The following is a 144,179-nucleotide window of genomic DNA, read 5'->3' on the forward strand; positions in this document are numbered from 1 at the left end:
ACTAAATGGAGTGGCTTGCATGCAATGGTGTGAGTAACGGGCTGATACCCCATTTGACTTGACACTAGCATTGCTAACAAATACTAACAGGAGGCTGGTGCCAATTTTCTCAGAAAGAAATAAAATACAAGCACAAAAGGTCAATGTTCTGCGTGAGGGGTTAGTGCCGATTAGCACGACACTCTGAAGCCTCCCACTGAAGTGCAGACAGACCGCTTTTAATGGTCCCATATTTCTACATGTTCAACATTTCTATAGAACTTCCTGATGTCATGAAAACATGTTTCAAGTTTTATTTCCAAAGAAACGACCCTAAAACTAAACGTTCTTCCGTTGAATTCAACAGGCTGTTTTTGGTGAGTGTAGCTCAGATTCACAATTCCCTTCCATGATTGCTTGCCAAAAGAAAAAGAAAAATACTGTTATTGTAAAGTAGTCATTTTTTTCACCAGACACTCATCACCAGATTCTTGTCCTTCAATTGATCTAAAAATGGCTTCTTAGCCTTTTTACCATTCCTTATTAAAACCTAGGAGTACAAAACCCTAATGAGTCAACGACTGTCGATTACCTGCGATCATACAGCCAACCAGCATAATTTAGAAGCAGACCACAGCTACATTGCATCACCATATCAAGAGACTGTGTGTTGCATCTTAATTATGACTACATACTTTTTTTATCCACTTTTTCTATTTTTCTCCCATCCCAATTTCGTATAGCCAATTCTCTCCCCTGTCTTGAACGTTGCTAGACTATGCCTCCCACTGGTCGGCTGTAGTGAGGATAGAAGCCTTGCATCACGTGTCCCCTCCGGTACACGAGGAGGCAGCCTGTCGCATCTTATTATGACTACATACTTAAAAATAAATACAGTTATCGCACCCTGGAATGGGGGAAGGAAGTGCAGAAAGATTTTGTAGTTCAATAGTATCGTTGAAAATCCTCTCGGTCAATGGATCATGTCATATCCAAAGTAATAATGAGTACATACGGTAATCAAAACATCAGAAAATATGTTGCTGTCCAAATACTCTAAAAGCCAACTGTCATTATGAGCACATTACCCTTAGAAATAATAATTAACACTCACAACATACAATAGCTTAAAAGGACCATACCAGTCTGATTTGTACTTCTAGTCATAGGGAGGTGTAGTGGTTAAGTCATTGGTGTTTCCCGCACAATCCACCCTCCTTGAAATCGCCATGTATTTCCAATGGACCCATTTCTAAATCGTCTCGTTTAAAACAAATAAAGCATGAACATTGGCATGGTGTACCTTTCTGTGTGTATTCATCCAAAATCTATAGCTCAACATGAAAAAATTCGCAATTAAATCGTAAAAGTAGCAAAATAACAACCTTTATGTTTCTGTTCACTGAGGAACTACACTTCTCTCTGGCGCTGCTGACTGACGTCACCACAGCGTAGACTCCTGGCTGTATTAGGCGACAGCACTGAACGACAGGCGTTGTTTTTTATTTTTAACAACTAATTAAAAACCTTATAACTTTATTTCAACCAAAAATGCTTAAACAATAATGTTACGCGGTCAGGTAGCGTAGCGGAGATTGGGCTTGTCACCAATGCAAGAGGCTGCGGTCTCGACTCCCGTAGTCAGCATTGTCTCTGGCTTGGGCTGATCGCTATACTAACCCGTTTGGCTGGGTTAGGGGGAGGGAAGTCACGGGTGGGGATCTGGCGTTGTGGACAGCGGAAGCAGGACTTGATGAAGGCAGTGTGACCTCCCACGCGTTACACTTCACCAATGAGAGTCCTCGCTGCCAGGTGAAAAAAGAGGCACTGGCTGTCGCCGCCCGTGTCGGAGGAAGCGTGCGGAGGACTTCAGGTTTCCCTTGTACCGACCAGTTGGAGAACATGCGCACAACAAACAGGTAGGGGAGCGGGGGAATTGGCACAACGACTAAATTGAGACGGGGAGAAAACAGAGACAAATCGGAGAAAGAGAGGATTAAAAAAACAAAACAAAAAAAAATTATAATGTTAGTGATAGAAGGGAACTCATTTTGTGGGGCGCCCTCGTGGCACATACCATAGTGCTTCACACACCTACGCGGCCGTCCCGGGTTCGACTCCCGCTCCCGGGGGATAATTTGTCGCATGTCTTCCCCGCCTCTTCTCCCATTCACCCTCTCCTCCTCTGTCGGTCATGTCTGACCATGAAAAATGAAGCTGTAAAAATGCTAAAATAAATCTTTAAAAAAAAAAGGGAACTCATTTTGTGCAAAAATGGAAAGCTTGCCAATGTTCATGAGGCAGAATTGTTACAATAGCCGATAATACATTTTCCCAATGATAAATCCCTATACGGGTGGACCGCGCGGCCTACACCTCCCTATTACCAGATATTGTCCCCGTCTTTAACACATTTTGTGTGCAAACAGTACAAAGTGTATGTTTTGGTAGATATCAGCCTACCTCTCACACTGCCATCGATGTTGAAGATCATTTACCGCTGTATTATTTATCTTCACTAATGTTACTGTATTACTCCACTACAAGCCATTCAGACCTGAGAGTTAACAACAAGTGCACCCAAATGAACACAGAGCTCTGATGTGCATGGCTTCTAGGGCTGACCTCGATGTGCATGGCTTCTAGGGCCGACCTCGATGTGCATGGCTTCTAGGCCTGACCTCGATGTGCATGGCTTCTAGGGCTGACCTCCACTAGTCCAATAATCGATCGAAAGGAGCCGTAGTCGACTGCCAACCTCTTAGAAAAAAAAGATTATTCATTCATTTATCATTCTTTCCAAAAGCAAAGAGGCCTAGAAGCGTGGCTAACACTAATGGCGCGCATACCAGAGAGGCCAACTGCCTACGAAAACGGGCACAGAGGCACTGAAAGAGGATTTCCCCCATCTAATGAACAAACTAGACTAGACAAATATCAAGATGAATCCATCAGTGGACCAATTGCATGCTTTCGCAGAGGACAAGAAGCCTTCAGTCGACTCCTTCAGACATTAAGCACCCCCCACAGCCCAAATGGAATGATTAAAAAAAAGAATCAGGAGTGTAATCGACTACCACTCGACTATCGGCAAGTTTTGGCCAATCAAAGTCGACTATACAAATCCATAGTCGGGGACAGGCCTAATGCCTTCTAGTAGAGTGTAGCAAAAAAGTTACATAATTATTCCTAGCACCTTTCAAAAATGTTCTTATATGCAGTATTTTCCACCCCTTTTCAATACCAATGGCATTTAGTAAGTTAAGCAGAGATCAGATGAAACAAACTGTACACGCCTACAAACACAAACTGTACACGCCTACAAACACAAACTGTACACGCCTACAAACACAAACTGTACACACCTACAAACACAAACTGTACACACCTACAAACTGTACACGCCTACAGACACAAACTGTACACACCTACAAACACAAACTGTACACACCTACAAACTGTACACGCCTACAAACACAACTGTACACGCAGGGAGCGAAATTAACTTTTTGACTCACCGGCCAGTGGCGGGTAGATGGGAAGAGTCTACCCGCCAAGCATATTTCTTACCTGCCAACATTTTTTGATTAAAAAAAAATATATATATATTTTATATAAAATAAAAATTGAAATAAAATATATATTATATAATCATACTTGTAGTTGTATTATCTGCGAGACATCGCCACCACGCAATAAGTCAAAATGCTTGCTATCTGCAAACAGCTCCACTGTCTGTGTGTATACTTGAGTAGCCTCCAGCTCCAGCAAGGATTCTCCGGCCCTGCAGCTAGACCCTATATTCAGCTAGACCCTACATTCAGCATGCAAGGATGCTCCGGCGATGCAGCTGGACCCTATTTATAACGTTACGGTTCTTTTGTCAAATCACATTCAACATGCCCTCAGCTAGAATACGCATTCAATCAATGTTATAAGACATTGATATCAGGAGCTATCTGTAGCTACTGCTAGCCCGGTAGATAACGTTAAGACAATTTAGTTTACTGGGACAGATAAGATCTAACGTGAGCTAGCTAAGCTAGCTAACGAGGGAACGGAGGTATTATGCACTCGAGTCGACTATTGCTGGAGCATTTGTTGATATCAGCAGCTATCAGTAGCTAGCCAGCTAGATACCGTTAGACAATGCCTCGTCATGTATTAAACTAAAAGTGAATAGTTGACTGGGTCATTGTTTAAACAGTAACGGTAGCTCATGGAGGTCCGATATAGACTAGAGCAGACTGCCCGCATATCGCAATGGTGGCGTTTCAGGAAGTAAACAAGCCAAATGAGAGCTTCCGATTGGTCATTTGCTTTCTTTCTCATGAAACCAGTCACGTCACTCTACTGTGATTGGACCGTTGACTTGAGTGCAATGTGGGACTTGTAGTTTTTTAACGATCTCGCGGCGGAGAAAAAAAAGACGAGAGAGGCTATAATCTGTACTCGCACAATCAATTCGTTATGAACTACACGCCACACGGCGGGCAGCCCTCTAAGTGTCAAGCGCCAAAGGTAAAAACTAAGCGCCACTGGCGGGCGGCGGGCTTTAGTTTCGGTCCCTGTGTACACGCCTACAAACACAAACTGTACACACCTACAAACACAAACTGTACACGCCTACAAACACAAACTGTACACGCCTACAAACACAAACTGTACACGCCTACAAACACAAACTGTACACGCCTACAAACACAAACTGTACACGCCTACAAACACAAACTATACACGCCTACAAACACAAACTGTACACGCCTACAAACACTAGTTAAAGACGGGGCATCTCCAGTAGCGGAGAGAAGTCCAAATTAGACTGTATGGTCCTTCAAGTTCACACGTCATCCCCCTGCTGTCACTGTGTCATAACATCAGATATCATTAACCCTCTGTTCTCCAGGAACGTGTTGCCTAGTGGGCGACCGGGTGATAAGCACAGTCCCTATATCTTTGAACACTGGGGGGAAACGCTGCCCAATGGCATCATCATAATCTAGTTGTTAGGCTGGCAACACATACCCATTTATTCTGGAGGTAATGAATAGACTCAGGGATAACAGAGGGTCCAGAGGTGGATGATGTCACTGGTTAAGACTTATGATTTAAAAAATATGCTTCATAGGATAATCCCATCTCATTAGCCACAAACTGGAAGTTGTATTTTAGTTTTCTATCCCTTTAAATGCAGTTTACCTCATTTAAAAAATAAATAGTCCAATTTCCATGGTGAAAGGGGAGTTGAGTTGGCCTCTTGCTCTTTGACGAATAGAAAGAAAACACACAGGAAATCAACCCTGAAGATCCAAAGAAAAAGGTAAATCCACACACATTTGCTCACCTAATTGCAGAATACCAACGACTCGCCCAAAGGCAACCTCTATATCTTACACACATGATCCAACGGGCCTGACGTCTGCAGTACCCCGGGTTCAGAGGAACACAAACCCAACTGTCGTACCTGGTGAGCTGAACATAATATTAACACTCCGGAAAGATTCCCTCATCGTTGTTCGTAATGTTCTGTAACCCGTCTAACCTTCAGATGGTAAACGGTAAACTGGGTGAATGAAACACGCTACGCCGGATGGAGCGGTATACACCCGACCCCCACTCCACCCTCGTGGCACGCCATGGGCGCCATGAACGTCCAGTGGTCGGCCTCTGCGTTGTACATCTCCACGGAGCTCAGGTTGGACTGTCCGTCGTAGCCACCCACGGCGTAAAGTCTGCCGCTGTTGGCCACCAGCGAGACGCGGCTGCGACGCGTGTTCATGGCCACCAGGTGGCTCCACTGGTCCGCGAGCGAGCTGTAGGTCTCGGCGCCGCTGAGGAAGCCCGAGCCGTCGTAACCGCCCGCCACGTACATCTGGCTGCCCAGGGCCGAGGCGCCGTGACGACAGCGCTTGTTCATCATGCCGGCCACCGGGTGCCACTGGTCCGTGTGCTGGTTGTAGTGCTCCACCTGGTGGAGGGAGGAGGTTAACACCGACACGGTCAGACGGTCAGACATTTCTAATTAAGCGTTAGGTATACACTACGCTTTCAGCTCTACCCTGTAGAACTTTATTGCCATTTCAACACATGGTTGATTGGGAATTGGCTTGGTGCCAAACATACAGTACATACAGTATAAAAACATACAATATAAAAACACAAGAATACATGCGATGCAATCCCCACACAATAGAAGTATTTCACAAATTTAAAAAATGCTACAGTACCTAAAAGAGCTCAGTGTTCCAATTTAAAGTGCATATTGCCTTAAAGTGCCTGTCGGCTGGTGCTAGCCCTTATGGTACAAAGTGCCTGTGCATTAGGACTTGAGTTCAGGTGACTGACAACCTCGGGATATCTGCTATTCCTAAAACGAGATGTCATACACCTGAGACTTTGGAGTCTTCTACCAGAGGGAAGGGGGTTAAAGAGGTAGTAAGCAGGGTGAGAGGGGTTACCGTATACACTGAGCTCAGCTCTACTCTGTATACACTGAGCTCTGCTCTACTCTGTATACACTGAGCTCAGCTCTACTCTGTATACACTGAGCTCTGCTCTACTCTGTATACACTGAGCTCAGCTCTACTCTGTATACACTGAGCACTGAGCTCTCTACTCTGTATACACTGAGCACTCTACTCTGTATACACTGAGCTCAGCTCTACTCTGTATACACTGAGCTCAGCTCTACTCTGTATACACTGAGCCCTCTACTCTGTATACACTGAGCTCTCTACTCTGTATACACTGAGCTCTCTACTCGGCATACACTGAGCTCTCTACTCGGCATACACTGAGCTCTACTCTGTATACACTCTGAGCTCTCTACTCTGTATATTGGCTCCCCATTGCTGCACGAATCCGCTTCAAGGCCCTCGACCTAGCATACCGTGCGGCAAAGGGAACCGCTCTCGCCTACCTCCGGTCAATGGTCTCTAACTACACACCCTCAAGACCCCTACGCTCTGCATCTTCTGGCCGCCTCAGACCTACTCCTATCCAAGCTCCAGGAGGGTCATCAAAGAGAAGTCGCCTATTCTCAGTCCTTGCCCCACAATGGTGGAATGAACTACCCACCCCAGTTAGGACAGCCGAAACACGTCCAATCTTTCGCCGTCGACTAAAGACGCACTTCAACCATTATCTGAATTTAAAAAAGAAAATAAATATCTAACCCTAACTAACCGTACTGTCATGCACTTGTCCTAATAAACTAACCTACACTGTAGCACTCAACACTTTGATGAACATTGTTGCTCAGCTGATAGAGTTGTGCCCTTCCTGATGGCTTGTCGTACAGAACTTGTAAGTCGCTTTGGATAAAAGCGTCAGCTAAATGACTAAATGTAAAAATGTAAATGTATACACTGAGCCCTCTACTCTGTATACAGAGCTCTCTACTCTGTATACACTGAGCTTTCTACTCTGTATACACTGAGCTCTCTACTCTGTATACACTGAGCTCTCTACTCTGTATACACTGAGCTCTCTACTCTGTATACACTGAGCTCTATACACTGAGCTCTCTACTCTGTACACTGAGCTCTCTACTCTGTACACTGAGCTCTCTACTCTGTATACACCGAGCTCTCTACTCTGTATACACCGAGCTCTCTACTCTGTATACACTGAGCTCTCTACTCTGTATACACCGAGCTCTCTACTCTGTATACACTGAGCTCTCTACTCTGTATACACTGAGCTCTATACACTGAGCTCTCTACTCTGTATACACCGAGCTCTCTACTCTGTATACACTGAGCTCTATACACTGAGCTCTCTACTCTGTACACACTGAGCTCTCTACTCTGTATACACTGAGCTCTCTACTCTGTATACACTGAGCTCTATACACTGAGCTCTCTACTCTGTATACACTGAGCTCTCTACTCTGTATACACTGAGCTCTATACACTGAGCTCTCTACTCTGTATACACAATTGGTTTTGATAGCCTATCAGTGAGCTGGATGCAATCCTACCTGGAGGGGAGAGAACAGATGGTAGAGGTAAACGGTACTCTATCCCCCCCCCTCACAGTGAGCTGTGGTGTTCCACAAGGAAGCATACTAGGACCGCTACTCTTCCTAATATATGCAAATGACATGTCGTCAGCCTGTGACTGCAACTTGTTCCTGTTTGCGGACGACTCAGCCCTGCTGGTCTCTGACAAGAACAAATTGCAGGTTGAAAAAACCCTCAGCACGGAACTAGGCAAAATCTGCATATGGCTCGCTGATAAACTATCATTACACATGGGCAAAACAGAGTCCATTCTCTTCGGTTCAAATAACAAACTCAGCAAGACCGACGGATTCTCAGTTACAGTGGGTGACAATATTGTCACAAGGAAAGACGAAATTACCTACCTGGGTTCCATCCTAGAGGCAAATCTTTCCTGTGACAAAATGGCATCCAATGTAATAAAAAAAGTCAACCAACGAACTAGATTCTTGTACCGGATCTCCTCTCTGGTAAACAAGAATACCCTGAAGACTCTGGCAGGAGCACTCATTCAAGGGTACTATGACTATGCGTGCACCTCATGGTACCAAAGCACCTCAAAGGCGCTTAAAACAAAATTACAAACATCACAAAACAAACTGGTCAGACTACTACTTGACCTGAACCCCAGAACCCACCTCACCCCTGCCCACTTTGCCAACCTAGGATGGCTTAGAGTAGACGACAGAGTACAGCAACTTGCAATGGGCCTGGTCTACAAGATACACTATACGACCGGGGTGCCCATGTACATGTCAAAATACTTCCCAAAGGTCAGTGAATACCACAACCACTACACCAGAGGAAGCTCAACAAATCATGTTAAACCCAGATTCGGCTCAAACAAGGGACTAAACACGTTTCGCAATTATGCCACAACAATGTGGAACGCCCTACCCAAAGCTGTAAAGGAATGTGAATCCCTGCCCACATTCAAAACCGCCCTTAAAGAGCACCTACGGGAGGCTGCAATTCGAAACTGGCCACCGTAAATGCCCAAAACCCCCACCACCTCCTAATAGACAGTCTCCTCCCCACCGCATGTATATATTCCCTCCCCGCCGTATGTATATTTCCCTCCCACCCACCCACCCCCTCCTAATGTACAGTCCCCTCCCCATCATATGTATATACTCTGTCAGGATCTAGGGGTAACAGTACTGTAGATTTGAATACCGCCTATGTCACAAATGTATCGGTACTAAATACCTATATGTCCCTATGCCATAAATGTCATGTATGTTGTGTATGTCATAAATGTCTATATGAATTGAAAATGGGGGACCCTGATGGAAACAAGACAAACGTCTTTCTCAGGTCTGCATCCCCTTAACAATTGTATGTATTGAGCCGTACTGTATTGTACCCATTCTGCAATCTGTTAAATAAAGTTTTCATTCATTCATTCACTCTCTACTCTGTATACACTGAGCTCTATACACTGAGCTCTCTACTCTGTATACACTGAGGTCTACTCTGTATACACTGAGCTCTCTACTCTGTATACACTGAGCTCTCTACTCTGTATACACTGAGGTCTACTCTGTATACACTGAGCTCTCTACTCTGTTTACACTGAGCTCTACTCTGTATACACTGAGCTCTACTCTGTATACACTGAGCTCTCTAGATTTCATTCATGGTTTGTGAATCACGCCGTGATACTAAATCCAGATTGAACTCTGCCATTGGAAAGGGGAGATTTGGCCCGATCCATAGATGTGCGACTTGGCCATATAATAAGGTCATTTATAGGCCTGATATTCTATGTTCTATAATCATATTTCAAATAGCATGTGTCCGGATGGCAGAATTCAGTACTGTATCTACAAAACCTTCTGTTTAATCATCTTCCCTTTATTCAGTTGCTTAGATTTTTCAGGTCTGGTACATTTTAGCATGGTGTTATTCACAGTCAAAGATCTTGCACCTGCCCGGAGTGCTATTTCTCCATGCAGATAGGCAGGGCAAATCAAGCCATGATCAACCGGTGACACTTTAATTTGAGTATTAATAATACCGTTACAGTTCTAACATTCAGTCACTTTGAAAACGTGTTTTATTTTCATCAGATGTTCCTCACTTTTTGACATAAAAATTATTAAATATACAACATGACGCTGTTGCTGACATTTTAAATAAGAATTATAAAAAATTTAATAAATGTTATAAATAGGGATGCACAGATATGAAAATTTGCGGCCGATACCGATACCGATTGTTCAACTAACACAATCGGTCGATACCGATATTTGTGGCAATTTTTTTTTATGAAACTACTGTATATTTGTATGTCTGTTTTGATGAATTGAAAATAGAGGACCCTTATGTAAAAAAGCCGAAAGTCTTTTTCTGGTCTTCATCCTCCAGTCTTAGCACTGTTGTTGTATTGAGCTGTACTGTACCCATTCTGCAATCTGTTAATAAAGTTTTCAATCAATCAATCAGACAAATGTATAGAAAAGCTTTTATTATAACCATATAACAAAAAATGATATTATTGTTTACGAAAATGTTTTAGCCCTATGCTTGACTATTATTTTAGGCATGGCAACAAATAAAATAATAATAAAATGAATAAATAAAATATTAAATAAATAAATAGGCTACACGTCTCTCTTTTTGTGTTACAAATTGTGCTCACTGATATGAACATAGGCCTCTTTACTTACTTAAAAAAGGAAACATCAAGAAATATGTTTATGGTATTCCATCATGCCATGTGTGTTTTTTATATACCGGTATTTTATAATGCTCATGATTATTGCTGAAGTCTGAGTCATACAATACAAGACTAACTTGACTAAAAAGACTAAAAAGTTTACGAGTTTTAAGAGTTTAAGAGACAGCACTCATTGTATCTCTCTCAAACAAAGCTCCATGTTCTCCAGTAATATCTCCATAATCTGAGTTTGCAATGCATGTGTCGTGTCAGGTACAACAGAACATTTTTGAGACAGTCGATTCTGCCAATTACGTCACACGGCTTGCACCCACCTCCTGCTCTTCTTACCACCAATCGGCAAGCGCTTATTCGTTTTTTACTTCCGGGAAGTCCGCCATTGATCTGAACCACAACAAACCTACCGGCGCTAATAACATTAGCTCCCCGCGGCCCACGAGTAGATTACCAGCGCGTGGACGTGTGGACCAGATTGACGAGACACAAATTGACGGATATTTATCGGCCACTGCCATCGGCATACTTGAGCTTATCGGCCGATACCGATACCCAACCGATATATCGGTGCACCCCTAGTTATAAACATTTTAATATAAGTGTGTGTTTTCCTGAGCAAACTAGTAGCACAAGTACATGGGCACAGTATCAGACCTGATACAGATACTGGTATTGGGACATTCCTAATTCAAGTAAAAAATTAAATAAAGAAATGTAAAGTAAATAATTATGGAATTCTGACCGTGTTGAAGATCTGTAAGCCGTCATGTCCACCTGAGACGAAGATTCTTCCGTCGAACACGGTCACGCCTGCTGCGCTGCGACTCGCACTCATCTCCGTCACCAGCGACCATCTGCAACACAAGGAAGAAAAACAATTTTTTTTAAATGCAGGCATACAAAAAGATTTTTTTTAAATCTTTGAGATCAGATTGGGACCTCTTAAGCCAGAGCCCTATTTTCAGAAAATCCGCCTAAAATACATACATAAGTAAATGTTAGATTGCTCCACTTCTACAAGTCAATTTGCATGTTCTTGGTATCTAGGGATATCTATGGACCTCAGGGAATGTATTCCCAGTGTCAGAAATATTGTGTCTGTTACTAGGCTTGAGTAAACTGTAATGAACCAAAGGAGAATATCAAATTTCTTTTAATCTTTGATGGTGAATAACAGCATGCAAAAGATTACCAGACATGAAAAATTGCCACTGAGCTCGTTCAGCACCTTCTTGAGATCACATTGATCTAATCAAATGAATAAAGGGATGATTAAACAGGAGATGTTGTAGATAAAGTACTGAATTCTGCCATTCTGACACATGCAATTTGAAATATGATTATAGAATATAGAATATCAGGCCTATAAATGACCTTATTATGGCCAAGTCGCACATCTATGGATCAGGCCAAATCTCCGCTTTTCAATGGCAGAGTTCAATCTGGATTTAGTATCACCAGGCGTGATCCACAAACCGTGAATGAAATCTACTGTAAGTACAGTTACTTTTTTATAATGTACATTTCTCCACCATTTTTCATCAGATTGCAACGCAGTTTTTTGCTAGACGTTTACAAAAAGGTAGAGAGACTAACTGCCTTCGGTTTTATGGCAATAACGTTCAGGTTTTGTGGGAGATAATCCCGAAAAATATGAATAAAAAGGTAAATCTAGAAGTCAGATGATTGACAGGGGCTGGCCTGAGCCAGGAAGTGTAGTTTTTTTTTTTAATTCGAAAGCCGATAGAAGCATTATTTTTTTTCCTAGCCGCATTTCGCTCTCTGATTGGCCGACGCCTGTTTCTACACTAGTTAAGCTTAGGCACTCTTTCGAAGTTGGTTAAGGTTAGAGTTTGTCTTAGATCATGGCTGTTCGACGCGGAAATGGGCAAAGACTCGTCACGCGATTGGGCAAACATGTCAGTGGCCAATCAGAGAGCGTCAGTCAGTGGCCAATCAGAGAGCGTCTCCGAGAAATGCATCTAGGAAAAAAAATAACGCCCCATAGAAAGTCTTGGGTCTCCTCTCCTCATAGGACTACAAACAAAATGGCGGCGGCATTTCCTAGCGTCAATTCTAGTATTTTTCCGACTAGATTTATATAACTCATATTTCACTAATAACACTTTAAACCATTGGTAAACAAACGTATTGCTGACAATAAATCTGATGAAAAATGGCGGAGAAATTTACATTATAAAAAAACAGTAGATTTCATTCACAGTCATTTTTTCATGTCTGGTAATTTTTAGCATAGTGTTATTCACTGTCAAAGATTAAAAAATAAATAAATAAAATGTATATTCTCCTTTGGTTCATCACAATTTACTCAAGCCTAGTAACAGACAATATTTCTGACATTGGGAATACATTCCCTGAGATCCATAGATGTCCCTAGATACCAAGAACACAACGGGCCTTGTAGAAGTGGAGCAATCTTCCATTTTCAGAAAATAAGGCTAGGGTTTAAGAGGTTAATAAAAGGCACTTCGAAGGAAAGGGAAAATCTGGGTGAGGGAATGAATGCACATCGCTCCGAACTTCCTCAACAACTACAGTTGATGTGCCCTTGAGCAAGGCACTTAACACAATCTCGCACACGCAATTTGAGCATCTTATAGCTCTACTGCCAGTGCTGTAAGCCTATGGAGTCGCTCACCTTCTTTGCAGGGCTATAACTTTTTAAATATTATAGCTATATCGACATTACTATGGCCCATTCAACATCGGGTATCGATCGTTCCGGATGTGGGAACATTATATTTTTCCATTCATACATTGTCGTTTAATACCGTCGTGAATATAAGTATGTTTTTAGAGTGGTCTGCAGTCATTCCTAGAACACGAGTTATAGGCCCCGATGCATATTATACATACCGTAAATCCTCAAATAGAGGGACATCCGATAAAGGAGGGGCCTCTTATAATGGCCGGGGGTTTGATGCATTTAGACAAACACAGGCCGGTCTCTATTATAAGGTCACAAAAAAGGTATTTTTTTTTATTTTTCGTGCCGTGATATAGAATGAGATAAACTCTTGCCAATGGAAATCAAGTGCTGCCTCCCGCTACACTGACTACATACATTAACGTTTCCCTCTGGTTAGCTTTAGCGCTAGCCGCTAGCTAACGTTGTCATAATATCTAGATATGTGGTGTCAGCTGGATGCCGTTGACTTCGTTTGCAAACGTTAACGTTCGCTATCTATATGGCGTTGGCAGGCGAGGCTGGCGTTGTCCAGTTGACACATCAGAGATCATGATGCTATGACAGCGTTGGTAGCTAAAGCTACTGCATGTCAACAACTCGATTCGACGGAGGAAGTCTAGAAGGTACCACACGCTAAAACGTCCCCGGACCCCACAACCTAGTATAGACAGTTCCAACTTCAGTGTGTGAATTACGTTAATCCCACAATTACTCAACTGCACTCAATATTTAAATACCAATGCTAGTCTAAATAAATGTAGACAGACAATGTACGTATTAAAAAATAAAAATTATAATAATAATAATAATAATAATAATAATAATAATAATAATAATAATAATAATAATAATAATAATAATAATAATAATAATAATACAATAAAAGTCTGAAAATGAAGGGATTATATCCATGAGTGTAATTTTTTTAAATTAAGGCCCGCCTCTTATATAAGCCTCTCTCTAATAAAGGCCTGGTGCTCTTTGCAACTGAGGTAAATAAAAGACCCGTCCTATATTTGAGGATTTACTGTAATCGATTGGCGTTTCGTCCCTATAACACGCTACATGGGACGATACATCTACCCCTATAGGCTAGTTGTCCGTCCTATACACGCTACATTGGACGATACATCTACCCCTAGAGGCTAGTTGTATCGTCCCTATACGCGCTACATGGGACGATACATCTACCCCTAGAGGCTAGTTGTCCGTATCCGTTTCCATTCATTTGTGACCGTGCCCTGCGGTATCGCCCACAAGTCGCCGAAGTGAAATCACAGCAAAAAAGTTAAACATATTTACTATAAAAGCAAACAGTTATGTAACAATTATTTGTTTAAAAAAGGCTATTTCCGTGTGACTGGTCATTGCATGGGGGCGGAATATAATTTGCATGCGAATCAAGGGAGTGCTTTCGTTCGTTGGCGAGTTGACGCTGGGAGAGTGGCAGGAGTCGCAGGACATAAACACACATGGCCTCGGTTGACTTTCCATCGGGTCAACGAGGTATTGAACGATGAACGAGGTATTGAACTTTTGTTAATCGTGTCAATGACTGCCTCGGATGGTCTGTCGCGTCTGTCTTCATGTAGGCTGGTAAAGCTATGCCTCCTAAAAGGTCTAAACGGAAGTACAGGCTACAGGCTTTCCGGTTTCGACAAAACAATTATAGAAACGTGTGAAGTGCACAATATTTCCTCGTTTCAGCCACTGCAACGGCTTTGCCTGAAGAATTTACTACATGACCGGGACGTTCTAGCTTGTTTGCTGACGGGATTCGGGAAAAGTCCAACCATATCAAACTTTTCTGACGTTTTTCGTGTTTATATCACATGGGTCGAAGACTATTAGTCTATTATATTATATTTTATTATTCTACTTTAGCCCTCATCAGCTGGTGAAGTTGACTAGTAGAGCAGACGGCATCTATCTATCAGCTGGTGAAGTTGACTAGTAGAGCAGACAGCATCTATCTATCAGCTGGTGAAGTTGACTAGTAGAGCAGACAGCATGTATCCATCAGCTGGTGAAGTTGACTAGTAGAGCAGACAGCATGTATCCATCAGCTGGTGAAGTTGACTAGTAGAGCAGACGGCATCTATCTATCAGCTGGTGAAGTTGACTAGTAGAGCAGACAGCATCTATCTATCAGCTGGTGAAGTTGACTAGTAGAGCAGACGGCATGTATCCATCAGCTGGTGAAGTTGACTAGTAGAGCAGACAGCATCTATCTATCAGCTGTTGAAGTTGACTAGTAGAGCAGACAGCATCTATCTATCAGCTGGTGAAGTTGACCAGTAGAACAGCATCTCTCAGCTGGTGAAGTTGACTAGTAGAGCAGACAGCATCTATCTATCAGCTGGTGAAGTTGACTAGTAGAACAGCATCTCTCAGCTGGTGAAGTTGACTAGTAGAACAGGATCTCTCAGCTGGTGAAGTTGACCAGTAGAACAGCATCTCTCAGCTGGTGAAGTTGACTAGTAGAGCAGACAGCATCTATCTATCAGCTGGTGAAGTTGACTAGTAGAACAGCATCTCTCAGCTGGTGAAGTTGACTAGTAGAACAGGATCTCTCAGCTGGTGAAGTTGACTAGTAGAGCAGACAGCATCTATCTACCAGCTGGAGAAAAAAAAAGAGACATGTGGGCACAATTGCTGGGCAGGGACACATTTGTATCCATCTTCTTGTCCGACTCTGGCATGTTCCTTTAACTCCCAACTGCTGCAGTGGAGTTTAACCCTCCTTCTCCCACACAACTACTCCCCAGAGTGCTGTAAATAAGAATGTTTGTAGTCGACATGCCGGGTTACTTGGTTAACTAGAAGATCAAAGGATGGGTTGAAGACTAGTAGTGGGGACTCAGAGGGAAATGTGCATCACCTGTCCATCTCTGGAGAATAGCACTCCACAGAGTTGAGTGACGACTTGCCATCGTAGCCACCACACACAAATATATGACCGTCAAGCACAACTGTTCCCATCGCACTGGAGGAGAGAGAGGACATTTTTGCAAATCATTCAAGGACATTTGTTATTGATCAAATTGCATACAGACATATATTTTTTTTTCTTTCTTAGATTGTCAATGTGATTTTCTGTGCTTTCTGATTTTACCTTTTGGTAAAGTCCATCTTGGACAGTATACTTAACAGAATATCCCAACTATAAGGACAGCACACCCAACCTTCCCTCAGCTAAACAAGATACATTAATTAGATTAACATTATAACATCATAGAGAATGAAATTCTAACAGTTTAAATCGACCATATAAAAATGTACGTGTGAATTTGGCATATTCACATGGTGGCAATTTTGCCCATAAAACGGGTGTAAAGGAATCCCAACCCGAGCATGACATAAGAGCAAAATGGCCACAGTGTGAATATGGTCAATTACGCCTCCTTACCTGCGTTGACTGTTCATACTCGAGACGCGCGTCCAAGTCTCTGTTTCTGGGTTATAAACCTCCACAGTGCTAAGCCGAGATTGGCCATCGTATCCTCCAATGGCATAGAGCAGCCCGTTGACGACAGCCACGCCCACTCTGCTTCGAGACGTTCTCATTGGCTGACATCGTTGCCAAAAATTCCCAATAGGATCAAACACTTCGACTACGTTTAACGAATCACCTGTATGAAAGCAAACAAGCACAAAAGAAAAGCTAGATAAGGCTCGTTCCCTCTTTGTTTTTATGTCTGCTGCCGCTCGTCACAGCGTGTCCTCTAGATAAGGCCGTGCTCGTCACAGCGTTCTCTCTCCATTTATTAAGAAACACTGCAGGACAATCACAGTCAAGGTTTCTCTCTATATTAGAAAAAAGACAATGGTGGCTCATTATAGCCTACTGGTGTTGCTAAAACTGATATATGATGGAAGCAAATATCAAGACATCCATCCAAGACTCTCCCATTACAGAAGCCGAGACCCTGACACTGGCAACGTCGAACCGTCCGACTACATGCCAGCTGAACCAGCTACCCTCCCCACTCCTCCAGACCATAGCACCGGACATTCTCCCATTCCTAACTGCAACCATCAACTCCTCACTCAACTCGGGGGTGGTCCCCACCTCCCTAAAACAAGCCAGAGTCACACCGCTCGTAAAAAAAAACTGAACCCCACCGTCATAGGCAACTATCGTCCTGTCTCTCTTCTCTCCTTCCTTTCTAAAACACTTGAACGTGCTGTATCCAACCAACTTACTGCTTATCTCTTACAGAATGACCTCCTAGACCCTAATCAGTCTGGCTTCCGGACTGGCCACTCCGGCTCTCATTGCGGTCACAGAGGCACTTCACTTAGCAAAAGCGAAAGGCCTCTCCTCTGTCAGGGGGTTGGGAGTAATAGGGCGAGTACAGGGGGAGTAATAGGGCGAGTACAGGGGGAGTAATAGGGCGAGTACAGGGGGAGTAACAGGGCGAGTACAGGGGGTTGGGAGGAGGGCGAATACAGGGGGTTGGGAGCAGCGGTGCGTTCCTGATATCAACTGTGATTGCACGCACGCTAATGGCGCCACGTGCACGCGCGCTCCCGCGCATGCGCATAAATGTCCCCTCGCTTGAGCACAGACTAAAGACAGTGCCTAATTGCCTCTACAAATGGAATGTAACATATCAAGTTAGGTGTGAATGTATCTGAGAACGTATTTAACACACCTGACGACCAGCGCTATTGATATGCAAAGTAGCCCAGGTGGGTACTTATAGTGAGTTGGCGAGTGCAGCGCATTCCTGTGTGCCTCTGCTCAAATCTTTGCTCAAATCTTACTATGCTCGTCCCATGAGCAACGCATGCCTGGTTGGGAGTAACAGGGCGAGTACAGGGGGTTGGGAGTAATAGGGCGAGTACAGGGGGTTGGGAGTAACAGGGCGAGTACAGGGGTTGGGAGTAACAGGGCAAGTACAGGGGGTTGGGAGTAACAGGGCGAGTACAGGGGTTGGGAGTAACAGGGCGAGTACAGGGGTTGGGAGTAACAGGGCGAGTACAGGGGTTGGGAGTAACAGGGCGAGTACAGGGGGGGGGGATGAGTACAGGGGGGAGGAAGGATGAGTACAGGGGGGGAGGGATGAGTACAGGGGGGGGAGAAGGGAGAGTACAGGGGGGGGAGAAGGGAGAGCGAGTACAGGGGGTTGGGAGTAATAGGGCGAGTACAGGGGGTTGGGAGGAGGGCGAGTACAGGGGGTTGGGAGTAACAGGGCGAGTACAGGGGGTTGGGAGGAGGGCGAGTACAGGGGGTTGGGAGTAACAGGGCGAGTACAGGGGGTTGGGAGGAGGGCGAGTACAGGGGGTTGGGAGTAATAGGGCGAGTAGAGGGGGGGGGCGAGTACAGGGGGTTGGGAGTAATAGGGCGAGTACAGGGGGGGAGGGCGAGTACAGGGGGTTGGAAGTAATAGGGCGAGTACAGGGGGGGGAGGAGGGCGAGTAGAGGGGGTTGGAAGTAATAGGGCGAGTACAGGGTTGGGAGGAGGGCGAGTACAGGGGGGAGGAAGGATGAGTAAAAGCTGAGTTCTGAGCTTGATATAATTAATACAAATGTCCAATATAACGGAATTCGTTAGCTCATAAAAATGTGATTATAACAGACTGCTGTTTATTAATGTCGGGCAGACTGCCCACCGACACCTCAAGTCGGCAGCAGCACGAAGTCTCGAGGGATTTATTTTATTTGGAATATATTAATGACTGTATATACGCAAAAGTAGCCTAGTTTTAAGTGAAAATATTATAAATGCCTTGATGATGTCATTCTTTAAATAGGCCTATCAATTGTTTTTAAGCTCAATAAACTCTGACCGGAATTGATCCCATTTGTCCGGTAGATTGAAATTGAAAACCCTGGTACAGGGGGGAGGGATGAGTACAGGGGGGAGGAGGGATGAGTACAGGGGGGGAGGGATGAGTATGGGGGAGGGATGAGTACAGGGGGGGAGGAGGGCGAGTACAGGGCGAGTAATAGGGCGAGTACAGGGGGTTGGAAGGAGGGCGAGTACAGGGGGTTGGGAGGAGGGCGAGTACAGGGGGTTGGGAGTAATAGGGCGAGTACAGGGGGTTGGGAGGAGGGCGAGTACAGGGGGTTGGGAGGAGGGCGAGTACAGGGGGTTGGGAGGAGGGCGAGTACAGGGGGTTGGGAGGAGGGCGAGTACAGGGGGTTGGGAGGAGGGCGAGTACAGGGGGTTGGGAGGAGGGCGAGTACAGGGGGTTGGGAGGAGGGCGAGTACAGGGGGTTGGGAGGAGGGCGAGTACAGGGGGTTGGGAGTAATAAGGAGAGTACAGGGGGTTGGGAGGAGGGCGAGTACAGGGGGTTGGGAGGAGGGCGAGTACAGGGGGTTGAGAGTAACAGGGGGTTGGGAGTAATAGGGCGAGTACAGGGGGGGGAGGGATGAGTACAGGGGGGGGAGGAAAGATGAGTACAGGGGGGAGGGATGAGTACAGGGGGGAGGAGGGATGGGTACAGGGGGGGAGGATGGATCGGTACAGGGAAGGAGGAGGGATGAGTACAGGGGGGAGGGATGAGTACAGGGGGGAGGGATGCGTACAGGGGGGAGGAGGGATGAGTACAGGGGGGGATGGATGAGTACAGGGGGGGAAGGGATGAGTACAGGGGGGAAGGATGAGTACAGGGGCGATGAGGTATGAGTACAGGGGGGAGGGATGAGTACAGGGGGGAGGGATGAGTACAGGGGGAGGAGGGATGAGTACAGGGGGGAGGGATGAGTACAGGGGGGGAGGGATGAGTACAGGGGGGAGGAGGGATGAGTACAGGGGGAGGGATGAGTACAGGGGGGAGGAGGGATGAGTACAGGGGGAGGGATGAGTACAGGGGGGAGGAGGGAGGAGTACAGGGGGAGGGATGAGTACAGGGGGGAGGAGGGATGAGTACAGGGGGGAGGAGGGGAGAGTACAGGGGGGAGGAGGGGAGAGTACAGGGGGGAGGGATGAGTATGGGGGAGGGATGAGTACAGGGGGGGAGGAGGGCGAGTACAGAGCGAGTAATAGGGCGAGTACAGGGGGGGAGGGAGGAGGGCGAGTACAGGGGGTTGGGAGTAATAGGGGGAGTACAGGGGGTTGGGAGTAATAGGGCGAGTACAGGGGTTGGGAGTAACAGGGCGAGTACAGGGGGTTGGGAGTAACAGGGCGAGTACAGGGGGTTGGGAGGAGGGCGAGTACAGGGGGTTGGGAGTAATAGGGGGAGTACAGGGGGTTGGGAGTAATAGGGCGAGTACAGGGGTTGGGAGTAATAGGGCGAGTACAGGGGGTTGGGAGTAATAGGGCGAGTACAGGGGTTGGGAGTAATAGGGGGAGTACAGGGGGTTGGGAGTAATAGGGCGAGTACAGGGGTTGGGAGTAACAGGGCGAGTACAGGGGGTTGGGAGTAACAGGGCGAGTACAGGGGGTTGGGAGTAACAGGGCGAGTACAGGGGGTTGGGAGGAGGGTGAGTACACAGGGTTGGGAGTAACAGGGCGAGTACAGGGGGTTGGGAGTAATAGGGCGAGTACAGGGGGTTGGGAGTAATAGGGCGAGTACAGGGGGTTGGGAGTAATAGGGCGAGTACAGGGGGTTGGGAGTAACAGGGCGAGTACAGGGGGTTGGGAGTAACAGGGCGAGTACAGGGGGTTGGGAGTAATAGGGCGAGTACAGGGGGTTGGGAGGAGGGCGAGTACAGGGGGTTGGGAGTAATAGGGCGAGTACAGGGGGTTGGGAGTAACATGGCGAGTACAGGGGGTTGGGAGTAACAGGGCGAGTACAGGGGGGGAGGGAGTAATAGGGCGAGTACAGGGGGGGAGGGATGAGTACAGGGGGGAGGAGGGATGGGTACAGGGGGGGAGGAGGGATGGGTACAGGGGGGAGGGATGGGTACAGGGGGGAGGGATGAGTACAGGGGGGAGGGATGAGTATACAGGGGGGGATGGATGGGTACAGGGGGGAGGAGGGATGAGTACAGGGGGAGGGATGCATACAGGGGGGGATGAGTACAGGGGGGAGGGGGGATGAGTACAGGGGGGAGGGATGCATACAGGGGGGATGAGTACAGAGGGGAGGAGGGATGAGTATAGGGGGGAGGGATGAGTACAGGGGGGAGGGATGCATACAGGGGGGATGAGTACAGAGGGGAGGAGGGATGCGTATAGGGGGGAGGAGGGATGAGTACAGGGGGGGGAGTGATGAGTACAGAGGGGAGGAGGGATGAGTACAGGGGGGAGGAGGGATGAATACAGGGGGGAGGAGGGATGAGTACAGGGGGAGGGATGAGTACAGGGGGGATGGGGATGAGTACAGGGGGAGGAGGGATGAGTACAGGGGGAGGGATGAGTAAAGGGGGGAGGGAGGGATGAGTACAGGGGGAGGAGGGATGAGTACAGGGGGGGATGGGGGATGAGTATGGGGGAGGGACATGGGGGGAGAGATGAGTACAGGGGGGAGGGATGAGTACAGGGGGGAGGAGGGATGAGTACAGGGGGGGATGGGGGATGAGTACTGTTGTCAAGTTATTGCTATACGGAACCCAGCCAAAACTACAACACACAAGCTCAGTTGGTAGCCAGAGCAACAGGTTTAGTGAGCGTCAGGTCAGGAATGCACCACAGACCTCATTAGTCGATCACAACACTCTTCAACATGCTGCTCTTAATCGAACCCGAGTACCATATATCACATCCCCCTTTCTTAAGGAAAAGTTATTACTTTTAGTAAAAGTTATTACTCTTACTGCAGACCAGAATTAGCAAAATACTTCAACCACTTTTCCCAATAGCTTACCAACAGGAATAATGTAACAAATAATAAATTCATAGTCAGTATCAGTTGCTTGGGGCCAGATGTCCCAGAACATAGCCCACCGGTGGAGCTCAACCTTCAGCGTTGGCTCGTGTCATAATCGCTGTATCTCACAGGCGGCACGACAGCTCTCCCAGATCTGGTGCGGCATGTAGGGGAGTCGCCCGTGCTGGACTGGGAGGGCTGGTTCTGGGCAGGCGGCTCATCCCGCAGAGTCCATGGCTCGTCCTGCAGAGTTTCTGGCTGGTCGATGGACTCAGGATCAGCATTCTCAAGCAGACTTGGATGAACCGTCCTCAGGTGGCATCTTTTTCTCCTGAAGATCACGCCAGCCGGTGATTCCACACTGTAAGAGCGTGGCTCTACTCTCTTGCTCAACACGACAGCAGGCTTCCAGCCTTGCCTTGTTTTCATGTGTACTGTGGTTCCAGGAGTCAGTACAGATAGTGGTCTGGTACCCACATTGTAGTACTTCTCCCGTCGTGCCTGCAGGTGTTGGAGCCTGTTATGTATGTTACTTGGGGTGGATGGCTGCAACACTGCGCTGGTGCACGGCAGCGGGCTCCTCAGGACACGTCCCATCAAGATCTGCGCTGGGGAGACATCTAGGCCTGTCACCGGTGTGTTTCTCAATGACAGCAAAGCCAGATGCGGGTCAGTGCCTGTTTTAGCTGCCTTCTTCAGTGTGCGGTTCACCATTTTGACCATACTCTCTGCAAGGCTATTGGACTGTGGGTATCCAGTGTGTGATCTTGATGCCCCATTCTGCAGCAAACTTCTGCATCTCACAGCTCGCAAAAGGAACATGATCACACACTAGCTCTTTGGGAATCCCATGTCTGGAGAAGCCATACAGTGTGGAATCACCGGCAGGCGTGATCTTCACCAATTGTGTGTAACAGTATGGCCACTTTAATTGTTTCATCCTTTGCAATTGCTCCAGAGGCTGTCATATACAGTTGAAAACGCTGCTCCCACCTGCGCCAATTCTCGGCCAGGTTTCCCGTGAGTAGCAGCGATGACGGTGGTTTGAGCTGCTCCATCTCCTCTGTTCTTCCGCTAGCCCAACAAAAGTTCATCACTCACTCCGCAAATCTGCTGGGTTTTATAATCCGTGAGATCGGCGTGCGTAGAGTGAAGATTCAGCCACTTCTGACACCATGTTGTAGTTTTGGCTGGGTTCCGTATAGCAATAACTGGACAACACACACAAGCTCAGTTGGTGGCCACAGCAACAGGTCTAGTGAGCGTCAGGTCAGGAATGCACCACAGACCTCATTAGTCGATCACAACACTCTTCAACACGCTGCTCTTAATCGAACCAGAGTACCATATATCACAAGTACAGGGGGGGGAGGGATGAGTACAGGGGGGAGGAGGGATGAGTACAGGGGGAGGAGGGATGAGTACAGGGGGGGAGGGGGGATGAGTACAGAGGGGAGGAGGGGGGATGAGTACAGAGGGGAGGAGGGATGAGTACAGGGGGGAGGAGGGATGAGTACAGGGGGGGAGGAGGGATGAGTACAGGGCGAGTAATAGGGCGAGTACAGGGGGTTGGGAGGAGGGCGAGTACAGGGGGTTGGAAGGAGGGCGAGTACAGGGGGTTGGGAGTTGTTGTGAAGGATCAGATTAAACCGAATATATATGTTTATTTATATATATATATTTAAATAGTATTTGTATATAGTTTGATATCCCCTGTATATTCCTTGTACAATATGCACTGAATATCCCTTTAGTCTACTAAACAGCCCATAATAGTTTCATTCTACCATTGGACGAGAACCTGGCGCCAGCAGCCATACCCCTAGGTTCAAGTTCAATCGTGCCGCCCAACATGTCGTGGCAAGCCCGGTACCAGCGTAGGAATACGTCTGGCGAAATACGAATGGTACTATTTGTTCACAGCGCATATATATATGGCGCAAGTAAAGTAGAACTTTCTTTTAGTCCAGTTCTTTACCCTCCAACCGAGTAACAGACGCGAAGCCTCACCCACGACGCACGTGTGGTGTAGTAAGGCCTACTTGGCCTCAGAATAGGCATTGAGATATCGTGTGGATTAATAGTTGAATAGTCATAGTTTGGCACTATACCGTCGAGTTGGACGTATTCTATTAAGCTAATAATAGTCTATTTATGTATGGTGCATCGTGTCGGTTAGAGTTATAAAGTTATCAGTACCCCCATCGTCCTGACGTTATCTGGACGCTTAACCAGGCTGGGCAGACCACTAGTGGTGCTTGCATCCGAGGAGCTCCGGGCCAGGGCGATTGGACCTGTATATTGGATTACTCTACCCGGACGACGGCGAGCCTTCCACGGCTTGGATTATGCTTTGGGTGCTTTGATTATTCCATGGATAACGGCCAACACTGCGGAGTGTTGGAACTACCCCCCGGAGAGGACTCCAGGTGAGACGGCGCTCTACACCAGTGAGGTCGCCTCACGTCTCTCCGTTGTGGACCGGCAGCTACCGTCCACCAGAGGGTCCAGCTGTATTCGTCTGCGGACCGAGGTTCTGTGGGCACCGTGTTCAAGACTTTGAATTCTCCCAAGAAATCGTCGGCCAGATGGGATACCGCCAGCGGCTTCTCTAACCCCCCCCTCCTACTGTCTTACAACCAGCGGGACCCCCCCCCCCCCCTTAGTGTATCCAGCTATAATCATTTAAGTACCATCGCTATAGTTTCCTAAATATCCAGGTTGTATACTTACTCCCTGCGTAACCAGAGATTGGACATTCAATGTTGATTTACCTACGAATACTCATTTGCCATACAAGTGCATTTCAAATCATAAGTGTAAACAAGTGAACGTTGTATATACCTTTTGCTATATTAAATATTCGATTTGTACATTTGTGTGGACTTCGATTCATCGGGTGGTAAAGTGTTCATCATATTTATATCATGTACTGGATGGCCAGAAGTTAAAGTACAAGAGGTAGTGGTTTAATAATACCATATCTAACAATACAGTCAGGGAATTGTACCCCTCAGTTACAGGAGTAATAGGGCGAGTACAGGGGGTTGGGAGTAATAGGGCGAGTACAGGGGGGGGGAGGGGCGAGTACAGGGGGTTGGGAGTAACATGGCGAGTACAGGGGGTTGGGAGTAACAGGGCGAGTACAGGGGGTTGGGAGTAATAGGGAGAGTACAGGGGGGGGAGGGATGAGTACAGGGGGGAGGAGGGATGAGTACAGGGGGGAGTGATGAGTATAAAGGGGGGGGATGCGTACAGGGGGGAGGGGGGATGAGTACAGGGGGGAGGGATGCATACAGGGGGGGATGAGTACAGGGGGAGGAGGGATGAGTACAGGGGGGAGGGATGAGTACAGGGGGAGGGATGCGTACAGGGGGGAGGAGGGATGAGTACAGGGGGAGGAGGGATGAGTACAGGGGGGAGGAGGGATGAGTACAGGGGGAGGGATGCGTACAGGGGGGAGGAGGGATGAGTACAGGGGGGAGGAGGGATGAGTACAGGGGGGAGGGATGAGTACAGAGGGGAGATGGGATGAGTACAGGGGGGGAAGGGATGAGTACAGGGGGGGAGGGATGAGTACAGGGGGGAAGAGGGATGAGTACAGGGGGAGGAGGGATGAGTACAGGGGGAGGAGGGATGAGTACAGGGGGGGATGAGGGATGAGTACAGGGGAGGAGGGATGAGTACATGGGGGGAGGGATGAGTACAGGGGGGGAGGAGGGATGAGTACATGGGGGGGAGGGATGAGTACAGGGGGGGAGGGGGGATGAGTACAGGGGGAGGAGGGATGAGTACAGGGGGGAGGAGGGATGAGTACAGGGGGGGAGGAGGGATGAGTACAGGGCGAGTAATAGGGCGAGTACAGGGGGTTGGGAGGAGGGCGAGTACAGGGGGTTGGAAGGAGGGCGAGTACAGGGGGTTGGAAGGAGGGTGAGTACAGGGGGTTGGGAGTAACAGGGCGAGTACAGGGGGTTGGGAGTAACAGGGCGAGTACAGGGGGTTGGGAGTAATAGGGAGAGTACAGGGGGGGAGGGATGAGTACAGGGGGGGAGGAGGGATGGGTACAGGGGGGGAGGAGGGATGAGTACAGGGGGGAGTGATGAGTATAAAGGGGGGGGGGGATGCGTACAGGGGGGGAGGGGGGATGAGTACAGGGGGGAGGGATGCATACAGGGGGGGGATGAGTACAGGGGGGAGGGATGAGTAGAGGGGGGAGGGATGAGTACAGGGGGGAGGGATGCGTACAGGGGGGAGGAGGGATGAGTACAGGGGGGAGGGATGCGTACAGGGGGGGAGGAGGGATGAGTACAGGGGGGAGGAGGGATGAGTACAGGGGGAGGGATGCATACAGGGGGGAGGAGGGATGAGTACAGGGGGGAATGGATGAGTACAGAGGGGATATGGGATGAGTACAGGGGGGGAGGGATGAGTACAGGGGGGAAGAGGGATGAGTACAGGGGGGAAGAGGGATGAGTACAGGGGGGAGGAGGGATGAGTACATGGGGGGGAGGGATGAGTACAGGGGGGGGATGAGGGATGAGTACAGGGGAGGAGGGATGAGTACTATGGGAGGGGGGGAGGGATGAGTACAGGGGGGGGGAGGGGGGGGGGATGAGTACAGGGGGGGAGGGGGGATGAGTACAGGGGTAGGAGGGATGAGTACAGGGGTGTAGGAGGGGATGAGTACAGGGGGGGGGAGGGGGGATGAGTACAGGGGGGAGGGGATGAGTACATGGGGGGAGGGATGAGTACAGGGGGAGGGGGAGTACAGGGGAGGAGGGATGAGTACAGGGGGGATGGATGAGTACAGGGGGGAGGAGGGATGAGTACAGGGGGAGGAGGGATGAGTACAGGGGGATGAGGATGAGTACAGGGGAGGAGGGATGAGTACAGGGGGGAGGGGGAGTACAGGGGGAGGAGGGATGAGTACAGGGGGGGATGGATGAGTACAGGGGGGAGGAGGGATGAGTACAGGGGGAGGAGGGATGAGTACAGGGGGAGGAAGGATGAGTACAGGGGAGGAGGGATGAGTACAGGGGGGGAGGGCGAGTACAGGGGGGTGAAATTACCAGAACTGTTTAATCCACCGACTGCATATATGAGCCCCGTGATGGACGTGCAGCATCTCTGCCGGGTCTTGTAGGCGGGCAGGTGCGGACGGCGCTCAGGCATCAGGTGGAAGTCCTTCGCTTCATCAACCAGATCCCTGCGTCGGAGAACACAACACCCAGGCGAGAGAGAACACTCCAACACTCAAGGTTTTTATCATCACTTGGTGAATTGCATTTAGTCCAGGGGTGGGAATCACTGATACTATAATAATCTATCCATTTGTTAGTAGGGCTGGGCGATATGGCCTCTAAATGATATCGCGATATTTTTTGGCCATATCACGATATATATCGCGATATTTTGACATTTCCTCTAAAGCACTTAAAAATGCTTGATTTAACCCTTTGCTGCATACAGTCACGCCAATATGATGATTATAATAAGTCCCTGCAACATGTTTGCATTATTAAACCATGAAGATGCTTTAAAAAAATTATTAAATGAAAATGTACTAAGAGTAGTCTACTGACGCACTAATAAAAAAAAATATTTACATCGAAGGCTATTTATATAAAAACGATTGGGTGCCTAAGACTTTTGCACAGTAGTGTTTTCTATCCACTTTAGCCAAACACACACATATATATACACACTATTGTGAGAAAATAATAATCACACACAAAGGGAATGAATGAATGAATGAATGAAAACTTTATTTAACAGATTGCAGAATGGGTACAATACAGTATGGCTCAATACACACAATTGTTAAGGGGATGCAGACCAGAGAAAGACGTTTGTCTTGTTTACATCAGGGTCCCCCATTTGGGATAGGGATAATGGCTTATAGCAGACTTAATGATTTTAGAATATTTCAGATAATGAAATTAAATGTTTATATCATCAACTATCCAGTTAGTATTTATACTGTAACGTTTGGCTACTTTAAATCATTGAATGTAGAGAGAGCGAGAGAGAGAGAGGGCGAGAACGGGTGAGAGAGCCAGCCCCCCCCCCCCCCCCCCCCCCCCCCTCGGGTTTTGTTTTAGGTTCGCGTTTTGAGCGGCCAAGCTGCCGTAGGCGATGATGTCACACTCGAATGTAAACAGGAAGAGTTTAAGACACGGAGATGGAAACTGGATGCTGATATAAGGAAAAGAATAACCAATAAATATGAAGTTATGTTTAAACCTCTGTTGTCAAGCGTCGTCAATATAACCCACCCACTTTCCTCACGAATGGAACTAGTGTTGTGGAGTCCGCTTTGAGCGTTTTCCAGGGTTAGCAGCTAACGCTAGCTAGTTAGCTTAGCCTAGTCATGGGATAACTTGGTTAGCAGCTAACGTTAGCCCAATGCTTGCGTCAATTAAATTGCATGTCATTGAAGGTCTGCGCTGGTCATGTATCTATAATGAAATGAGAGGACAGCTCTGCGCTAAAGCTAAAGTCTGATCTCAGCCGCGACGTGACAACATATACTCGATGTTCACGATATAATAATATACTACATCTCATGTAGAACAAGCCGCGATACATCGAGTATACTCGATATATCGCCCAGCCCTATTTGTTAGTACATTTGTTAGTAAAGAAAGAAAACAATCAAACATAAGCAACAACCCTTTCACTACCACACTGCAGAAGGTTAACCCTTTCACTACCACACTACTAACTGTCTGTAGTGTGGTAGTGAAAGGGTTAACCCGTTGGTAGTGTGGCAGTGAAAGGGTCAATAGGTGAACCCATTTCATCTGGCTTAAGGTTAGCTGGCCTTTATGCTTTCATCAGGGTTCCCACAGACATTGCAAAATGTAATTCAAGGACTTTCAAGTACTTTTCCAAGCACTATTTATTTTTATTTTAAAAGGGCATTTTTTAAAGGATCCCATTAACACTTTGAGTGCCAACGACGAGAAACTCGTTAGTTCATGCCATGCGTTGAGTGCCAAGAACGAGAAATCTCGTTATTTAATCGTTATTTTTTTTATTATCGATTTCCATTCATTTTTCATCAATCTAGCCTCACGTTACCAGTGGGGATCTGTCTGAGCTCGAACAGGGAAATACCGTCCCCTATCGTCTCTCCGGATGGTATTGCACCCCATTGGATTGGACTGAATGAAATGGATGGGAAAAAAAAGTCCGGATTCCACATTTTACTTGTCAGGCATGTAACCGGAGACGATCCCACTCATTGCCCACCCTCAGAACAGCGTGGAATATGTGTTGCCAGTACCCAGCGTTGGATCAATAAACGCGATTGATATTTGGAATTGGATCAGGAATTGGAATAATCTTTTTGGAGAACATCTGATCTGAGGTAAGGAATCTATTTTACCAGTCTTGGGATAATCAGAGCTCTTTTCACCTATATCTCACGTGTCCCATATGTGTGTGTGTGTGGCTGTGAGTGTGTGTGTGCTGATCGATTTTTCAGCCCGCTTCTCTAGCGTGCATAAGTACACATATACTATCGATAATCTAGTGTTTATTTGAAAACGATTCATAAATAGGCCGAAAAATGACAACGTCAGGGGAGGAAATTAGGCCACTTTACTCGCCAAATGAGAGTATTTTTTACGTTTGGCGAGTGATTCATGAAGACCACTCGCCAGTCTGGCGAGTATACAAAAAAATAAAACATTCTGCAATCACTGCACTGGCAAACGGTGCACGTCTTCCGAGTGTTCGCTTTAGTTGACAGTGCCACGAGGGCACTGCACAAGACCACCCGCGGACATATAATGTTTAATAAACGTTTGCGCAGTACTGGCCAACCCGCGGACATATAATAATAAAAGTCCTGCGGTACTACTAGGCTAGCCATCAGGAGCACTCGCAAACAGATAACGTTAAACACAGCAGAATATGGAAAACAGACAGACTGACCAACGGGGAACTGCATCCAACCCTAGTACAACCATCGAGTATAAGTTACTAAGGACACATTTAAATCACAGAGGTGTAATGTTGTCTACTGGAACTGTATACAGTGGTTAGCTTCTAGTTAGCGTTTTAGCTAACGTTAGCCCTGTGTGCTCAAAGCAGCCAGCTAGGTACAGATACTCGCCAGTTGGCTGGTAAGCCAAAAAGTTAGTTTCCTCCCCTGCAACGTGTTTTGTGTATTACAGTAAAGCGCGATTCCTGCAGAAGCTTTATTTCTTTCTGGAAGTTTAAAAAAACGAGCGTTTTTCAAAATGGTATAAAACGGAAATGAACCGATTAAAAAACAATCCGTTTCGACAATGTTGACTGCAAACAAGTCATTGATAAGCGACGGGCGTATTAGGCTGCGGTTACACCTTTCGTTTCATTTTCGTATCATTGTCATATGCGTTTCGCCGCGACGTCGTGCGCCTCGAGTCACACTTTCGTTTTTTTTTTTTCGTTTTTGTCACCTGAGCACACTGATGTAGTACACTGCCAAAGCAGTAGGTGGCAGTAGGTGGCAAACATGAAGGCAATTTCAACCAATCAGAACTTTAATGTGCCAATACACTTCCTGGAAGCTCCAGCAAAGAAAATGTCAACAAGGCAGGCGCCTATGCCGCGCCACCATCTTGCCTATTTACTCAATGCAGCAATTCTTTTTCAGCAAAGCCTAATAAAAGTGCAATAAACAAAACGGATACATTCACTGTGTGTTCTGCCTGTCATTTGTTGATGAAACAAAACTAACATCAACACAAGTGACCACCAAGAGCGGATAGTTTAGTCTAAAAAAAGATCGGTAGCATTGTTAGCTGCATGCTAACGTCAATGGAATTTGCCATTATAACAGTATAGCATTGTGGCTAGAAGCTAACGTTAGCTCACGCTACTTAGCCAGCACCAAACTGATGATATCGGGAGCTATCAGTGGTTAGATAACATTAGAGACAACGCTGTGTGTATTAAACAAAGGTGAATAGATGACTGGGCCATTTTGTTTAATGCTTGTTAAGTTGAAAGAGGAGCTTTGAGCTAACAGGGTTTGATAGCTAATGCTAGCTCATGTTAGCCAGTGGTAATGCTAGCAGAATGAATGGATGTAAACTTTATTTAACATATTGCATAATGGGTACAATACAATACGGCTCAATACAAACAATTGTTAAGGGAATGCAGACTGTTGTAGCTTGGACTGGGGTCCTTATAAGAATAACTTGACAACACATGGTAGCTGCAGCTATTTGGGACACAGGGACACGGAGCTGGGAGCTCTCCGTTGTCACCGGAGGGCACGCAGATGGTATCTACTGCGCATGGGCGTTTTCGCAACAACGGCTCCGTGCAGACTACACGCTGTTGTCGGCGCGTTTTTTAGCGGTTATCCAAAAATGCAAACACAATTTAGCGTTTCAGCCGTATCCACAAAAAAACGCCAAAAAACGCATTTCTGTGTAATAGGGACATGAAACGTATTCAAAAACGTATAAAAAAAACACCACAAAAACACTAGTCTAACCATGGCCTTAGACACAGCCATAATTTAAGATATAGTTTATGCGTTTGCAAATGTGCTCGCTCTCTCATTGAATAGAGCGTTGGCAATCCAGAGCTAACCCGTGCGTCCCCTGCTGGCACTCAGTGTTAACTTTTAAATGCCGATTAAAAATCTGATCAAATATGTCTTAAATTAAAACCAATTTCCGACAATTAGTTCCACTTTAGATTAAAAAAAAAATAAGCAATTTCTTGATTCAGAACAATTTGATCATGGATGAACAAGACTTTCAATGCGAATGGTTGATTTGAATTTCAAGGACTTTTTAAGCACCTTGTTAAATAAATGGGCCGTTCCAAGCCTAGAAATAATTTTTGTACAAAAATCAAGCACTTTAACCCTTTCACTGCCACACGACAGAAGGTTAACCCTTTACTATAACACAACCGACGGCGATGCTCCATCATTACGGAGCTAATGATGGAGCATCGCCGTCGGTGGTGTGATAGTAAAGGGTTAACCTTCTGTATTGTCACAGTGAAAGGGTTAACCGGCTGTCGTGTGGCAGTGTAAGGGTTAAGCACTTCAAGGACCTTGTGCGAACCCCATTTCCTATGTGCACGTCCTCCTGTCTCGGTCACCTGCACTTGTGGCAGCAGCGCACCAGCTCATCCTGCTGCACGCGGTCGGCGAGGAACTGTGGCCGACACAGCGGCAGGCGCGTCTTCGAGAGCAGCTCCGGCAGTAGCAGCTCGCGCTCCTCACGCTCCGTGCACACCCAGGCCAAGACCGCTTCAAACACCTGGAGAGAGACACCACACGCTCAGTAAACACACCCAGGCCAGGACCGCTTCAAACTCCTGGAGAGAGACACCACACTCAGTAAACACACCCAGGCCAGGACCGCTTCAAACACCTGGAGAGAGAAACAACACACTCAGGCTGAGGTTACACTAATGGCCAGTTTTCGTTTCGTTGTCAGGGTCAGTTTCGCTTTTCAGAACGTAACGTAATGGCAGGCAAGTTAGACATTGTTTTTGCCTCCTGAGCACAGTGATGTATATACATGTAGTACAATGCCAAAGCAGTAGGTGGCAGTAGGTGGCGATGTAGTTCAAACATGAAGGCAATTTTCAACCAATCAGAAAAGTTGAATGTGCCAATACACTTCCTGCTAAAAATCAACAATCTACCATCTTTAAATGCCTCGCGTGAGCCATTTAGCCAACGTAGCATTTATTTTTCAGCAAAGAAAGTGCAATAAACAAAACGGATACATTCACTGTGTTCTGCCTCATTTGTTGATGAAACAAAACTAACATCAACACAATTGACCACCAAGAGCGGAGTTTAGTCTCACAAAAAGATCGTCGCCGATTTTGTTAGCTTACGTGCTAACGTGATTGGGATATGCCAGTATAACAGTATAGCATTGTGGCTAGCAGCTTGGTAACGTTAATGCTAGCAGAATTAATGGATGTAAACTTTAGAGAAGAATGGGTACAATACAATACGGCTCAATACAAACAATTGTTAAGGGAATGCAGACTGTTGTAGCTTGGACTGGGCTCCTTATAACAATAACTTGACAACACATGGTAGCCGCAGCTACTTGGGACAGCTCTGCTGTAAACACTGGAAATAACCGTGCAGGTCTCTACTGCGCATGGGCGTTGAGCAACAACGGCTCCGTATCCGGCTCACGCAGATTACATGGCACCATTTTGGCGAGTATCCAATACGGAAAAACTTTTTCAGTGTTGCCAGTAGGACAACGCGTTTTCCTGCCAAAACAGAGTTTCTTTTTAACTTGGACAGCAAACGTAATCATTCAGCAACAAAAACGTTGCTGTATTCACCAGTGTTACCATGGCCTCAATAAACACACCCAGGCCAGGACCGCTTCAAACACCTGGAGAGAGACACCACACTCGGTAAACACACCCAGGCCAGGACGCGTGTACCGCTTCCGCAACGGATTCTATTTTCGGGGTTAGCCTGATTGGCCACGACGGCCACGTGATACGCCGCGGCACGCCCCCGCGGCAGCCGCAGCGGCAAGCGCGCTGCCGTTGGCGAAAGCAGGATGAGAGAGGGTAGATTTAGCTGTGTATCATTTAATCATTTATGAGAGCGTAGATTCCGCTGTGTATCATTTAATCATTTATCATTTAACATTTGAAAGGCATACATTGTTGTCATACAGAAGTACAGAATACTTTTATCCAAAATGCTTCTTACTGTTACACTGTTAGAGACTGTGCTAGACAAATGAATGACTAATTCGGTCAGAAATAACGTTAGTAAGCACTGCTTATATGCTTATTATGTCTGCGGGGTACAGTAAACGTTTCTCCCGGTACATTCTGAAGAGCACACCGCTGTATGTTGGAGAACCAGCGGTCTTCCGCTCCTCCTCACTCGAGTGAGAGAGCAAAGCCGTGCGAGGGGGGCGGCACCTCTGCACAGCTCAGCCCTGTGTGATCGAGCAGGAAGGAGGAGATGGGAGTCCTGACTAATTCGGTCAGAAAGCAGTAACACAACAGTTGCAATGTTGTGTTACTGCTTCTCGGCATAAGCCCCAATAAGACCATCACCAGAGCTCAGCGATGCCGCTCGCGTGAGCATATTCTCCCCGCTGGTGATCGCAGCACGGAGGGTCGCGGACCAGCCTGGCAGCATAGCTATAAAGACATATTCATAATCCAACATATGTGTAAAGAAACAACATATTCCAGCCTGGCAGCATAGCTATAAAGACATATTCATAATCCAACATTATGTGTAAAGAAACAACATATTCCGATTGGACGGACTCCCATCTCCTCCTTCCTGCTCGATCACACAGGGCTGAGCTGTGCCGAGGTGCAGCCCCCCTCGCACGGCTTTGCTCTCTCACTCGAGTGAGGAGGAGCGGAAGACCGCTGGTTCTCCAACATACAGCGGTGTGCTCTTCAGAATGTACCGGGAGAAACGTTTACTGTACCCCGCAGACATAATAAGCATATAAGCAGTGCTTACGAACGTTATTTCTGACCGAATTAGTCATTCATTTGTCTAGCACAGTCTCTAACAGTGTAACAGTAAGAAGCATTATGGATAAAAGTATTCTGTACTTCTGTATGACAACAATGTATGCCTTTCAAATGTTAAATGATAAATGATTAAGCGTGGCGCGATGTGAAAGGCAGTGGGGCACAGCTCTGCACTCGGGAGATGTGGCGCGACAATGAGAAGCATTTTGGATAAAAGTATTTGCCGCAGGGCGTGGCCGTGGCGTGTCACGTGGCCGTCACGGCCAATCAGGGCAACCCCGGAAATAAAATCCGTTGCGGAAGCGGTACACGCGGCCAGGACCGCTTCAAACACCTGGAGAGAGACACCACACTCAGTAAACACACCCAGGCCAGGACCGCTTCAAACACCTGGAGAGAGACACCACACCCCGTAAACACACCCAGGCCAGGACCGCTTCAAACACCTGGAGAGAGACACCACACTCAGTAAACACACCCAGGCCAGGACCGCTTCAAACACCTGGAGAGAGAAACAACACACTCAGTAAACACACCCAGGCCAGGACCGCTTCAAACACCTGGAGAGAGAAACAACACACTCGGTAAACACACCCAGGCCAGGACCGCTTCAAACACCTGGAGAGAGACACCACACTCAGTAAACACACCCAGGCCAGGACCGCTTCAAACACCTGGAGAGAGACACCACACTCAGTAAACACACCCAGGCCAAGGCTGCTTCAAACAGAAACCACACACTCCGTAAACACACCCAGGCAGGGAGCGAAATTAACTTTTTGACTCACCGGCCAGTAGCTGGTAGATGAGAAAAATCTACCCGCCAAGCATATTTCTTACCAGACAATTTTTTTTTAATAAAATATATATATTATATAATCATACTTGTAGTTGTATTATCTGCGAGACATCGCCACCACGCAACAAGTCAAAATGCTCTCTATCTGCAAACAGCTCCACTGTCTGTGTGTATACTCGAGTAGCCTCCAGCTCCAGCAAGGATTCTCCGGCGCTGCAGCTGGACCCTATACTGTAGCCTCCAGCTCCAGCAAGGATTCTCCGGCGCTGCAGCTGGACCCTACTGGAGCTAACACCGGTTCCTGACAGGCAGCGAGCGAGCGAACTGGAGACGAAATCGCGCGCGACACTGTCCTGATATGAGGCGGCGCGTGTCCGAGTGTGTCTGTGTGTGCGTTACTTGGAAGCACAAGCAGCCTGCGATTCTTGACCAATAAAAAGTGTTTAGGGGCGGGAATATTTGAGGGGGGAACGACATCGCCGCTCAGTTCGCTCGCGGCAGGTCAGGATAGTCTGATTGAAACGAATACATTTTTATCATTTTCGCAATCACGCTCGCTCGCGTCGCTGCCTGTCAGGAACCGGTGTAACGTGTACTAGGTAGCTACCTATCCAACGGAGGTATTATGCACTACTAGACTTGCTGGAGCATTTGTTGATATCGGGAGCTATCAGTAGCTAGCCGGCTAGATAACGGACAATACCTCAGTATTAAACTAAAAGTGAATAGTTGACTGGGTCATTTTGTAACGGTAGCTAACGTTAGAGCAGTCAGCAGACTGCCCCGCCCGACTCTAGCCTCTCTGTTTACATGGGGTTGGGAGGGGCTGGAGGAGGGAGGAGCAGCGCGTTGCATGTCTGTGTGCTTGAGACAGCGAGTGAGAACTCCACTAAGAATTGGATCATGTTATTCGATCGGTTTTCACATGACTATTTCATTGCCCGCCACATGGCGGACAGACCTCTCAGTCCCACCCGCCAAACGTAAAATCTGCCCGCAAATGGTGCTTGGCGGGCTTTAATTTCGCTCCCTGCACCCAGGCCAGGACCGCTTCAAACACCTGGAGAGTAACACTCAGTAAACACACCCAGGCCAGGACCGCTTCAAACACCTGGAGAGTAACAGACTCAGTAAACACACCCAGGCCAGGACACGTGTAGCCTTTTTACAACGCATCCGCGTTTCCGGTGCTCTGATTGGCCAGGTCATGTGACATGTGCGCCCAATAGCGTGTTTGCCCATTTCCGCGTCGAACAGCCTGCAAACTACCTGGCGTTCTATCGCCATGCTCTAAGACAAACTCTAACCTTAACCAACTTCGAAGAGTGCCTAAGCTTAACCAGTGTAGAAACTTGGCGTCCCACGATTGACGTTCATGTCACATGACCTGGCCAATCAGAGCGCAAAACGGGAACCCGGAAACGCAGATGCATTGTAAAAAGGCTTCAAGCGGCAGGACAGCTTCAAACAGAAACCACACACTCAGTAAACACACCCAGGCTGGGGCGCCCTCGTGGCGCATACCATAGTGCCTCGCGCACCTACACGGCCGACCCGTGTTCGATCCCAGCTCCCGTCGTTATTTGTCGCATGTCCTCCCCACCTCTCCTCCCGTTCGCCCTCTCCTCTGTCGGTCCTGCGTGACCAATAAAGCTGTAAAAATGCTAAAATAAATAAATAAACACGCCCAGGCCAGGACCGCTTCAAACAGAAACCACACACACTCAGTAAACACACCCAGGCCAGGACCGCTTCAAACAGAAACAACACTCCGTAAACACACCCAGGCCAAGACCACTTCAAATTAAGGCTGTCAAAGTTAACGCATCATTAATGCACAATAATAATAATTTTCCTTTTTTTTTTAACTAGACTTCACTCAGGTGTATTATTGATTCTCTCATTGATACTATGTTTGTTTCTGACTCAAAGTGTGTGTGTGTGTGTGTGTGTGTGTGTGTGTGTGTGTGTGTGTGTGTGTGTGTGTGTGTGTGTGTGTGTGTGTGTGTGTGTGTGTGTGTGTGTGTGTGTGTGTGTGTGTGTGTGAAAGAGAGCTGGGAGTGTGTGCGAGTCCTCAGCCCTTGTGTGGATGAATGTAACAAGTTCCTAATGTTTTCTTTCCTCTATTTCACACCTCAGGGTCTCATTGTCAACGACCAAAAGTGGAAAAACCAGCAACGTTTCATTGATTGCCTTCGGGAAAGAACAGAAGAGCAGCTGAATCAAGTGAAATCCCTGTAACCTGTAAGTATGTTTGTAACCTGTAAGTATGTAACCCGTTTGTCCATCTTGCTCGAGAAAACGCAGATTAGAGACCAGATGACTTCCCGTGATGAAAGTAGAATGGCTTCCGGACGCGGAGCTAATGATGCTAATAATGGAGCATCGCCGTCGATTGTGTGATAGTAAAGGGCTAACAGTCTGTGTATTGTCACAGTGAAAGGGTTAACCGGCTGTCGTGTGGCAGTGAAAGGGTTTTAAGAGTAACCATCACACTGACCTGCTCCTCTGCCTTGACGTTGAGCTCGTCGCAGCCCAGCAGCTCCAGCACCTCGTCCGTCCGCAGGTTCAGGAACTCCTCCGACAGGGACACCTCCACGAAGTGCCGGTGCACAAAGCTGTTGGCCGTGTCGTACAGCGCTGTGCACATCATGGTCTCCGCGAACTGACGCACGCCAAGACAGTTCTTGGGGTGTAACCTTTATGTTTATTATTATAACATGGCGCAGAGAAAAGGCGAGATTTAATAAAAACATACAGGGAACTCAAAACCTCAGTACTTTGTCTATTTTTACTATTTATAAATAAAAAATAATCAGCATCTACTCAGATCCTATGGGTTGGCGAGTTAACCCTTTCACTGCCACACTACAGAAGGTTAACCCTTTACTATCACACTACCGTCGGTTTGATAAAGTGTTAACCCTTTCACTGCCACTAGGAATGCCCCCGAAACCCGGTTCTAAGCGGGAACCGGTACTAAATTAGAAAAAAACTGAGTATTGATAAGCTCCGACGTTATCGGTACTGCTATCGGTAGTCTAGGAGCGGATTAGCTACGGAGCTAACAGAGTGTACCATCCATCTGCGACGCACCGGTGGCAGCAACAGTGGACACAGAGTAATGTTAACGTTATGTCGAGTTCATACTACACTAAACGTATGAACTCGATATAACGTTAACCCGTTTCCATGAAGTGTTTAATTAGCAGCAATCTGTTGAAAATTTTTACGTTAAACCGGAAAAGGAAATGCGAGGACAGGAAGCCATCATGAAATCGTTGTAGTCATATTGTAGTCTTCGTCTTATTAACTAAAAGATTTTAACAAAATAAAAAGCAGCAGCACTATTGGATAACTGAGTGACTCATGTTTGCTATGTATTACGGAAAATAGAAAGATTCCCCCATAAACGGCATTTATTGGAATATTCTCGAATACACTAGACACGTTGTCATTTGTCTGCCTATTTATGAATCGTTTTCAAATAAACGCTAGATTATCGATAGTATATGTGTACTTATGCACGCTATAGAAGCGAGCTGAGAAATCGATTCTCTCATTTCCTCAACACACACACACATATACGGGACACGCTGAGATAGGTCAAAACAGCTCAGATTATCCCAAGACTGGTAACATAGATTCCTTACCTTAGATCAGATGTTCTCCAAAAAGATTATTCCAATTCCTGATCGCCATTCCAAATATCGATCACGTTTATTGATTGATTATTGGCTGCTGTAAATATATATTCCATATATATTTCCATCTCACGATCACTTCCCTCTTGATCAGACGGCTCGCCAGCATAGTGGAACCAGTAGGCTCCCCCCACACACATCCACCACACATCCACCAGTATAATCGAATGGCCTGCAGTTACACAGGGATAGACGATAGGGGGCGGTATTTTCCGATCTGAGCTCCTAGAGGGACTGCTGTACCAACGGGTACCAATGCTAATAAAAAAATAAAACGACAATTCACGTCGTCGGCACTCAACGGGGGGCATGAAATACCAACATAACACGTCGTCGGCACTCAAAGTGTTAAGACGGGGGGTTTGATTTGATTGAAGTGTATTTCAAATATGCAACACAACAAACAAACATCAAGTACAGATATAGCCTTAAGCCGTTCAAATAATAAATGTATATATATATTTTTTAATAATAATAATCTAAAAGAACCGATAAGAGTATCGATAAAGTACCGAACCGTTAAGCAGTATCGATAAGAGTAGTAGTATCGAGGCGGTCAGGTGGCGTAACGGAGATTGCGTTCGTCACCAACCCCGGAGACGCTGGATTCGCCTGTTCGAATCCAGCTCACAGCTCCGGGGTTGTCACCAGCTTGGCTGGCCATTCACACTAATACAATTGGCAGTATTAGAGGGTGGGAGAAGCTGGCGGGGTGGGTCCGGGTCGTTGTAAACAGCGACTCCTACAGTTCGGTCGGGGCGCCTGCTAAGCGCGGATAGGATCTAAGGGTGGTAGTGTGATCCTTCCACACGTTACATGCTCTCAGTGAGAGTCCGCGCTGCCAGGTGAAAAGAAGCGGTTGATTGGCTAGACGTGTGTCAGAGGAAGCACGTGATAGCCTCCACTCTCCCAGACCGACTGTGGGGGGTAAGTGCGCAGCGACCATGAAGGGGATTGGGAATTGGCATAACGACTAACATTGGGATGGGAGAAAATCGGAGGAAAAAGGAGGGGGAAAAAGATCAATAAAAAAAAAATAGTAGTATCGATAAAATCCTAACGATACCCATCCCTAACTGCCACACTACAGAAGGTTAACCCTTTGTCGCGTGGCAGTGAACGGGTTAACCTTCTGTGTTGTCGCAGTGAAAGGGTTAACCATTTGGTACTGTGGCAAGTTAATATTAAGAGTTCTCCAGTGATTATGGTCAAATAAAATGCTCAATTTCCAGAATTGGCTCAAGTGAAATATAATAACATTTATTTACAACAACATTTGTACCTTTCGTATTTATATACATTTTTAAATGACAACATCATTAGTCTGTCATGAGAATCATTAGTCTGTAATCATGAGAATTAGGGATGTCAGATATTATCGGCCTACCGATATTATCGGCCGATATCGGCATTAAAATGTGATATCGGAAAATAACCTTTATTTACCCAGGCAAGCAAGTAAGAACAAATTCAGATTTTATTTATTGTCAAAAGTATGCATAATGTTGTGTTAATTCCACAACAAGAGATATGTAATGTTAATTATCTGAAATTATTCCATTTTTTGGGGGGGGAAACCTTGCATATATCGGTATCGGTTGATATCGGTATCGGAAATTAAGAGTTGGACAATATCGGTATATCGGTATCGGTAAAAAAGCCAATATCGAGCATCCCTAATGAGAATCATATAAATGTAACACATGCATCATGTCTAATGGAAACACAGGAAGGTGCTGGCCTTTCTCCGCTGTGAAGAGAAGGTAGCATTGAATACATTTGTAGTGCTTAAGGCGTGTAGTGCTGTAGTGCTTAAGGCGTGTAGTGCTGTAGTGCTTAAGGTGTGTAGTGCTTAAGGCATGTAGTGCTGTAGTGCTTAAGGCGTGTAGTGCTGTAGTGCTTAAGGCGTGTAGTGCTGTAGAGCTTAAGGCATGTAGTGCTGTAGTGCTTAAGGCATGTAGTGCTGTAGTGCTTAAGGCATGTAGTGCTGTAGTGCTTAAGGCGTGTAGTGCTGTAGAGCTTAAGGCATGTAGTGCTGTAGAGCTTAAGGCATGTAGTGCTGTAGTGCTTAAGGCATGTAGTGCTGTAGTGCTTAAGGCATGTAGTGCTGTAGTGCTTAAGGCGTGTAGTGCTGTAGAGCTTAAGGCATGTAGTGCTGTAGAGCTTAAGGCATGTAGTGCTGTAGAGCTTAAGGCATGTAGTGCTGTAGAGCTTAAGGCGTGTAGTGCTGTAGTGCTTAAGGCATGTAGTGCTGTAGTGCTTAAGGCGTGTAGTGCTGTAGAGCTTAAGGCATGTAGTGCTGTAGAGCTTAAGGCATGTAGTGCTGTAGAGCTTAAGGCATGTAGTGCTGTAGAGCTTAAGGCATGTAGTGCTGTAGTGCTTAAGGCATGTAGTGCTGTAGAGCTTAAGGCATGTAGTGCTGTAGTGCTTAAGGCATGTAGTGCTGTAGTGCTTAAGGCGTGTAGTGCTGTAGAGCTTAAGGCATGTAGTGCTGTAGTGCTTAAGGCATGTAGTGCTGTAGTGCTTAAGGCGTGTAGTGCTGTAGAGCTTAAGGGGGCTTTCTCACTGCCATTCGGAATCGAATCAGCTCCGCTCCGTCCTTGGGTGCGAACTTCCCCCCTCCCTCTCCCCTCTCTAGTTTGCATACACACTGCAGTCTTGGTGCGCTCCGGGTTTTGTTTACGGTTTGCGTTTTGAGCGTGTAAGCTTGCCGTAGGCGATGATGTCACGCTCGAACGTCAACACAGGAAGAGTTTTAACACACGGTGGTGGAAACTGGATGCTGATATAAAGAAACAAATAACCAATAAATATGAAGTTATATTTGAACCTCTGTTGTCAAGCCTTGTCAATATAACCCACCCCCTTTTCTCATGAATGGAACTGGTGTCGTGGAGTCCGCTTTGAGCGTTTTCCAGGGTTAACGCTCACGCTAAGCTAACGCTACTTAGCTTAGCCTATTTATTACTAGTTAGCAGCTAACATTAGCCCATTGCTCGCAGCAATTATATTGCATGTCATTGATCTACCGGTCGATCACGACCGACTGGTTGGGCACCACTGGCTATAGAAATAAATGCATTCGAACAAGAAACCAATGTATAGTAGACATAGCAATGGCAAAAAAATTGCCAGACCTAATGCGAGCCAGGGAAGTCTTGGGCTTGTAACGTGGCTTCATGTTTTCATCCACTGAGCCGTGAGACTCAACATGCTTGTTTGGTTGAGGTCTGAACTCGCCAAATTGCCCATAAATATAGTTTTTGTGGGTATTGTCCAGTTGTTGCTGTATGTTTTTATCTGCCCAAAATTCAAGCAAGCATGAAAGCATTACAGTAATGACGTTGTGTGTGTCAGCAAGTTGATACAGCAAGCCTCTCCCGTGTTTTGGTACAAGCTTGCACACCACGCCCCCCGCTCCCACTGGTGCGCACCCGAGACCACCTATTCCAGCGGTCCAGGTTTGGAGCGAATCAGCGTCCCCGGGGACGATGGGGGGCGTTCTCAGTAGGACGTACACACCCTATTTGGGTGCGATCAGGCTGTGATTCGACCCCGAATGGTTAGTGAGAAAGTCCCCTAAGGCATGTAGTGCTGTAGTGCTTAAGGCGTGTAGTGCTGTAGAGCTTAAGGCATGTAGTGCTGTAGTGCTTAAGGCATGTAGTGCTGTAGTGCTTAAGGCGTGTAGTGCTGTAGTGCTTAAGGCATGTAGTGCTGTAGTGCTTAAGGCGTGTAGTGCTGTAGTGCTTAAGGCGTGTAGTGCTGTAGAGCTTAAGGCATGTAGTGCTGTAGTGCTTAAGGCATGTAGTGCTGTAGTGCTTAAGGCATGTAGTGCTGTAGTGCTTAAGGCGTGTAGTGCTGTAGTGCTTAAGGCGTGTAGTGCTGTAGTGCTTAAGGCATGTAGTGCTGTAGTGCTTAAGGCATGTAGTGCTGTAGTGCTTAAGGCGTGTAGTGCTGTAGTGCTTAAGGCATGTAGTGCTGTAGAGCTTAAGGCATGTAGTGCTGTAGTGCTTAAGGCGTGTAGTGCTGTAGTGCTTAAGGCGTGTAGTGCTTAAGGCGTGTAGTGCTGTAGAGCTTAAGGCATGTAGTGCTGTAGTGCTTAAGGCGTGTAGTGCTGTAGAGCTTAAGGCATGTAGTGCTGTAGAGCTTAAGGCATGTAGTGCTGTAGAGCTTAAGGCATGTAGTGCTGTAGAGCTTAAGGCATGTAGTGCTGTAGTGCTTAAGGCGTGTAGTGCTGTAGAGCTTAAGGCATGTAGTGTTGTAGAGCTTAAGGAGTGTAGTGTTGTAGTGCTTAAGGCGTGTAGTGCTGTAGAGCTTAAGGCGTGTAGTGCTGTAGAGCTTAAGGCATGTAGTGCTTAACACTTTGAGTGCCAACAACGAGAATTCTCGTTATTTCATGCCAACCGTTCAGTGCCAAGGACGAGAAATCTCGTTATTAATAGCGATTTCCATTCATTTTTCATCAATCTAGCCTCACTGGGACTCTCTGAGCTCGAACAGGGAAAATACCGCCCCCTATCGTCTCCCGGATGGTAATGCACCCTTTGGATTGGACTGAATGAAAATACATGGGGAAAAGAAAATCCGGAATCCACATTTGACTTCTCAGGCATGTAATCCGAGCCAATTGCAGTCTTTGTGGTCCCTCAGAACAGCATGGAATATGTGTTTCGAGCACCCAGCGTTGGATAAATAAACGCGATTGATATTTGGAATGGCGATCAGGAATTGGAATAATATTTTTGGAGAACATCTGATCTGAGGTAAGGAATCTATTTTACCAGTCTTGGGGTAATCGGAGCTTTTTTCACAGATATATCAACGTGGGCCCTATATGTCTATGTGTGTGTGTTGATCAGGAAATAGATAATCGATTTTTCAGCCCGCTTCTCTAGCGTGCATAAGTACACATATACTATCGATAATCTAGCGTTTATTAGAAAACTATTCATAAATAGGCCGAAAAATGACTGTTTTTTGTGTATTCCAGTAAAGGGCGATTCCTGTGGAATCTCTTTTTCAGATAATTTCCAAAAACGAGCATTATTCAAAATGGTATAAACCGGAAATGTACCGATGAAAAAACAATCCGTTTCGACAATGTTGACTGCAAGCAAGTCATTGATAAGCGACGGGTATATTAGACACATAGCCATAATTTAAGATATAGTTTATGCGTTCGCAAATGTGCTCGCCCTCTCATTGAATAGCGCGCTGGCACTCAAGTGCTAAATCGTGCGCCCCCTGCTGGCACTGAAAGTGTTAAGGCGTGTAGTGCTGTAGAGCTTAAGGCATGTAGTGCTGTAGTGCTTAAGGCGTGTAGTGCTGTAGAGCTTAATGAATGCCCAAAACGACATAACACGTGTTATTAGCCCACCCCCTGAATGCCCACCCGACAATTAGTGGGAATTTTTTTTAATTAGCGATCTGAATTCATATTTCATCAACCGAGTCTACCGTTGGGAAACCAGCCCCATCAGGAGCTCAGATGTGAAAAAAGCGCTCCCTATCGTCTCCCAGATGGTAATGCACCCTTTTGGAATGGACTCAATGAAAATGGATGAGAAAAGAAAAATCCGGAATCCACATTTTACTTCTCACGCATGTAACCGGAGATGATCCCAGTCATTGTGGACCATCAGAACAGCGTGTAATATGCGTTTACAGTATGTAGCGCTGGATCAATAAAAGCGATCGATTTTTGGAATGGCGATCAGGAATTGGAATAATCTTTTTGGATAACATCTGATCTCAGGTAAGGAATCTATTTGACCAGTCTTAGGATAATCAGACCTGTTTTCACGGAGATATAAGCTTTTCCCCTATGTGTGAGGTGGCTGTTTGGCTGTGCGAGAGATCAGGAAATATATCAGATCAGATATCAGATCGCCTATATAGCGTGCATACGTACACATATACTATCGATAATCTAGCATTAATTTGAAAACGATTCATAAATAGGCCGAAAAATTTGAACGTTTGTGTATTCTAGAATATTCCGTTTATTATGGAATCTTTTTATTTTCCTTGAAAACGAGGGCTTTTCAAGATGCTATAAAACGGAAATGAACAGATAAAAAAACAATCTGCTTCGACAATGTTGACTGGAAAATGAGTCATTGATAAGCGACGGGCAGATTAGACACATAGCCATAATTAGGCGATATTAACGCTAACATTGAAGTGGATGGTGGGCATTCAAGCACTAAATCGTGCGCCCCCTGCTGGCACTGAAAGAGTTAAGGGGTGTAGTGCTGTAGTGCTTCGTAGGCATCAAGGAGGACGAGTAGGGTTGCTAGCTAGTTAGTTAGCTCTGATGTGAGGAGCCCACCTCTCTTGTAGGGTTGCTAGCTAGTTAGCTCTGATGTGAGGATCCCACCTCTCTTGTTGGGTTGCTACTAGGGCTGGGCGATATGACGATATTATATAAATATCGGGTACAGTTCATTAACGATACACTTTTTAAACGTATCGTGGATATCGTGATGTTTTGACCAAGAGGATTGTGTCGCGTCAATCTGGTCCACACGTTGAAACTTTTGAACAGCGCCGCCCCACACACACTACTGCATCAAAGTTACTACATATGATAACAAAGGCATTCGTTTTGTGACATTAACGTTATATAGTTACACGTTCAATAACATCAGCGTATTTACATAGCAACGTCCGAGGTCGACCTAGATATAGCAAGCATTAGTCGTTCATATCTCAGCCCGTGCTGACTCAGTTGTGCCCATTCTGCGGTCTGTTAATAAAGTTTTCAATCAGACAGATGTATGGAAAGGCTTTTATTATAACATCCGTTGCAGTAAAATCATTATGCCTCCAGTCGTTTAGTCATCCTGCGGAGCTAAAAGCTAAACGTCGGCCGCGGGGAGCTACCGCTACCATTGTTGTTGTCATTGAGCTCTCCAATGGCGGAAGTAAAAAATGAATACGCGCTTGCCGATTGGCGCTAAGAACAGCAGGGCGGGTGCAAGCGGTGTGACGTAATTGGCAGACTCGACTGTCAATCAAAATGATTCCGTTTGCCGTCTGAATGAATGAAAACGTTATTAACAGATTGCAGCATGGGTACAATACACAGTACAGCTCAATACAACAACAGTGGACTGGAGGATGCAGACCAGAGAAAGACTTTCGTCTTGTTTACATCAGGGTCCCCCATTTTCAATTCATCATATTTCATATCTAAATCATATAATATCTCATTGCTAAATATATGCAATATATAATCTAATAATCCAATAATCTAAATCTAATATATAATATAAAAATGCTAAATGCATGGGTATTTTATTTTGTCTTTAATGTTAGCTTGCAAACTCAAATACTGTCTTGGTAAGCCTCATAATGAATTGTTTGGGGAAAAAAAGAAGAAAAACATTGTGATGCGTATCGTGTATCGCCGAAAGGTCAGAAAATATCGTGATATCATATTTAGGCCATATCGCCCAGCCCTAGTTGCTACTAGCTAGTTAGCTCCTATGTGAGGAGCCCACCTCTCTTGTAGGGTTGCTACTAGCTAGTTAGCTCTGATGTGAGGAAGCCACCTCTCTTGTAGGGTTGCTAGCTAGTTAGTAGGGGTGGGAATCACCAGAGGCCTCACGATACAATACTATCACGATACGATAGTATTGCGATACTAAATATATTGCGATATGCTGAGTATTGCGATGTTAATATTGCGATATATTGCGATTTATTACCTTTTTTCAACAGCAAAGTAAAACTTTGTCAACATGTTTTATCTAATAAAATAAAGTTCAGTCAGTTCATCTCACTTCAATAATTTTTATTGCAGAACATGGTATTTTCTCAAGCAGACAGATGTCAACATGTGTTCCTATGTTCCTGTGTTCCTGTGTTGCATGTACCTGACAAACTGAACTGTTTGTATTAGTCATATTCCAACTTAACTGAATGCACACGTGTGCGTGGACTACTGTACTATTAGATATTGAAATGAACAATGCAACTTCCTTATACAAAAAAGAATATATATATATTTGGTAAATAAATAATAGAATATCGATAATTGGCATCCTTGTATCGATACAGTATCGCCACGCAAAGTATCGCGATACTACTACGTATGGATATTTTCCCCCACCACCACTACTAGTTCGCTCAGCTGTACCTGCTGCGTCTCGGATGCACATCTGTGATGATGGGAACCCACCTCTCTTGCAGGAAGGAGCAGCAGGCGTCCTTCACGTTCTGCAGCTGCAGGAAGCTGGCTCCGATGAGCAGGGACTGGACATTCTGCTGGTCTATGGCCACATGGCCGTTATAAGCAAAGTTGATAAGAGCTTCGAGTGCACTATGGAATACAACACAACAGAAGATACAGGTGAGAGGAGCTTCTATCCGCAGGCCATCAGGATGCTCAACGACAATGACACTATTTACCAACCCATCATCTACACACACTGCACACACATGTACACACTCACTTTAAATAAACACGCACCGTAACACCCACTCTACTCACTTTAAACACTTGAACACACTTTATATTTATTAGCAAAGAGATTTGCACTACAATTCATACCTCAATGCACCTTACCCTAAGTTGTACCTGATCCCATTGCTGCATTGTACCTCACCAAGGGAGTTGCCTGGGTCCCTTATTGTATGCAATCTTCGTTAATGATTTACCATTAGTACTTAATAATGCATCAATGGAGATCTATGCAGATGATACTACCGTGTAGGGGTGGACGGTATAAACGGTATAAACTGTATGAATTTGCTCTACGGTATGGATTTTGACTATACCGTGTAACCGGTAGAGCAGCTCTAAAAGAGCAATGACGTCATGTAACCACAGCGCGACTATTTCAATCGCATTTGCCCCTAAAAATAGATAGAATTAGTCATAGATAATAGATATGTGCAAACTGGAAAAAGTTATTTAGGAGGCTTCGCGCAGTGGGCGTGTCAACACGCAATTGTCATTTCATAATAAACATATCACCGCGGCGCACAGCAAGTTTCAATTTCAGTTCCTGGCATTTTTAACCAGTGGAGAAAGGTAAGGGATTTCCCTATCGTTTTTCTTATATGAATTATTCTACGTTAATAAAACATACCTGGTGATCAACTACAGTTTGCTGTAAACATTATGATATGTGTGTAGTGTTATGATAACGACGGCTGCAGCGGGAGGACGGCTGCAGCAGTGGAGTTGCGAATAGCATGTAGCTGCAGAACCATGGGCGCTTTTAGGTCTGGTCACAGGCCCGCTCAACAGCGCCCCCCACCCAACGGCTGAATTGCCAATGGCTCCTGAAAGCGCCCATGGTTCTGCGGCTCTGCAGCTACATATGCTTCTAGCAAAATCCAGCATCCAGCCTCGCTGTTTGCAATGGGAGCAGCACGGAGTCTCGACTCGGGATTTATTTTATTTGGAATATAATGACTTTATACGCAAAAGTAGCCTAGTTTTAAGTTAAAATATTATAAATCTACATGCCTTGAGGATGTCATTCTTTATATAGCCTGCCTATCAGGCAAAACAAATTATTCTAACGGAAACACTGATACCGTGATATATACCGTTACCGTCTATGCTTCAAATTATACCGTGATATACATTTTAGACCATACCGTCCACCCCTACTACCGTGTATGTAGCGGCGGAACAATCTGAGTCCGTTAATAACTGCGGTCAAGTGAGCCGTCTTTTGCTTTTGCGTGGTCAAACCAGCCGCTCTTGTTTTTCGAGTGCGCGATTAGTTCCAGGTTTACGGTAATGCATTAAAACAAGCCTGGGACGCTGTTGTAATGAACCGACGTGACTTTTGAACACAGTCTCACAAGTAGATCTTACAGAAATACTTAATATGACATTGAATGCGCATCGAATCAATAGGACGTTTAGTCGAATCAATAGGACGTTTCGTATGTGCAGTATTATTGAACATCGAATCAATAGGACGTGCAGTATATTCGACCACTAAAGCTAAAGACAATTCCACAGAGGAACACTTCCGGTGAGGATTTCAAAGTAAAGGATGGCATGTGGTTAATTTCTATTATTTCATAAGTAGTTTATGACACTGCCATGTTTGTACTTAATACTTCTCAAGACTACTTGCACAAATAATATGAACTACTTTTACTGTGTACTTTGAGTAATTTGAGTTTCAAAGTCTTTTTTATAGAACAATGAGCATTTTCGACTAAATTTGATGTGGGATAAAAACAAATTTTCCCATAAGCAGTTTATGAAACTGCCATGCTTGTACTTAGTACTTCTTAGACTACCTGTACAAATTATATGAAATATTTTTTACTGTGTACTTTTTGAGTAATTTCAGTTTCAAAGTCCTCAGAATCAGCATTTTCGACTAACTTTGATGTGGGATAAAGAAATATTTTCCCATAAGCAGTTTATGAAACTTCCATGGTTGTACTTAGTACTTCTTAGACTACTTGTACAAATTATATGAAATATTTTTACTGTGTACTTTTTGAGTAATTTCAGTTTCAGAGTTGCCAGAATCAGCATTTTCGACTAACTTTGATGTGGGATAAAAGAATATTTTCCCATAAGCAGTTTATGAAACTTCCATGGTTGTACTTAGTACTTCTTAGACTACTTGTACAAATTATATGAAATATTTTTACGGTGTACTTTTTGAGTAATTTCAGTTTCAAAGTCCTCAGAATCAGCATTTTCGACTAACTTTGATGTTGGATAAAAAAAGATTTTCCCATAAGCAGTTTATGAAACTGCCATGGTTGTACTTAGTACTTCTTAGACTACTTCATATAATTTGTACAAGTAGTCTAAGAAGTACTAAGTACAACCATGGAAGTTTCATAAACTGCTTATGGGAAAATATTTTTTTATCCCACATCAAAGTTAGTCGAAAATGCTGATTCTGAGGACTTTGAAACTGAAATTACTCAAAAAGTACACAGTAAAAATATTTCATATAATTTGTACAAGTAGTCTAAGAAGTACTAAGTACAACCATGGAAGTTTCATAAACTGCTTATGGGAGAGAAAAAAAATTATCCCACATTAAAGTTAGTCAAAAATGCTGATTCTGGGGACTTTGAAACTGAAACTCAAAAAGTACACAGTAAAAATATTTCATATAATTTGTACAAGTAGTCTAAGAAGTATTAAGTACAAACATGGCAGTGTCATAAACTACTTATGAAAAAATAGAAATTAACCACATGCCATCCTTTACTTTGAAATCCTCACCGGAAGTGTTCCTCTGTGGAATTGTCTGTAGCTTTAGTGGTCGAATATACTGCGCGTCTTATTGATTCGATGTTCAATAATACTGCACATACGAAACGTCCTATTGATTCGATGCGCATTCAATGTCATATTAAGTATTTCTGTAAGATCTACTTGTGAGACTGTGTTCAAAAGTCACGTCTGTTCATTAAAACAGCGTCCCAGAATTGTTGTTTGAATGCATTACCGTAAACCTGGAACTAATCGCGCACTCGAAAAACAGGAGCGGCTGATTTGACCACGCAAAAGTGAAAGACGGCTCACTTGACCGCAGTCATTAATAGGTTATTGCAAGATGAGATAGTGCTAATTTCCAACTGGGTAAGTGAAAATAAGTTAAAGGTAAATGTTGCAAAAACCAAGAGTATAATGATAGCCTCAAAATATACATCTAGATCAAATCCTAAATTAAATCTAGTTCTGAACTGTGCTGATATCGAACAGGTCAGTGAGGCAAAAGTGCTGGGTGTTGTAATAGATGAAACACTTTCTTGGTCGAAACACATTAGCAATATGGTGGCTAAGATGAGCTGTGGTACTTCAATGATCAGAAGGTGTAGAAATCTGTTGACTAATGGTACAGCAAAGCTTGTACTACAATCTTTGGTCTTATCACGCCTGGACTACTGTCCTACTATTATAGTCTAACCTCTAGGCTTGATCTGAACAAACTCCAGTTAGCTCAGAACAGGGCGGCACGCCTCGCTCTGCGCTGCTCTGTGAGGAGTAGTGTTGGAGTGATGCATGCCGCGCTGACCTGGATGAGTGGAACAGAGGATGGCATGGTAACTTTTTTGTTTAATATCTGTAATACTGGGAAACCGGAGGGTTTGCACTCACAACTGTACCGAACTAATATGAGACATGGATATAGCACAAGGCAAGCATTAGATTCATGCTTTACTTTACCTCTACCAAAAACAAATGCTCTGAAAAAGACGGTAATATATAGAGCAGTTGCTTATTGGAATAAAATACCCAGAAATATAACTATGATAAGGAACAAATTTATGTTTTAAAAAAAAGTTAAAAATTGCGCTCATGAATGAGTTACATTTTGGCCATTGACTTTTGAAATTAGTATGGAAATATAAAGGTGATCGGTGACGTGAGAAAAGTTATGCTATAATATTGAGTTCAAATAATATATATGATTTTGATCCGTTTTGTTCTTATGGACTGAATATGTAATTTGTATTTTATGGTTGAGAATTGTGATATCTAACTTTTATTCACAGTTTTGTTCGTTGTGATGTTTTCTTGTGAGTACTTCAATGTTTGTGGTTTTATATTTTACTTTTTTTGTGTGTGCGTTTGTATTTTTAATGTTTGGACCCCAGGAAGAGTAGTCTCACTTTGGTGTAGACTAATGGGGATCCACAATAAAACAATAAAAAAAAAAAAAAAACTGTTACTCTTTTTTTACTCTGTACAGTATATATTGATTGACTGAACACTTTGTTTACGTACTCTTGACTTTTTCTATTTTATACTTTTTATCTATTTTATCTAGCACACTCTCAGGAGCTCATACAGAAAAAAGCATTTAATGGAAAAGTATTCTGTATTTTACTATGACAACTATTAACACTTTGAGTGCCACAGGTCAGTTTTTGGCGTTTTTTTTACCCATTGGTATCGGTCCGATATCAAGATAGGGCCGATATTATATATTAAAAAAAAATGTGTTTATAAAATGTTTATTTAACACTATGATCGCCGGGGACGAGTTAAGACGTCATTCCTAGCCATGCTCATTCTGCCGAAGACGCCGTAACTCGTCTTTGATGTCAATATTTCAAAAATCTGGGGGGGCTCCAGTAGCTCACCGCGTATCTCGGCGCTATTTCTGCGTCGGGAGGAGCCGTGCTGCGTCACGGTTCTGGTTGACTCAGAGTTCGATTCCCGGACCCGCCGTCATTTGCCGAATGTCTTCCCCTGTTCTCCCTCCCGTTTCACTCTACAACTGTCGGTTATGCTTGACCAGAAAAGCGATAAACGCTAAAAAAAAATAAAAAAAATCTGTGATCGAAATCATATTTCCCCTCCGGAGCCCTGAGATGTACTGGTGAGCTCCACTCAACTGTCTAACGGTTCGAGAGCGCCATCTGGTGGCCGACCGGCAGAGGGGCGCGCCAAACAGGAAGTGCTCATCCATATGTGCTCCGGGCACTCGCGATCGGTAGCCGGACTCCATCTCAACTAACTCAATAAACAACGTTATTTGGACGTATATAGTATTATACAACCTGGAAATGGTTCATCAGGATCAACATCCCATAATCGAAAACGGTCTACTCCACGCTGATCGTCCAACGGCGCGAGGAACATATGGTAAGATTCAGCGTTATTTTCTAACGTATTCCATATAAACTGCTATGATGAACATATGACCCACTCTGGATGAATCATCTAACGCAGGGGTTCCCAAACTTTTCAGGCCGGGGCCCAGAAAATAAGGCGTCAGAGAGCCGCGGCCCAATGCACATTCAAGTTAGTTATTAATTTATATGTGCTATTTATGAGAGGGCTAACTTGTTGAAAAATAATAATGATAATAATAGCCTCATTAAAATACTATTGTTGCTTCGGTTGTTTTCAGCGTTTTATGTGCATAATCTGTTATTTAGTTTGAAATGTTCGTTGAAATAAGTAGATTTTTCGTTTTTGTTTATTTATTAAGTTAATATAAAACCATATAGTCACATTTTAGAATACAATAGAATAGAATTTTAGAATACAACTAGAAACACTGTCCTGGCCTGCTTCTAAGTTCAGTGGCCTGACAAAAAAAAATGAAATAAAAAAAATAAAAAAATAAAAAAAATAAAAAATAAAAAAACGTTTTTTTTTATTTTTTCTTTATTTTTTTTTAAATCATCTCGCGGCCCATCCGTGGCTGCTCGCGGCCCACCTTTGGGTCGCGACCCCGACTTTGGGAACCACTGATCTAACGCTGCCCACGGAATTATAAACGATCCCCCGCCCATCCGGTCATCATCAGATCATACGTAGATCATTCTAGAAGTACGTCCAGTTGAAATTTTTCATCTCGCGCCGATTGCTATCAAACTGTATTTCATCATCAATATAATGCATTTGGAGCTATAAATCAAGTTCTGGATAAAGCTGCAGAAAACGATAAAAACATACTTATACTTTAGACCATATTTTAGTATGAATATGTGAATGAAAAAGTTTAACGTTGCTACACCCTGAACAATACATATAGGACATTGAATGGGCCATAATAGTGGCAATTTAGCAATAGAATTTAAAAAGTTATAGCCCTGCAAAGAAGGGGAACTTCTCCATAGACAAATAGAGCTGGCAAGGGATGGTAAATTATGAATTTAACCCATGGCGATCAAGTTTCAAGTTTCTTTAATAGTTGTCATACAGAAGTACAGAATACTTTTATACAAAATGCTTCTTACTGTTACACTCCAGAGACTGTGCAAGACAAGATAAGTATGAAATAAAATAACATAGTATAGCATGTAAATTAGAAGTAAAAAAAAAAAAAAAAATGAGGTCACAGTGTTCAGTATAGACATATGTACAATATTCGATGCAGAATAGACGTAACTGAGTTACCATATAATATACAATACTGTGCAGTGTACTAATATACAATACTATATAGTGCAAGGCAGAAATGGGATGAGGTGCAATTTAGGTACAATTTACAGTAGGTGTACGAGTTGTAGTGCAAATCCTTTATCAATAAATATAAAGTGTGTTTGTGTGATCTAAAGTGTGGAGAGTGGGTGCTGCAGTGTGTTGTTTGTTTAAGTGAGTGTGTGCGTGTGGGTGTGTGTGCTGTGTGCATTTGATGGTTGTTGCATAGTGTTTATTGTTCGTTTAGCAGCCTGATGGCCTGGGGATAGAAGCTTCTTCTGAGTCTCTGTTATAAAAGTGTTAATGTTTATATAATGTTTTTTTCTTTTGACATGTTTTGGCCTTAAATAGTTTCAAAATATCAGTAATTTCTGAAAATAAGTTACAAAAGTTTAAAAAAATAAATTCGTTTTGGAAAATAGCTCTTTATTTGATTATCATAAAAAAGTGTTTTCTATACAGAGATATCGACATCGGTAAATATCGGTATCGGCCAGAACAGCAATATTAATATCGGTATCGGCCACATCGGTGCATCACTACATAAACTATAATGTTAAATTATGGCTATGTGTCAGGGGCGTGACTAGGCGAGCAATGGAGTAGTACGCTTTTTGGTTCTCGCTCCCGTCGAGTCTCTACTTTTTGTTGTTTTATCTTAATTTAATAAGCTTACGGATTTAGTGAATCTTACTCGGGGTACATTTGTTCAAACCGTTGGTCATTTTTTACACGGACAGATGGCATCAAACCTTCGCAAATACGGATACATCCCGACTACAAGTAGGCCTGAGAAAGCCTCGGGTTCCGCCTCTGGGCCACCACAGACCACACCGTCAAAGATGGCCGGCGTGGATACCACAGCCTTAAAGACGGAGATTCTCCTCACGCTGAAATTCGAAATAGCAGAGATAATACAATCGGAATTGAAAGGTGCACTTTCCAAAGAGTTCGACCTTATCAGAAATGATTTGAAAGCGATAAAGGAGGAAATGCAAAGCTGTGTAGCGACACTGCGTGTGGACATGAACAAAATGGAGGTTGCGGTTAAGGACGTGGAGGGTGGTCTCTCGAGGTGGTCGGACGAGGCGGCAACGCTACAAGTCGCAGTCTAAGACCTAAAGACGGAGATGACTGGTCTCAGGGGAAAGTGTGACGACATGGAAGGAAGGATGAGGAGGTGTAACGTGAGGATACTTGGAGTAGCTGAGACGGACGGCTCAAGCTCCACTGCATCGGTCTCAAAACTACTGAGAGACGTGCTGCAAATGGACGATGAAGTGCTGGTGGACCGCTCGCATAGAGCACTGGGGCCGAAGAGACCAGACGGGAAGCCCTGTGCTATCGTGGCTAAACTCCCACTATTACCAGGATTGTGTCGAGGTGCTGAGGCTCCATTACAGGTCAACGGAAAGTCTATTGCAATCTTCCCAGACTATGCCACGGGCGGCACGAAGGCCAGGGCTGCGTTTACGTGAGGTGTGGAAGATATTACGCGGCTGTGAAGGCATCCGATACGGCATTCTTTTTCCAGCCCGACTTCGCATCAAGCACGGGGGAAAAGAGAAAGAGTTCACCGATGCAGGGGAGGCAATGAGCTACGTCAGAAAGAACATTGTGCGCGCAGCGGCGGGTGAGACCACATAGAAAGAGAGATGTATCGGTGTGTACGTGCTGCTTATGATATGCAGGCGATGTAAACAATGTATCATATTAACTACAACAGGACAATATATATATAGAGGCTACTGTAATGTCTACTGTGTGATCATTTATGTGTAGCATCGTCTGCCTAGCATTGAGAGGACACCACTGGACACTATTTACCAAGCTAAGTGACTCACCAACCTCCAGCAAATTCGTTGCCCTATACTTATGTACAGACGATGTGAACAGTGTATAATTTTGGCCCCAATAGGACAATGTGTGTATACACATAGACACCTAAGATGGCGCACGCGCCCGCATACCTAGTGGATGCACTACCTGGAGATTCTGGGCGTACTACACACGTGGGCGCGCACTACGCGCATGCACAGACACACATTAAGACACGTATACACATTTACACATTATACAGACACGGGGGCACACACTCACGCCTACACACCCATACGTTTACACCTTGGCTGTGTCCGATACATCCATGCACACACACACACACATAGGATCACGTGCACGCAAATGCACGAACACTGAAGGGCATATGCCCAGGTACGCACCCATTTGTAGACGCATGGACACACGCACTCCCACACCTCTTCCAATTTATTTTATTCTATATCACCCAATCAGGCACCCTTTTTTGTGTTTAACAGGGCATGTTGGTTGCCCTTGCTCGGGAGTAAGATGTTTTGCCTTATTTTGGGGCCTGCTTGATGTGAGGTTGTTAATGTTAATGTATTATTGTTATGCTTACCGTTCACCGCTGACACCCATATTACCCTACCTGGTTGGGTGTATCCCACTGGACAGCTGAAGACCTTATATAATACCAAGATCTGAGTACGTTTTTTATTAAATTTTTTTTACTCCTATTTTTATTTTCTCTCTCTTTATTATTTTCTTTTACCTAAAGGGCTCGACGGGGGCCTGAGCGGCTGGCTCCATAGGTAGAACACCTCCAGCACATTATGTGTGGATTAGTTTCTGAAGGGTATTTTGGGCACCTTGTTTTTTTATATGTGTCAGGGGGGGGGGGGGGGGGGGTTACCGGACTTGTACATTCAACATGCTTAACTGATCAGACGTCAGTTTTGCTTTTCACCTGCAGTTGTGCTGAGCTCTCTCTAGGTTCCAGATGCATGGCCTCTCTCATCTACTATGACCAACACGGGTGATACCATGGGGCTGGAAGGGTGCTCTGTCAATTTCGTGAGTTGGAATGTTAAATCACTCAACCACCCAGTAAAGCGTAAGAAGGTACTTACACATTTAAAACAACTCAATGCAGACATAGCGTTTTTACAGGAGACTCATTTAAAAACTGCGGACCATGCTCGACTGGGGGGAGGATGGGTGGGACAGATGTATCACTCCAACTTCCACACGAGGGCCAGAGGAGCAGCCATTTTGATAGATAAAAACACGCCATTTACTATGTCAAGTGTAGAGGCCGACCCTGCAGGGCGCTATATTATAGTGGTGGGGAAACTGCATTCATTTCCGGTCATTTTGGCTAATATCTACGCACCAAACTGGGACAACCCTACGTTCTTCACCAGCCTTTTTTCCCGCCTACCGGATATGACCTCGCACCATCTCATCCTTGGCGGCGACATGAATTGTGCACTCTCCCCGGTGCTGGACTGTAGCTCGCCCAGGAAGGCCCCCAGTCTAGCTCGTCCCGTGCAATCCGGCGCTTTCTTAAATCATATGGGGTGGCTGACGTGTGGCGGTTTCGTAATCCTACATCCAGAGGATACTCCTTTTTTTCCCCGGTCCATAATACCTTCTCGCGCATAGACAGCTTTCTCCTGGATAAGAGACTCCTTCCCCTCGTAACCAAATGCGAATACGGAGCGATAGTTATCTCGGACCATGGTCCCTTAGTTATGAAAATGAGTATCCCGAACACACGGCTCGGCCACCGCCAGTGGAGACTCAACCCGTTGCTTCTGTCGGAGGAAGCCTTCACAAGCTTCATCACCTCGGAAATTACATTATTTCTCGACATTAATAAGACTCAGGGAATGTCTTCTTTAACCATTTGGGAATCACTGAAGGCGTACTTAAGGGGACAGGTTATTTCATATTGCGCCAACGAAAAGATAAACACGGCACGCCTTAAGGGGAGACACTGCAGGTGAATAGGGTAAACAAATTAACTAATAGATATCACAATGAAACTTCCCCAGTTGATTACTTATATTAAGACAAGACTTTTTTGTATTACAAGTTTTCTGAAATTGTATGTTTAAATATGCAAATGAGGCATGATCTACTTAAATATGCACTAATTTGCATATAATTCCAGGACGGAAATCTGAACATTGGATAAAGCCATTTTCAAAATTATAGTTTCATTTTGTTGACATATTAGAGCCAAAGGTTATTACAGAGGGGATTTTGGATATCTCTTTTTATCACTCCATAAATCAGAAAATACTCCATTCAGTAAATTTTTATGGTAAAATTCCATATTTCGCCATGTTTTTAGGAATAAAATGTGATATAAATCAGGGTATGAATGCGATATCAACAAACCCTTCTGTAAATATCTTCAGAACATAGATATGAATAGAACTGGAAGGTTTGGTGTATGTGTGTGCTACTGAAGTGGAGATTTCTGGCTCAGAGTATGAGGAAAAACTCTTAAAACTCATTTTTGGGAAAACGCCTTCAAAGTTCTGTATTGTAAAATGCCACTTTTTTTTTAAACAGATATTTACAAACACAATACCTAATCAAACCATTAGTAATAGACAACCTAAACACATGCCTGATAACTGAATAATAATAATAATAATAATAATAATAATAATAATAATAATGATGTTATTGAACTGAACAGAACTACACACAGGCTACAAACAGTGTAGTACAGTGTAGTACCCCCTAATAGGCAAAAAATATTTGAATAGATAAAAAATATATTGCAAGTTTTCTGAAATGTATGTTTATATATGCAAATGAGGCACCCCATTAAATATGTGCACATTTATGGATGCAATAAGGCAAAATGATGTAAAATAAACAACTAAATGTGTGTTATTGACGTTTTATTGTCACTAGTTTCATAGAAGACATGTTTAGGAAGCAAAATATAACAAAATCTCAAAAACAACAAAAAAAGTATATTTGACTATTCACCTGCAGTGTCTCGCCTTAAGCAACTGACGGACGAGATTTTGGAGCTAGATAAGACTACATTGCCACTCGCCATCAACCGACACGTTGAAAAAACGTATATCGCTGCGAACTGAGGACCCCGTGGTCTTTGCCTTCGGTGGTGAAAGACTTGGGAAGAAGCTGTTAGTATGGCCACGACCCCGCTTATGTAGAGGAGCGGATGTGGGTGTGGCCAGGCGGATGGGTGTGTACATGTGAAGAGAATTATTCAGTATTAGATTGATAAGGGATTAGTGTTGTAAAAAATATCAAAAAATCGATACATACCGATTCTGAATATTTAAAACGGTTTCGATACTCATTTCCCGAAATATCGATATTTAATTATTCATAAGAAAAAAATAAAAAATGTAGGGAAGTTGCATTGTTCATTTCAATACCTGTAATAGTACAGTAGTCCACACACACACACATGCATTCAGTTAAGTTGGAATATGACTAATAACAGTTCAGTTTGTCAGGTACATGCAACACAGATTACAGTGTTTACATCTGTCTGCTTGAGAAAATACCATGTTCTGCAATAAAAATGATTGAAGTGAGATGAAGTTATTTTTAAATGTGTGATCTAAAGATAAACAAAGGGTTTTAAAAGTGTTATATTTATCTTCTCTTATAGTACCAGAGAGAAGCTGAGGAGAACAAAAGCAAAATTTGTTAAAAAAAATATATATATATATATTATTTTTTTGGTATCGAAAATATCGATACTTTTCAAGGTATCATATCGAAGTCGAAATTCCAGTATCGTGACAACACTATAAGGGATAGGGTTCCACTAGAGTGCAGAGCGCTCGCTATACTCATAACTATGGTTATAGGATAACCGTATGTTTTGAAGCCACAGTTCAGTACAGGTTTTCGGTAAAGTGGGGGAAAGTTTAAGTTTATTTACTTGGCTTTCCATGTTCCCCTCAGGGGTGATGCAGTAACTGTTAAGTAGGGCTGTCAATGAATATTCTATATTCAAATTAATAATCGACTTGTTCAAAAAAAGAAAAGAAATTATATTGTGGGCGTGGGCCTGAATGCGCTGCATGACGGATAGGAGACATGCGACGTCATTGAACTGAATACAACAACTGCAACCATGTTATTGAATAGGGAAAGAAGCGTCATTGAGTTTATTAGGATCCCCCTTAGCTGTTGCTTGACAACAACTAGTCTTCCTGGGGTCCACAATTAGGGTCATGCAATGGTAAATACTATTTCCTGTTTCATGCCAAGTAAAATATATCAATTCATGTTTATCACACTTTGTTTGGAGGCACGTTGCTGTGTATGAATTTCTGTCCTATATGCCGCAATCTATCATTAATTTGATCTCCGAGAGACAGCCCCTTCTCAATATAGCATCAATCCTCCTCACGCACTGAGAGAGAGAGAGGGTGTGTGTGTGTGTGTTAGTGTTGGCAAAAATATCGATACTGAATATTTAAAATGGTTTCGATACTCATTTCCCGAAATACCGATACTTTCTGCAGCTACCAGCTAACGTTAGCTACTGCTAGCCGTTAGCTCCGTTAAATAAAAATCGAAACTGTTACTAACTGTAATACAAACAGTTCAGTTTGTCAGGTACATGCAACACAGATTACAGTGTTTACATCTGTCTGCTTGAGAAAATACCATGTTCTGCATCTGCAATAAAAATGATTGAAGTGAGATGAACAGTTATTTTTAAATGTGTGATCTAAAGATAAACAAAGGGTTTTAAAAGTGTTATATTTATCTTCTCTTATAGTACCAGAGAGAAGCTGAGGAGAATCAACCAGCAACAAAAGCTAAATTTGTTTAAAAAAAAAATATATATATATATATATATATATATTTTTTTTGGTATCGTATCGAAGTCGAAATTCCAGTATCGTGACAACACTAGTGTGTGTGTGTTCGCCACATTATGAGGCTATGCTAAATTACAGGTAATCTCTCAGTGTCGTGCATGGGCTGAACGAACATCAGGCCCTTTGCGCAAGTTATATTTTGGGAAGGGGTGAACTTGGGAGTTTTGAATTAAATTGTGCACACAAAAAAGTTCTGCATGTGTGTTCTGTTGGTGGTTAACGTACCGTTGCATTCATTCGGTACACAGCGCGTACTGAACCGAAGGTCCAGTAGTAGAGATGTTCGATATTGGCTTTTTTACCGATACCGATATACCAATATTGTCCAACTCTTAGTTTCCGATACCGATATCAACCGATACCGATATATGCAGGGTTTACCCGCCCAAAAAACGGAATAATTTCAGGTAATTAACATTACCGTACTTTTCGGACTATAAGCCGCGGCTTTTCCCCCCATTTTTCGACCCTGCGGCTTATATAACGGTGCGGCTTATATGTGACTCGACGTGACCAAACCCGAAAATGTAAAAATCAAAATATTGCTTTTTTGACTGCATTGAAATGTTATTTATCTGTTCCCTTATTTGCTAAACTTAATACAACTTGTAAATGAGTTAATTCTTGTTATTTGTCCGACAGTATTGTATCCCAATGCTAATTACATATGGTAATTAAACATTAAAACACCTGCGGCTTATAGTCCAGTGCGGCTTATATATGTACACATCATTCAATTTAGCTGCTGCGGCTTATAGTCAGGTGCGGCTTATAGTGCGAAAAGTACGGTACATATCTCTTGTCGTGGAATTAACACAACATTATGCATACTTTTGACAATAAATTAAATCTGAATTTGTTCTTACTTGCCTGGGTAAATAAAGGTTAAATAAATGTAAAAAATTTAATAAAGATTTTTTTTGAAAACAGATACCGATAATTTCCAATATCACATTTGAATGCCAATATCGGTAGGCCGATAATATCGGACATCCCTATCCAGTAGTACTGAAACAGTTCAGTACGGATACGTGTACCGTTACTAGGGCTGTACCGAATGTCATTTTTTAACATTCGAAGCTTCGATTGAAGTATTCGAACGAAGCTTCAAATGTCTATAAAAAAATGTACTTAACACTTTGAATGCCCATCACGAGAATTCTCGCTTAATTTTTTTTTTAGCGATCTGAATATTTCATCAACCAAGTCTACCGTTGGTAAACCTGCCCCGCCAGGCGCTCAGATGTGAAAAAAGCGCCCCCTATCGTCTCCCAGATGGTAATGCACCATTTTGGATTAGACTCAATGAAAATGGATGAGAAAAAAAAACTCCAGAATCCACATTTTACTTCTCACGCATTTAACCGGAGCCGATCAGATTCATTCTGGACCCTCAGCACAGCGTGTAATATGTGTTTTACAGTATACGCGTGGGATCAATAAAAGGATTGATTTTTGGAATGGCAATCAGGAATTGGAATAATCCATTTGGATACCATCTGATCTCAGGTAAGGAATCTATTTTACCAGTCTTAGGATAATCAGACCCGTTTTCACGGAGATATAAGCGTTTCCCCTATAATGTGATATGGCTGTTTGACTGTAAGAGCGATCAGGAACTGAGAGAATCGATTTTCAGCTCGCGGCACCAGCGTGCACACTAGGGTTTCCGTTAGAAAAAATCGTTGCCGGTCTCCGTGTCCTGCAAGATTTCAATCTACCGGACAAATGGGATCAATTCCGGTCAGAGTTTATTGAGCTTAAAAACAATTGATAGGCAGGCTATATAAATAATGACATCCTCAAGGCATGTAGATTTATAATATTTTAACTTAAAACTAGGCTACTTTTGCGTATACAGTCATTAATATATTCCAAATAAAATAAGTCCCTCGAGACTCCGTGCTGCTGCTGACTTGAAATAAAATAGACTGTCTGTGGGCAGTCGGCCAGACACTAAACAGCAGTCTTTGTTATAATCACATTTTTATGAGCTAACGAATTCCGTTATATTGGACATTTGTATTAATTATATCAAGCGAAGAACTGAGAAAGCAGAGAGAGACGGCAACATTATCGCGTGGTTCAACGTTGCGCAGGGCCGGACTGGGGAAATAATTCATACCGGGAGATATAGCGCGAAATATAGCCACAATCAGGCCACTTTTTATGCGGGGGTCTGGGGGACCCCCACCAGGATTTTTTTTGTTACAAAGACTTAATTTCCTGCATTCTGGTGAATTTTAGTGCATGTGAATCACAAACGAATGAGCCAACAATTGCTTAGTACAATGTACTGTTATGGACCTCAAATAAAACTGTTGTGGCACTAGCAATGCTACTCTCTCCACCTTCAAAAAGAAAAAAGCAAGAGCACAACATATTTTTCTATTATAATACAGTTAACAACTCTCTCCTGTAAGGGCCTTTCTTTTTCTTTGTTTTATCCCTCTCTCCTCCACCCTCTCTCTTTCTTCCACTGTCCATCTTGACATCAACGTTAATTGACTTTCGCTCTACTGTATCTCTCCCGAGTCCCTCACTACCTGGCTCACTGCCTGGCTGTTATTCTGCATCCGAGTGCCGTCTGCCATTCCATTCGCCGCCTCCGCTGTCAATCAGTTGTATCGCCTGGTCCCGCCTCCACCAATCACAAGCGGCAGCACGGCTCCATTGTGTGTGTGTGTGTATGTGTCCGCGTGAGGGAGAGAGTCAGATAGTTCTCCAACTCTGTCGCAGACAGTGACATCCTGGTTGTTCCCCACCCACCTAGGTTATCCAACTATCGCGCCGTGCCGCCGCCACAACTAGAAACAATGGCCTGGCAAAAAAAATAAAAAATAAATAATAAAAAAAAAAAAATTAATTTTGACATTGACCAAACTTGATATGCATGACCTTGGTGGGCTCTAGGTCAACTCCTGAAAAGGGGGTCAATGTCAGACTTTGCAATCAAAAGTTAGGGGGCTAATAACCCTTGCCATAATTTCAGTGCGCCCCCTAACTTTTGATTGCAAGGTCTGACATTGACCCCCTTTTCAGGAGTTGACCTAGAGCCCACCAAGGTCATGCATATCAAGTTTGGTCAATGTCAGACCTTGCAATACACTGTAAGGCACTGTAAGGCTACTGTCCTGCCTCACTTCCAGTGATGAAGCTAAGCTATGCTAACGGAGCGTCTATTCCCAAAGCTAAAATGCACGCACAGAGACAAAAAAGGTATGCATCTTCTTGTCTAACTCCAGGGAAGATGTTAAATAAGCTAATTTCCAAAAAAAGTGGAGTTCCCCTTTAAAGCCCAACTTGCAGGTTAAACCCTACTGATCAATTATGGGTAGTTTACATCATTGGTATATAATTTCATTATTTATTTTTTTCCATTTGACGCCGGAAATGCCACTCAGAAATGGTTAAAAAGGTCCACGCACGAATAACATGCACGAGCAAATTAAAAAGCTTATCAGAGCTATCAGGGCCATGACGTCACATCTGGTATCTTTCCCCTACTTCTGATCCACTACAAGGAGTTTTGACGAGTGCAGAAAGCTATTTCCTTGATCCAAATGGACGCCTTACAAGACGCAAATGGCTTTAATCGTCGGAGACTTTGATGGACCAGCTACAACTGGTTGAAACAAGATAGTTATGTTTTTAATGTCGTAAAAAAAGAACTACATTTACCACTAGGCAGCCGGTTGTTCAGTACAGCAGCGCTACTGGTCTGTGGGCTGTCGCCTGATCCCCGGGTCATAGTACCAAGCTGGCTATATCGCTCTGGCTAACGTTACCCCGCTAACGTTAGCATTATGGCTACTGTCGTGCATGTAAAAGAGTTTTGGGAACGAGTAAAATGTGTAGGTCCTGTGGGGCAAAGCACTGCACACGCATTATGCAAGCTACGTTAGCTACACGTCGCGGCATGTTGATACAATAGCCCCTTTAGCTGCACTCGGTGGATAGCCCCTTTAGCTGCACTCGGTGCATATGTACAACGACACAATGATCAAACACCTTATAACTACTATTGTCATGTCCATAAGTTCCCTGGCAGAATACTTGTGAGGACAAAGGTATATAAAGAGAGAACCATTTTAATTCGGGCTTTGTTAGGAGTTTCAAGAACGGCCTTCCTCCCTTAGTTATTTTTTTCTTTTCAATTCAGATAATGGTTGAAGAAGTGAGTCTTTAGTCGACGGCGAAAGATTGGACGTGTTTCGGCTGTCCTAACTGGGGTGGGTAGTTCATTCCACCATTGTGGGGCAAGGACTGAGAATAGGCGACTTCTCTTTGATGACCCTCCCGGAGCTTGGATAGGAGTAGGTCTGAGGCGGCCAGAAGATGCAGAGCGTAGGGGTCTTGAGGGTGTGTAGTTAGAGACCATTGACCGGAGGTAGGCGGGAGCGGTTCCCTTTGCCGCACGGTATGCTAGGTCGAGGGCCTTGAAGCGGATTCGTGCAGCAATGGGGAGCCAGTCCAGGTCCCTAAGAAGTGGGGTGACATGGGCCGACTTCGGTAGGTTTGAGATCAGGCGGGCCGCTGCGTTCTGAATGAGTTGAAGAGGCTTAGTGGCAGTGGCCGGGAGGCCAGCGAGCAGTGCGTTGCAGTAGTCGAGGCGGGAGATGACTGTTGATTGGACGAGGAGTTGGGTGGCTTCTTTTGTCAGGAAGGGGCGGATCCTTCTGACGTTGCTCAGGAGGAATCGGCAGGTTCTGGTTGTCGCTGCGATGTGAGCAGAGAAGTTCAACTGGTCGTCGAGGACAACACCAAGGTTCTTGGCGGTCGGGGACGCGGTCACAGCTGCATTCTCGACTGTGATGGAAAGGTCGGTCAGGGGGGAGGATTTGGCCGGCAGGTGAAGCAATTCTGTTTTGCTTAGGTTCAGTTTGAGGTGGTTGGTCGTCATCCAGGCGGAGATGTCGGACAGACAGGCTGAGGTCCGCTCAGAGACGTGGATATCTGAGGGAGGGAAGGAGAGGAAGAGTTGAGTATCGTCGGCATAACAATGGTAGGAGAAGCCATGAGACATGATAATGTTACCCAGTGATTTAGTGTAGAGGGAGAAGAGGTCCTAAAACCGAGCCCTGGGGGACACCCGTCCGTAGGGGGCGGGTGGCCGACAGGGTCCCTCTCCATGACACTTGGTAGGAGCGGTCATTGAGGTATGATGACAGCCATGTCAGCGCAGAGCCAGCCACTCCCATTCCTGCGAGGGCCGCGAGGAGGATCTGGTGGTTGACTGTGTCGAAGGCTGCAGATAGATCTAGGAGAATCAGGACAGAGGAGAGGCCTTTCGCTTTTGCTAAGTGAAGTGCCTCTGTGACCGCAATGAGGGCTGTCTCTGTGGAGTGACCAGTCCTGAAGCCTGACTGATTAGGGTCTAGGTCATTCTGTAAGAGATAAGCAGTAAGTTGGTTGGATACAGCACGTTCAAGTGTTTTAGAAAGGAAGGACACCTTATAACTACTATTGTCGTTTCCATAAGTTCCCTGGCAGAATACTTGTGAGGACAAAGGTATACAAAGAGGAGAGAACCATTTTAATTCGGGCTTTGTTAGGAGTTTCAAGAACGGCGGCTACCAAGCTAAGCTACGTTAGCTGCTAACGTTGCATACACAATATGTACAACGACACAATGATTTACATTATTACAAATATGGTAACGTGGTTGTGGCTGTTACAAATAGTGGTTAGCTTTAGAGATGAATGGCTATGATCAATGTTCCCTCTAATTTTTTTTCGGTCTGAGCAAACACTCAAACCTCCTGAGCAGACATCAGCAACTACTGAGCAACATACGTCACCTGCCGATTAACCGGTTAGTTGATAAGCGGCGGTTTGTAAAAAATCTGAGAATCTTAATTTCCCTCAATGTCTAACATAAAAATATATACATTTTGCTGATACACAGAGAAATAATACAAAAAGGCATATATATTCTTTAATCAAATATTTATTTGACCATTGATTGACGATACAGAGCAAAGTCCTTACTTTGGCGGCAGCGGTGTGAGTCTCGTCACTAACTTTTGTCTTTTTAAGAGGCTGACTCGTCATTATTTTATTAAGTGAATTATAATGCGACTTCAAGGGTGACCATATTGTGATTTATTTTTAAAGAGGACACTGCCTTCAGCCTCAAGATACTTAATGATACTCAAAGTTTACTCAAAGATGCCTTATCATTATAATATATTTAAAGTATGCCTTCTCTGTATGGATATAAAATTATTGTTTATATTATTTTATATAACAAAATAATATCTCTCTATAACCAAAGTTACTCAACATACTTTATTATGCCTAAAGTAATCTATCTGACAAATCTCAAGAAAATAACCAAATCAACCTATGACAAAATAATATATATTTTCAAGTCTTACTGGACAAAATAAACAAGAAAAATATGAAGTAATGTTCTAAATAATACCTCTTCTGTATTAGAAAATCCAGCTTAAAAAATATATCTTTGTATCTTTTCAATGTAATGTAAATTATAAAACAGTAACCTCACAAAGATACTAATTTAAAAGTGCACTATGCAGTTTCAGATTTGTTGCAATTAGTGTACTAAACTAATTTATTACACATAATCCTTAGAATGATTGTATCATAACAAGCATCTTATCAAACCAAAACATCATTTTGAGGCATCAAAATAGTTTTCAATTATTTTCTTTCTCTCTGTATAGCTGCATACTTCAATCAATTCTGTCAACTTTGCCATCAAGCCCTTCGTTTTCTCTGCAGTTAATCTGTAATGTACATTTTCGCGTTTGAATTGAGGAGCCAGCGATGCTGGTCGGATCTGTCCGCTTCCTCCTCTGTGTGTGTGTGTGTCTGTGAGAGCGCGCAGTAGCGACGCCCACAAGGCACTGAAAGCGAGGCTTCTCTTGGTAACGTCACATGCAACAGGTTACCGTAGTATTCGGTGCAACGAGCCAGTCAATTTAACTACATGCATATTTTACACAAACGCTTCTGTGCGCGACAGATTTCAGATGTGCGCAGGAGCGTTTTGCCATGTGCGCGCGCGCTAGGGATGGGTACCGAATTCGGTACTTTTAAGGTACCGAACCGAAACACGTCGGTACTACCGAGTATCGAATCAAGTGAGAAACCAAAAAAAAATATATATATATATATATATATTTTTTTTATTAATTATTTTTTTTACTTTTTTTTTTACTTTTTTCTTTTTGTGTCAACGTTCACACGCACAATATATGCTTACCTAGGATTTGACTTGATTCAACAACAAAGCAGTCGGAGCAATGACGAGCCGAAAACTGTCGAAATTGTAGTTATTTGAAGTTTGGATTTTTTTTTTACGACTGAGGTAGGTAAATTAAATTTCTTGAGACTAAAGTACCGAAAAAAGGTACCGTTGGGTACCGGTATCGATTCACAGGTACCGGTACCGGTATCGGTTCAAATGTGAAAGGTACCCATCCCTAGCGCGCACGGGCGCACCTTAGGGGGAACATTGGCTATGATCACGGAGCAATAGTGTTAGGTGAAACGGATACATTTTCATTCATCACTCGTCGGCTAGTAGTAGCAAGGCTCTGCTTCCTGCCACTAGCTGCCTGTGAGTCTCAAGAGCCCCTGCTGCCCTGCCCCTGATGTGACGTCAGCATTAAGATGACACATGCACGCTATGAAACATGCAATTCGTCAAATGATTGACGGAGCTTGAGCCCCGGGAGTCGGGGGTGGTAATGTGTACTTTTGCATACTTTGGGGCACACCTCAAATATCGGCATGTAACTCGAGAACCGCTGAACGGATTTTTGTCACCTGAAAGGGCAATCGACAGGCAACAAATAGGGCTTTAATTCCATCTATATATTGTATTAAAAGAAATGCACACCGAGCCACTAGAGGTCGGCAAAGAATCGTCCACATGTGGGCCCTTGGATGTTAAGAGGTTAATGTTTAAAAAAAATTAAAAAAATTGTAGCCAAGAGTAAATACCATACTATCAAAAACAGTAGTCAAAGTGTATATTTTCATTTTTACAGATGTTTTATACGATTTATCGGAAATACGAATTTATCTGAAAATGCTAATTATCGTAAAAACCGCAAGGAAATGACTAAATCCAGATTCAACCCTGCCATTGGAAAGAGGAGCATTTTCCCTATCCATAGATGTATGATTTGGCCATAATAAGGTCAAGGTAAAGTTCAAATATGGATTTATAATTAAAATCGATCATTAATTACTGTATCTACAAATCCTTGTTTAATCATCTTCCCGCGGTTCATTTGCTTAGATTTTTTTTTTTACACATGATCTCAATAAGGTGGTGAATGAGCTCAGTGAGCATTTTCTCGTGCCCCGCAGATTTAACATGATCAAATAATTCATATTCTCCTTTTCTTCATTACAATTTACTCAGCCTAGTAACAGACACAATATTTCTGACACTGGAAATACATACCCCCAGGTCCCTAGATGTTCCTAGATACCAAGAACATGCTAAATGACCTGCAGAAGTGGAGCAATCTTCCATTTACTTAGGCATGTACCTTTAGGCAAAAACGGTCTACAGATTAACAGGTTAAAATCGAATCTCGGCCATGAAGCTTCGAATTCCAAAAAAAGGTCAGCCCTAAATAAGGGCACGGTTGGTATGAAAGTGATGGTGACGTCTTATGTATAATATTATAATATTAGTGTAGCCAAACCCCCATTGGTTTAAACAAATACAAAAAAAAAAAAAAAAAAAAAAAAGATAACAAAAAGTTTTTTTAAATGTATTAAAAATTAAAAATTCAAATGTTGCTTTAGAATTCGAATGTCAACATTATGATCGAAACGTCGAAGCATTCGGTACAGCCCTAACCGTTACACCCCTAATATCAATCATCAATTGTATGGATCGACACTCCTGGATTCAGATTATTTATTTGTATTATTTTTTACACCATTAGTGAATATTATAGCATAGCAATATCAATAGACAGCCCTCACCTGGGGTCCATGCCTTGCATGACGATCTCGTCTTGCTTGCACTCCACCATGTCGTTGGTGAACATGGCGTGGAAGTACGGTATGGAGGCAGCCAGGACGATCCTGTGAGCGCTGAACTTGTGATCGCCCACCTGGAAGATCAAACAGGTCGCTACAGGTCAATTTCAACCAGACACGCACGCTTCACAGACGCTTTTTCCCCACAGCAGTCAGTTCAGTTATTTTTTATTTCGGGTTTTGGACACATAACAATTAAATAAATCGTCAAAGTTTTACCAGCTGCTATTGCAGCATTGTCCAATTGTCCGAAAAGGGCTAGGGAGAAGCACTAGGCTTGTCGGGCCCTACCCCTGAAGACTTGCATTTCGTTTTTTTTATTTACATACATAGTACATACATATAGTTAGAGCTGCCGCGATTACAGCATCACCGCGGTATCGCTGTTACATCACGCCCACCGCAGAGTTAGGCTGAATACCGCATCACAGCTGTTTTTTATAATAATAATAAAGTACCCTGCTCTCGTTGGGCTTGCGGCTCTGCAGATATACCCTACTCCTCTGTCGAGGTTCCAAGCGACCCTATTGGGTACCAGAAAAGTCATGTGAAACACTGCAGACCACCGATTGGTCAGAAGAGAGACGCGTCACACGTTGGAGCGTCCTGCAGTGTGTTACCACCAATCGGCAAGCGCGTATTAGTTTTTTACGTCCTGAATGTCAGCCATTGATCAGAGCTCACAACACGGCTAATAACGTTAGCTCCCCGCCGGAGTGGATTACCATCGCTCCTCAGGAGTACTAAACGAGGCATAATGATTTTACTGCAACGAATGTTATAATAAAAGCCCTTCGTTCTATACACTTGTCTGATTGAAAACTTTATTAACAGACCGCAGAATGGGTACAACTCAGCACGCTCTGAGCAAAGAAAGGAACTGAGATATGAATTGAGTAATGCTTGCCTTGCCGGTAAATACGCTGATGTTATTGAACGTGTAACTATATAACATTAATGCCACAAAACGAATGCCTTTGTTAATCATAAGTAGTAACTTTATAATAATAAGAAGAAGAAAGGGTCGGGGGGGGGGGGGGACCGCCGGGCGCTACCACCCCTGCCCGCGACACAGAGTGAACGGCGCACGACCAGAGGGGAGACTTCGAATCAGTGTTTCACTTTCAATAACGAATGCGTGCTTGCCGAATCCCAAACAATATTCATGCTGCAAAGTCATCCTCTAAAGATAGACATTTAGACTAGAGGCAGGCTATATGCTATAAAGAGTAGACTACTAAAAAAAATAATGCATTCAAACTTTTTTTATTTTATTTTTTGTGTGTGCGGTAATAACCGCGGCAGTAGGAAATATTTCGCAAATTTGTGCGGTAAGGAAAACATCAATACCGCGGCAGCGCTACATATAGTACACATTACAGTATAGTATATAGTACATAATAGTGTATACAACACATAATGTGATATGAGATATATAGTACATGATATATACAATATAAGTACCATAATATAATAGTATATAGTAGTGTAAATATAGTTTAATATAATATAAAAATTTTATTATAATATGATTATATAATGTAATATGATATAACGTACAATACAGTATCATGTATTTTTTTTATTAATATGCAATTAAAGCTCTTCTTCCCTAGATAGATTTTTTTAGTCTAGATTTGAATCGATTTATGTCCGAACACTAAACACCCCCCCCCCCCCCCCCCCTTGCACAGACGAGCAGGCAGCCAAACTGAAGTGAACATGAACTGAATGTATTTATTGTGGGGATTGGGAGGTGGGGCGTTTCATGTTGTCGTCCCAGTGCTTAACTAACATACTGTACCGCAAACGATTACCACCAACCATAGTTGTGTGGCATTAAAGTATCTTGTATCAGCAGATTGTTAGTTCATGAATGCTAGCTGCATTTAATTTTTTACAGGGTTCCTGCATTTTCAATTACAAAATTACATACTTTTACACAGCCCTTACATTTTTGGACATTAAATCTGGAGACGCTAGGCTCGCCTGTTCGAGCCCAGCGCTCCACATTTGCTTTCAGTTTAGCTGGTCGTCCGTACTAATACACATTGGCCGTATTAGGGGGTGGGAAACTGATGGGTGGGGATCGGGCGTTGTGGACAGCGACTCCTACAGGTCGGTTGGTGCGCCTGCGGAGTAGAATCAGGAAGTGTCGGGGGCAGCGTGAGCCTCCCACGCGTTACTCCTCGCCACTGAGAGATCGAGCTGCGCAGGTGAAAAGATGCGACTGCTGTTACCTCAAGTACCGGAGGGGACTTGTGCTATGTATGACTTAGTCCACATTGCAGCCGGCTTGTGGGAGGCAAGAACCAGCGTTCGTGACAGGGGAGGGTTGAATTGGATGATACGAAATTGGGATGGGAGAAAATATAGAAAAATGGGAGAAAAAGTGGATAAAAAAAAATACTATGGGCGGCTGGGTAGCGCAGTGGACTAAGCACTCGCCTACCACCGCAGAGACACTGGGTTCGAATACAGCCGACCCTCCGGCTTGGTCAGTCGTCCCTACTAACACAATTGGCAATGTTAGCGGGTGGGAAGCCGGCGGGGTATGTATCCTGGTCGTTGTAAACAGTGACTCCTACTGGTCGGTCGGGCGCCTGCTCAGCAGGGAAGGGATCTAGGGGAGGTAGCACGACGGGGGCGGCGTGTCCCTCCCACGCAGACCCTCGCCGCTGAGAGATCGCGCTGTGCAGGTGAAAAGATGCGACGGCTGCCTCCTCGAGTACCGGAGGGGACACGTGATGCAAGGCTTCGTCCACATTGCAGCCGGCTTGTGGGAGGCATGGCCAACAGCGTTCGAGACAGGGGAGGGTAGAACTGGACAATACGAAATTGGGGAAGGGAGAAAAAGTAGATAAAAAAAAATACTATAATATTAGTGTAGCCTAATCTTTATCTGCAACTGTGAAGAAAAACTCTATTGGTTTAAACCGAATGAATAAACACAAATATATATATATATATATATATATATATATATATATATATATAAAAGTTTATTAAGAATTTAAAATTAAAATGTTGATTTAGAATTCGAATGACAACATTATGAACGAAGCTTCGAACTATTCGGTACAGCCCTAGAAATAGGTGAGCATGTCAGTCTCATGAGAGAGGATTTAGAGGTAGCCCAAACAACCTTGTGTTACCTTAACCAGCAGGGAGGACCAGACTCATGTAATCCAGTTAACCAGCAGGGAGGACCAGTCTCATGTAATCCAGTTAACCCTGCAGGTAGGCCAGCCAGCTTGCCATGATGCTGCTATCGGATGCCCATTTCCCAATCCACACTCAACAATAAAGGAAGGCAACTTTCCCTTCCAAAGTTCCAAGTCAACCTGAGATCAATTTGTAGAATTAAAATAGGGGTGAATAGGTTTGACAAAACGTTCCCCCCCAAGGTTGGAATCAAAGTCGAGTCGAGACCTTTGGACACCTTTGCCTAAAATGAGACTTAGCAGAGTTGGTTAGAGAGATATGAGATTGTTGACTGCCCTACCAATAAAGACATTTGACAACCGATATATGTACCAATATACTTTTTTCCGTCCGTATGAAATTGAGACATGTTGTTGCGAATATCCCTAAAGTTGAATGGAAAATGGATAATGTTGCTATAACATTATATAGCCTATGATATTTATTAGGGTTGCACGGTAACACAGATACTAGAAAAGTATTGCAATACCCAGCCATTGAAACGGTCCAATACTTTTATTAGTATCGATACTTTTAGAATAATAGCCTGATGCCGTATTTTCTGAGTTGAGTTTGAGTGGATGCATGATCAGAGCTGTGTGTGTGTGTGTGTGTTTGAGACTAGAGCACACGCTTTGCGTAGTGGGCATGTCAGCTGAACACTAGGGCTGAACGATTAATAGATTTTAAATCGAAATTGTGATTTTAAATGATGCAATTAGCACACAAAAAAATTTGTCGCAAAAAAAATATTATATTTACCAGGAAGTCCCATTGAGATACAAGATCTCCTTTGCAAGTTAGGGATGGGTACCTTTCACATTTGAACCGATACCGGTACCTGTGAATCGATACCGGTACCCAACGGTACCTTTTTTCGGTACTTTAAAAATAAATAAAAAATAAATATAATATATTATTAAATTTTTTTTTTACTTTTTTTTTTACTTTTTTCTTTTCATGTCAACGTTCACACGCACAATATATGCTTACCTAGGATTTGACTTGATTCAACAACAAAGCAGTCGGAGCAATGACAAGCCGAAAACTGTCGAAATTTAATTTACCTACCTCAGTCGTAAAAAAAATCCAAACTTCAAATAACTACAATTTCGACAGTTTTCGGCTTGTCATTGCTCCGACTGCTTTGTTGTTGAATCAAGTCAAATCCTAGGTAAGCATATATTGTGCGTGTGAACGTTGACATGAAAAGAAAAAAGTAAAAAAAATAAAATAAAAAATTAATAAAAAATATTTTTTTTTATTTTTTTTTCGGTTTCTCACTTGATTCGATACTCGGTAGTACCGACGTGTTTCGGTTCGGTACCTCAAAAGTACAGAATTCGGTACCCATCCCTATTGCAAGTTGTTGTTATTGTTGTAGGAACGGTTTGGGAGAGGGAGGTAAGGGGTTTTAGATTGTGTGTTGTGAAGTTTAGACTTCAGAGTGAAGTTTAGACTTCAGAGAGAGACAGTAAAGTACAGAAAAAGGTACCGTTGGGTACCGGTATCGATTCCCAGGTAAAAAGAAACATTTTCAGGCTCGGTGTATCTTTCCTTGTGACAATATTGTCACCCACTCAGGGCTCTACAGTGCTACCAAATTGCTCGCATATGCCCCTAAAAATATGTGTGTGCGAACCGTAAAACTCAATTACGCGCACGGTGTGCGAGTACAGATTACAGCCTCTCGTCTTTTTTTTCTCCGCCGCGAGAAACGTTAAAAAACTACAAGTCCCACATTGCACTCAAGCCAACGGTCCAATCACAGTAGAGTGACGTGACTGGTTTCAAGAGAAAGAAAGCAAATGACCAATCGGAAGCTCTCATTTGGCGTGTTTACTTCCTGAAACGCCACCATTGCGATATGCGAGAGTTTCCAGAGACATGTAACTTCTAGTCTTACCAATAGCAATATATTTTAGAACACCTAGATTTAGCGATAACAATAGTAATATAACGTTAATGCAACACAACGAATGCCTTGCTTTGTTAATCATAACGTTGATGCAGTAGCGTATGCCGTTGTGTTGACTGTAACGGACATGATAACAACATAACACTGTGTACACATTCAAATTGCGATAATCGATTCTAACATTTTCAAATCGATGCAGTTGAATTTCCCCCTTAGGATCGATGCATTGTTACACCCCTACACCAAAGTCACTGGCCCACTGTGTATCTGTGTGTACAGCTAACTTGGCTAGCGTTATGAACATCAGAGGTGGGCAATAGGGTCCAGCTGCAGCGCCGGACGGCCGGAGTGCAAGCGGTGTGACGTAATTGGCAGACTCGACTGTCAATCAATGGTCTACCTGACACGCAAACTCAAACAATGTTTCTGTACTGGAGGTGTACAGTATTTCAATAGGCAACCCTGAAAGGATTATTTCTCTAGAAGAGCAACACAGCCAAAACATAGGCATTGTATGCATAAAAGGGGCAAAAGCTAAAGTTAAGTGACTGTTACTTTTGTAGCAGTAGTTTGATTTGATAGGGACAGCACATGTTAATGAGCATCAAGTACAAAATACAAAATGTAAACATGCAGGGTTGTAGCAAGAGCTAATTTACACACATGCACGCACAGTACAAATATAAATTTATTTTTGAAAAAAAAACGCTTACTTGAAATATTTTCACTGTGCTCCTAAATATTTTTGGGTGCTCCTAAATTTCTTTGTGTGCTCCTAACTTTTTTCATTTAGGAGCACCTGTGCCCCTAGTGAAAAAGGTTAGCATAGAGCCCTGCCACTGTAACTGAGAAGCCGTCGGTCTTGCTGAGTTTGTTATTTGAACCGAAGATAATTTATTTATCATTTATTTTATTTAAAGTTTTTTGGACTTTATGGTGTTTTTGTTTTGTTCTTGATTTATTGTGATGTTTCTTCTTGACTTGTTTAACACATTGTCTGCCACGCAATTTGCCCCTCTCATGCCCCTCTCTGCCACCACTCTAAGCCTATGGAGATGTTCACCTTCTTTGCAGGGCTATAACTTTTTAAATTGTATTGCTAAATTGACATTACTATGGCCCATTCAACATTGATTATCTATCGTTCAGGATGTAGGAACGTTATACTTTTTCATCCATAGATTCTTCCAAAAATACCTTCTAGAATATATGTGTTTTTATCGTTTTCTGCAGTAATTCATAGAACGTGAGTTAGACATAAACACATATATAGATTATAAACTGCCGTTTATTGCAGATACACGCTATATTAAAAAATTCAACTGTACATGATCGTATACGTTATGATTCATCATGCGCGGATGAAAGGGGGGGGGGGTCGTTTATAATTCCGTGATCGTCAGTAAATGCTTTATGTAGTATGGGTGATATATTGATCAGATCGGTTTGCAGTGAAAAGAATAAACAATCAAGCTGAAAGTAACGTTACTGTCCTCTTACCGTTCGCCGATGAGACTGGAGGAAAAAGATCCCACTTATTTGACGTCGATCTACTAGATCCATTTCCGGTTTGTATGGCGCAATAAACACCCAAATCATACGATTATTGAGTTATGGCAGCGATCCATATGCACGCCAGTGTTTGTCTGTAGTCCCGCAACGATATGTGACTGCCGGACGGATTTCCCAGATGCACCGATGGCCACTTCCGGTTGTAACTCGCCCGATCATCCACCAGGCGGCGGTATTGAGGCGTTGCACTATTGTGCAGGGTCCCACTGTATCACCAGAGGCTGGGTGGCGGAATTATGAATGCCATGTCGAAAAAATAAAATATGATCTCAATATCGCTGTACAGCGTGGTTTGGCAGAATTCGCATGGCCGGCAAACACGCAGTACAACGGGATTGGCGGTGGATGTGTTAACACTTTCAGTGCCCACGACGTGATATGACGTTTTATCAGCCCCCCCCCCCCTGAATGCCCACGACGCTAATTATAGTTTTATTTTTTTATTAGCGATCTGAATTCATATTTCATCAACCGAGTCTCCCGTTGGTACACCAGCCCCATCGGCAGCTCAGAATGGAAAAAAGCACCCCCTATGGTCTATCCTAGGGCTGGGCGATATGGCCTAAATATGATATCACGATATTTTCTGACCTTTCGGCGATACACGATACACATCACGATGTTTTTCTTTTTTTCCCCAAACAATTCATTATGAGGCTTACCAAGACAGTATTTGAGTTTGCAAGCTAACATTAAAGACTAAATAAAATACCCATGCATTTAGCATTTTTATATTATATATTAGATTTAGATTATTGGATTATTAGATTATATATTGCATATATTTAGCAATGAGATATTATATGATTTAGATATGAAATATGATTAATTGAAAATGGGGGACCCTGATGTAAACAAGACTAAAGACTTTCTCTGGTCTGCATCCCCTTAACAATTGTATGTATTGAGCTGTACTGTACCCATTCTGCAATATGTTAATAAAGTTTTAAATCAATCAATCAATCAATAAATAGCATTTTAGCATTTTTATGAAACTACTGTATATTTGTATGTCTCTAAATGTTTTGATGAATTGAAAATGGAGGACCCTTATGTAAAAAAGCCGAAAGTCTTTTTCTGGTCTTCATCCCCCAGTCCACTGTTGTTGTATTGAGCTGTACTGTATTGTACCCATTCTGCAATCGTTAATAACGTTTTCATTCATTCGATCATTCAGCCGGCAACAGAATAATTTTGATTGACAGTCGAGTCTGCCAATTACGTCACACCGATTGAACCCGCCCTGCTGTTCTTAGCACCAATCGGCAAGCTCTATGCGTTTTTTACTTCCGCAATTGATTTTGACGAGAGCTGAGCTCAGCTCAACGACAACAACAGCTCCCTGCGGCAGACGAGTGATTACCAGCGCACCGCAGCATGACTAAACAAGCCATAATGATTTTATTGCAACGAATGTTATAATAAAAGCCTTTCCATACATCCGTCTGATTGAAAACTTTATTAACAGACCGCAGAATGGGCATGCACAACTCCGCACGGGCTGAGATATGAACAGTAACGCTTGCTATCTATGTCGTCATCGGACATTGCTATTAGGGATGGGTACCGAATTCGGTACTACCGAGTATCGAATCAAGTGAGAAACCGAAAAAAAAATTAAAAAAAAATTAAAAAATATATTTTTTATTAAATTTTTTTTTTACTTTTTTTTTTTTTTTTTACTTTTTTTTTTTCATGTCAACGTTCACACGCACAATATATGCTTACCTAGGATTTGACTTGATTCAACAACAAAGCAGTCGGAGCAATGACAAGCCGAAAACTGTCGAAATTGTAGTTATTTGAAGTTTGGATTTTTTTTTTACGACTGAGGTTGGTAAATTAAATTTCGACAGTTTTCGGCTTGTCATTGCTCCGACTGCTTTGTTGTTGAATCAAGTCAAATCCTAGGTAAGCATATATTGTGCGTGTGAACGTTGACATGAAAAGAAAAAAGTAAAAAAAAGAAAAAAAAAAAAAAAAAAAAAATTAAAGTACCGAAAAAAGGTACCGTTGGGTACCGGTATCGATTCAAATGTGAAAGGTACCCATCCCTAATTGCTATGTTTGGGTAAATACGCTAATGTTATTGAACGTGTAACTATATAACGTTAATGCCACAAAACGAATGCCTTTGTTAATAATAATTAGTAACTTTGATGCAGTAGTGTGTGTGGGGGCGGCGTTGTTCAAAAGTTTGAACGGGTGTGGACCAGATTGACGCGACACAATCCTCTTGGGCAAAACATCACGATATCCACAATACGTTAAAAAAGTGTATCGTTAATGAACTGTACCCGATATTTATATAATATCGTCATATCGCCCAGCCCTAGTCTATCCCCGAAAACTGTACGTCAGTCGCTTAGACTCAGGCATGCGTTCTTCATGGGACGGGGTTGCACCCCAGATAAGTACTCGCTATTTGCATATCAATAGCGCCGGTCGTCAGGTGTGTTAAATACGTTCTCAGATACATTCACACCTAACTTGTTGTGAATGACATGTGTTACATTCCATTCGTAGAGGCAATTAGGCACTGTCTTTAGTCTGTGCTCAAGCGAGGGGACATTAAATGCGCATTCGCGGGAGCGCGCGTGGCACCATTAGGTGCGTGCAACCTCAGATGATTTCAATAACGCACCACTGCTTAGACTGACCTGGGATCAGTGATATGTAGAGGCGGGGCCAGCTGGCTCCCTGAGCTGGCAAGCCGTCTGCTCAACATGTAAGTGATCGCGGGACGGGAATCAGCCTGGAATATATATTCACAGTAGCCAATCGATAGTAGACAGTAGTGATCGATTTTTGGAATGGCGATCAGGAATTGGAATGATCTTTTTAGAGAACATCTGATCTGAGGTAAGGAATCTATTTTACCAGTCTTGGGATAATCAGAGTTGTATTCGCTGAGATATCAACGTGTCCCCCATGTGTGTGTGTGTGCAGGGACCGAAACTAAAGCCCGCCGCCCGCCAGGGGCGGTCTGTTTTTACCTTTGGCGCATGACACTTAGAGGGCTGCCCGCCGTGTGGCGTGTAGATGTGTATTTCATAACGATACTCTTGTGCGAGTACAGATTATAGCCGCTCGTCTTTTTTTTCTCCGCCGCGAGATCGTTAAAAAACTACAAGTCCCACATCGCACTCAAGTCAACAGTCCAATCACAGTAGAGTGACGTGACTGGTTTCATGAGAAAAAAAAGCAAATGACCAATCGGAAGCTATCATTTGGCTTGTTTACTTCCGTCTGCTCTAGTCTATATCGGACCTCCATGAGCTAACGTTAATGTTTAAACAATGACCCAGTCAACTATTCACTTTTAGTTTAATACATGACGAGGCATTGTCTAACGGCATCTAGCTGGCTAGCTACTGATAGCTGCTGATATCAACAAATGCTCCAGCAATAGTCTACTCTAGTGCATAATACCTCCGTTCCCTCGTTAGCTCGCGTTAGCTAGCTCACGTTAGATCGAAATGTCCCAGTAAACTAAATTGTCTTAACGTTATCTACCGGGCTAGCAGTAGCTACAGATAGCTCCTGATATCAATGTCTTATAACATTGATTGAATGCGTATTCTAGCTGAGGGCATGTTGAATGTGATTTGACAAAAGAACCGTAACGTAACGTTATAAATAGGGTCCAGCTGCATCGCCCGAGAATCCTTGCATGCTGAATGTAGGGTCTAGCTGAATATAGGGTCTAGCTGCAGGGCCGGAGAATCCTTGCTGGAGCTGGAGGCTACTCAAGTATACACACAGACAGTGGAGCTGTTTGCAGATAGCAAGCATTTTGACTTATTGCGTGGTGGCGATGTCTCGCAGATAATACAACTACAAGTATGATTATATAATATATATTTTATTTAAAAAAAAAATTATAAAATATATATATATTTTTTTAATCAAAAAAATTTTGGCAGGTAAGAAATATGCTTGGCGGGTAGACTCTTCCCATCTACCCGCCACTGGCCGGTGAGTCAAAAAGTTAATTTCGCTCCCTGTGTGTGATGTTGAGGAAATGAGGTAATCGATTTTCAGCTCGCGGCCCCAGCGTGCATACGTACACATACTATCGATAATCTAGCGTTTATTTGAAAACGATTCATAAATAGGCCGGAAAATGACGTTTGTGTGTATTCTAGAATATTCCAGTACAGGGCGTTTATCATGGAATCTTTTTATTTTCCTTGAAAACGAGGACTTTTCAAAATGCTATAAAACGAAAATGAACCGATAAAAAAACAATCCACTTCGACAATGTTGACTGGAAAACGAGTCATTGATAAGCGACGGGCAGATTAGACACATAGCCATAATTTAAAACATAGATTAGGCGTTATTAACACTTTGACTGCCAGGGGGCGTCTTTAGACGTCTTTGCTGGCCATGCTAAAGTTGCCGGGGGACGCTGTACGTCGTCTTTATATCAATATTTCAAAAATCTGCGATCGGATTCATAATGTCCCTCCGCTGGCCTGAGATTCACCAGCAGGACCCACTGAGCTCTCTGGCGGTTCAGGAGCGCCATCTGGTGGCCGATCGGCGCAAGCGCTTAACAGGAAGCGCAGTAGAGGTTGTGCTAGATGTCCGTAGTACTTCCGGCCACTCGGGATAGGTTCCGGCACTCTAGCTCGTCACTCTACATAGCGATCGATTGCCAATAACTCGATAAACAACATGATTTGGACGTATATACCATTATACAAGCTGGAGATGGACCGGGTAATAATATATCCCATAATGATAAAATGTCTACTCGACGATGATCGCCCAACGGCGCGCGGAGACTGGGGTGAGTTTCAGCGTGTAACGTTACCGTCTTCGATAATAACTGATATTATCAACATTTGACCCACATTAGATGATTGGTATAACGCTGCCCACGGAATTATAAACGCCCCCTCGCCCTACCGGTCAACATCAGATGACGTGTAGTAACTTCTAGAAGTACGTCTAGTAGGGCTGGGCGATATGACGATATTATATAAATATCGGGTACAGTTCATTAACGATACACTTTTTCAACGTATCGTGGATATCGTGATGTTTTGCCCAAGAGGATTGTGTCCCGTCAATCTGTCCACACGTTACTCGTTCATATCTCAGCCCGTGCTGAGATATGCCCATTCCGCGGTCTGTTAATAAAGTTTTCAATCAGACAGATGTATGGAAAGGCTTTTATTATAACATTCGTTGTAGTAAAATCATTATGCCTCATTTAGTCATCCTGCGGAGCACTGGTCTCCTACTCGACGGCCGCGGGGAGCTAATGTTAGTAGCTTTGTTGTTGTCAGCACACAGGACATTCAGGAAGTCAAAAACTAATAGCGCTTGCCGATTGGTGCTAACAGCAGGGCGGGTGCAAGCGGTGTGACGTAATTGGCAGACTCGACAGTCAATCAAAATTATTGTGTTTTCCGTCAGAATGAATGAATGAAAACTTTATTAAAAGGTTGCAGAATGGGTACAATACAGTACAGGAGGATGAAGACCAGAAAAAGACTTTTGGCTTTTTTACATAAGGGTCCTCCATTTTCAATTCATCAAAACATTTAGAGACATACATATATACAGTAGTTTCATTAAAATGCTATTGATTGATTGATTGATTGATTGATTTAAAACTTTATTAACATATTGCAGAATGGGTACAGTACAGCTCAATACATACAATTGTTAAGGGGATGCAGACCAGAGAAAGACTTTAGTCTTGTTTACATCAGGGTCCCCCATTTTCAATTCATCATATTTCATATCTAAATCACATAATATCTCATTGCTAAATATATGCAATATATAATCTAATAATCCAATAATCTAAATCTAATATATAATATAAAAATGCTAAATGCATGGGTATTTTATTTTGTCTTTAATGTTAGCTTGCAAACTCAAATACTGTCTTGGTAAGCCTCATAATGAATTGTTTGGGGTAAAAAAGAAAAACATTGTGATGTGTATCGTGTATCGCCGAAAGGTCAGAAAATATCGTGATATCATATTTAGGCCATATCGCCCAGCCCTAACGTCTAGTTGGAATTTTTTATATCGCGCTGATTGCCATCAAACTGTATTTCATCATCAATATAATGCATTTGGGGCTATATATCACGTTCTGGAGAAAGCTGCAGAAAGAGATGAAAACATACTTATACATTAGACCATACTTTACTATGAATATGTGAATGAAAAAGTTTAACGTTGCTACACAATGAACAATACATATAGGACTTTGAATGGGCCCTAATAATGGCAATGTAGCAATAGAATTTAAAAAGTTATAGCCCTGCAAAGAAGGGGACTTTCTCCATAGACAAATAGCGCTGGCAATCTATGGTATATCATTAATTTAACCTTAGGCAACCAAAGTGTTAACGCTAACATTGAAGTGGATGGTGGGCATTCAAGCACTAAATCGTGCGCCCCCTGCTGGCACTGAAAGTGTTAAAGAAGACTTGTCCAGCCCATGGGGACATTAACGCGTGTTGTCTGGCCTTGCAAATACATTTTATTTTAGTCTCTCTGTACATTCAATGGACCTCATCCTCGAACATTCTCTTAAATTTCCTCGTAAATAACCTTGTAAGAGGAAACTTACGATAGATCTCCGCCTGATACCTGAATGCATGAAAATGTAGCAATGTAGTTATGTCCCCAGAATTTTGTGACAAATTGTTTACTAGTGTGTAGAGTAGTGAGAATCATGTCCCCTGTGTCAAGGGCCTTGATACTCCCTTGTAATGAGATTAAATTAAATGTGGATTAGCATATTACATCTCTTATAGTTAGCTACATCGTGGTCCACTGGTGTTAGGACGCCTGCAATTGGTCCCTGTGTGGTATGGGTCAAGTGTAAACATTATCATAGGAGTTGGTCAACATTTGCAATGACAAGTTCAATAGTTTGTACCACTACCGTCACATTCTGTGATATGACTCAAATGTAGCTAATGGTTAGTTGCCTAGCTAGTTAATAGAGGCCTTGCACGGACTACTTGTGTAGTTTCTTCCAGTATGGCTGCCTGTAACCATTGGTAACCTTTTCAGAATAAAATGCCTAATTTCTGTGTAGAGTAGTAGGTAAACACCGGGCTAATAATACTGTTCCACTGTGACTTGTTTGCACGATCCAGTAAAGAGACACCAAATGATTATGTCCAAACCATAGCTTTACGCAAAGCAACCCCAGGCTCTTCCATTGCCATGTACAAAAACAACGGTTGCTATGTTCGGCAGCCATGCCGGAAGACAGAACATTAGTTAGTACCGTTTACTAACCTGGCCTTCTTATAATGAGCCAAATGTATTATTCTTCGACCTTGCTTAAAGAAAAACTCCAACATTTTGGGAAATTAGCTTATTTGCCATCTACCCTGGAGTTAGACAAGAAGTTACATTACATACCCCTTTTCTTCTCTGTGCATGCAGTAAGACGTGCACCGTTAGCCTAGCTTAGCGTCAGTCACTGGAAGTAACGTTAGGTTCCTCCATTAGCCTATAGTTCCTTCCTAACGTCTTCCTACTGCACGCACAGAGAAGAAAAAGGTATGCATCTTCTTGTCCAACTCCAGGGTAGATGGCAAATACGCTAATTTCCCAAAATGTTGGAGTTTTCCTTTAACTAGTCTGCTAACGTACCCCAGTTACTAGCTAGCTAACGTGTGCTAGTAGCCAACCATCTGCAAACCACCCCACTCATTGGTTTGACCAACTACGATATATAACACTACGTGCGCACTTAAGTTATATAGTGTTATATCCTAGTTGGTCAAACCAATGAGTGGGATGGTTTGCAGATGGTAGGCTAATGGATAGCACACGTTAGCTAGCTCTTCTTTAGCTAGCTAGCTAGCTGGTTGTACCTTGAGCGTCACATCGCAGAGTTTGCCCTGCCGTCTGATCTCCTCCATGACGGCGTAGCCGCGACACGGCAGCACGTCGTGGACTGAGAAGTGCACCAGCTCCTCCAACTCTTCACAGATAAGAACGTCTCCCATCGTCATGAGGAGGCTGAGGGCAGGGGGTGAGGAGGAGATAGAAGTTGTTGTAAACGCATAGCAAAACAAACGGATCGAAAGACGACACCGGAAGTGAGAGAGAGGAAGTGACGTTACTTCTTCTTCACGCCTGATGACGCGCCGCCGGTTGGGATCTTTCACAATAAAGGTTCAGAGACACTGATGAATTTGAATGGGCCCCTAAGCTCTGGTGAATGAATGAATGAATGAAAACTTTATTTAACAGATTGCAGAATGGGTACAATACAGTACGGCTCAATACATACAATTGTTAAGGGGATGCAGACCTGAGAAAGACGTTTGTCTTGTTTCCATCAGGGTCCCCCATTTTCAATTCATATAGACATTTATGACATACACAACATACATGACATTTATGGCATAGGGACATATAGGTATTTAGTACTGATACATTTGTGACATAAACGGTATTCCAATATACAGTGCTGTTACCCCTAGATCCTGACAGAGTATATACATATGATGGGGAGGGGACTGTACATTAGGGGGGGGTGGGTGGGTGGGAGAGAAATATACATACGGCGGGGAGGGAATATATACATGCGGTGGTGAGGAGACTGTCTATTAGGAGGTGGTGAGGGTTTTGGGCATTTACGGTGGCCAGTTTCGAATTGCAGCCTCCCGTAGGTGCTCTTTAAGAGCGGTTTTGAATGTGGGCAGGGATTCACATTCCTTTACAGCTTTGGGTAGGGCGTTCCACATTGTTGTGGCATAATTGCTAAACGTGTTTAGTCCCTTGTTTGAGCCGAATCTGGGTTTAACATGATTTGTGGAGCTTCCTCTGGTGTTGTGATCGTGGTATTCACTGACCTTTGGGAAGTATTTTGACATGTACATGGGCACCCCGGTCGTATAGTGTATCTTGTAGACCAGGCCCATTGCAAGTTGCTGTACTCTGTCGTCTACTCTAAGCCATCCTAGGTTGTCAAAGTGGGCAGGGGTGAGGTGGGTTCTGGGGTTCAGGTCAAGTAGTAGTCTGACCAGTTTGTTTTGTGATGTTTGTAATTTTGTTTTAAGCACCTTTGAGGTGCTTTGGTACCATGAGGTGCACGCATAGTCATAGTACCCTTGAATGAGTGCTCCTGCCAGAGTCTTCAGGGTATTCTTGTTTACCAGAGAGGAGATCCGGTACAGGAATCTAGTTCGTTGGTTGACTTTTTTTATTACATTGGATGCCATTTTGTAGGCCATTTTGTAGGTCATGTAGGCCATTTATTTTCTTTAAGCAGAGCTATTAAATTTCCCAGCATATCTTGCCTACATTGGACTGGTTTTACTAACATTTAATATATCTGTGCCTCTGTATTATCTAGGAAAATCCAAATATCGGATTGGGATTCAGTATCAATGATACTGTATCATACTGATAATCAGAGGCAAAAAAACGTTTGGGTACATCCCTTTATACATCCATATAAATACGTGATTTAATAATAATAATTATTTTTTTGCTCAATTTGACTTCCATTAGTTAAGGAATTTGGTAATTGTTGTGAAGGGCCAGATTAAACTGAATATATATATTTATTATATATATATATTTAATTGTATTTGTATATTCTCTAATATTCCCTGATATCCCTTGTATATTCCTTGTACAATATGCATTGAATATCCATTCTAGCCTACTGAACATCCCATAATAGTCCCCATTCTACTATTGGTCGAGACCTTGGTGCCAGGCTGCCATACCCCCCAGACCCAGTTCAAACGTACCGCTCAACATGTACGAACAAGTCCTAGTTCCGCGTAGGAATCTGGCTACCGCACCACTAATGGGACTATTTGTTCATAGTGCGTATATATACTGCGCTACTAAAGTAGGACTTCCTTTTCAGTCCAGTTTCTTACCCTCCAATAGAGTCACAAACGTAAAGCCTCCCCGCGACGCCACGTGTGGGAGTAAGGCCAAGTTCGGCTTACCATCGGTATTGAGACATCGTGTATATTAATATTTGAATAGTCATATTTGGCACTATATCGTCGAGTTGGACGTAGTCTATTAAGCTAATAATAGTCTGTTAATATATAGTGCTTCGTGCGGTGAGAATACTACCGTAGTCAGTACCCCATCGTTTCGGGCAGAGAACTGGCTGCTTATCCAGGGTGGTTGACCCCACGTGAAGCTGCACCCGAGGAGCCCCAGAGCCGACGAGCGAGTGGACCTGTATACCGGATTATTCTACCGACGACAGCCCGCCTTCCCAGGCACGGATTATGCTTTGTATACGTTGATTATTCCATGGATAAAGACCCCCGACACTGCCGTGTGTTGGAACCCCCCCCCTGGAGAGGACGCAAGGTGAGGAGACGCTCTGCAAGACGAGGTCGCTTCACGTCTCTCCTCCGTGGACTGGAGGACGCCGGCCCACAAAGAGTCCACCTGCTTTCATCTGTGGTCCAAGGATCGCCGGCGCATTGAACGGCACTACAGTGGGTTCACCTGGGATACCCTTGGCCGGATGAGGCAGCCGGATTCTACCCCCCCCCCCTTCCTACTCCTGTCGGCTTACAAGCGACCGGATTAACCCCCCCCTAGTGTATCCAGTCTATAATCATTAAAGTATCATTGCTGTTATTCCTTAAACTATTCCAGGTCGTATATGTACCACCTGCGCCTTCAGAGATTGGACATTCTCTATTGATATACCGACGAATACTCTTGCCATAAAAGTGCATACTAATTCCCATTCATAAATGTGATTGATTTGATTAAGTGCTTGCTCTACACACCATCGCTGTGTAGAAATAAAGACCTATTTCTAATTCGTACATTTGTGTTGGATCCGTTTCATCTACGTGACAGTGTTCATCATAATATATTTATGCCGAGTACTGGGTGGCCGAATATTAAGTACAAAGGTAGTGGTAGTAAGTATCATATCTAGTAATACAGTCAGGGAATTGTACCCCTCAGTTACAATTGGTCCTTCGAGCCGGATGGTAATTAGTGTAATATTAATATAGTGTTATTAATATTGAAATGGCCTATGATGAACACTCCACGAAACGATCCTCCTAACCAACGCCCGCAGCGCGAACGACGGCTCCCTCAGTACTTAGAGGCTTACGCTGTCAGTCAACAACCTAGTCTTCTACTAACAGTAAACGCGGCAAAACTAGAAAGTAAAAGTATGTCTAACCCCAACGCCCAGACTACCCCGACCATAGAGGCCCCTACGGGTTCTAATGTAACTGACCAAGTTCACGGTGGGGACCAGTGGGAACCAGACATGACTGCACACCCCGCCAGTACTGAAGAAGTAGTCCCCGATGAGTCCCGGAAGGAATACAACGCTACCGAGACAGAACTCGGCACGGAAGAAGACGGGGAGAGCACCGTGGAGATAGAGCTCCAAGGCTCCGCAAGGAGTACCCCGAGGGAAGGCTCCCCTATACAACCGCCTTCTCCCAGCGAGGCAGAGAGGACCCTACAGCAGGCCTTCCTCATCAGCCTGAACGCCGCTGCTGAACGCGACCGACTGCAGATCCAGCAGCGGAGCGAAGAAGAGCATATACGTCTAGAAATAAGACGCATTCAGAGAGAAGAGAATGTGGCCCGAGACCGAGCAGACAGCCAGCGAGCAGCTGCTGGTGCTCTACGGGACGCAGAGCGCGACAGACAGCAAGCGCAACTAATAGAACAGCTGATCAGACGGACAACACCCTCTCCCTCCGCCAGAGGCTCCAGGAACTCGTCTAGACACACCTCCAGGGCGGCATCCCCTAGCCGAGTAAACAACCCTGAACTTGACCAACTGACGAGGGCTATACCCCCCACAGACCACCTCCCCCCACCGGTCCAAGCGAGACCTAGCAACCGGGAAGGAGCAGCATATCCTGTGGAGAGGCTAAACCAGAGACTACAAGCACTGGATGACCTAACTGAAGACGAAGAGGAAGAGGAGGAGAACCACGCCCGACGACAGCACAGTACTCTACCGGACCAGGAGGTCCGGTACAGCCCAGGCTATACTCCCGCGGAGCTGCGCTACAGACCCCCGACTCTATACACGGGTGAGCACGACGCACGACCCGCACCGAGGAACAGCACCTGGACAAGCGGGCCATGGTACACTGCCGGTACCAGCCCATACCAAGGAGCGGGAGGAGACTCGCCTAGGAGGCCTCTCCCCCAACGCTCGCCGATGTATCCACAGTCAGCGTCATACATTGGCACGCCTATGGTACCCGACTTCACCCAAGAGAACCGGGCCCAGTATACAGAACTCCGCATGTGTCTGGAGACCATGTTGGTGGATGTATTGGATGAACGCCATAAATACGCCATCCTACTGAAGCACTTAAAGGTACCCCGCGCACATAATATAGCGCTCGCCTAGGCGACTTCCACCACCCCATACACAGCAGCGCTGGTAGCATTGGACCAGAGGTATGGGCGCATATGGGATTACGTGATCCAGGAGATCCGACACATCGACCGCTTACCCCCAGCAATAGACAATCGAGCACTGGACGACCTGTCCATCAGAGTGCAGTCCCTGGTAGGGATGTTGGGAGCGCAGAGAGAGAAGGGGAGGCATGAACTTTACGCCAACTCAAATGTGGAAAGGATCTTGGAGAAGCTGCCGCCCGCTCGACAGGAGCGTTTTAGGCGGCAGAGAGACCACCGAGACCCGAATGGCCCCGAACCGAACCTCCTCGATCTAGCAGACTTCCTGGCGAGAGAAGTCAGCAGCCTACGGCTAGATACATTCGGACGGAGCACCCCTGGCTCCAGAGAAGGAACCAGACGACTAAATGATGGAAGAAGATCGGTGACTGTGATGCACCAATCGGAGTCAGTACCGAGCAGCAGGAGCCACAGTACCCCCTCCAGAACGGAGAAGTGGAAGATAGTGTGCCCCTACTGTGAGAAAGAACACTGGCTAGCGCAATGTGACTCCTTCCCCAAGCTGAACGCGGAGGAAGCAAGTCAATGGATAAAGTCCAACAAGCGTTGTTTTCGCTGTGCGCGCTCACACATGGCAGCCGAATGCCGCTTAAAGAAAAGGTGCACCAAGTGCGATGGAGCCCATCTGGACATACTTCACGACAGTAACAGACGGCGCCCTTCACCCGCACCATCCAGCAGCAAAGCGAGCGTCATGTACATCGATCCCGCCAGCAGCAGTGGAGCCCGAGTACTCCTAAAAGTAGTGCGTGTGACACTAAACTACCAGAATAAAGTCCTGGACACTTACGCCGTCCTCGATGACGGGTCAGAGAAGACCCTTCTGCTCGCCTCCGCTGCGGCCCAGCTAGGGCTGCGGGGAAGCGAAACCCAAATGACAATTCGGACAATAAGACGAGATTTGAAGACGATAAAGGGCGAGAATGTCTCATTCTCTATCGCAGCAAGCGGCCAGCCTGAGCGACGGTACCAGATTACAGACGCTTTCACCAGCCAAGAAATAGGACTGTCGCGGTACACATACCCCGTCGCCAAGCTGATGGAGAAATATGCACATCTGCGCAAGTTACCGATCCCGCTCATAGACAATGCTATGCCGACCCTGTTGATAGGCTCCGACCATGCAGACCTCATTGTCCCGATAGACCGGGTTCATACCGGACCCCGAGGCTGTCCTGCAGCAGTCGAGACCCGTTTGGGATGGACTCTCCAAGGCCCGCTCGCCAAATCTCTCAACCGAAGTACAGCCACTAGATGTCTCCACTCCCGAGTCACAGAGGGAGAAACCGCACTCCTGCAACACGTAGAGCGGTTATGGACCTTGGAACAAATGCCCTTTAAGAACGGAAAGAAAGACATTCGCTCTAAAGATGACATTTACGCCATTCACCTCCTCGAGACAGGGACCAAGAGAGTCCCGGTCAACGGCGTGTTGAGATACGCCACGCCACTCCTGCGGCGAGAAGGAATGCCTACTTTCCACGCCAAGACAGACGCCACAGAACGGTACCTGCTGAACACGGAGCGGCGCTTAGCCAAGAACCCCGCCCAAGAGAGTGTATACCGCGCTGAGATTGAGAAGCTCATCACAGCGGGACACGTCACAAAGATGGACATTAAAGAGGCTGACCAGACCACTGAATCGTGGTACGTGCCTCACCACAAGGTCCATCACAACGGTAAAGACCGCATAGTATTTAACTGCAGCTACCAGATCGGATCCCAAAATCTGAATAAAGAGTTACTGCCCGGTCCCACACTCGGCCCCTCCCTACTCGGCGTTCTACTCCGCTTCCGCCAGGAAAAGGTGGCCATCAGCGGGGACATTAAAGGAATGTTCCTGCAGGTGAGATTAGTAGAGGAGGACAAGCCCCTGTTACGGTTCCTATGGAGAGAGAAGCCAGGAGATGAGCACCCAGCCATCTACCAATGGGAAGTCCTCCCCTTCGGAACGACGTGCAGCCCCTGCTGTGCTACATTTGCACTACAGAAACATGTAGCAGAGGACCCAGCAGCGGACGAAGAGGTCCGACACAGCGTAAAGAACAGCTTCTACGTAGACAACTGTCTACAAAGCCTTTCAACCCAGGAAGAAGCCGAGGCTCTCCTGATTAAACTCCGCGCCTCATTGATCAAAGGCGGCTTTGATCTCAGGCAGTGGGCCAGCAGCGATCCGCAAGTACTGCGCAGCCTCTCCTCCGAGGACAAGGCAGCCAGCAGCGAGACCTGGATGGCTACAATCCCGGGAGAAGCCCAGGAGATGACCCTGGGATTGGTGTGGCGATTCAAAACAGATTCGCTTCACTACAGACACAAGCCCCTGACTACGGAGCAGGGAAGGCCGGCGGCGGCGCCGACCACCAGACGGAGTGTGTACACAACACTCGCCCGACAATATGACCCGCTAGGATGTATTCTACCGTACACCACCAGGGCAAAAATGATTGTACGAGCATTGTGGGACAAGGACCAGGGCTGGGACGACCCCATTCCCGCACACCTTGCATCCACCTGGAGAGAGTGGGAGATGGAGCTCCACTCACTCCCAGGCGTTAATATGCGCCGAAGCTACTTCCCACCCACGGTGAGGCCAGAGACATGTAAAATGAACTTACACGTCTTCAGTGACGCCTCAGAGGTCGCATACGGATCAGTAGCCTACTTGCGGGCCCAAGAAAGGGGGGGAGAGATCTACACAGCATTTGTCCTCGCCCGCTCGAGAATAGCCCCACGCAAGCAACAATCTATCCCACGTCTAGAGCTCTGCGCAGCCCTAGCCAGAGCGCACCTAGCCACGCTCATCCAACGTGAGCTCACCATACCGGTGTCTAGAACAATCCTGTGGTCAGATTCCACGACAGTACTCGCCTGGATCCAATCGGACTCATGCAAGTACAAAGTCTTCGTGGGAGTCAGAGTCACCGAGATTCAAGACTTAACCGAAGAGTTAACCGGAGAAACAGAGTGGCGCTACGTTGATACAAAACAGAACCCAGCTGACGTCATCACCCGGGGGATGCCCCTGGATGACCTCACCCGTCACAATGCTTACAGTGACGGCCCCGCATTCCTAAGACTCCCGGAAGGACAGTGGCCCATGCCTATCCCGAGGGAAGCAAGTCCAGAGGAGGTGGAAAATAAGAAGTCTGTGTTCTGTGGATTGAGCACCGTTATCTCCGCAGACCCCAACACACTCCTGATGGGGCGGCTAGATCCTGCATTACCCCAGACAATGTACCGGCCTGAAGAAGCGAACGGCCGACGAATGTGGAGGTACAGCCAAGTATTAGCCGACAAGTTTTGGAGCAGTTTCCTACTGCACTACCTACCGTCTCTACAGACCCGCCAGAAGTGGGTAAAGGAGAGAGACAATTTGACAGAAGGAACAGTCGTCATGATTATTGATCAATCACTGCCCAGAGCTATGTGGCCGGCCGGCCGCGTAAGCAAAGTGATCACCGGTGCCGACGGCAAGGTCCGAGCAGCTGAAGTGCTTGTCCAGGGTCGCACTTACACCCGTCCCGTGGCAAGGCTCATAGAACTGCCCCGACTCCCAGACACAATCGATGATGACCATGACCCTATAACCCTATGACTTTGTGAAGTTGACTGACCCCTACAGCAAACCCTTATGTGTAAATAGACAACGCGATTAATCTGTCTCTGTTTAACTGATTAGGTCTGGGACCAATCAGGGGGTGGCTGTTGTGAAGGGCCAGATTAAACCGAATATATATATTTATTATATATATATATTTAATTGTATTTGTATATTCTCTAATATTCCCTGATATCCCTTGTATATTCCTTGTACAATATGCATTGAATATCCATTCTAGCCTACTGAACATCCCATAATAGTCCCCATTCTACTATTGGTCGAGACCTTGGTGCCAGGCTGCCATACCCCCCAGACCCAGTTCAAACGTACCGCTCAACATGTACGAACAAGTCCTAGTTCCGCGTAGGAATCTGGCTACCGCACCACTAATGGGACTATTTGTTCATAGTGCGTATATATACTGCGCTACTAAAGTAGGACTTCCTTTTCAGTCCAGTTTCTTACCCTCCAATAGAGTCACAGACGTAAAGCCTCCCCGCGACGCCACGTGTGGGAGTAAGGCCAAGTTCGGCTTACCATCGGTATTGAGACATCGTGTATATTAATATTTGAATAGTCATATTTGGCACTATATCGTCGAGTTGGACGTAGTCTATTAAGCTAATAATAGTCTGTTAATATATAGTGCTTCGTGCGGTGAGAATACTACCGTAGTCAGTACCCCATCGTTTCGGGCAGAGAACTGGCTGCTTATCCAGGGTGGTTGACCCCACGTGAAGCTGCACCCGAGGAGCCCCAGAGCCGACGAGCGAGTGGACCTGTATACCGGATTATTCTACCGACGACAGCCCGCCTTCCCAGACACGGATTATGCTTTGTATACGTTGATTATTCCATGGATAAAGACTCCCGACACTGCCGTGTGTTGGAACCCCCCCCCCTGGAGAGGACGCAAGGTGAGGAGACGCTCTGCAAGACGAGGTCGCTTCACGTCTCTCCTCCGTGGACCGGAGGACGCCGGCCCACAAAGAGTCCACCTGCTTTCATCTGTGGTCCAAGGATCGCCGGCGCATTGAACGGCACTACAGTGGGTTCACCTGGGATACCCTTGGCCGGATGAGGCAGCCGGATTCTACCCCCCCCCCCTTCCTACTCCTGTCGGCTTACAAGCGACCGGATTAACCCCCCCCTAGTGTATCCAGTCTATAATCATTAAAGTATCATTGCTGTTATTCCTTAAACTATTCCAGGTCGTATATGTACCACCTGCGCCTTCAGAGATTGGACATTCTCTATTGATATACCGACGAATACTCTTGCCATAAAAGTGCATACTAATTCCCATTCATAAATGTGATTGATTTGATTAAGTGCTTGCTCTACACACCATCGCTGTGTAGAAATAAAGACCTATTTCTAATTCGTACATTTGTGTTGGATCCGTTTCATCTACGTGACAGTGTTCATCATAATATATTTATGCCGAGTACTGGGTGGCCGAATATTAAGTACAAAGGTAGTGGTAGTAAGTATCATATCTAGTAATACAGTCAGGGAATTGTACCCCTCAGTTACAGTAATACTTCATGGTAATTCTTTTTTTGTGTTTTATTTTTTAATTATTTTTTAAACATAACATACAATTAGATATACAAGCATTAATTAACAGTACACATCCAATGAAACCACCATTTAAAAAAAATTAGCATACGAGATATACACCTAATACTTGCTATCTAATACCCTACATACATATGCTCTCACTCGCTCCCCCCCCCCCGGACCCCCACTTGGATAATCCATCCATTATCATTCGCTCCTAACCAGGCACTACAATTCATATGCTAGCTTTTATTCTCTCCACCACTTCTAACCACATTGCAATTTTGGTTTCACTGACACCTAAAATTCTTGCTGTAGATATTTCTAGATAAATCACATCGAGATATGTAAGAACCCAAACCTTCCGACAAATTTTTTCCGGTTGAAACCATCTTAATGCTATCACCTTTTTAGCCGCTGTGATACCAGATAAAATTAATCTCTTCAGCTGTATAGGGACTGCAAACTCAAAAACATCATTCAACAGCAATACAGAGGGGTGTACAGGTATATTCAGAATTAAGAAATTTGATAATTGCTGGGACACTTCTTTCCAGAATATCTTAACTGGTGGGCAATCCCAGTACATGTGCATAAATGTACCCTCATCCCCATTTGTACATAAGGAGCATCTGGAGTCTTGTTTAAGTCCCATTCTGTTCAATCTTATAGGAGTCAGGTATGTCCTATGAATATAGTTAAGATTAATTTGTTGATGGTCCGGGTTACGTGACGCAAGTCGAACGTTTGCCCAGACTTCTTGCCAATCAAAATTTATTTCCAGGTCTGGTATATCCCTCCTCCAGACTGAGTCTAGGGGGAGGATTCCATACGAGGACGTTAGTAATTGATGATAAAAATATGATACAAAACCTCTCGATGTCTCTCTTTCATAGAAGAATTTGTGGTATCTGTGGTGTTCAATTGGTATCGTTAATGGGACTCCATGAGCCTTCAAACATACCAATAACTGTGCGTAAAAAATAATGTGTGGAACTGGTGAGATCAAATTTTTTCATATCTACAAAAACCCAGTTTGTTGAAAACATCTCCTAATGTGTGTATGCCCTGCTTTTCCCATTTAGGGTATCTTATAGGTCGTTTTCCAATCAGGAGTGCATTGTTATTGAATAGGGGAGTATGACTATGCCATTTATGTGGGTTAGAATATTTATTTTGTGTTTCACGCCATATCCGGATCGCATGAGTAATAATGGGGCCAAATTTCAATTCGCATTGCTTAATTGATAATTTGGTGTATACTATGTCCTGCAGTCTATGTGGTGCAACGTTAGGTTATAACTATAACTAAGTTCTGTTAATAGTGGTGACGCACCATTATCGCCAAGATGCACCACGACAAAGACAAGGACCGGGTGTGAATGAATGAATGAATGAAAACTTTATTTAACAGATTGCAGAATGGGTACAATACAGTACGGCTCAATACATACAATTGTTAAGGGGATGCAGACCTGAGAAAGACGTTTGTCTTGTTTCCATCAGGGTCCCCCATTTTCAATTCATATAGACATATATGACATACATGACATACAGATAGTCAGTACTGCTACATCTATACATTTATGACATACCAGATTTGCAAATACAGTACTGTTTGTGATACAGAAGGAGTCAAGAAAAGGGAGTATATACATTTGACGTAGAAACTGTACATTGGAGGAGGTTGGGTGGGGGGGGTTGGGTACATTGGGATATTGACAACCATACTGGGTAATTTACATTGGAGGTGGTTGGGGGGGGGGGGGCCGGGGGGCACACTGTATAAACAAGTAACACTGTACATTGAGGGGGGGGGGGGAGGAGACACTGTACAAACAAACACAATTGTACATTGAACTATTGACAAAACCATACTAGGTAAATGACTGTACATTGGAGGGGGTTGGGTTAGGATATTTACAGGGGCCAGTGTTGAATTGCAGTCTCCCGTAGGTGTCCCTTGAGAGAGGTTTTGAAAGTGGGTAGTGATCCACATTCCTTTACAGCTTTGGGTAGGGCGTTCCACATTGATGTGGCATAATTGCGAAACGTGTTTAGTCCCTTATTTGAGCCGAATCTGGGTTTAACATGATTTGTGGAGCTCCCTCTGGTGTTGTGATCGTGGTATTCACTGACCTTTGGGAAGTATTTTGACATGTACATGGGTACCTTGGTCGTGTAGTGTATCTTGTAGACCAGGCCCATTGCAAGTTGTTGTACTCTGTCGTCTACTCTAAGCCATCCTAGGTTGTCAAAGTGGGCAGGGGTGAGGTGGGTTCTAGGAGTAAGGTCAAGCAGTAGTCTGACCAGTTTGTTCCTGCGTCTCAGCCGCGAGCACGGTCCTCTTTACTACAAAGGATCCAGAGTGTATATTTTTCCTGATTATACAGCGGACGTGATGACCCAGCGCAGAGCCTTCAGTGATGTGATGAAGACCCTCCGAGAGGCAAATGTGAAATACAGCCTACGCTTCCCAGCCAAGTTGCGCGTCGAGCACAACTCTACTGTCACAATGTTTGGCACCCCGGAGGAGGCTGTGCGCTTTTCCAAGACTCTCTCAACTGATGGACCTGGTCCCATGCTGGCGGTCTCAAGCTGATTTATAAACTGATTTGTTGACTATTCAACATAAAACACGTGTGAACACTTTATTATTTTTCATCCACTGAGTTGTGGAGGGACAGCTGTCTAGGTATTGGTAACTATAACGTTAACCGGTGCAATGCGATGCCTATTCTTTTGCCCAGCTGTCTTCGTGAGTATATGGGGATTTTGCCGTTCAGTTTTGGTAAGCGGCGGTGGGGGGGTGGGGGGGTTTATTGTGTTGCCAGTCCTTATTGTTATATTTTTGTATCTGAAGTCTCTTTCAAGAAGGTGGATGATCAATGGATTAAAATGTACTTCAAGTACCATGCTGTTTGTATTAAGATTGTTATCACTTGGTCGTGATGACGCAAGGGGTTAATATATCGGGGGGTGAGAAGCCTATTACGATGGTGTCATGGAACACTAAAGGATTGGGTAGTGCAGTTAAAAGGGGAAAAGTATTTGCTCATTTGAAAACATTGTCTGCAGATATTATATTTTTACAAGAGACCCATATAGCTCCAACGGAACAGAGGCGCCTGAGGAAGCACTGGGTGTCACAAGTGTACCAATCTGCTTTTTCTTCCAAAGCAAGAGGGGTTGCTATTTTATTTAGTAAATCTGTCCCATTTCAAATGACCACGGTAGTCTCCGACCCCGGAGGCAGATATGTCATGGTGTCTGGTAGCATTAATTCACTACCAATAACATGCCTGAATATTTATGGTCCTAACATTGACGACCCAAGCTTTTTTCGTAAAATATTTGACATAATCCCTGATCTGAATACCACCAACTTGATTTTAGGTGGAGATTTTAATTGCTATCTAGATCCCTATCTTGATCGTACGTCCACTCGTCCGCCTCCGACCATTAATTCCGTTGGAGTACTAAACAATTTAATGCGTTCTATGAACATAGTTGACATATGGAGATTGCAGCACCCTACAGACAGGGATTATTCTTTCTTTTCCCACGTCCACAAATCGTATACAAGAATAGATTATTTTCTTGTCGATGCTAAATTTATATCTAGTGTGCTGCAAACTAAATATCATAGCATCCTTATTTCAGATCATGCGCCAATCACTATGTTGGTAAAGCTGGCACTGCCACAGACGCGATACAGTTGGCGCTTCAACCCCTCTTTGCTCTCGGAGAAAGCATTTCGTGATCAAATGAGATCTCGACTCATTGAGTTTATGGAGACTAATGATACCGGTGATGTCTCCGACGCTACACTATGGGAGTCTCTTAAGGTGGTATTGAGAGGGCACATTATATCTTATGAAGCCTTTGGAAAGAGAGAAAGACGTAAGCGCCTGGCTGAGATTGAGGCACGGCTCCCCTCGCTGGAGCAGGTTTACAGACTATCACAATCCCAAATGGACTTAAATAACATTTTAAAATTGAAGTATGAATACAATTCTATTCTGGGCAAGCAGGTTAGTACCCTCCTCCTTAAACTCAGACAGAAGCACTTTGAACTAAGTGATAAACCAGACAGACTGTTGGCTAGGCAGCTGAGGGGTGTACAGGCCAGCCAGGCAATTCATAGTATCAAATCTATATCGGGCAGCTTGCTGACTAACCCTAAAGACATAAATGACAGTTTTAAAGAATTTTATACTGGCCTTTATACCTCTAGATGCCATGCCCCAGACTCTGAGGTTGAGAGCTTCCTGGACAATATTGATATGCCAGTGCTTAGTGATAAGGCAAGGGATGAGCTAGATGCTGATTTCAGCCTGCAGGAAATAACAAGTGCAATAAAGTCTTTCCCTAGCGGGAAGGCCGCTGGCCCGGATGGGTATGGGGCGGAGTTTTATAAAACTTACAGTGACATTTTGGCCCCTCTACTTCTTAGAATGATTCAACATTCTATCACTAATAATGTCTTCCCTGACTCCCTCTACGAAGCAAATGTGTGCCTTTTACTCAAGAAAGGTAGGGATGGGACTGATCCAGCAGGGTTCCGGCCTATAAGTTTGTTAAATTTTGACCAAAAGACAGTTGCCAAGGTGTTGGCCACTAGGTTGGCTCAGCATGTCGGATCTCTCGTCCACTCCGACCAAACGGGATTCATTCCTGGCAGGCTTGCTTTTTCTAATATTCGGAAATTACTAAACATATTGTACTCTAACCAAAGAAAGGACACTAAGCCGGCGATCATATCACTTGACGCTGAAAAGGCATTCGACCAGATCGAATGGAAATATATGTTCAGTGTCCTCCAGCGCTTTGGTTTCGGTGACAGGTTTCGTTCTCTTATTGGAATGTTGTATGCTCATCCCAGAGCTTCCATTCTTACCAATTCTGATAGATCTGACTCCTTCCCACTCCATCGCGGCACCCGACAAGGATGTTGTATTAGTCCCTTACTGTTCAATTTAGCCCTCGAACCCCTGGCTATCAGTATCAGGAGTCATCCCAACATCACAGGAATAAAGTTGGGAAAGCATGAGAGCCGTATTTCGCTATATGCGGATGATGTGGTCCTGTATCTTGCTGATCCTGCCTCCTCCGTCCCATGTCTCCTAGATTTAATCAGGCAGTTTGGTACTTTCTCTGGTTACTCCATTAACTGGGAGAAAAGTGTGTTCATGCCCATCTCAGGGAGCCTAGACTCTTCCTTTACTGACAGCTTACCCTTTAAAATAGAATATGACCACTTCACCTATCTGGGAGTAGTTATACCAAAGGATCCCAAACTCCTATTTAAACTGAACTTTGGTGAAATGGTCTCAAAATTGAAGAAAAATATGGAGAGGTGGAGAATTTTGCCAGTGTCTTTGGTGGGGCGTGTGAATGTCATAAAAATGGTGGTTCTCCCCAGGTTCCTTTATCTTTTTCAGAGCGTGCCTATTTTTTTGACTGCCTCTTTCTTTAAACAGATAGACACTATACTTCTGCCATTTGTCTGGGGCTATAAAGCACATCGTATTTCAAAAGCACACTTGCAGAAGCCAAAGCATATGGGGGGGCTGGCCCTGCCGGTATTCCAGCACTACTACTGGGCTGCTAATGCAAGGGCCATGACCTTCTGGCAAGATTACTTCATAGGTGATGCTACAGTAGCCATGGACGCCCCCAGGTGGCTAGACATGGAGGCGCATGTGAACCTAAAAAGCTCTCTTCCTGCAATGTTATTTTCTAAGTGTGATACGATTAATAAAATGGCTCTCAACAATTTTATCCTTCGGAACTCACTGAGAATATTGAGTCAAATCAAAAAGGTTTTCAAAGTACCTTCAACCTCGGCATATGTTCCAATATGTGATAACCATAATTTTCCCCCTGGTCAATCTGATATTGTTTTTTCATTATGGAAGGGAAAGGGACTGGCCACTATTAAAGATCTATATGTTGATCGTCACTTTGCCTCATTTAACGAACTTAAGTCTAAGTTTAATCTCACAAGCTCACACTTCTTTCGTTACCTGCAGGTTAGAAATTATGTCCGCAGTAATATCCCAGACTTTGAGACATGTCCTGCTGACTACCAGTTTTATAATCTCATGAGCCGATCACCAGTTTCAAAACACCTGATATCTGATTTTGTTTCATATTTCTCTGTCCAATCTATGGCTTCCTCCGACCACATTAAAGATGTATGGTCCACAGAGCTTAGTATGGAAATCTCTGATGAGATGTGGGAGGAGGGACTTAGCAGGATACATAAATGTTCTATTAATGCCAGAGTCCAACTTATACAGTTTAAGGTCATTCACAGACTACATTACTCTAAAACCAAACTGCATAGAATCTATCCCTCTGTATCGCCTATCTGTGATCGTTGCATGTCCGCAGAGGGTAATCTTTCACATATGTTTTGGTTTTGTCCCAAGCTATTTAAGTACTGGGTAGATATTTTTGACTGGTATACCAAGGCGTACAAAAGAGAGATTGCCCCAGACTGCCTTCTAGCTTTACTCGGCTGTTCAGCTAACACTGCAGAATTACCTTACAATGAGCAGGAGGCCCTGATGTTTGGTATGGCTGTGGCCAAAAGAATTATCCTGAAGGAATGGAAAGACACGTCGTCTCCAAATTTTAAAAGGTGGCTCACTGAGATGGTCTCCTCTCTGCAGCTGGAAAGCATTCGTCACAGTAGGTCTGAGACCTTGAACAAATTTGAAATGATATGGGGTCCCTTTTTGGAATGCTTAGCTAGAACATAAGTGCTTCTCAATGTCCTCCTGTGTATTTTCTGTACTATGTATTGACAACACTACTATGTATGTGTGTATATATATATGTATATATATATATGTGTATATATGTCAGAGAATCAGCCCCTTGCGTCCTTAGTGTATAGCATTTGACATGGTGTATGTTTGTTCATTGATGTGACAGTGTCTGGCAACATACTGTTTGTGTTTTTTTTATTTATTTTTTATTTTCTTTGTGTTTGTGATTTGTCTTGATGTATGTTTGTGAAACTATAAAAGCTGAAAATAAAATATTATAATAGTGGTGACGTCACTCATGCACTGTCCTCGCATATGTGCACGCGCACTGAATAAAATTCCACAATGTACCTTTATCCCAGTATTCGTCTGACCACACCCCTCGTTAGCTTACCTTCATAAGCAGGTGTGTGGTCACCTGCTCTCCTCCTTCCCAAGCTTTCACCACAAGGTGAGATCAAGGGCTGCAGCGGCGTCGGACGCCGAGCGTCACCACTATTAACAGAACTTGGTTATAGTTATAACCTAACGTTCTGTGACATAGTGGCTCCGCTCGGCGTCACTCATGCACAAGGGAGGCCGAGCGGGAGCCACCGGCCGACAAATACACCCCGCTGAAGGCCCCCCACAACCATCAGAACAGGGAGGGCCGAGCCCCCCCGACCCCCCCTAATGGAGGGCACCCCCCCTATTGGAGGTTTCCCAGGAGGGCGACGGACCCGACCGTGCGAAGAGGCACTCAAGCAACTCAACGCACAGGGTGAGCAGACCGTGGCCTGACCCCACGACTACACACACGCACAACCCGCATGCCACCCGGGAACGAACGGAGGGAACAACCTCGTTACTGCCCCCAGAATCACGGGGTCAAGGGCAAACCCAACCCCGTGGCAAGGCCGCAGCAGCGGAGCGCGAAGGAAGGCCCAGACCCACCAAAGGGACTGGACCCCCTGGAACGGGGGCCCGGAGAAGTCCATGATGCCAGCATCAAGACCCCACCAGGTGGGCACTTAGTGACCCCGCCCCCCACATCGCCAGCGTATTCGGACGAAGGCCCCTCAGCCGAGCGGGCCCTGTCCCCCCAATAGTACACCGCCTGGCATACCGACCCTGCAGTGCAGACAGTCAGCACGGCCGAAATAACAAGACTTACCACGGAAGCAGGCAGCGCAGAGGGAACAGCTGAACACTGCCGCCCCAGCGGAAGGGGCATATGCTGGCGTTGTCGTCACTATGACAAACCTCCCTCAAAGCGAAGGCTGACACAATTGGCAGACGTCACGAACGTGCAGGGGCACACTCAACCGGGCAACCCGGGAGTTGACACCGCACCGACACACCAGAGAACCAACCACCCAGGCATTACCCTATGCGGTGGTCGGTCCCATAACCCCTCAGGAAAAAAACTCCAAAACGTACCTGCGGCACCACCGCAGTACCGTTTCAGTTTCCAACAGGGTTATCCCGGGCCTACGGGTCAACGAAAACATTACTCCGGACCGGGCCCGGCGATACGGGGAGCACAGGATCCCCCCAGGAGGTCAAAGACCACCCCAACAGGCCCCTCTTCGCCACGCGTAAGAGAAGAGCGAAAGAAATGGAGAACCAGCCCCAACACCCCGTACTTGGTATTCCCAGGAGGTCACCCAACCAAGTACTAACCAAGACCAACCTGCGTGGCGGCCGAGATCTGACGAGATCGGGCGTGTACAGGTTGGCACGGCCGTAAGCCATTACGACAGTGTAGAATACAATGTACCCAACAAGGGCTCCATAGCGCTTAACCCTGTGACACCCGGACCGACCTGGCATTTTTTCCCCCGAAAAAAGCCCAAGTCCCTCAGGGTACCAGAACAGCAGATCTGCATCCCCGGTGGACAACGGGTGCAACTGATCCGGACCAGCGTGTCCAGAACCAGTCCCGTGCCCTAACCACGCCGATCTGCCAACTCCAGGAGAAGGGGCAGACATGCGTGTTGATCTTAAACATGAAAAGAAGGCGCCAGCAAGACGTTCGGTGCGAACCGCGCCCGGCGGCCCACCCCCAGGGCGTGAAACCCTTCTTTTTTTTTATCAAATTTTTTATTATTATTCACATGAAACAAGACAACACAATAACCACAATCACAATACTCAGAACTTCACAGAAAATAACAGAAACAATAATAATACAGAAATAACAAATTATAAAGACAAAAAGAAGGGAAAACAGAATTCAACCTATTAAATTTCAAGGGGTATTATCTAATAAAAAATTGGCCTTTCCCAGTATTCAGCACCGTTTACCGGCCGTGTGGCCCTATATTAATAAAACTATATCTCTAATTTTCAAAAGGCCACTCTCCCAACCCACCTCACAACAATCACCCTATGTGACAGATGCCACCGGGTCACACAGTGGTTGGAGCCCAGCCTCAAAATGGCCTAAGGTCCTGAGGAAGAAAACGCCGCTTTTGATCACACAATCAGAAAACAAAACAATGAGCCTTCTTGAAAAACAAAACCTACAGAGGTGTTCCATAGACTCACAGGAACCGTTTAAAAGTGTCCAAATAGTGAAGAAATAGCTAAATAGCTGCCCCCCCATAAAATCCCTAGTTAAATTCAAGACATCAAAAAAGACAAGACATTTCCTCCTCCCCCTCCCACGAGACCGCCGGACTCCCCCGAACAAGCACCCCAACCCCGCTCAGCCGCACACGGCGGTCCTGACCTTCTCGGCTGTTGCGAACCATAGGTCAATCCCAGCCTGCCCCACCCCAATCACCCGCGCCGTGGATATCTCAAGATAAATCACATCCAACAGTGTTAGGGACCAGTTAATCACTGTGAGCTTCTCAGGCTCCTTCCATCTCATTGCTAGTAGCTTCTTCGCTGCTGTGACGCCCGCTAGGACAACCCTTTTCAGTTGTACGGACGCGGGTAGTGTCGTTATATCGTTCAGGAGTAGCGTAACAGCTGTGAATGGGATAGTTAAGCCACACAAATCTGAAAGTTTGTCCGTTATTGACCTCCAGAAGCGGGCCACTGGTGGGCAATCCCAATACATATGCATATAAGTGCCAGTGGCCTTTTGAGAGCACAAAGTGCACCGAGAGTCGGTTATCAGTCCCATAGCAAATAGCTTCCTAGGTGTAAGATAGGTCCTATGAATATAATTAAAATTAATTTGCTGGTGATTGGGGTTGCGGGAAGACAATGCCACATTTGCCCAAACATCATCCGAGTCAAACTCGGGGTCCAACTCCGGGATATCCACACGCCAGATTGTATCCAATGATACATTTTTATACGTGGATTGAATTAAGCGCGTATAAAAGTCTGAGACAAACCCTCTGTAGGTCGTCCTGTCCACTATGAGCCTGAGGAAGGGGTGTGGTTGCAAAGCTTGAGCCCGCGGCACGCCATGCGCCCTCAGCGCTGACCTTAGTTGAAGGTAAAGAAAGAAAGACTCGCCGGGAAGATCATAAAATTCTCTTAAGTCCTGAAACGCCCGAAGGCCGTTCTTATCATAAATATCCTCCAGAGTATGAACTCCCCTCCTTTGCCATTGAGGAATACTAACCGGCTTATGCCCAACAAGTAGTTGCTGATTATTAAAAATGGGAGAGTCCAGGTGCCATGGGCATTTAACCCCACACGACTTCTGTACATTACGCCACGTTTGGATCACGTGAGTTATGATCGGTCCATACCTCAGTCGGCATTTCGAAATAGGGACAGTGGAGTACACTACATCCTGCAATCTTAGCAGTGAAACCGCCGCCGATTCTAAGGTGCGCCAAGATACAGCCTCAACAGGGTCTAGCCAGCACATCAGAGGTCTCAGTGAAAAGGACCAGAAATAAAGCTTAAAATCAGGGATTGCGAGGCCCCCATCTTATTTTCTACATTGAGTAGTAGCCCTTTTGATTCTCGGGCGTTTGTTATTCCAGATAAACTTAGATACCATCGATTGTACCTTGCGCCAGTGGTCTATTGGAGGGGGCAGGGGGAGCATTGAGCTAACAAAATGTATCCTAGGCAGGACGTTCATTTTGATTATGGAAGCCCGGGCTTGTAAGGAGTTAGGAAGGGACGACCATCTGTCTAGATCCTGGCGTATTTTATCATAAGTACCCGTAAAGTTGTACTTAGTAGTTTGATTCAGCGTGGGGAATATCTCTATGCCCAAGTATTTAAAATGTTCTACTATGGGGATATCAGCTGGTAGTCGTACCGCCTTGGCCAGCTCATTAAGAGGTAGGCAGGCTGATTTGTTCCAGTTAATCTTAAAGCCTGACATTTTACCAAAGTCGTCGATTATTCCCAATAATTTCGTGGCCGACCGGGAGGGGTCGTCCATAAAAATCAGCAGGTCATCCGCATAGAGAGCAATTTTGTGTGGAGTATTATTGACCATTATGGGGACGATGTCCTCCGATTGCCTAATAAATTGGGCCAATGGTTCGAGGGAAAGCGCGAACAGTCCTGGGCTCAGAGGACAACCCTGTCTAGAAGATCTGGAGACTGGAAAGAGTGTGGAACAGTTTTTGCCTGTCAGTATCATCGCAGACGGCGAGGCGTACAGGACTTTAATCATATGAATAAAACTCTTTCCAAGACCCATAACCTCAAGTACCTTCCACAGGTATGACCACTCAAGTCTGTCAAACGCCTTCATGGCATCCAAAGACAGAACTGTGGATGGAGCTGTATTGTCTTTACTGTTATCGATTACATGCAACAGCCTCCTAAGATTATCTGCAGCCAGGCGCCCCGGGATAAAACTAGTTTGATCGCAGTGTACCAATACCGTCATAAATCTCTGCAGGCGGCGGGCCAGCACCTTGGCAAACACTTTTAAATCGGCCCCCGAGAAGACTCAAGGGCCTATAGCTACCACAATCATTGGGATCTTTGTCCTTCTTGAGAAGTAAGTAAATCAACGCCATGTTGACATCTCTTGAGAACTCCCCTTGTTCGATAGCATAATTGATCATATCGAGCATCAATGGACCCAGTTGGTCCCAGAAAGCTAAATACACCTCGGGTGGAATACCATCCCAGCCTGGTGCCTTACCCCTCTGCATTTCAGCAATCGTCTCCCTCAATTCCATAAGAGTGATCGGTTTCCCCAGTTCCTTGGCCTCTTCCTCAGAAATGTGGGGTATCTCAAGCCCGCCAATGAACGATTCAAATTTACAGTCGTCGAGATTAACCTCAGAGCTATATAACTGTGAGTAAAACTCTTTAAAAGTGTCGTTGATCTTTTTCGAGTCAGTAGTGACTGTACCCTGTCTCGTCTTGATCGAGGGGATATCCGAGAAATGATCATTCGAGCGTATTTTCATTGCCAATAGATGGCTAGGCCTGGAGCCGTGAAAGTAGTAATTTTGTCTTGTCCTATGTATCAAGAACTCAGACTGTTGTTTAAGTATGGAGTTTATTTCTTTCTTGACTATCTTACGTTGTGTGTTTAGTCGTTCACTATAGTTAGTTTGCAAGGATGCGTATAGGTCCGCATATAATGTTTCCAGTCCTTCTAGTTTTTTTGACCGGGATTTTCGCAAATTGGAGGCGAAAAGTGTGACATGACCCCTGATAAATCTTTTCAATGCGTTCCACAGGACCCTAGGGTCTTCGACCGTGCCAACCTTGATCTGCAAGAATTCAGCTAGTTTACTCCTGAACTCAGAACAGAAATCATCGTTCTTTAACAAGGTTGAGTTAAAACGCCATCTGGGAGCTCTCGTGGAGAGCCTGCCAAAGGTTGCCGTAAGGAAAATCCCCTTGTGGTCCGAGAGAGCCAGGGGAACCAATGAGACATCGAAACTATCAAACATATTAGGGGACGCGAATGCATAGTCTATTCGAGAGAAGGTTTTGTGTCTGGCTGACAGGTGAGAGTAATCCTTGAGGGTGGGATTGGATATGCGCCATAGGTCTGTGAGCCCAGTGTCCTGGGCCCACATCCTGAGGGCCTTAGAGGACCGTTGTTGGTCGCTTGTTTGAGAGGACCCGGACCTATCCATCTCCGCATCCCAGCACGCATTAAAATCGCCACCCACAATGAGAGCGTATCCAGTAAGTTCCAACAAATTCTTCGTGATTGTATTATAGAACGCTGAATCAAATGTGTTAGGGGCATACAATGCTATTATTGCCATCTTCCTATGAGAGAACTCAACTTTTGCTATAGTAATCCTTCCCTCCGTGTCCGACCATACGTCCAGGACTTTGATATCAAGGTTATGTCTTTTAACTATGACGACTCCTTTTGTCTTATCATCGGCTGAGGATGAGGAGATAACATGATATTGTCGATTTGCCAGCCTTGACACATCACCTACCAATAAATGCGTCTCACTAAGGAGAGCAATGTCAATCTTTCTTCTCTTCAATAACCAAAGGACACTGGCACGCTTGTGAGGGGCGTTAAGACCCCCAGCGTTCCAAATTAAAATATTCAATTTAGCCATGGTCGAATTTGTCTAAATGCGTAGAGAACATACCAGTGCAGCTAGGCTGAGGCTCGAGGCGCTGATCCAGGCGGGCCCAGACGGTCAATCTCAGGAGTTCAGAGGAGGAACAATCACACACATATAAGACAACAGTACATAAAACACAGAACAATACCACCCCAGTTACAACCCACCCTCCTTCTACTCTAAACCCTAACCCACCCGTCCTATTATTAACCCTCCTATATCCACTCTCCAATCCCCTCCCTATGCCCCATCCACTAAGGATGGTCATCTTCCTCTCATCACCCACTGGAGTCATGGATCCAATAAGACGCTCTCCACTCCGACCCCCCTCTAGATAAACCCCTGATTAAACCCCCACTAGTCCAATAAACACAAACACCACCGTGAGCCTTGGCTCTAACACGAGACAACTATAATGGAAAAATAGCCATTATTATATAATAACTCAACATCAACCCTGTGATCATCTACTTCCGAGTCTGCGTATCAATGTCGTAACGTTATAGCATAAATGGATAAAGGAAAATTCAAAACAGAATCAAATTAAAGCATACCAGCAGATAGTCCAAGGCAGGATCGGATCTCAGTTAAATTGCGCATACAGATGTCATTAAAACAGCGACAATAAGAAGAAAAGTAAAGAGGGTTATGGCTAAAGTGCAAGCAAAGCTAAACCTGATCCAACCTGTTATCATATATTTTGTATGTATATTCGGTCGAGAACCACCGTGAGCCTTGGCCCTAACATGAGACAACTATAATGGAAAAAATAGCCATTATTATATAATAACTCAACATCAACCCTGTAACCATCTACCTCAGAGTCTGCGTATCAGTGTCGCAAGGTCATAGCATAAATGGATAAAGGAAAATTCAAAACTAAATTAAATTAAAGTATACCAGCAGATAGTCTAAGGCAGAATCGGATCACATTTTAATCGCGCATACAGATGACATAAAAACAGCGACAATAAGAGAAAAGGAACAGAGGGTTATGGCTAAAGTGCAAACAAAGCTATACCCGACCCAACTGTTATCATATATTGTATATGTATATTCAACCGACCTTCTACTATTGGAGCCCAAAGCTCAAAACATCCTGGATATAAAAATAAAAGCATACAAGAAGTTAGTTAAGGACCCGATCACCATTGAATTGTGCAAACCGATGTCACTTTGAACAGCAACAGCAACCAAAATACGTAAACATTATCGGATCACGAATGTCTCGACGCGGGCGATAGACACAGCCCGCTAGCCAGCCCGAGGCCAGCGCGTAAGCTAGTGATGAATCCGGCTAGTACGCTAGAATCTGTCATGTACATTGTTCGGTTAGCTCGTTAGCCTCCATAGAGCTCGGATGGGCAGCGGATAGTTAGCCTGTCTGGGCCTGATAACAAGCAATTGTGAGTAGTCCGCCCTAACAATGTATTTAGGTCCACAACGCCAAGCCACTCACCCGACAAAGCTATCAAGCCACCGTCTCGACCAACCCCCCGAGATATTCCTCCGCTTTGGCCAACGACCAAAATGAGCGACGGTCATCGCCCTTACATAGCACAGACAATCTTGCGGGGGCGAATAGCGTAGGCCTCAAGCCCAGTTTCCATAGCTTGGCCATGACCAGTTTGTATTCGCCCCTCTGTGCCTGAACCTCCGGTGTGAAGTCCTCGAAAATGGCCACTTTGTGATTGTCGAGACCCAGATCCCCCCTTCTGGCCCGGGCCGACCGCATGATGAGTTCTCTCTGCTGTAGCCTGTTTAGCTTGACAATGATGGGCCTCGGCTCCTTGTTCACACCAGGACTGGTCTTGCCCGCTCTGTAAGCCGACTCACATAATGGCGGGTCGGGAAGGACATCTTTCCCTAGTATTTTCTGCAGCAGCTCCGGCATGTTCTCCGAGAGACGTCCTCCCTCACTGCCCTCCGGTACACCGACAATCCTGATGTTGTATCGTCTCTCCCTGGACTGCATTTCCACAATTACCGACTGTAATTTGGCGACGTCAGCCTGCCTAGCCAGCAGGGAGGACTACAGACCCGCCACCCTCTCGCCCTGTCGAGAGGCCTCAACCGTTAGCGAAGCTAGTTCGTTAGCGTTAGCTGCGGCGGCAGCATGTAGCGACTCTATCTTTTCTCTCAACGGACCTACCGCCAGCCTGATTTCCTCCGACATTGCCCGATGGAAGGTATCAAAAAGTTCCGCCTGCGCTTTCATTTGTGCATCAGCGAAGCGTACCTCAAAGTCCGCATGGAGTTTGGTCACGACCGAGAGAATTTCACTTATCTCAGGCGAAAGCGAGGACGGGCTCGGTGCCATTTTGTCGGCTGTAGCGTTCATGGCTCTGGTTCCCTTCGACATCGTGAAAAGTTGAAAAAAGGTCGATGAAAGTAGTAGATGCTCGACCACTCAACAAAAAGACCAATAACAAATAAAAAATAAAATAAAGACTAGTGGGGTGACAGTGTTTTCCGCACGATAATAGGGAGCTCCCGTGAAACACGTCTCACCCCATGAACGCCTGGCTCCGCCCCTCGGCGTGAAACCCTTCTACGTATGATCAGATCCATTCTGTCATCATCCCCCGATATGAACGAGAATCCGTCGACAACCACACAGGTCGTCGGAAGAGGAAAAACCCCCATCCCAGTTGCATTATAAAAACGCTGTTTTAACCCCAAGCAACCAAGGCGCGCCAATCAGTTGCTTAACGTCCAACAGAACATCCCGAACTAGCACTATGTGTGCGGCGGGTATATCCACATCAATAAATAGGCTATTTAGACCTTTCATTGAATCCCCAAGGCGCCCAGGGGAACGACAAGAGGGGTGAGATGCAACCAACTCCAACTCTTTATAATAATAAAGAAGAAGCATCAACAGTATAAACCCAACTGCACAGCTGGGAGTAAAACTGTTTTACATTTTTACATCCAGTCACTCCTTTTGTCAAAGAGTATAGACCGAACTTCCCAGAAGCCTTCCCACACGAGTCGCAGTTATGAAAAAGACATGTAAACTGTGAATCACGTGACCAACTGACTCAAGTTTACACATAAAATCGAGCGTAGCAGACCCGTAAGCCCTACGCTCTAACCCGACACTTTAACACCACAACCTTACGTAAAGATCTCAACTCATGGAAGCCGTCGCCATAGCAACGTATATGCTATGACGGGGGAAACCCTGTACACGACTCCTGTTTGTAATAGGAGTCGTGTCAAGATAACCCCCCCCCCCCCCCCCCCCCCCTGCCAAGACGTTTGAACGGCTCAGCCCCGACTGGTTCAGCAGAAATGAGAAAAAATCCCCTAAACCAATCAAGTGGGAAGGAGGGGTTTATTCGGCACCCCCTCACACAACCCCTTCTTCCCTACACACCAAAAACCAACCGTAGCATTTTGAGACCTTCGGTAGAAAGCCAAAGTATAGCATAAGCTAATACAATGCCCGCTACCCACGGAATGTGAACAGGATTTACAACAAGTGTGTGAATCCTACACCCGCTTTCTATGTCGTATATAGCAAAACACTGACAGAGAGTAACAGCCAAGCCGTGGAACGTGTGTGCACGAGTATTACTGCAACTAACACAACAGTGTTGTGGCTCAACATTACTTTGCTTAAGCAACGGAACAAACCACCAGCTTCTACCTGCATGTGGAGCGTCAGGCTAATAGAACCTTTCTATGACTGAGTGTATGCTTGCAGACCTTGCTTAATATCGTAACACAACACGACTCATCTCTCAATGTAATAATGCAGATTCACATTTCGCAACCCCATCATATGTATTAGTGAATAAAGACACAGTTTGTTTGGCCAATAATTAGGGATGCTCGATATTGGGTTTTTTACCGATACCGATATTCCGATATTGTCCAACTCTTAATTTCGATACCGATACCGATACCGATATCAACCGATACCGATATATGCAGGGTTTCCCCACAAAAAAACGGAATAATTTCAGGTAACTAATAATTTCACGGGATGCATTCAAAAGGCTTTCTAAATGTAAGCATTATCTGTGCAAAATATGATAATTAAAAAAGTAAAAATTAACATTACATATCTCTTGTTGTTGAATTAAACCAACATGCATACTTTTGACAATAAATAAAATAAGAATTGGTTCTTACTTGCTTGCCTGGGTAAATAAAGGTTAAATAAATGTAAAAAAAAAAAAAAAAAAAAAAAAATGTTATTGTTTTTTTTTTTTTTTTTACCGATACCGATATTTTCCGATATCACATTTTACTGCCGATATCGGCCGATAATATCGGTCGGCCGATAATATCGGACATCCCTACCAATAATATAGTCCCCTTTTTTAGGGAACTTTTTATTTATTATTTACGGCACAAAATCATGAGGGGGCCGGGGAGGGTGTAGAGGGGACCACAGGGGGAAAAGTCACTTTTAGCGGCGTCTGCCGCCTCGAGCCGCTCGGGTTTTGCCACCCCGAGAAGCCCCGGAGGGACGGTAGTGAATCGGCTGCTGGTCACGGCGTTCCCTACCGTCTCCTCCGGTCGTGGATGGGCCGGCGGCAGCAGAATCGCCGTCTCTCCTCCTGGCCTTCTTGGAGGGGCCAGCAGTGGCGGCGGAGGCAGTGGTAGGCACGGCGGAGGGAGCTCGACGTCGTGGAATCCTTCTGACTCCACCGGCAAGGACGGGAGGCGGAAAATGGGGTTGGAGAACGGATCTCTCCTCTGCCATCTCTCTGCATGTTGAGGTCATCAGCTGCAGGGCCTTCCCGAATAATCCAGCATCGGAGAGGTCGGCCGTCAGAAGAGGGGCTCTCTTCTTCTCCGGCACTCGAGCCTGCTCCAGCCAAAGGTGGCGCTGGGTCAGGGTGGCCAGGGCGCGCATCTTCCCCGAGGCTATGGCCTGCACCTGGGTAAGATGCAGGACAGCTCCTGCCGCCTGGGTGATCTGATCGCATTTTACCTCGGTCAGACCCGTGCCGCCCGTCATTATCCCCGATACAAATTTAGCCAGGTGGGCGATGTTAGAAGCCGCAGCCAGCGATTGTGTACCAGCGATAAATGACTGGTCACCCCAATATGCCAATCGCCTAGCCGATCTTCCATGGAGAACCGGCTTGCATAATGGTTCCCACACCACATCCGGACAGAGGAGAGCGGCCATCGGCCTATCAAGCCGTGGCACGCCCTCTCTCATACCTTTGACCAACCCCGACACCCGCGTAACTGGTACGTAGGCGGGGGTAAGTCCCATGATGTGAGACACCGCCTGGCCCTGACGAACATAGGCCCCCATTGAGGGGAAAAATGGGTAGACAACGTCCACCCCTCTCACCGGGCGACGCTGCCAGAGATGACCTATGAGATCATCGGGGGCAGGAGCAGGCAATGGCTGCGGCAGCGGCACGCCGTTTGCAGCGGCAGCTACCGCCATGAGCTCGGGAAACAAAGCCCGCAGTTCCCCCTGCTGACTTTCCTCCACCGAACCCGCATCCCTCACATGCAGCAGGCTTCGACCAATTGAGGAGCCACAGTCTGATATGGCTGATAGCAGGGCATCCTGCCGAAGAGGCCGAGGTGGTTCCCCGACATCCTCGAACAAGGCGCCCGAAGGAGACATTTCTCCCCCCTCCAGTGTTTCCTGGACAGGAGGGATACTAGCCTCCACAGGGCCTTCAAACAAGAATCCGTCCGACTCTTCCATGAAATCCTCAGTTTCCATCGGACATGCAGAGCCCGACGCATCCTCGCTGGTCTCCAGCAATTCCCCAAACCCAGGCCGTTCGCGTCTGCATGCCACCATCTTGCAACGTGAACGGGCAGACGCGAAAAGCTTGCGTCGCAAATCCTCCGGAACCAAAAGAACCGTCCGCTCAACAACGGACGATTCCCTGGAACCAGAGGAACCAGAGTCGAGATCATGCCATCGCCGGGGCGACGGCACCGATGCCTCGGCTCCTCGGAGAGACAAACTATCCATCGGCTGTCTCCTGGGCTGGGTCGGCAACCACGAAAGTGGCAGCAGCCCCGCACCAGTACGCACGACAGAGGCGGGAATGGAGAACCGCTGGTGAAGAGTGGGTCTACTCTCCGAAGTAGACATTATGACTTAGCTTTTTCCTTTGAATAGTTATGAGAGAAGAAAAAACTAAGCACAATGTAAACACGTCTCAACTCTTTTCAACTAACAAAACGTCAAGTGGGATCTACCGAAGGCACTTCCTTGTGGTGAAAGCGAGAAGGAGGAGAGCAGGTGACCACACACCTGCTTATGAAGCAGTGGCGTCGTTAGCCCTGGGCTTCCGGGGCTTTAGCCCCGGATGTTTTTCTCCTAGCCCCGGATCTAAAAAAAAATAAAAAAAATAAAATTGTTTACATTTTTCTTTTCTTTTTTTTTTTAATGTCAGCATCCCCATTGTCTGTGCTGAATGTTTGTTAGTGTTTGGTATTTTAGTTGGTTTTTAGTACTTTTAAACATCCATTTTTAGTAAGTAGTTTTCATTTGATCCTATAATTCTTTCATTCACCGATTTGTGGACTTTTTTTTAGTGTCCTGAAAGGCGCCTTATAAATCAAATGCATTATTATTATTATTATTATTATTATTATTATTATTATTATTATTATTATTATTATTATTATTATTATTATTATTATTATTATTATTATTATTATTATTATTATTATTATTATCATCATCATCCAGGAGGGAAAAGACACTTTGGATAGTAGGGACTGCATCTCTGCCTGTCCTGACCAGGAAACACTTTGCAACTGTGATCTCCTCTGGCAATAGTTGGATATTGTAATGTATGGCGAGGGGTTGCAGCAATTCCACTGAGAGAAACTGGTCTGAGGCTGGATAACATGCCTGTATGCCTCTCATAAGTTGTTATCTAACTCATGAGAACCTGCTCTCAAGCTCTTGCAGCATTCTGTCGACGACTGGATAGAACAGTCTCTGTCTCAGCTGACCTCCTGAGCTGAGGTCTGAGCTTGTGCCACAAGATGACTCAACTACATACTCGTCCATCCTTTTCTGCTTTCTCCTTTGGCTGGTAGTATGTTCCTCAATCCAAAGGCCATTACATATGGCCTTTGTCCTGTCATACATGTCCACTGCCATCTCTGAGGTGCGATAACCTTTGAGTGTGTCCTGCACTGTGCTTTTAAATAGTACAGATATTGAAGTGGTGCACTTTAACGCAGCAGCACCTGGAGCCATCCATACCCATGTCCAGTGTCCTATAATAAGCTTTAATCGAACCCTGGTTCATTTCCTCAGATAGTCCGGTTGGTTTGGGGTGGTGTGAAAGCTCATTCACTCTTGCAAGTGAACCCTGCCAGCATCGCCTGTGACCTCTTTTTTTACTTCTAATTTTTACTATGTTTTTATTTCATACTTATCTTGTCATGCACAGTCTCTGGAGCGCAACAGTAAGAAGCATTTTGTACAAAAGTATTCTGTACTTCTGTATGACAACTATTAAAGAAACTTGAAACTTGAAAACTTGCTGCGGTTCATTTGAGATGTGAATGCAAAGCGGACCAAAGGCAGGAAAAGACCCAAAAATCAATTTTTTTTTATGAGAAGACTGAAACATATGTATATAATGAAACACACAATACAGTTTTTTTTCGATTGCCTAAGCATGATTTTGAAGTGGTAAAAATCTGGAAATGCCATACCTCCGTCGGCTTTGTTTCTCTGTGCGGTGGATCTTTTTATAATAATAATATAATAATTTGTATACATGGAGGTTTGTTATTCCAAATAAATTTGTATGCGGTAGAGTGTAATTTTTTCCAGTAACCATCTGGAGGGGGTAACGGTAGCATTGAGCTAATTAAGTTGATTCTAGGTAGGACATCCATCTTAACTATTGATACCCGTGCCTGTACTGAGTTTTTAAGTTTTGACCACCTGTCAAAGTCGTATTTGATCTTATCTTGGATTTTTATGTAATTGTACTTCACCGTTTGGCTTATAGTAGGGAATACTTCAACTCCTAAACATCTGAAGTGTTTAACCATTGGTATTTCTTCTGGAAGGAGTATATTTTTTGCAGGGGCATTAAGTGGAAGGAAAGCCGACTTTGGCCAATTTATCCTAAATCCCGATAGATTGCCAAAGTCATCAATCAACTTGAGAAGATGAGGCATTGAGGTGTTAGGGTTTTGCATGAACAGTATTACGTCGTCCGCATATAAACAAATTTTATGTTGTGTGCCCTTGATTGCGATTGGTTCTATGGATTGGGATTGTCTTATATATTGTGCTAAAGGCTCTAATGATAAATCGAATAGTCCGGGACTAAGAGGGCAACCCTGTCTAGAATAGCGTGATACCGGAAAGATTTCGGAGGTGATTATACCTGTTGTAATCATGGCCGATGGGTCTTTGTATAATACTTTAATCATATCAATGAATCCTTTTCCTAACCACATCCTTTCTAATACTGCCCATAGATAAGACCATTCCAACCTATCAAAAGCTTTCATCGCATCCAGGGACAGCATCGCCTTAGGTATCATCCTTGCTGGCATCTAGCACATGTAGTAACAGTCTTATATTATCTGTGATCAAGCGGCCTCTTATGAAGCCAGTCTGATCAGGATGAACTAAAGACGTCATATGCTTTTGAAGTCTGATGGCTAATACCTTGGAGTACAGCTTGATATCGGTTCCGAGGAGGCTTAAGGGTCTATAACTACCGCAATCGGTGGGGTCTTTGTCTTTTTTAAGGAGGACTGTTATGAGTGCAATATTGTCGTTCTTATGGAAGTTCCCCTCCTTGATTGAATATAAAATCATATTAAGTAATAGGGGTCCAATTACATCCCAACATGAGAGGTACATTTCTGGTGGGATACCGTCTCTTCCAGGAGCCCTACCACTTTGCATTTCAGATATGGCCTCCCTAAGTTCATCTAGTGTGATGGGTGTTTCTAACTGTTTAGCGTCATCCTCTGATAGTTTAGGGAGGTTAATTTGATTAAGATATGTGTCCAGTTTATTATGATCGAAAACCACTTCTGATTTGTACAGGTTGGAGTAAAACGCACTGAAAGTCTCGTTGATTTTTATGGGGTCTGTAACAAGTCCCTGTTGGTCCTTTAATAGCAGGGATATCAGCAAATTGTTCATTGGATCGTATCTTCATAGCTAGTAGGTGACTCGGTTTAGAGCCATGAAAGTAATAATGTTGTCTTGTACTGCGTATTTGAAATTCAGATTGTTGTCTTAAAATGGAGTTAATCTCTTTTTTTATCACTTTAATTTGAGACTCCAATTGACCCGAGTAGTTGCGTTGTAAAGAGGAGAACAACGACGAGTGAAGCGTTTCCAGCTCTACCAATTTGGAATGACGTTTCTTGCGGAGGTTGGAGGCAAAGACAGTAGTGTTTCCCTTGATAAAACTCTTTACCGATATCCATAACATTCTGGGGTCTTGTACCGAACCCGCATTAATCTGCAGGAATTCATTTAGTTTATTTTTGAATTGTAGATTGAATTCAGTGTTTTTCAACAGTGTTGAATTAAAACGCCATCTTGGGGCTCTGGATGTCATTCTACTAAATGAGCCCTTTAGGCGTAAATAGTTGTGATCTGATAGTGCACTGGGTCCCACTTCCACGTCAAAGCTATCAAATAGTCTAGGGGATGCAAAAACATAATCTATTCTAGAAAATTTCTTGTGTCTTGCTGAGAAGAAAGAGTACTCTCGGGCCGTTGGGTTGAGTAATCGCCACAGATCATTTACACCTGTATCCTTGGCCCAAGCCTGTAATGCTTTAGAGGCCTGTTTCTGGTCATTGGATGTGGTGAGACTAGATTTATCAATCGAGGGATCCCAGATGGCATTAAAATCCGCACCAGTTATAAATGAATACTCAGGGAGATATAACATTGCTCTAGTGAGTGAAGTGTAGAAGTTAGCGTCGTAAAGATTAGGGGCATAAGCCGCTACCAAAGCGATTTTCCTGTTACAGTAGTCTATCTTAGCAATAGTTACTCGGCCATCTGCATCAGACCATACGTCCAACAATTTAATATTCAACTTTCGTTTCACGACTATAGCTACACCACGAGATCTAGTTCCAAAAGATGAGTAGCTTATGTTTCGATATATTTGATCCGCCAGCTTTACATTGTCAGCCAATGAAAGGTGCGTTTCGCTTAAATGAGCCACATCAACCTGTTGTCTTTTCATCCAAGTAAGCACGCTTTTGCGTTTATTTTGTATATTTAGACCCCCAGTATTCCAAATAAATATATTCAAACTAGCCATAGTCTAAACAGGTTGCAGTATTCCTGTGTGTAATTCATCTGGAGTAGCAATTCATAATAGATATATATCCAACTATTGAGGTAATGTTGAGAGCTGAGCTTGAGCATGATAACAAACATATAAAATACACATACATATAATCCCCTATTCCCCCATTCCTATTTCCCTCCCTCCCTTTAAAGTACACGACCAGTATACCCAAATTGAGCATTTCATCCTTAACTTTCCTATGCAAATTGCCATAGGGTCTAAAACTATCAATTCTACCATTAGTAGAATATCAACAGTGGCTTGGCCACTCTCCCGTTAAATAAAAAGGAGATATGAAAAAAAAATATATATATATATATATATATATATAAAATATGCCTCAAATATCATAGTATATTCACTTAAACCTTATACGAACTTGTGTAAGTTAAAACACACCGAAGAATAAAAGAAAGGTATTGGAACTAAATTAGAGAAACCTCAAAGAGTAGAGTACATTTACTTAAATCTTAAAAGAACTTTGCTGAGTTTAAACACCTAGTTATCTCTGACCCGGATGGCAGATATATAATAGTAACGGGCACTCTATTCCAAACCCCAGTGCTCTTAGTCAATATTTACGCTCCCAACTGGGATGATGTTGGTTTTATGAACAAGATCCTCTCCTCCCTCCCAAACTTAAACACACACCAACTTATTTTGGGGGGAGATTTGAACTGTGTTGTGGACCCGGTTTTGGATCGCTCTTCTCTAAGACCCTCAACACTCTCTAAAATGTCCAGGTCCTTATCAGCCTTTATGAGGGAAAATGGATGTGTGGACCCATGGAGATCTGCTAACCCACTATTAAAAGCATTTTCTTTTTTTCACATGTACACCACTCTTATACCAGGATAGATTATTTTTTTATTGATAAAACCCTGTTAGACTCTGTCCGCTCAGTTGACTATTTAGCCATTGTAATTTCAGACCATGCGCCTATACAAATGGACATCTCCTTTACTCTGAATAGAAAAGATCGCCCTCCCTGGAGATTCAATACCTTGCTACTTTCCGACAAGGGGTTTTGCGACAAAATTTCAAAGTCAATTGATGACTTCTTACTCACCAATAGATCGGATTCAATATCTCACTCATTGTTGTGGGAGACTTTAAAAAGTGGTTCTGCGTGGTGAAATTCTTTCCCATGTAGCCCATGCGAACAAAACCCAGAGAAAGCGGTTGCAGGACCTTACAGATTCTATTCTCCAGCTTGATGGTGAGTACGCCGCAGACCCTTCACCTGAATTGTATAAAAAGAAGCTGGATTTGCAGTCTGAATTCGATCTATTATCCACAAAGAAAGCTGAAGGTCTGCTGCTCCACTCCCGCGGCCTGTCGTATGAATATGGAGACAAGAACAGTCGGCTGCTTGCACATCAGCTCAAGCGCAGAGCAGCCTCCAGGCTGATCTCACAGATAAGGGATCGCTCTAATAACATGGTCTCGAAACCCCAAGACATCAACAAGGCCTTTGAAGTGTTTTACTCCACTCTCTACACATCCAAACCCCCTCCCGACAGAATATCTATGGATACTTTTTTAAATGACCTAGAATTCCCGTCTATAAACCCGGAGCTGGCTAAGGATTTAGACAGACCATTGAACATTGAGGAGATCAAGGAGGCTATCAATGCTATGCAGAGTGGCAAGGCACCGGGCCCAGATGGCTATGAGGCAGGTTTTTATAAAAAGTTTTGTGACAAACTCGCCCCGCTTCTGATGGAAATGTTTAACGAGTCCCTGAAAAATGGGACACTGCCACATACACTCACCCAAGCAACCATTTCCCTCCTACTTAAAAAGGACAAAGACCCCACAGACTGTGGATCGTATCGCCCAATTTCGCTGATTAACAACGATGGAAAGGTCATTGCCAAGGTGATGGCTAGGCGTCTGGAGAACATCTTACCTCTGATTATTTCTGAGGACCAGACTGGCTTCATTAAGGGTCGCCACTCCTTTTCTAACATTCGCAGACTCCTGAATATTATACACACTTCAGGTCCTTCTCTCCCTCCAGAGGTAATTATATCTCTGGACGCGGAGAAGGCCTTTGACCGCGTGGAGTGGGAATACTTGTTCACGACTCTGCAGAAATTTGGGTTCGGGACACATTTATTTCATGGGTCCGGCTACTCTACTCCGCCCCCTTGGCCTGTGTCACTACCAACTCTATAAACTCCCCTTATTTCCCACTTTCCAGAGGGACACGCCAGGGTTGTCCTTTGTCTCCGTTATTGTTTGCCGTCGCCGCTGAACCTCTATCCATAGCACTCAAGTCCTCGCCCCACTTCCGTGGTATCACCCGTCACGGAGTCGAACACAGGGTCTCCCTTTACGCTGACGACCTTCTGCTCTATTTGAGGCATCCTATTACCTCCATCCCTCACATAAAATCTATGTTAAGACAGTTTGGCTCTTTCTCAGGCTATAAGCAAAATTTTCATAAAAGTGAATGTTTCCCCATTAACAACTCAGCCTTACAAATTACACAATCTTCAATTCCTTTTCGTCGGTCACAATCAGGCTTTAAATATCTGGGCATAAAGATCACCCACACCTTAAACTCTATTTTTGAAGCTAACTTCCCCCCATTAATCACTAACATGAAAGCTGACTTTCAACGTTGGAGCAGCCTGCCCCTCTCACTCTCCGGTAAAGTACAATGTGTTAAAATGAATATCCTGCCCAAATTCCTGTATGTCTTTCAATGTCTCCCTCTATTTCTACCCAAATCCTTTTTTCTCACAATAGACCAAGCAATATCTGCCTTTATCTGGGGGGGAAAGATCCCTAGAATAGGCAAAACCATCCTACAAGGACCTAGGGGGTCAGGTGGACTTGCGCTCCCTAATTTCATGCACTATTACTGGTCTGTCAACATCCATAAAATTATTCTTTGGTTGAAAGCCCCAGAAACTGACTGGTGTAGCTTAGAAGCGCAATCGTGCCGTTCATCCTCCCTGGCAGCTCTGGTCTACTCTTCTTTCCCTCTCTCTCCTTCCCGGCACTCCTCAAACCCTGTTGTTCTGTCCACTTTAAAGATTTGGATACAGTTTCGTCGCCACTTTAAACTCTGTTCAGCATCAATCTTGGGGCCTATTAGTAATAACCACCTGTTTGTTCCCTCCACTCTGGACTCGTCTTTTACACGCTGGAACAGACTCGGAATAAATAGTTTCAAGGATCTATATGACGGTGACACTTTCTCCAGTTTTAGCTCCTTGTGTCTCCAATTTGGTCTTCCACGCTCCGATTTATTTCGTTATCTTCAGATACGTCATTTTGTACGTTCACAATTTGACTCATTTCCTAGCCCCCCTCAACGATCAAACTGGGAGAGACTCTTGGGTCTACCACCAAACCAAAAAGGGCTTATATATGAAATGTATCAAAATACTATGTGCTTGACCAAAGACAAAAGCGCTAAGACGAGATCCAGGTGGGAGGAGGAGCTGGGGGTGGAACTGACAGAGGGGTGGTGGGGGGAGCACTGGATAGGGTGAATTCCTCCTCTACTTGTGCCAGACTCAGCCTAATACAACTAAAGGTGGTACACAGAATACACTACAGCAAAGCAAGACTAGCTGAAATCTACCCAGACTCCAATCCCAATTGTGACCGCTGTAATAGCCCACAAGCTGATCTCTCTCACATGTTTTGGTCCTGCCCAGGGCTTAGACCATTATGGTCCTCGATATTCAATGTGCTCTCGATAGTACTAGATACCACAATACAGCCCTGTCCACTGTTGGCCATTTTCGGCGTACCGGCTGAGCCTCTCCCTATTAAGCCAAACGATACTGACATGTTGGCTTTTGCCACGCTCTTGGCCAGACGGAGAATACTCCTAGCCTGGAAACTGTCTACACCTCCCCCCTTCTCCGCCTGGCTAAAAGATATGGTCTCGTTTCTAAATCTAGAGAAGATTAAGTATGCACTTAGAGGAGTTAACGAAAAATTCTTTAAGAAGTGGCAGCCGTTCATTTCTTACTACCCTTGTGCACCCCTAGTCGCTTTTTCTACTTTTTTGAAATATTTTGAGTGTGTGTGTGAGCACAGCGGTGTCTGTGTTTATTATTATTTCATGAAATTGGGTAAATATCTTAATTTTACATATATGTTCATTGTGTGAAAAGCTTATAACATGAAACACTCTAGAAATAGTAGTTACAGATTTAGTGACTCGTTCACCCCTAGTTACTTTTTCTACTCCCATCCACTTCAACGTTAAAACGGCATTTTTAAGCATTTTTAAATCTGCTCTTATTCGTTCAATTCTCTCTATATCTTGCCATCCTTTACATATTCCACGTGATAAGGACCTTGCAATTGCTGGGATGTGCTGTTACCGATGTAAAACTCATGGTGGCGTCATTGCTCCACAGATAACTTTGCCACAAGTCAGGGGGAGGTGAATTATGCTGAAGCGGGCTGCTGGTGATTGAAACTCGGCACACAGGTTTTGTGGTGGTGGGGGGGGGGGGGAGTGGATTTTCAAGACAGAACCAGAGGCGAACCGGACCGCGCAGTCCGCAGCGCGCCACACGCTGGAAAACAAGACCCCCATAGCCGGCACGCGCCAACGAGGAAGTGTACTGCGCGGATCACCTCTGGTCCTTGTTTCACCAGCGAGCCGAGCCGAATATTTCTGCCGGGGCAGCACATCGAATCGCCCGGAGCATAATGCAGGTCAGTTGACCACTTGGTAAAGTTTCGCCTCAACTCCGTTTCTGGTCGAACTAGTCAGCGAATCTTTAATATTTTTTTTGATTCGTATTCAGAGGTAATTCGTCGAGATATTTCTAATTGGTATTTATCAAAAATAAATATTAGAAATATGGTCAAACAACATTTCGAACCGCTGAGCGCTTCGTAACGTTCGCCTCAACGCCGTTTCTGGTCGAACTAGTGAGCGAATCTTTAATATTTTTTTTGATTCGTATTCAGAGGTAATTCGTCGAGATATTTCTAATTGGTATTTATCAAAAATAAATATTAGAAATATGGTCAAAAACAACATGTATCCGTTTCTTTTGAACCGCACTCGCAGTTGACCACTTGGTAAAGTTTCGCCTCAACTCCGTTTCTGGTCGAACTAGTCAGCGAATCTTTAATATTTATTTTGATTCGTATTCAGAGGTAATTCGTCGAGATATTTCTAATTGGTATTTATCAAAAATAAATATTAGAAATATGGTCAAAACAAACATTTATCCGTCTTTTTCGATGAAAAACTCCGTGGTGGTGGGGGGGGGGGTGACTCGGGGAGCGAGTGGATTTTCAAGACAGAACCTTCGCCTCAACGCCGTTTCTGGTCGAACTAGTCAGCGAATCTTTAATATTTTTTTTGATTCGTATTCAGAGGTAATTCGTCGAGATATTTCTAATTGGTATTTATCAAAAATAAATATTAGAAATATGGTCAAAAACAACATGTATCCGTTTCTTTTGAACCGCACTCGCAGTTGACCACTTGGTAAAGTTTCGCCTCAACTCCGTTTCTGGTCGAACTAGTCAGCGAATCTTTAATATTTTTTTTGATTCGTATTCAGAGGTAATTTGTCGAGATATTTCTAATTGGTATTTATCAAAAATAAATATTAGAAATATGGTCAAAACAAACATGTATCCGTCTTTTTCGATGAAAAAACATTTTTTTTCAATAAAAACTGACGTGGTATCAAACAAACACTAATTTAAGTGGTTAAAATTCAAAAATATGTGTAATTTTTTACAGATATCTTGAGAATAGGCTATGAATGTTAAACATGGGTAAAACATTTTTTTAAAAATAGTAAACAGTTAAAATTATATGGCTTTAAACATGATGTATCTTTTCCTCTCCCTTAAGCCCAGTGAGCTCCCTCATCGTTAGGACAGCACAAGGGTTAACAGCCTAGCTGTTCTGCCTCCTGACTGACTGAGTGTCTTCCTTCTTTGAGTTATCCTCCCATCTAACCAGGCCCAACAGTACTATGTAATACCACCAGATAAATATGTAGATACTCGATAATTGATTAATGTACCATACCTGACTCAGACTATTTTCCGTTTGTTTATTATTATTATTATTTGTTTTATTTTATTATATTATTTAATTTGTCTTTGTTATTTTTGTATTTTGTATTATTTATTTTAATTTAATTGTATCATTGTAAGTAGCAATTGTTATTATTGTCTGTAATTTAACCTTTTCTCTTGTTGCATGTCATGTATGTAACCCTACCTGTTGATCCGTGGGGTGGGTTTGGGGGTGGGATGGGTGGGGTAGATTATACAAAATTGCTTCACCAATAAAAACTTTTGCTTTAAAAAATAGATGTGTCCATTTTGTTTTGATCGAAGGTCGTTTCTGATTTATACAAGTTGGAGTAGAACTCTTTGAATGTCTCGTTGATTTTTTTTAGGGTCTGTAACAAGTCCTTGTTGTGCTTTAATGGTAGTTATATCTGCAAATTTTGCATTGACTCTTAACCGCATAGCTAGTAGGTGACTTGGTTTAGAACCATGAAAGTAATGCTGTTGTCTTGTGCTACGTATTTGTACTTCAGATTGTTGTTTATAAATGGCATTAATCTCTTTTTTTAACACATTAATTTGAGTTTCCAGTCGAACCGAGTAGTTGTATTGTAAAGAGGAAAATAACGTAGAGTAAAGCGTTTCCAGCTCTGCCAGTTTTGAGCAACGATTCTTGCGTATTTTGGAGGAAAAGTAATCGGTAAAATCCTTGATCAATCCCTTTACCGACATCCATAATATTCTGAGGTCCTGTACCGATTTCGCATTCTCCAGTAGGAATACAGAAAGAGCTTCTTTGAGTTGTGTAATGAATTCCTTGTTATTCAGCAATATTGAGTTAAATCGCCATCTTGGGGCTCGGGATGACAGTATACCAAATGATCCTTTTAGGAGTAAATAACAGTGATCTGATTGGGTACCATTTCCACGTCATAGTTATCAAATAGTCTCGGGGATGCAAAAACATAATCTATTCTGGAAAGTGTGTTATGTCTTGCAGATCGACAAGAGTACTTCCGGGTCGTGGAGTTGAGTGATCGCCATAGATCATTTACACCTGTATTCTTCGACCAATCCTTTAAAGGGGAACTATCTTATAAATGGCTTTTTTCAGTGTTTAGCATTGTTTCCTAGCTATGTGGACTTATATTAATATGATCTATGTCTCTAATTCTCATATTGGCGCATTCTTCCAATTCTCCTCTCACAATATTCACCCTCACTGAACTGAGTCATCTGAACATGTGCTGATTTGTGATGTCAGAGAGACACCGCTGCATGATAATCATCAGGCGAGGCAGTGGTTTACCATTGTGGTTGGAGCCCAGGCTCAAAACGGCTTAAGATCTTGAGGTAGAAAAATGCTGTTTTTGAGGACTTGATTAGAAATACAAAACAATGAATTAAAAAAAATACAAAATTACAGAGGTGTTCCATAAACTCACAGGAATTGTGTAAAAGTGCCCAAATAGTGAAAGAAATAGTCAAATAGTTCCCCTTTAACGCATTAGATACATTTTTCTGGTCGTTGGAAAAGGTGGGATAAGATTTATCCATCCCAGGATCCCAAATGGCATTAATTATAAATGAGTATTCAGGAAGGTTTAACATTGTTCTGGTAAGTGTAGTGTAGAAGTTAGCTTCGTACAAATTTGGGGCATATACCACTACCAACGCTATTTTCCTATTCCTGTATAAAATTTTGGCTATGGTTATCCGACCATCTGCATCAGACCATACTCCCTTCAATTCAATATTCAACTTCCGTTTCACGACTATAGCAACTCCACGGGTTCTCGTTCCAAAGGAAGAGTGACTAATGTTATGATATGTTGTCCGCTAACGTAGCTTTGTCTTCCACTAAAATGTGCGTTTCGCTTAGAAGAGCCACGTTTGTTTTTCATCAGTGTGAGCACGCTTTTGCGTTTATGTTGATTATTTATTCCCCCAGTATTCCAGATCATTATATTCAAACTAGCCATAATCTATACATGTTGTTGTGTAATTGTTGGTAATGCTTCTGGAGTGCGAATTCACAATGGATATACATCCAACTATTGAGGTCCCGTTGAGAGCCGAGCTTAAAAACATACATATATACAAATAAACCCCTAAATCCCCCTCCCTCAGAGAGTCGTACAGGGCTGTGTTCCATAGACACAAGCTTCGCGTATAACTCCCTCCCTTACACCACTGGTTTGCCCAAGGTGAGCCTTTTAACCTTAACTTTCCTATGCTAATTGCCATAGGATCTAAAACTTTCATTCTAATTTAATAGAATGTCACTCGTGGACTAGCGCCTTCCCTTTAATGTAATAAAAATAATGTGAAAAATGAAAAATATACCTCAATTGGCATATTTATTTGAACCTTCTACTAACATGTATATGTTGGAACCTTCAGAAAAAAGAGAAAAAGAAAAGAGAGAAAAAAAGAACAAAAAAAATAGATTTTTAGAACTAAATTATGTAAATCCCTAAAGCAATGGAGCAATTGCTTAAAATATTCAAATAACTTTGTCAGGCTTATACCTTTAGATGAAAATGAGGTTTTTAAATCCTTGTATGCAGTTCATCCCCCAACAAGTGTGGGCATTAAACCGTTATGAGGGTTTATTGAACTTCCATATCTGGTTCATGTGCATATACATACCAAATGTTATTGTTCACAGGCCTTCATTGTAGGAGTACAGTGTATTCTAGAAAGTTAGCCACCGATCTTGATTTGTATACACTGATGTTATGTTCCAGATTATTCTTCCTATCCAAGAGTTATGTCATTCCAGTGTATTCCAGTATATTCCAGTATGACACTGAACGATCGAAAGAAGAATCCAGAATGTTCCAGAGTGTTCCAAAATGTCAACGTTAGAATATTGCCTGCACAAAAACCAGAAATCTATAAATATAGTGCCTATCGTTTCGTATTAAACTCTTTGTACCTCAATGTTGCCAACAGGCTTAATTGCTGCCGCTTTTGTAGCCGAGCCATGGCAAAGTCATCCAAATAAAAAAAAAATAAATAAGAAAAAGAGATGAATAAGCTTGTCATCTGAGACAGGCCTATGGTGCGTCCGGCCCAGAGGGGCCGGTATCATGTTGTGTTTGCTTCATGTAATCTTCTGCGTCTTCAGGCGGGCGTAACCCGAATCTTTTCCCATTTTCCCCCACAATGGAGAGAAACGCTGGGTAGCGTAGGCTGGGCTGGAGTTTCCTCTTATAGAGCTTCTGCAACACTTCTTTGTAAGGGGCTCGTCGAATTATAGCCTCCCTGCACAAATCTTCGTAGAACGACACTTGTTTATCGTTATATTTCAGTTTCCCCCATTGCTTACGTGCCTCTCTGATGATCGTGTCTCTTATATCTGTTTTACGCAGAGTAGCAATGATAACTCTCGCCTTGTTGCCGTTGGGGTCCCGGGTACCGATTCTATTACAATGATCCACTAACGGCATTGTGGGGAGGATTTCTTTACCTAGAATTTCAGCTAACACTGTTGGAAATGTGTCGTCTGTGCATTTGACCGATTCATCCAATCCCACAATACGGATATTAAATCTACGATAGTGACGTTCGGAATCGAGCAGCCTCTCCATTGATTTCTCTTCGTTGTCATGCATCTTCTTCAAAAGCACTTTGTCCCCCTGTTGCATCTCCTCCGCTAGCTCCATGAATCCTTCATGAAAAGCCTTCTTGCTCTCCTCGACTTTCAATGTAAATTCGATCAGTGTTTTCAACTGCAGTAATACGCTCGGATTGATTTGCGGCCGCTGTTTTAACCTCTTCGAATTTAGCATCGATATATAATTTGAAAGCGTCAGCCTTGGCGTCCGCTTTATCCATCAGATCCTTTATCAGATTAGTCAGAGACTTGAAATCGGGTGGTGTATTCTCCATGCCTGTATCGGTTGAGGTTGCAGGAGCGTTGGCAGGAGAGGTGGTATTGTCGGATATTTTCTTCTCAATTTCCACTGGTATCCCTTTCACGAAGCTCGTCCCCGCCGGGACCGTTATATTGTCCTCTGCTGTCTCCCTCACGGGGCAAGTCGTCACCGGGACCGGTATATTGTCCGCTGCTGTCTCCCCAACGGAGCAAGTCATCACCGGTGCCGTTATATTGTCCGCTGCTATATCCCTCGCGGAGCGTGTCACAGCCGGGGCCGTTATATTGTCTACTCCGTGTCTCTTTCCAGGATCTTTCTCTTTCTTTGGTCCCATGTTGAATCTTTCTTTCTGTTGATATAGTTAGTAGAAGGTCTTATTTAATATATACAATGAGGTTTAAACACATTAGTGTTGTACAAATAAGGTTTTGAAGCTAAATTGACGTTAACGGGAGCGGAGCGTTGACCAAACGTGTCCGCTACATCTCGTTCTCAAACCGGAAGTCCTGAAGAACCGGAAGAACTTCATGGTAATTCATAGTATTCAATTGCAGACATCTTAGATGCAAACACCAAGTGATTGTAATCAAATAACAAGTGATCATTAAATCATTAAATGACAAACTTGGCCAATGAGCTACATGATGATAATGAATAGTTTCACACAGACATGATGATAATGAATAGTTTCACAGACATGATGATAATGAATAGTTTTTTCACACCAGACATGATGATAATGAATAGTTTCACAGAGACATGATGATAATGAATAGTTTCACAGAGACATGATGATAATGAATAGTTTCACAGACATGATGATAATGAATAGATTCACACACATGATGATAATGAATAGTTTCACAGAGACATGATGATAATGAATAGTTTCACAGACATGATGATAATGAAGTTTCACACAGACACTTGCAGAGACAAGTCGCATTTCTTTCCTCTCTCCCTAGGCCTTCAAGGCCGTTCCTACCGCCGCCTCTACTGCTCCATGAAGCCCGACGCTGCTATGCCCTGCTTCGTGCCGGTGGCCGGACTATACTCAAATCAACTCTAAATGGATCTAATCAGTGGATTGCATATTTTCTTCAAGAAGCAGAATAAGGCTAACCCTCTCTGCCTATTGGGACATCATAATCGGGCTACCAACTTGAAAACGTGGTCATTTTTGGATTATCGAAGCTTTTGGACTGCAATAAGAAGATTTTGGATCTGTTTACCGCGCACAGGATCTACCAAAATGAACTGATAAGACACTTGGACACTTGGACTAATAATGCATTCAGTCATTTGGACGGAGTTGTTAAAACTCACTCCACTCAAATCAATAGAGTTATATTTCACTCTATTCAAATCAAATTTAAAGTGACGTGGCTGGGATAAATGGGCCAGTCAGTCAGCCAAAACAAATTCCTGACCAAGGTCGAAACGGGGAGCTGCTGGAGTCGAAGGCCTCTGGGAGATAAGAGTGGCGAGCGGCTTCCCCACCCAATCCCTACCTCCCCCACCCAGGACTTGGCTTGTGCACTCCCCCCCACCTTCCCCCCCCCCCCCTTCCTCTGCATTGGCGCTGCACTGTCGGCTGCCTCGTGTGAGGGATCACTCCCCCCCCCCCCCCTACAGCCCTGTAACAACCCCAACCCACTCCCCCCTCCTTCCGTAAATGGTGCTGCCTATGACGGCTGCCAGTCTGTTTGCGGTGGTGAATATGCATATGTTTGTCTCAAAGCTCTGTACCATTATTACTATCTAAAATGTAATAATTGTGGAATATTACTGTAATGAGCTGTATGTGTATGATCCAAGCGTCCTATGATCCTCATAGGAGCATAACAGAAAAAAGCATTCCATGTGAAGGTATTCTGTATCTTTGCATGTCAACTAATAAAGAAACTTGAAACTTGAACTTGAATGATGATAATGAATAGTTTCACACCAGACATGATGATAATGAATTGTTTCACACCAGACATGATGATAATGAATAGTTTCACACAGACATGATGATAATGAATAGTTTCACACAGACATGATAATGAATAAATACTCTGTACGTTAACTCCCAGTTCCTATGGTACTTCTCCAGAACTGTGAATTTATTTATTTAGATTTATGACCGCAGTACTTCGTCGAAAGGACGAGTAGCGAGATCTCTCCGTGGGAGGACCAGCGAGATGAAGAAGTCTCCGTCTTATCAGCTAAACACAAAGGACTATGTCGGGCACTGCTGAAGGTGAGGATATTTATGAAAGGCGAGAATACTTCATAAAGACCCCGGCTGAAAGACAACAAGGCTCACCATCACCAGCTAAGTACCTAGCTTAGCTTCAGTTTAGCCTAACCTGAAAAGACAGGAAATAAGGGAAGATGCCGGGACTCGGCTCTCCTACAGAATGTACTAACGCCTGAGGATTTTAGAGCTGGAGGCTCGGGTTTCTACCCTGTACCAAATTCAACAGGATGAGCGACTCCTTGACTCTATTCATGAAGCTACTACAAATATAGCCAACAATACCAAGTTTCAAGTTTCTTTAATAGTTGTCATACAGAAGTACAGAATACTTTTATACAAAATGCTTCTTACTGTTACGCTCCAGAGACTGTGCTAGACAAGATAAGTATGAAATAAAATAGTATAGCATGTTAAAAATAGAAGTAAAAATAGAAGTCACAGTGTTCAGTATAGACATATGTACAATGTTCGATGCAGAATAGAAGTAACTGAGTTACCATACAATACAATATACAATATACTATGCAATGTACTAATATACAATACTATATAGTGCAAAGCAGGAATGGGATGAGGTACAATTTAGGTACAATTTACAGTAAGGTGTACGGGTTGTAGTGCAAATCCTTTACCAATAAATATAAAGTGTGTTTAGTGTTCTAAAGTGTGGAGAGTGGGTGCTGCAGTGTGTTGTTTGTTTAAAGTGAGTGTGTGCGTGTGGATGTGTGTGCTGTGTGCATTTGATGGTTGTTGGCTTGTTGCATAGTGTTTATTGTTCGTTGAGCAGCCTGATGGCCTGGGGATAGAAGCTTCTTCTGAGTCTTTCTGTGCTCGCCATGAGACTCCGGTATTGCTTGCCTGACCACAGCAGTTCAAAGAGGCAGTTGTTTGGGTGACTAGAGTCCTTGATGATTCTCTTAGCCTTACCCCTGCACCGCTTGTTGTAAATGTTCTGGAGGGTGGGAAGTAGTGCACTGCAACCTTGCCCAGGCCCGACAGGGCCCGGGCACCGCCGTTTAAATTTTTTTTTTTTTTATTGTTTTTTTTTTTTTTTTTTTTTATATATATAACTAGGGTTATATGATAACCTTCGTTTTAAGATTCGCTTTCTCTTTTGCGCCAGAGAAACATTTGGATGTAATTACTGCAGCGCGCAGAGAGAACTCAGGGGACAAGTTCAACTCGATTGTTGGAATATAGCCAGTTGGCGAACGTTTTAATTTGTTCTTGGGATGTATGTAGCCGGTTTTGTTAACGGTGTTCAACGCGTTGCTGACATCTGGTGAGTGATGTTTACTATTTGCTGGGTCGCGACTGCTACTTGTTTTGTTGTGATTTTCATTACGTTGCTCTGCTCGAAATCTGATTTCTGTTTTCTGTTTGTTTGTTTGACTGAGTAGGCTATTGTGTGTCGTGTGTGTGTGTGTGTGCGTGTGTCAAAGAAGATTCTATAGCCTTCAATACGTTTTGAGGCTGATGTGTGACAGTGTGAGTCAGTCTATATAAGCGAGCACTGGGAGAGACGGCATTGCGAAACAGGCTATGTAAATGCTTCTTAGTTTTGTTTATTTATTACGTTCATATAAAACCGTGTTTCGAATATTTAAAACAAATACAAAAAAAATTATATTTTAATAATAATAATAATAATAATAATTTTTTTCTGGTTTTCACGCGGGCTAGGGCTTAAAATATTATTTACAGTCGGGCTTATTTTCGGGCAGGGCCTGAAGTTCAAGGGCTCGGGCAGGGTTCGGGCTTTATTTCAAGGCCCTTGCAGACCACTAGTGGGAAGCCCCCCTCCAATTGTGCGTTCGGCTGAACGTGTCACTCTCTGTAGTCTGCTTCGGTCTTGTGCTGTGCTATTCCCAAACCAGGAGGTGATATTGCCAGTCAGGATGCTCTCTATTGTACATGAGTAGAAGTTCTTAAAGATCTTCTGACTGACTTGGAACTTCCTTAGGCGCCTGAGGAAGTAGAGGCGTTGTCGTGCCTTCTTCACAACACTGTCAATGTGTGTGGTCCATGTCAAGTCCTCGGATATGTGGGCTCCAAGGTACTTAAAACTGTTCACTCTCTCAACCGGTGCCCCGTCGATGCTGAGGGGGCTGTAGTCCCTGACCCCCGACCTCCTAAAGTCCACAATCATCTCCTTTGTTTTGCTGACGTTCAGGGAGAGGCTGTTCTCCTGGCACCATCCCGCCAGGACCTTGACCTCTTCCAGGTAGGCCCTCTCATCGTTTGCAGAGATCAGGCCCACCACTACTGTGTCGTCAGCAAATTTGATGATTGTGTTGTTATTCCGCTGAGCCACACAGTCATGTGTGTACAGGGAGTAGAGGAGGGGACTCAGAACACAGCCCTGGGGGGCCCCTATGTTGAGGGTGATGGATGAGGAGGTGCAGTTGCCTGCTCTCACCACCTGGGGTCTGCCCGTCAGGAAGTCCAAGACCCACTGGCAGAGGTCATAGTTCAAGCCCAGGTCCCTGAGCTTGGCTATGAGTTTGGAGGGGACTATGGTATTGAATGCTGAGCTGTAGTCGATGAATAGCATTCTCACATAGTTCCCCTGCCTCTTGTCCAGGTGTGATGCTGCTGTGTGCAGCACATGGGCTATGGCGTCCTCTGTGGACCTGTTGGGGCGGTATGCAAATTGCAGGGGGTCCAGGTTGATGGGGAGGGAGGAGCAGATGTAGCCCTTTACTAGCTTCTCAAAGCACTTCATGGCTATGGAGGTGAGAGCTACAGTACAGGGCGGTAGTCGTTGAGGCAAGCAGGCTTGGATTCTTTAGGTACAGGGATGATAGTGGACTTCTTCAGGCAGGTGGGGATGACAGCCTGTTCTAAGGACAGGTTAAATATGTCAGTGAATACTGGGGCCAGTTGGTCGGCACAGACTTTTAGGACGCGGCCGGGGATGCCGTCCGGTCCTGCTGCCTTCCTGATATTCACTTTTTTAAAGGTCCACCTCACCTCATGCTCTGTTACCCTGAACACTGAGTCTCAATCAGCAGACCCCCCCCCCCCCATTGCCGTGGCTTGTAGGCTGGTGTTGTTATTCCCAGCCTCAAACCTCGCATAGAAGGTATTGAGATCATTTGCTAAGGAGATGTCACTGTTCAGTTTGAGGGAGGTGCCTTTGTAGTCTGTCATCGTTTTGAGGCCCTGCCATATAGCTCTGGAGTCAGCCTGTTCAAACTGAAGTTCAATTTGATCCCTGTAGCGCCGTTTTGCCTCTATTACTGTCCTCCTTACGTTGTATCGCGCCACCTTGTGGTCATTCATGTTGCCTGCCACCAGGCCGGCGTTGTATGCTGTGGTGCGCGCTTTCAGAGCTTCACGGACGGATTTGTCTACCCAGGGCTTTTGATTTGGGTAAACTCTAATTATGGTAGTGGGGGATTGTTTCTTCCACCAAAGTACGAACAAAGTCCAGCACTGTCTCCGTGTAGTCATTAATGTTATCTGTGTTGTCACGGAATACACTCCAGTCTGTGCACTCAAGCGCAGCCTGTAGCGTCTCCTCTGACTCCACATCCCATTTCTGCACCTCTCGCGAGACTACCGGAGTGCTCTTGATCCTTTGTTTATATTTTGGTGAAAGAAAGATGGCCGCATGATCAGATTTTCCGAAGCCACTAGCAGCCTGAGACTTGTAAGTTGTAACCACACTTGAATTGCGAGTAACAATGGTCTAAAATGTTACCGCCTCTGGTGTTACAAGTCACATGCTGATAGAAGTCCGGCAATACCTTTCTCAGATTGGAGCTATTGAAATCACCCACAACCACAATAGCAGCATCAACGTTAGCTGCCTGGAGTTTATTTACCTCGTCGTGTAGCCTGGAGAGCGTGTTACCAGTGTTTGCTTGTGGTGGAATATACACTCCGACCAGGATGATCGACATTAACTCCCTCGGGAGGAAGAAAGGCCGACACTTGATGGATATATATTCCAGGTTGGGGGAGCAGTGGTTCGAAAGTTCCTTCACGTTGGCTGGATCGCTCCAATTGTTGTTCAACATGAAGGCTATTCCACCTCCACGCTGTTTTCCGGATTCTACTGTTCTATCCTTGCGGTGAATGAAGAAGTGTTCGGCCGGTTGGATGGCGTGGTCTGGGACGTCCGGCGTCAACCACGTCTCGGTGAAGCAGAGAACGTTACAATCTCTAATGTCTCTTTGGAATTGAATCCTTGCTCTGATGTCATCTAGTTTATTGTTTATTGATTGTACATTGGCTAGCAATATACTGGGTAGTGGCGTTCGGTGTCGCCTGGTTCTCAATCTGTTACGGACTCCAGCTCTCCTTCCTCGACGCCTGGATCCTTTGTTCCTTGGGTGGAGGTCTGGTCCTGATGTTCTCAAGATCTCAGCAGGCCATTGTTGTGGTTCAGAGAGCTGATCCAGAGAGTAATCCAGTTGGTAAGTTTCCCGTAATCCAATGTCTATGAGTGACTGACGGTCATACACATTAAATGCACCAACAGTTGGTACAAACAAAACTCTTAAAACTATAAATATTAACAAAAGTAAGCACAGTCTCGACGGAGCGCACAGACAGGCAGCCGGTCGTTGCGGCACCATCTTCTCAGTTTTGAGACCTGGCCTAGGCTAGTAGCTACAGAACAGCACCACCCAAAAGACGGTCCTTGGCACAAGCTAGGAGCTAAACCAAAGCAGTCGACCACCGTCAAGGATAAAAAGAGAAATAAACCAACCAGGAACACGACTATTACCTCACCCCCGGTACCGCCAGGAAATAGTTTCATCCTACTCTCGAAACACACATATCAACACCCAAAGCAAAGAGACTTAAGGCCTCTGCATGCTACAGAAACTGCAAAGCAACTGCAACACAACATCAGCACGACTTCAACGCAACATGTTGCAGAGGGTGTTGTAGAGTGTGTTGTGAGGATGTTGCGTACCTCTCCCCAAAATCTAATCTGAACAACCTTGCGTTGATGTTGCGTAGCAGTGATTGGTTGGTTAGCGAATGGGGGCGGGGCTGTCATAGAATAATATTGGTCCCGCAGGGAGGAATACCATCCTCCATTGTTGTAGCCAGCCAGCTAGCGTTGATGCTATTCAATGCTATCATACCCAACTAACGTTAATGCCATTCAGAATTTATTAACATAGCTACAACAACACACAGTAACGTTAATATAATTACATGCATCATTGTTTACAATGAACGGTGGGGCAGTTCGAAAGGACTGGACACGGACAAGTTAAACAGCAATCAATTAATTTAATATAACAGGTAGTTCGAGCTGCATTTTCGTGCCTACAACCACAGCCACAGGGATATATCCAGCTTTGACGAGCTCTCTCTCCTCCTGCTGATTAAATTCAGCAGCTCTTCCTCGACCTCGAGTGCCTGTAGCTGCCTGCATTTGCACAAAAGCATCCATCCCTGCTGCTAGCTAACGTTAAAACTAACCTAACGTTTTTTTTATTTTATTTTTTTTTCACTTTTTTGTTTATTATACTTTTTTTGAGGACATAGAAATCGATGTATATGTCTGCATATATACATTATTGTATTGTCATTGTCCACATAGAACAGATAACAACATTAAACAGAAAAAAAAATAAAAGATAAAACAGAGTTCAAAAGTAAATAATAAGACAAACAAACACTGACTTGGTCGCACGACAGTCGTCTCAAAAGTATATAGTATATCAAATATATAGCACATGTTCAGGTACCCAAATATGCTTCTCCAATATACGGTATATCAAATAACTCACGTTGAATTAACGTTCACACAGATGAATACCAGCAAGCAGCATACAAATTGCTATTCTGGAATAGTATGGAACTGTACATCATCCACAAGTACAAGGAATGAACCCCACGTTTTCTTGAACATAGATGAAGAACCTCTCAGAGTACATCTTATCTTTTCAAGTTTGATAAAGTCTCTAATCCAGTGAAGGTGAGTGGGGGGAGCAGTGGACTTCCATTTAAACAGAATCAGCCACCTGGCCAGTAGAGTGGTAAATGCCACAACGTGTGCTTTGTGCTTTGAAAGTGATAACATAGGTGGAGAGTATCCAAAAAGCGCTGTCAATACATTTGGTTCAAGATTTGTCTCAATACTTCCCAGGATGGTTTCAAAAATATTTGTCCAATACCTGTGCAAGGAGGGGCATGTCCAAAACATGTGAGTATATGTGGCTGGGGGCGAATGACATCTATCACATATAGGATCAATATCTTCATACATTTTGGCTAATCTGACTTTCGTCAGGTGTACTCGATGAACAATTTTGCATTGTATCAGCCCGTGTCTTGCACAAATAGAAGAAGAATGAACAAGACGTAGAATGTCAACCCAAATGTCATCCGAGATCTCCTCCTCTAAATCATCCTCCCATTTACTTTTAATATTGTGTATTGTGGTGGGACATAAGTAGAGAATGAGATTATACATAGTCGATATCATGCCCTTGATGGAAGACATCAGGGTTAAAAAGGAGTCGATGGGTGTTACCTCTGGAAGGTTGGGAAATATAGGGTTAATGCTACAGACATAGCTACGAATCTGTAGATACCGAAAGAAATGTCGGCTATGGATTGAATATTTCTCTGATAATTGCTGAAAGGAGGCAAAAACATTATCTATATACAGGTCACCTATAGTGTGTTAATACCGAGTGAGGCCCATAAGGAGAATGCTCCATCCATCAGTGAGGGGTGAAATAAAGGGTTAGCTGCTATCGGGGCCAAGTAGATTGAGTTTTGAACCCAAAGTGGCGTCTGAATTGATTCCAAATTCTGAATGTAGTTTTAACGATAATATTTTTTAAGTAGGGGGCCAATGGAGAACTAATGGGGGCATGTATAAGACCGGTTAGTGAAGCAGGTTTGACGGATGAGGCTTCGATGTCAACCCACATAGGGCACACCAGAGGTTTGTCTGACTGTAGCCATTGCTGTATGATTCTGAGATTGGCTGCCCAATAGTAGGCTCTGAAGTTAGGTAGAGCCATGCCACCCAGAGATCTACGCCTTTGTAATAGAGCTTTACTAATTCTGGGAACTTTGTTATTCCAAATGAATTTGGACACTAGGCTGTACATTTTTTGAAAGAATGAGTGGGGAAGAAAGATAGGCAGGCACTGGACAAGATAAGAAAACCTTGGGAGAGAATTCATCTTAACGCAATTGTAACTGAGGGGTACAATTCCCTGACTGTATTGAATAAGTATGGTATCATTAAACCACTACTGCGTTATGTACATTACTAGTACTGGCCATACAGTACACAGGTATATGTGATAAACACTCCCCCAATAACACGGCTTCACAAGAAATACTGTTTAGAATATTTATTAGCAGCACGAAGATTATCTTACATTACTTTACTTATCAAGATTGAGAGTTGCGCTTGTAAGGCGAAGAATGTGCATGAATAGGTCAAGAGCGTAAGTCCATGAGCATATTACGCAGGAGATAATTAATACCACCTGTATCATAAGAATTATATATGGTACACTAGTAGGTCCGCTGGAGATACTAAGAGGGTCCCTCCGGTTGTAAGCCAGCAGGGGAGAGGAATTGTCGAATGCAAAAGTCTGGATCAACGGGGAATCAATAAACTCCAGCTACGGGAGGCGGTACATTACTCCCTTGATCGGCAGACGAAAGCAGCAGCTATAATCCAAGTATGCGCGACAGCATAGGTGAAAGCCAGCCAGCCTCCTCCTAGAGACGGGCTCGAATGATGCTCCTCACGGGTAAATCCCACACAGCAGCGGGTGTAGACGATTCTCCGCTCCAACAGCCACAGGACCAAAGCAATAATCCAGCCGGAAAGGGCTCTGCATTCACCGGTGTAGATTCTCCGGTGCACGGTACTTCACATTAACTAGGTCGAACTTGACGTTATTCCACTAAGCTCTGACACTTTTACTGTCCTATTCGCACGCGGTTATAAGTGCTCTATTTAGATGCACGGTTGCTCACTTCACTTGGTCGTTGACTCGTGATGAAGGCTTTACTAGTAAGGAACGAACGATACGTTGAACGAACGTTTTAGGATAAGACAAGACTAAGGGTAACTAACTGCTGTATCCACCTGCAACGTATTTATACGTACGGTGAATAATCTAGTGCCAACCTCATTTCTGTCTCGTATTCCTGCGCAGAACCGGGCATGTTCAGGCATGTCTTAGCGGTGACTTTGAACTAGACATTGGGGGGTATGGCCGTGGCGCCTAGGGGATCGCTTCCAATAGGAGAACGAATATTATGGTCTGTCCTGTACCAGGTAAAGGGATATTCCGTGTATATGTACAAAGAATATACAAGGGATATCAAACGATATACAAATAGTATACATGGGATCTCAAGCAATAAATATATATATTCGGTTTAATCTGACCCTTTGTAACAGCAATTGATACGTGCAGCAAGAGAGAGAGGTAATAATGACCAACGTTCAAAATCTTCCTGAAATCGAGTCAGTAGAGAGCCAAAATTAAATTTGAATAGGTCCCCAAATGTATCCCTAATTTGGATACCGAGATATTTGAAGCCATGGGGAGAAATTTTCAGTGGGAAGTTATGCAGTGGATAACTTCGAGCTTCTGCATTCAATGGAAGAAGTTCACTTTTGTCTAAATTTAGTTTATACCCTGAAATATGGCCAAATCGGTTGAATATGTCAAGTGCAGCTGGAATAGATGTGGAGATGTCAGATACGTATAGAAGCAGGTCATCTGCATATAGGGAGGTCCTCTGTTCAACACCCCCTCTGATTATACCTTTTATACGAAGGTCTGATCGAAGTGCGATGGCCAACGGTTCAATGGCAACATCGAACAAGAGTGGACTCAAATTGCAACCCTGTCTCGTGGAGCGGTGTAGATGGAACTGTGCTGAACGTGTGTTGTTAGTCCTTACTGAGGCAGTGGGAGAGGTGTAAAGTAATTTCACCCAGGCTACAAAGTTATCCCCACTCCACACGGTCAAAAGCTTTGGCCGCATCCAGTGAGATGACAGCCTCCGGGCTAGTTGTGGAGGAAGGGCTATATATAACATTAAAGAGACGCCTAATGTTAGAAAATGAATATCTGTTCTGGATAAAACCTGTTTGGTCTGGAGATATGATAGTGGGAAGGACAGGTTCTAAGCGCATAGCTAAGAGCTTTGATAGAAGCTTTAAATCTTACGATTTAATTTACGATAACTACCACAGGATAGGGGGTCTTTATCTTTTTTTAGCAACAGAGAAATCGAGGCTTGAGTAAGGGATGGGGGTAACTTAAGTGACCTAAATGAATCTGCATACATGTCAATTAAAATGGGTGCCAGTTTATCAAAGAATTTCCTGTAGAACTCTATAGGGTAACCATCTAGCCCCGGACACTTCCCTGTTTGCATAGAGTAGGCGGCCTCTCTGAGCTCATCTATCGTGACAGGTCCCTCCAGCCCTGTGGCAGCCTCCGGGTTTATCTGTGGTATATCCAATGAATTAAAGAAATTATCATAGGCAGAAGGGTCAGAGGTTTGTGCAGATGTATATAAGGAGGAATAAAAGTTTTTAAATTCTTCATTAATTAGCTTGGGATCCGTAGTTAAACCATTGATTGTCTGGATTTGAGGGATCTGATGTGAGGCAGAGGCCTGTCGTAACTTATGGGCCAATAATTTATTAGACTTGACTCCATGCTCATAGTAAGTCTGTCTGGATTTAATCATTAGATCCTCCACGTAAGCAGAGGAGAGGACATCAAATTTAGCTTGGAGGGAGAGACGTTCTTTATAGACATCCGGGGATGGTTGAGTAGCATGTATGCTATCTAATTGACTAATCTGCTTAGTCAAGTCACTCATCTGTCTTTTTCTAACCTTCCTTTCATAGGCGCTATATGAAATGATCTCACCCCTCAGATATGCCTTCAATGTCTCCCACAGTAAAGATGCTGAAATCTCAGGGGTCTTATTGGTTGATATAAAAAAAATCGATTTGGTTGTGTATGTAATTAACAAAATTCTCATTTGACAATAAACGGCAATTTAGGCGCCAGGGAGGTGGCGAGTTGTTATATTCCTGGAAGCACAACTCCAGAAGCACTGGAGTATGATCCGACAATACAATCGCTTCATAAGAGCAGGAGTGTAGTGATGGGATGAGTCGATTATCAATCAGAAAAAAGTCAATACGAGAATAAGTTTGATGAACATGTGAAAAGAAAGAATATAGTCTTCCTTTTGGGTTTAAAAATCGCCAGGGATCAGAGACCTTGAATTCATTCATAAAAGCATGAATGGTTTTGGCAGATCTTGAAGGTACACTATTCCTGGGTGATGAGCGATCTAATCTAGGATTAATCCAGACATTGTGGTCTCCACCCTGAATCAGATAATGTGTTGACATATCAGGTATCCTGGCAAACAGTGTTTGAAAAAAGTTCTCATTGTCCCAGTTGGGGCCGTATACATTAGCCAGAATTACTGGTACATCATACAGCCGTCCTATAACTATCACATATCTCCCGCCAGAAGAAGAAGAAGAGAACCTGGTGCTAAATCACTTGTAGACGACCCGATTCTGGGACAGGGTTTCGTGCATAGCAGAGGATATAGAGCCAAAGAAAGATGAGAGTAACACGGAGTATCTTGCTAAGCTAATAAAAGGGGTGGAGAAGACCTTAACCGATAAGGTTGACGCTATCAAAGAATCTATCGAATCCAAAATCGAGGAGCTAAGGGTAGCGGCTGGTGAACAGATCGAACGTATAGAAGCAGTGGAATCCCGCTTGGATGAACACAAGCATAGATTCGAGGAGATAGACGGAGCCATAGCGGAAACCAACAAGAAGCTAATGGCTAAGATACTCGACCTCGAGTACCAATCCCGCAGATTTAATATTCGTATAGTGGGTCTAGATGAGTCAGTGAGCTGCGTGCAACCCAATGTCTCGTTTGCGGCAGTGTTAGTTCAAATTCTGGGATCGGGGACCCTCTCTATGTTACCTGAAGTGGATCAATGCTACAGAATGGAGTCCCGAAGCAACAACAACAACAAACCTAGAGTAGTTATTGCTAGCCTACGCCAAATTGGAATAAAATAAATAATTATTCGGGAGGCACGGAAGAGGAAGGATAGTCTGAGATACAACGGGCAACCAGTCTTTTTCTACGAGGATTACTGCCGCGAAGTTGTGATTCTACGATCCCGTTACAAGTCTGTGATGTCCCTACTTTATGGGAAAGATCTCAAACCTACACTGTGGTATCCTGCAAAGCTTTCCATCGTCGATAAAGACGGAAGGAGGGTTCATCTCTCCTCGCCTGAAGACGCCGAGGACTACTTGAAGAACCTGCATGGAGGATAGGCTATATGCGGTCTTTTTCTTTTTTTTGAACACTTCGTTATGGCTTAAACACCAAACGGCGTCAAATACATTTTGATAACCTTGATTTATAAATAGGTTAATATGTGTCGCTGGATATCGTATAGAATACTTTATTTTAATGGTTCGCTATATCTGGGCTGGCTAGATCTATGAGTTTTATGCAAGTCATTGTGTTGGGCCTGAGGTTTTCCCTGTGTGTGTAAACTTTCCTGTTGTTGACATATTGAAATATTCTAGAACTTTAACATACGTTCTGTGACTATACACACGGCTTAGATCACCTCCGGAGGAAACAACAGTCTTCACAGCGGAACATCGCCCACCCCTGGCTTGGGGGACGAACTGCATATACGTATTTAAAACCTTCTTTTAATTTTTTTGCAATAGCTCCACTACTTTTCCATTTTATTTCATCTAGGTGTTTAAACTCAGCAAAGTTCTTTTAAGATTTAAGTAAATGTACTCTACTCTTTGAGGTTTCTCTAATTTAGTTCCAATACCTTTCTTTTATTCTTCGGTGTGTTTTAACTTACACAAGTTCGTATAAGGTTTAAGTGAATATACTATGATATTTGAGGCATATTTTATATATATATATATATATATATATATATATATATATTATTTTTCATATCTCCTTTTTATTTAACGGGAGAGTGGCCAAGCCCTATGGCAATTTGCATAGGAAAGTTAAGGATGAAATGCTCAATTTGGGTATACTGGTCGTGTACTTTAAAGGGAGGGAGGGAAATAGGAATAGGGGGAATAGGGGATTATATGTATGTGTATTTTATATGTTTGTTATTGTTACAAAGGGTCAGATTAAACCGAATATATATATTTATTGCTTGAGATCCCTTGTATAATATTTGTATATCGTTTGATATCCCTTGTATATTCTTTGTATATATACACGGAATATCCCTTTACCTGGGTACAAACCAGACCATAATATTCGTTCTCCTATTGGACAGCGACCCCTAGGCGCCAACGGCCATACCCCCAATGGCAAGTTCAAAGGCAACGCCAAGGCATGTCTCAACATGTCCAGGTTTGCGCAGTAATACGAGACAGAACTGAGGTTGGCACTAGATTATTCACCTTACGTATAAATACGTCGCAGGTGGATACAGCAGTGGTCTTATCCTAAACGTTGAAGCCTTCACCACGAGACAACGTGCCGTGAAGTGGGCCTCTTTGCCCCTGAATAGAGCCTTGAGAACCGCGTGCGAATATATAGCTAAAGTGTCAGAGTTTAACGCAGTATCGTTGAGTTCGAATTATTCTAATGTGAAGTAATAGTCTATCATTTATAGTGTATCGTGCGGCTACCGTTCTTCAGTGACCAGCATTACCACCGGTTCGTCGTACCTATAGCTAGTGCACTTATCCAGGCTGGGCGGCCTAAACTCGTGCCACCACCCGAGGAGTCCTAGACGAGAACCGTTGGATATGTACACCGGAGAACCTACACCGGCGAATGCAGAGCCTTTTCTGGCTGGATTATATTGCTTTGGTACCGTGACTGCTGGAGCAGAGAACCGTCTACCCCACTATTGTGTGGGATCTACCCTTGTGAGGAGCACCCTCGAGCCCACCTCTAGGACCAGAGGCTGGCTAGCTTTCATCCATGCTGTCGGGCATACTGGATTATAGCTGTTTCTTTGTCTGCGGACCAAGGGAGTACTGCACTGGCTCCTGTATCTGGAGCCTCGTTATTCCGCGTTGACCCAGACTTTGCACCCGAACATTCCTCTACCCTGCCGGCTTACAACCGGAGGGAACCCCCCAGTGTCTCCAGCTGACTAGTGTGCCTTATGTAATTGCTATGCTACAGGTGGCGTCAGTTATACCCATCTTACTATTCTCATGGACTTACGCTCTTGACCTACTTTAAGTGTTCTTCGCCTTACAAGCGCAAGTATAATTCTCAATCTGTAACCTACCGTTGCTTGCTCTAATAATAATAAATCCCTCTAACTAGAACTTTATGTGTCATTGCCGTATTCTTGTGTGGGTGTTCACCAGATATATTCATGTACTGTATGGCCAGTAATTAAAGTACATAACTAAGTAGTGGTTTAATAATACCATACTCTCAATACAGTCAGGGAATTGTACCCCTCAGTTACAGTTATCATGCTCAAGCTCAGCTCTCAACATTACCTCAATAGTTGGATATATATCTATTATGAATTGCTACTCCAGACGAATTACACACAGGAATACTGCAACCTGTTTAGACTATGGCTAGTTTGAATATATTGATTTGGAATACTGGGGGTCTAAATATACAAAATAAACGCAAAAGCGTGCTTACTTGGATGAAAAGACAACAGGTTGATGTGGCTCATTTAAGCGAAACGCACCTTTTATTGGCTGACAATGTAAAGCTGGCGGATCAAATATATCAAAACATAAGCTACTCATCTTTTGGAACTAGATCTCGTGGTGTAGCTATAGTCGTGAAACGAAAGTTGAATATTAAATTGTTGGACGTATGGTCTGATGCAGATGGCAGAGTAACTATTGCTAAGATAGACTACTGTAACAGGAAAATCGCTTTGGTAGCAGCTTATGCCCCTAATCTTTACGATGCTAACTTCTACACTTCACTCACTAGAGCAATGTTATATCTCCCTGAGTATTCATTTATAACTGGTGCGGATTTTAATGCCATCTGGGATCCCTCGATTGATAAATCTAGTCTCACCACATCCAATGACCAGAAACAGGCCTCTAAAGCATTACAGGCTTGGGCCAAGGATACAGGTGTAAATGATCTGTGGCGATTACTCAACCCAACGGCCCGAGAGTACTCTTTCTTCTCAGCAAGACACAAGACATTTTCTAGAATAGATTATGTTTTTGCATCCCCTAGACTATTTGATAGCTTTGACGTGGAAGTGGGACCCAGTGCACTATCAGATCACAACTATTTACGCCTAAAGGGCTCATTTAGTAGAATGACATCCAGAGCCCCAAGATGGCGTTTTAATTCA

At 44.2% G+C, this 144,179-nt stretch overlaps 1 protein-coding gene across 1 annotated transcript; it reads right to left on the minus strand.

Annotated features, from left to right (window-relative positions):
- Nucleotides 1–3,893: 3,893 nt before the first annotated feature.
- On the minus strand, nucleotides 3,894–84,473 carry klhl18 (kelch-like family member 18; the record flags this gene model as incomplete). The annotated part of the gene is made up of 10 exons (XM_084312649.1): nucleotides 3,894–5,947; nucleotides 11,405–11,516; nucleotides 16,254–16,358; nucleotides 16,782–17,004; nucleotides 27,206–27,342; nucleotides 32,256–32,416; nucleotides 37,949–38,147; nucleotides 47,338–47,478; nucleotides 69,714–69,844; nucleotides 84,333–84,473. 10 exons carry the CDS (start codon nucleotides 84,471–84,473, stop codon nucleotides 5,561–5,563), a joined length of 1,737 nt encoding a protein of 578 aa, XP_084168775.1. The 3' UTR covers nucleotides 3,894–5,560.
- Nucleotides 84,474–144,179: the final 59,706 nt, after the last annotated feature.

The sequence above is a fragment of the Notolepis coatsorum genome (genome assembly GCF_963971535.1).
Source record: "Notolepis coatsorum genome assembly, chromosome: 4".
NCBI classification, from domain to species: Eukaryota; Metazoa; Chordata; class Actinopteri; order Aulopiformes; family Paralepididae; genus Notolepis; species Notolepis coatsorum.